Raw genomic sequence first — 109173 nt, 5'->3', positions numbered from 1 at the left:
TAATCTTTGAAAACTATTGCATCGATTGTGTAATTCGCAAAACGATTCTCATCGTTCCAAATCCCGGAATGTCGAATTACTACCGGTATGGTAGATATTTTTTTTTTTGAATTCAGTAGTGCTAATGATTATCAACAACTTCAATGTAAAATTACTCGTTGTATCATGAACATCAACTGAACTATTATTTACCTTCGAATTTCAGAAGAAGTCCAGCAATTTCTGTATAGAACAACTCTAAAAAAAACTTGTAGAAACTCATACGAACAACAGCAGATTCGGTTGCGACAATCTAAATTAAAATCGCAATTGATTTTTGAGATTGTATTCTGAACGCATTCTATATGTTTGAATTGAATTTACTGTTAGGAGGTTAAGCTCTGTTTTTTTCGTTTTTGAATATTATTTTTTGAATTTGAATTTGAGTAATTGTAATCGAAAAGAATCGTGTGATATTTTGGAAGCCAGGTTATTGAGAGTGATTCTAGGAAGATTTTTACTTAGTTTGCCTTGTTTAGGAGATTTCATCTCACGATTTTAGCAAAATTTAATGACTGTATTCATGAATACAGTGACACTTAATAACGAATACAACATGAAACAAGCGCTTAGTTTAGCTATATGTTTGCCACGAAAAGTAAATAGCTAAACTATAGCTATGCGGGAAAAAAACCCCAAATAGTAGTCATTTATGAAATTTTCCCTAACTTCTTTCCTCTGTTGTGATTATTCACTAAAGGAGGCTTTCCCTTCCTTCAAGCTCTATCTCATATGCTTTTCATTCTCATTTTCTACATCCATCATTCTTCTCCATATCTGAGAGTAGCCAGGTTTTCATATGGCTGCAACCAGATGGATTTTATTAAAATCCAACTTTCATGAACTTGTGCACTAGGCTGCCCTTTCCTACTTATTTATTTTACTTTCATGAACTCTTTCCGGAGGTAATTATTAACCAAAGTTGGTGCCCTCTTTCATTGTTACTACACATTAGTCAAAATACAAATGAAGCAATGGTTTCCCAAGCACGTAGCTAATGCCCTTTATTTCAGTACCAGGATGCAGAATGTTCACACTTTTTATTGTGGTATTTGAATTGAGGTTTGTAACTATTATGATTATGATCAATTCATCAAGACACTATTATGATAACATCTTATACTCCTATGACCCCCCCCCCCCCCCACCCCAAAAAAAAAAAAAAAAAAAGGTAAACGAAACTGAACCAACACAGACGTGTCGATTACACATTTATTGAACAGAAAAATGCAATTTGCTTCCAAATCTCTCACGTGTAGAGAGATATTTGAAGTCATTTATGTGTCCCGCAAAGAAAACAGATAAAATTCGAACCCCTTTAAAATGAACATAGTATAAACGAGAATTTTGAAACTACCTTTAATCGTTTTGACTCTAAAAATCAATAATGACGAGCTAGCGTAATCACAAATATCAAAAAGAGCTTTAAACAATTGGCATAAGAGATAAGTCCAAAACTGATTACCAGCTAAAAAAATTATAAATTCAAAGAGGGAATGAAATCAGAAAATTTTCTATTGAACAAGGATTGAGAAGTTCAAATATTCAGAACTAGAAACAAAACCATAGATATTCGATACAGAAGTAAGTCGAATTTTTGACCAAAATATTCTCCCAGTTGCAGCTTCATAGCCTCCTCCCTCTCCTACCACCCTTTCTATGAGTACTATCAGTGGGAATTCGAGTCACATCCTCTGGGATTAAAAAATTAGCAAGCTAAGAGTTACTTTCTGCTGTTATTAGGAGAAGGTAATGACCATACAATACCATAAGTTCAAAGCAAATAAAGCAGGCACTACTAGCATACATAAAACAAGCTATATCATAGATGAAATGTGAAGGAAATAAGTTAGGTCACCCGTGAGGTCAACCTTTAAACTAAAATTAAAAGGAGAAAGAAAAGATAAGACACAAATGTTAGTGATGGTCTGATAGAAGTGTCACATAAACCAGGGTTGTCTTGTTGAAATATGATTCTCTTTTTCCTCTAACCTTAAATTTTCATTTCTCAACCTACAGAATAAACATAACTCTTTCTCCTAAATACTTTTGTTAATGATTCTCGAAAAGGATGATAGCAATCCTCTACGAAACATTATGGTCATGGTTTCATAGAAAATCACTTCTCTAAAAGCATCGATCTATGTCCACTCCTATCTTTTTACTCGTAATGGTCAAGCCCCACTATTTCTCTTTCAAGTACCAATCTTCCATGAGAGTTCCAAAAAATTAGGATTTTGTAGTGACCCGATAGACAGGTTCACTCTATGGTAATAAATGCACAAGACACCATGCAGAAAACAATTCAGAGTGAAAAGAATTTACCATACTTCGGCATGCACAGAGTGAATAGCAAGTAAAAGTCACTTTCTAGATTCTAAGAGAGAATCCCATTTAAAAAGACACCTCTTGTTTTAAGTAACACACTTATTGCCAATAGTTTAGACAACGAAAATCTATTTAAACATGACACCCTTTTTTATCCCTGTAATATTATTTTATTTTATTTTCAAGGTTGATCCACACCGCTCGTGTGACCTTGATCCACAATTTATCTTCCAATAAATATATACATACATGCGTATAAGTTTGGAAAAATCGTTCTGGCCAGACAAGACGTGACCAAAATGGGGTCATTTAAGACAATGCACGTAGGTTATGGGGGTATTACGGACATTTCCTACCTTTTTTGCGTCAATTATGCCCTTCGTGAAAAAGTGAGATGCAAATTTTGAATTTCATTCTCTTTCTATCAAGTTAATGATGCTTTATGTTTCATAAGCATAAAAAAGTAAAAATATCTCTTCCTGACACACATCAATGAATGGGAGATGATGCTATATAGCCAGAATCGTGAGGACAAAAAAAGTAAAAAGTCTATATTATCCTTATTTATTTTTGGCTCCAAAAACTACTTTTATCCCTCCGAAAAAAGTAATAATTACTAGTATACATTAGCATGCTAATCTTTTATCTTCCCAATACATTGAACATTAAAGTTAAATTTATAATTACAATACCTTAATATTGAATTTAAATGAATATTAAATTTAGCTAAAAATTCTTGCTTGTAAGAGTTCCTGATGAAATGTTTAAAATTAATCTTAGTCAATTTAATTAATTACATTTCCTTAATTTACCTTACCAAAATTTTAAACACCAAACTTATTATTACATTTCCTAAATTTATCTTACCAAAATTTTGAATACCAAACTTAATTTTATGAATACCATAATTTATAAAACTAAGTTTGGTATTCAAAATTTTGGTAAGATAAATTAAAGAAATGCAATAATAAGTTTGGTAACATAAACGAATATACTAATAAACTGCCTATATCAATTAATTAGATTATTACGAAGTAGAAAAAGATAATGTCGAATAAAAAAGGGAATCAAAATCCAGCATAGATGTAATATAAGGTTAAGAATAATTTAATTTGCATATATTATTTTTTAATTAAATTAGTATTTATTAAAGTCGATTGACATAATTCTTAACATAAGTAAAGCAAAACTTCAAATATGAGATGGCTAATCATTCAGGTTTTGAATATATAAGGGTGTATATTAACAGAGTCAATTATTTACTTTTAAAGTATAGCATCATATATTCGTAATGCAAGAGAGCCAGTTCCTCAACTTTAAAATATATAGGAAAGTCAATTCATCAAAAATATATATAGGAAAGTCAATGCAATTTTTTTTTTGAGAATGATTATAATATTTTTTGTAGAATGAGGAAAGTCTATGCAAAAATGTGAGTTATAAGTTAATTGTTTATTGTTAAAATGTATAGATGATGTGCGTATACAATGCGCAGGAGTTAGTTTAAAATATATATATGATGTGTATTATATATATTTCATACTGCAATATTATCATAATTCGAATTAGTATAAAAAAAAATCAATAGTTCAATTTCAATACTTTAGTTGTTTAATTAAATTTTAAACATTTCATTAGAAACTCTTACATATAATTCGATATAATTTAAATTTAATATTCATTCAAAATTAATTCATATGATTCAATATTATGGTATTTGTGGTTATAAATTTAATATAAATATTTAATGTATTGGGAAGATAAAAAGATTAGCATGCTAACATATAATTATTACTTTTTCAAAGGGAAACTCATTGAAGGGAAAAGAGTAGTATTTGGAGCCAAAAGTAAATAAGTATAGCATAGTATAAACTTTTCACCTTTTTTGTCCACATGATTCGGGCTATTTAGCATCTCACTATAAGTTTTACTAACCTACTACATGGATGTTGGGTAAAAACTTACTCACAGGCCGCAACCGGTGTTTACATCAAGCCAATAGATGCATGACATGTATTTGTATATAGATTTTTAGCACTTAACCATGGTTAATTAACATGTATTCTCACCTCATTAATTCACTTAACTATACTTAAAAAAAATTAGATAAGTTAACTATAGTAAATTTATATGGTTTGATGTAAACATTCGGTGCCGGTAAGTAATTACTTGGTTGTTGTAGGTTAGCACTTAGCATTGTACTCATTTCTTATTTCACTTTTACCTTTTATCATATCATTTTATTACTTCAAGGTTATATTTGTATATTTATCCTAACCCATCTCCTTCTCTCTTTGTCAGTTCCTGTCTCTTTGATCTTACTATCTCAATGTATCGTGAGAACCTTTTCTGGCGAAATCATATTCTAAATAAGTCCTAAGGATAACAATCATTATCAGCATTCTTATACCACCTCCCTTAGCCCATCTCTCAAATCATAGAATCAGCACTTGGGGTGAATTTTTGGTCAAACCCACTGCAAGACACGTGTTTTCTATGTCTCTTGTAGCAGCTCATACTGCCACTAAAATATATTCTTGTAAGCTGAAATGTAAATTGGAACATGGCCAAGTGTGCTTTCATGGTTTTAGAGAGAGAAAGAAGAGGGCGGGATGGAATATGGATCCTATGGCAATTTGTGAAGGAATATTGTATTTTGGGTTCTATTATTTCATGGCAAATCGCAAACAAATACGCCTGCATTTGCACCTCTGGAAATTACATGGGCTGGGCTCATCAACAGAGAGAGGGGTGTGTGGGAAGGGGGGGGGGGGGGGGGGGGGGGTGAAAGAGAAAAGGGGATTGAGGGCAGACCATACAGTTATATAAAACTATTTGTGAAAAGACCAAAAACACTTTAATGTGTTGGCATAACAATGAGATATTAGAGGTAAAATAGAAAATAAAAATTTAGATATAGCGTTAACCTACTGCAACCATGTAGGTATAGGGTCTTGCTAACCTAATACATGGCTATAATAGGTTAGCACTATACCCGCTTTTTATTTTTCTTATATGCCCCTAACACTTTTTTTTTTTTTTTGATGATGTAAGTGTTTTATAATCACAAAGGCATCCAGGGGATGCATAGTTACAAAAGAGGAGGAAATATCAGCTCATACAAAGATAACAAAAAACCTATTGTAAGTCTAGAGAGCTGGCAAATCCAAGAATCTATCATAAGACTAAGGAGCTAATAAAATCCAAAAAAGAGTCTGGGTTGTAAGCAGGGGTAAAATTAATCCAGCTAAAAAGAGTAGTCAGGCATCTGGCCTTGAGATTTGAGCTGGCAGTTACAATACCATGAAAACATCTTTGGTTCCTTTCCAACCATAAGCACCACAAAATGCAAGCAGGGACCATAGACCAGATTCTTCTGATGACCTTCCCAACTTTCCAAGAACTCCAACAGACAAAAACTTCCCTGACAGTGTGCGGTATAACCCATTGCAAACCAAACAAAGTGAGGAACATATTCCACACATCTGTAGCAACTGGACAGTGTAAGAATAGGTGGTTAATGGTTTCAGAGGTGCAATGGCACATGTAACATCTATTAGCAAGATGAAATTTCCTTTTCATGAGGTTGTCCAGAGTTAAACAAGCCCTTTTTAGAGCGACCCAGCAGAAACAGGAGACTTTAGGCGGTAAGTTGATTTTCCAAATCAGCTTCCAAGGCCATTGATCAATCAGGTCCTTGTTGGAGGTCAGAAGCAGGTAGCCTTCTTTGACAAAATAAGAACCGTCCTTGTTACTGCCCCACTTAAGCCTGTCATTTTTCTGAGTGAGAATTGGGCTGTTCTGTAGACACCCAATCAATGCTATCATGTCCTCTATTTCCCAGTCATTTAGGTGTCTCCTTAGGTGCAAATTCCATGAGTTGTCCTCCCAGTTCTGAGCAATTGTTGAATCTGGGTTAGTTGTTATAAGGAACAGCCTGGGAAAAGCATCCTTAAGAGTAATAGAGCCAAGCCATTTGTCTTTCCAGAATAGAATATGAGCCCCATTTCCCACTTGGAAGGAAGTGTTGAGAAAGAACTCATCCCACAATCTCCTGATATCTTTCCATAAACCAGTTCCATAAGGAGTTAAGATTGGGTTGGAGCACCAATGGCTAGTGCTACCATATTTAGCTTGGATAATCTCCTTCCAAAGACCAGCATCATCTTGGTTAAACCTCCAGTGCCACTTCATTAACATACATTTGTTGTGTAATGCTAAATCCTTTATACCAAGACCACCTAGATGTTTTGGAAGAGTTACTTTGTCCCACTCGACTAGATGATACTTGTGATTTTCGCTATTACCTTCCCATAAAAAAGTCCTCCTTAGTTTGTCAAGTTGATATTGAACCTCTGATGGTATTGGGAACAGAGACATGAAGTAAGTAGGAATACTATCCAAGACACTATTGATGAGTGTTACTCTGCCGCCAAGAGAAAGGTACTGTTGTTGCCAAGAGGCCAATCTTTTCTCAAACTTTTCAATGACCACATTCCAAATCTCCATTGATCTGTGACTAGCTCCCAAGGGGAGTCCTAGATATGTGGTGGGGAAAGTGCCAATGCTACAATACATGATGCTGGCCAGAAACTCTAAATTTGGAACCATATTAACAGGGTAAATAATGCTTTTAGTCATGTTAATGTGGAGCCCTGATAAGGCTTCAAAGATCATAAGGGTGAGGTTGAGATACCTCACTTGAGACTCCTCAGCACCACAAAAAATAAGGGTGTCATCAGCAAAGAGAAGATGAGAAACAGGAACGGTAAGACCAGGTCTGTTACCCACTTCAAAACCACCAATCCACTGCAATTGCTTTGCCTTTTCCAACATGTTACTGAGACCCTCCATGGCCAAAATGAAGAGAAAGGGAGATAGGGGGTCACCTTGCCTTATCCCTCTCTTAGGGGAGAAGAACCCTACAGGACTTCTGTTGACCAAAACAGAAAATTTAACTGTAGAAAAGCTGTATTTAATCCATTTGATCCATTTCTCACCAAACCCCATTTGCCTTAGAATAGAAGTGAGATACTGCCAGTTGAGTTTGTCAAAAGCCTTCTCTATATCCAACTTGAATAAGAGACCAGGGGCATCACTTTTTTGTCTCCAATCCAAGACTTCATTTGCTATAAGAGCTGCATCAGTGATCTGTCTGCCTCTTATAAAAGCATTTTGATAACCTGAGACCAATCTCCCAATCACTTTTTTCAATCTTTCAGTCAGCACCTTTGCCACCAACTTGTAGACACTACCAATAAGACTGATAGGCCTAAAGTCTTTAATTTCTATAGCACCTTTCTTTTTAGGGATAAGGGCAATAAAAGAAGCATTGAAGGATTTTACCATGTGGCAATTGCTGTGAAAATGATGAAAAGTTCCCATAAGGTCCTGTTTAATAATGTCCCAGCAGTTCTGATAGAAGGCCATTGTGAAGCCATCTGGTCCTGGGCTCTTGTCAGGGGCACAAGAGTTTAAAGCACTCAACACTTCCTCTTCTTCAAAAGGTTGTTCAAGAGCATCCCTATCGTCACCAAGAAGAAAAATACGTTTCAAGTGAAAAATCCAAAAGGAAATTCTAGAACAGTACATAAATTTGCAACAAGCAGTTGAAGTATCATAAGAGAAGGAGATGGTACTTGTTGGTTGAACTACTCATTTATTATTCAGCAAAAATACTTAAAATGAGTTAATTGTTTTTTATTTTCATTAAATCTGGAAAAAGTTTATATTTTATCAAAAAAGACAACGGAAAAGAATATAGAAAAATAGCTTCACTTTGGGCAAATGAGCAACTTTGTATACTCGATAATCATTACTTAGCTATTTGTTGGTATACAACCATTATGAAAAGTAAAATGTCGAGAGATTATGTAGTCTTTACCAAATGCTCATGAAAGAGTCTGTTCTTCAACAAAACAAATGTGGTGGTTCTTTCTGTGGAACATAACCAACCAACCCTGTTAAACAGTAAAATTGTGTCGTGAGAAAAAAGGAGCGCCAAAAAAACTTGACAAACTTGTTATAGCATTACTCTACCAAGTCTTAATGAAAATTTACCTAAAGTGCAGCCCGTGGATTTTGACTTGATATACCACAGCAATGTTCTATCATGAAAAAGACATAAATCTCACGATTAAACCATATCTTGCAAGGAATATAGAATTTTTTTATTTGATGAAGAATTAGGAAAACAACAATTCGTTTCAAGTGGACAAGCAAAATGCTGAAAGCATAGCACAGATGCAATTAACTGATAATTTTGCATTTTCATATGTCAAAATATTTGCAAGAAAAAGGATTAAATTAATATAAAGCCTCCTTTCTGGATCTCCTAAAACTATACTCCCTCCGGTCCAAAATAATTGAGAATTTAGCCTCTAAAAATTGGTCCAAAATAATTGAGGTTTTAGTCTATCAAGAAGGTATTTTATTCTTCTTCCAAATTTACCCTTGACAAATTCTTAATTAAATGAGCAAATTCAGTGCTTGTTATATTTTCAAAGCTCCTACAATTAAATAAGGGTATTTTAGTCAATACATCTCTTACTTTTTAGGAGTAAGTGAATTACTTAATCCATGTGACCAAGTCTAAAACCTCAATTATTTTGGACCGGAGGGAGTAGTAATATGTACTTGTATGGGAAATGAAAAGTTTAGAAAACAACAAACCGGAGATGGAGAATGGAAAAGAGTAACCCGTGGAAAATAACGATTACAACATCAGACTCACAAAGTGAAAGGGAAACAGAGACTTAAGTACCTAAGTTCTGAATTCTCCTCCCACCTACTTCAATTTTTGGAATATGGGAAATGTTGGACCACTGGGAGTTTGGGCCACTCCGATTGCTGCAACTTTCTAACTCTGGGCAGCCCACAATTACCAGGCGCTTTAATTTGGTGAGGCATCGCATGGCATCACTGGATGGCTGATGCATACAAGTGTAAGAAGTTTGAAGTGGTTAAAGGTACTACCTCGTACTTTCCGGGGCATTGTCCCTAGAAGCTCCATCATTAGTGCTAAGTGATGCTGCCAACCCAAGAAAGTTTTCAGTAAGTATATGTTAATTTAAGTAGTAAACCACAATAACAATTCTTGGCAAACGACAGCAACTGAAAAGAACCATAGCGAGCTTATATCCAGGATTAAGAAACTAGAAATTCATCATAAAAAGGAAATAAGTTATGAGTTGGACCAAATAAAGATCATCTCAGCAGCTGGTCAAGTTCTTGTTCTGATCCCAAGTATTGCAATTTGAAGAAACAGTCTATTAAGAGATAACATGCTCTTTTTTTTTTTTTTTTTTTTTTTTTTTTTTTCTTTTTTTTTTTTTTTTTTTGGAGATAACATACTCTATTTATTGAGCGAGTTAAGAGATAACACGGTTACCCCTTTAAAATGATAAATTCAGGCAGCAAGTTAAGAGATAACACAGTCTATTTGTTGAACTCGTGTTTCCTCTTTGACAACTTTAAGTATTTTTTAATATCACCAATTATGAAAAACAAAACACATGCACTTAACTTCTCTCTTCTATCCCTTTTCCCATATGAGTGAAGAAGACACCTATAGCCCTCAATATATATTGAATTTTCTAAACATTGACAAAAATATGAATCCAATATTATCAAGCTTCTCTGTATTCATTTGCTACATTTCAAATAAACATCCACTTAAAGACAATGAAAGAGAGACGGAACAAAAGTGATGATTATCCACATTTTAAATAAAAATAGATAAGACAAGTCAAAAGAGAAGAGCTACTCAAAGCAGTGCAGAAAAAAGTAAAAGCAGAACTTTGACATATTGCTCATGATAGTACGTACCTTTACGTAAATGAGATATTATATGTAATCATTCAAACGAATAGCAAAGACATAATTTCTCTATATTTTGCTCTTATTTTATCAATTTGTTACCCAAAAATTGAATATCCAAAAGATTAAATTGTCTAAGTAATTTGAGCTTGATGTGGATTTGTGAAGAGAAAAAGGAACGGGTTGTTCTATATACTGAATTCCAGAAAGACGATAAGGGATGCAATAAGATCACCAGATGATCGCTAGAACTCTAGATATTTAAATCACTTTTGACAAGGCTCCAAGAAGTATTATAAAGCACAGACAAACAGAAGACTCTAAGCTAACTGTTGAACCCAACATATCTTCCCTCACCCTTACCTCCACAAATGCAGCTATCAGAACAAAGATTTATCTTGTTCCAATAATAATAGAACCACCATCAGATTTTCTTAAAGCATATTAATTTTTTCAAATCATCTTTTATTACTTGAACTGCTGAGTTGACCAGACTAGATGCATAAAAGTGATCATATGTTTGGTAATAGAAGAGCAAAAGTCAACAGGACATCACAAACATAACAAAAACTAGATGAGGCATCAAGTGCATATTAGACCACCTTGTTCATACAAATAATTACTGGCTTGTGCAAACACCTAATGCAATGTTAGTCAAATGCGTAAAGCTCAAACTGCCATAGATCATATTGAGTTATGCTGCATTTGTGAAAGAATCACGTGAAAAAATTAATATAAGTGAGAAACTCAGTAAAGCTCACAGAACTGCTATATACCTTACCCAACTCAAAAGGACACATAAAAGTGAATATGTAAGTCCATAGCAAATTATCTTCCACAAGGATTAAGCAAATCTGTATGGGCAGTGCCTGTAAGCTAAAGTAGCTGGACAGCTTTTAACCCATTTTTAGCCATAAGATAGTTAATCTGCCATATCTTTTAAAATAATCAGATGAACTACATGCAAACAAGTATCTCTAGACTAGACTGCTAGTACATCCTTCCTTATCAAAAAAATTTTTTCTCCATAAGAAACTTCAAAAAGGGTTAAACGAAATTGAGCTCCAGCCCTCCCATGCAATTTAACTCCATATCAATGTGCTTGCTGTAATTTAAACATAAAATGACCAAGTATCAGGACAATACATAGTCCTTTTGAAACATATAAACAGGCATAAAAAGGAAAAACACATAATATAACTGTGGAGGAGTTGCATTTACAATATCATACCTCATCTCTGTCAAAGTTGTCACCACTGTGAGGATCGAACAACACATCACCAGTCGCAAGCTCAAAGCAAATACAAGCAAAGGACCAAAGATCTAATGAGGTTGAATATTCAGACCCAACGATGACTTTAAGGCACCGATACTGCTTCATCTGAATATTATCCGTGAACTGTTTGTATGTCCAACATGCATTCCCAAAATCAACCAATTTGCACTTTAGGTCAACAGACTCCAACACCTTCCTCCTTCTAGAACCGCTCCCTCTCGTAGGAGCCACGTGTTCTTTCCCACTGGCTGTTGCAGTATCAGTGCTAGACAAACTATTAACATTCGCAAAAACTTGAGCTTCTTCTTTGGGATTTTTTCTGATCTTCTTCTTTTGGTTATTAGTTAAATTCCCGTAGAACTTTACACGGCTCTTCACAGTCCCGAACTCGAGTGAAGCCATGTCTGTATCACTAGGAAGAATAAGAGGTGCTCCTGATTTTCTGGGATCTTTAGACGGATCGATCGTGGAACAGAGTAGCATGTTTTCAGGTTTCACATCAGTGTATATGATGGAAAGCTGTCTATGCAAATAATTCAACAAAAAGACGAAGTCCTCCCCCTAATGTATTCTTAAGGTACTTAAGGGCGAAAAAAGTGAGAACAATGGGGTATATATATATATCATACAAATGAATAAAATAAAATAGAAAAACGAAAGGAAAGACACAACTGTTGGCAATGGATATGTCACTTAAAAGAATTCTTGTTTAAACAGGATTGTTTTTATCCTCTTAACCGTGGCTTTTCCGTCTTCTAAATAAAGAACAAAAACAATCTTCATCCTAAATTCTTTTGTGAATGATCCTTGAGAAGAACGCTAGCAGTCATCTACGAAACATTGGAACCTCTAAATTGGACGCGATTTTAGAGTGTGAATCTTTACAATGTAGTTTGTGTTTAGACATGATTACATTTTTTACTAGTGAAACAAACACTAGGAATCTTCAGAACTGTGTGCTCTTAATGTCAGGGGTTGGCCTGGTGGTAATTGGCTTGAGCCTTGGGGTTTGCTCCCTTTCAAGGTCTCAAGTTCGAAACCCACTGGGTGCAAACAATTTCTGAGGGCCATCGGACTGGGGTAAAACCCTGAATTACCCGTGGTGCACTTGCAGGAAACTCCTTGCCGAGGGCCTGTGCACCCCCGGGATTAGTCGGGGCTCAAAGAGACCCGGACACCCGGTGTTCAATCAAAAAAAATGTTTTCCTTTATTAGCATCAGAGACTGAGATTCTATTTTGTTTTCTGATCTGCAACTACGAAAAGAAAAGAAAAAATTGTGAAAAGAAATGTTTTAAGTCTGTCGTTTTGTCTCTTTTATGTTAAAACTATGAAAAGGATCTTTCAAGATGAATTATTGTTACAATCAAATTTCACAAAAATAAAGGCATGTTGTTCTCGAATAAGAAGAGTGCAATAATAAACGTAAAAAACAATTCTGTCAGAAGATGTATCGTCAGGAGAACTAAAACAGACATTGAATTGCTATTCAACTGTATATTCCCAGGGGTGGTAAAACTGCATGACATTCTGTTCCCATGTGTCAAACATTAAGAATAGATGCATTTTCACATGTTTCTATGTGTCAAAGTAATTGAATTGTGAGTCTTATTCATTTATTAATCGTAAATGTAATTATGGTGGCTATGGGGTCACCCCGAATCCTAGTTTCTTTGAAATCTCCTGGTTAAAGACTAGAACTTGAAAGAAAATTAATGGAGTTCGACCATTGAGAGTAAAAAGGTATAAGTGGATCATCAATGGATTCTTGGAGAGAAAAGAAATCCTTCGTGAAATCATGACAGCAAAACAGAAGACATGACATGCTGCAAATTGAGGATAAAAGACCACATACAATTGATAAAGTGGGAAAATCAAATGTTAAACAACTTTACGTACCTATACGTCCAATTTTCATTCCAGGTCGTGCAAGAGCTCTGAGAGCAGACTGGGCACCAGGACCAGGAGTTTTAGTCTTGTTGCCTCCAGTAGCCCGAAGCTTAATGTGAAGAGCATTAATTCTGAGTTCCTGTTGATCAATCATTGTTAATGACTATTTATAATGGTCCACAAGTAAATAACAAAATTGAAATTGCATATACTAGATGTGTTCATGGTTCGGTTTGGGTCGGTTATTGGTTAAAACCATAACCAAACCAATTTAGTCGGTTTTTAAATGTCTAAAACCATAACCAAACCAAGTAAAATAATAACCACCGGTTTGGTTATTGTCGGTTTGGTTCGGTTTGGTTCGGTTTATGACTAGCCGTGACAATTCAAATATTCTCTCTCTACATTCTTCAAATTTCTTATGAAGCTTTTTTTCCCTCATGGCCCACAAGGGTGAACTTTGCTGCATATTGAGGGAAAGACACGTTGTTGGCAAATCAGGTGGACCAAACTTGCAACGCAGTTTAGATTCAAAAGAACAAGTCAAACAGAGGTTTCAAAATACAAACAACCCTTATGCTTACGACTTATTAGAGTTGGGCTTGGATTGTTGGATATATTCTTTTAAGACATGGGCCTTAAAAATAAGTAGACCAAAATTAAATTAATAATTAAAAGGTATAAAATATCTTTAATTATTTATGAAAAGCTAATATTATACATATAAATAATTATAAATTTTATATATATAATTATCGGTTTGGTTCGGTTATTTATTCGGTTATTTTTTACCATAACCATAACCAAACCAAATATTATCGGTTTTTCAAATTTAAAACCAAACCAAACCAAACTAAACCAAATGTCGGTTATTTTATTCGGTTTGGTTAAATTTTCGGTTTGGTTTTGGTTTTAACCAAAACTGTGAACAGCCCTAATTAGAAGTATAAAAAATTGCTAGAAAGGTAAATGAAGAACTTCATAATTCAACAAATTCTGCATTCAGTCTTCATGTAACTAGAGATATGTTTAGTAAGTCTTTGAGACCTAGCTCCCCACCCACCCCTCAATCCCAAAATACAAAAGGAAGCACCTCTGGTATACATATCATCTAGTAAAATGATTACTTGATGACAAGCGAGACAAGACAATTTAACAGAAACAATAGGATCCCTGGCCAGCTGTTCTGCTTTTTGTATCTGCACCATAGCATCTTAGTACTGTGCTTCATTAATAAAATTACCTTGCTTATCAAAACAACGAGACAAGACAATAATTCAAGTTAAAGATTTAGAAATAGGAAAGCTTTCATGAGTGCGACCCATCAAATGCTCAAAACTGGTAGTATTACTTTCAGAAAAACACAAGTAGATTAATTTGGCAATTATTTTTCTGGTTAACAAGGCATTCATGGTTAATTCAGCATATTAAATCATAAGACCTGCACACCTAAGCAGTACTGCATCAAGCACAACTGATGCAACAAGTGACGGGAGTATAAGCACTCTTTTTAAATTGTAAGCTTCAGCTCAGACTCATCTCTGTATGATTACCATTTTTCGAAATAATCCTCATCCCAGGTCATGGACATATTATCTTCCGCTTGCCCAACAAACCGACCTATTAGGCAACATGAACACGGATGTTTTTTTTTTATGACATGACACTGATGGTTTCAAGTTTTCATTATGAAAAAGGAAAGAAAAGATTAACGTCAAACACGAACAATGCTGTACCTTGCATCTTTGTGACACATCTTGAGCTGCAAGCATGGCTGCATAGGGAGAAGATTCATCTGCCTGCCTTCACATTCATACCACCTACAGCCATAGACAGAAAATTAAGTTCTAAAACAAATATAATAGTCTCTGAAGAAGAAAAAAATGAGGATATGAGATATTACAGGTCAATAATAATCTAACGACCTATAACTCTATAGAGAGGGAGGAAAGAGCACGGGCATCCTTTTGCATTTCGCATCAAGTAGTAAAGGGATAATTACACTTTCAGTCCCTCAATTATTAGAAAGTTCTGATTTTGGTCCTTTAATTAGTTGGCTAAGCATATTTAACTTTCAATTAACTAAAATGGGAACTTGGGTTCCTTAATATGGGAAATATGTGATATCTAGATTATTTTTGAACTGCATTATTCTAGAATATAGAGTAGCAGTACAAATTTAACATTAACACCTCAACAATTGGATGATTTAGCACCTAAAAATTCATTAAATTTGTGGGGTTTCACAGTCAGAGGGATCAAAAGCGCAGATATCAACTAATTGAAGGGTAAATTTTTTTGATAAGGTAAGATTAAAATGAGGCTGCAGTGGTTCGAACTCGCGTCCTCTAGCTGAGCATCTAAGCGTCTGACGAGGTGAGCTGCGTAGCTCGCTATAAAGGTTAAACAACTAGACACCAATTAATTGAAGGGTAAATGTGCTTGATCAGAAATCACAAGGACGAAAATCAAAATTTTGTCAATATTTAAGGGACAAAAGTGCTAATTTCTCTAAGTTAATTAAAAAAAGATAATAGACAAAAACACACCTAAACTATAATTGTTTCGCGAGTTTCACACTATCAGTTGTTCCCTTTTCCTACCTAAACATCACCATCTATGTATCAAAAGTTAAAACAAACCTAGTTGAGTAGATGGCCATAGTTCAGGTAGGAAAAGGGAACAATGGATAGTTGGGGTATGAAACTCGCTAAAAAGCGATTGTTCATGTGTGTTTTGGACCATTAACTCTTAGTTAAATAATGAAATCAGAAATGCTACAAGACAACAAGAATATGAACCAATTAATTAAGAATTCAATAACAAAGAAATGTTACACTAGCCATACCAGTAATCCTGACCATTGTTTCTCTTATAGACAAATCAGTCACATGCTGCAATTATAACATAACAAGCTAAGCTATCATTAACAAAATACAAATTTTAACCGCAAATCACAATGAGCCAAAAAAAAAAAAAAAAACTCACAGTGAAGGTGTCATTGAATGAAGCAAAAATGTGGGCTGTTCCAAACACCAATTCACCTTCCCTTGTGGCTGGTCCAAGAGTAACTGTCTCTTGCTTGAGCTCCTTCACCTTTCTCCTACCCCACTGTTAACCAAATAAATCATCAGGTGAGCCACAAAAATTAACTTCACCAAAACTAAAAATTCAATTTGTTTGTCTTACTTTCTTTTTTAGTCTGTTTAAAAAAGAACGCCTATTTCCGTTTTGGACAACTGTATAATTTCAACTTTCCCCTGACATTATTAAGACCAATAAAATTAAAGGGCATTTTAGTACTAACGAGTATTTTTAGTTTGAGACCACACGATTTAAAAAAATTTCTTATTTTCTTAAAACTTCAGTGTGAAGTCAAAACGAGACAAATAAATTAAATCGAAGGGAGTGAACTACCATCAGGCCCATTTCTTAGAGTACCACAAATATTTTAATTTTTGCAAACAAAGGAAATTACCAGCACATTAGGAAAAAAAAATGTAATATGATGAAATTTGATGGGGAAATGAAAGGATGATGGGATTGACAGTCTACCATGGCTTTGTGCTACCTTAAGCTTCAAAACACCAATTGGTGAATTTTATTTATTTTTTGATTGATAAAAGAGCTTAAAGTATATCTGCCTGGTGTTTTATTACTACTAGGGTTTTGGGAGGAATTTGAGTGATAAGTGATTCCTCTTTTTTATTATTTTGACCGTGTAAGCTCCCCGTAGTTCGGATAAAGTGCATATAGACCCTATCATTGACTACACATTTGACCCAAAATTGCTCGTTAGACCCATATATGTTGGGGTTTCTTTGTGTTGTATGTATGTGACTATTGTAGAGGTAAATAAATATTCATCTACACATGATGTTTACCCATAATCAAACAATTTAAGTTTTAGTAGTTATTATTGTGAAAATATACATTACCAGACCATAGTTAAGCGAAATGTACAAGATATGTATCTTGCATTCATTAATTTGACGGATGCACTCCAAGCAGGTAAATTTTCACCCTTCCGGTAAACCCATTTTGTTGTCTGATTCCTTTATTATGTTCTAAACTAAGGGTTGGCAAATGGGTTAAATTTATGGTTATCTGCTGGGTTGGATACCTCATTTAAAATGAGTCTAATACGAGTCAACCTATATTGTCCACTTAAAATATGAATAACTTAATGGGTAAAATGAATAAAACCCACAATCTATAAGTGCTAAACTAGTTCCATTTATTTTTTTATTAGAGGACTTCGTAGAGGCACCAAAAGATTATACAAAACATAGCATTTGTCATCTTGTGTTTCCTGGCCAAACAGGACTCAAATTTTCAAATGAACAAAAATAATTGATCCTTTTCCTTTCTTTTTTTTCATCTTTTCCCTTTCTCTTGAGATTTGGATTCGGAGGGATGCACAACCATAACATCCTTTGGAACCAAGCAGCATGCATAAATCACCATCAACTTTTGAGGCAAGGATCAGTTCTGTTTCTCAATCAAGTAAAGCAGCAGTTGATCCAACAGATGCGATGCATATCAAATACATACATCATATCCATTTTAGACATAATTAGACATTGCAGTCCGGCATCTTTATTGACATGCAAATAAAGTTGATCAAAAAATGAAAAACACCAATTTAAGTTGTATAAGGTTCCCCCTATGTGTGACAAGTGAAAATTGTGGGATCCAAATGGTTGCCTGTGTTTGACAAGTTGAATTTGTTAACCCAAAATACTTTGGACCTACAAATACTACTTTTCAAACATAGGCAGTCTCACATAACTTTGTCAACTGTGTGAGGCATAAAGTAAAGTTTCTCGACCCGCATGTGTTTTTGAGTATCAGCATCCAACTGGATATTCCAATGTAGCCTCAGAATCCCCTTTCTATTGCAGAACATCCATTTTGCTCTCTTTTTCAGACTCCGAGGAATAATCCTCCATTTCCTTGAACATCCTTTCCCCGCAAACAAGCATATTAGACAGCATCAAAATTGTCCACGTTTGTAATCCCCTTCCCCATGTCAGATATCTGTTTCTAAATGCACTCGAGGTGAACCGAATCTGCCATACTTCCAATAATCAACAGGAACACAGCAACTGCAAAATCAGCGCCTAAAATGGAGCTTGGACAGAAATGCAGATAGGCTGAACATCTGCATTGTATCATCCAGTTGTCATGACCATTCTAGAAAATTCCTTGACCACGAGTAAATCATCCAATTCAGCGGTGCATCAACTCCTAGTTTCCTTCTGAGAAATTCAGCAGATTTAAGGAGTCACTATTTTTGCAACTGAGATGACAAATACAGTAAAAGCACTAAAATACTCACCACCAACCACCAAAAAGGAAAAGAAAGGGTGAAGAGAATGGAAAAATAAAAAGACCACCCTCATGAACCCACAACCTATCCACTACCGACCATTACATTTTCTCCAGATTACCTATATATTAGCATTAAAAAAGATATGTTGTCAGATAGTAGAGAGCAGTAAATGTCTCACCATCCCTTTTACAGGAGTTAATATTTACTTAGATTTTGTATCATCTAAAACAAAGTTGGCAATATGGAAAAGCCATTCGTATAAGATAACATCCAACCTTGCAGTCTTTCAATACAACTCAAGTAACAAACATTTGCTTTTCCTGAAAAAATAACAATTCAAATTGAGTGGAAAAAGTAGAAAGGATTAGAACTTTACCCTTGATCATGTTCTTCGATCTTTTCCTTCTCATGTCATGTTCATCAACCGGGCTGACTGTTAAGTTAAAATCCCACAAGGGGTGATATTCTACTGAAGCCAGCTTTTCCTTTGCTGTCTGCATTCTCTTTTTTTCAACTCTCTGCAATCATACAAAGGAAAGATCATAATGCAGTTCATCAATTAGATGAATGACACGTTCTAAATAAAAGAAACGTGAACTTACAAGGGCCTTGTCAAACCCTAGAATTTGCTGTTTGCAAAGCTTGAGCTCCATCTCAATGGCATGGATACGATTATCAATAGGCACATTGCATTGCTCAACCATCTGCTTCTGACTACCTCGGACAACCTCTGGCTGCCAAACATTTAGTGCAACTGAGGCTTGCCTGATGGAAGCAAATCAATTGCAAAGTCAAACATCAGCTGCGTCATTTTACATTTATCTTTGACCAACAAAGAATAAAGTAGCAGCTTCTACAAACAACCGAGCAAACAAGATTGTACTGCTCTTGTATAAAACATTGTTTTCTACACCATTTGGAATACCATAAACATGTAGTTTATCATCTCCGAATTATGTTTTGGCCTAAAACTAAAGAAACAACAACAACATACCCAGTGTAATCCCACAAGTGGGGTTTGGGGAAGTTAGAGTGTATGCAGACCTTATCTCTACCTTGGGAGGTAAAGAGGCTTTTTCTGATAGACCCTTGGCTCAGAATAAAGCAATAACAAAGCAGGTCAAATAGGAAAAAAGATCAATTACTACCACAAAATAGTATGCCAAGCGAAGAACAAGATACATTAAATAATAACAGAATCGAATGACAAGAAATTACAGGAGAAAGAATACAAGAGACAGTAAACTACTAGTAAGGAAGGATACGCGAGACAACACGCTACTACCTACTAAACTTCTACCCTAATCCACAACCTCCTATCTAAGGTCATGTCCTCCTATCTACTCATTTATCTAAAACTAAAGAAACAAAAACAATAAGTACATCATAAGAATAACCTTCTGCCCATCACTACCTGATCTTACGTAAATTTAACAACTCAGCAACAGTGTTCTTCATTTTCTCTTTCTCCTCCGCAGATCGAAGTTCCATCTCCCGAATCCTCCTAGAATGCTCGTTGATTTCGCTCTGAATTCTTAAAACAGCCCTTCTGTGGGCCAAAAGCTTCTGTTCTCGGACTTTTTCATATCTAGTTGATGTCAACAACCAATGATTACTCCCATCAAAAGATTTGGCAGAGAAGATATCATTAAAAAGAAGACAAGATACATGGCTAAAATGCCACAAAAATATAAGAACAGAAGGCATACAAGTTTGTGTCTTTATGACTTCTGGCCTCAGTATCTTAGAAATATTACACACATTATTTGCAAATAATGAGATAGTATTTGCATATGAATGTTTGTTTTACAATTTTTTTCTATTTCAAAAAATGAGATAGGCAAATACTATTAATAGCAAATTTGAAGCTAAAAACTGGTTTGATGAATATTTCAATGAAATTTAATGGCTTGCACTCACAAAATTTTAAATATTTTCCAAGTGAAATTCATTCCAAACACAAGCTAACAGAAACTCATTTTCTCACTTACAATTACTTGATTGTCAACTTCAAGAAACTACTATAGTTTTAAGTTTAGATGGATTATTAGCTGGTTCGCAAACATCCTAGTCTTTGGAAAGCTTAGTGTTTGTTCAGTTCATGTTGTATCCACCTTGGCAGATTTGACTGAATTTCAAGCCTATACTAATCAAAATGTCCTCGAAGTAACTATGATATTCAACTATTGTTTGGAACTACTAAAGACTAGTAGACTACTTCCCCTAGAAGATACCATACCCTGGTTGCTAATCCTGCAGTTGATAAACAAATTAGAATTTTCTATTTATTTATAACCGTGGTGTCCGATCCCAGCTTGCACGCAACTAAACTACTCCCTCCGTCCCAATTTATATGACAATCTTTCCTTTCCGTCTTCCCAAAAAGAGTATCTCCCTGTATATTTTGTAAGTTTTTCAATTCCAACATTCCAACATAAGACTGCAAGATTCAAAAATCTCCTTTTATTTCTTAAAACTCCGCGCCCAGTCGAACTAACACACTTAAACTGGGACAGAGGGGGTAGATTGTTTCTTCTACATAAGCTAACTGTAATAAGAATTTATAAATTTGAGTACTATGAGAATGTATAAATACCTAATTTTGTAGAGCGATTTGTTGGAAGAAGATGAGGGATGTTGGTTAATAGGATATTGGGGGAAGTCGGTGGAGAACAAAGAGGACCAGAAAGAATCATCTGAGGAGAGTTGATTGAGGCGCGTGCAAGTAATTGAGAGACAGCAAAGATCTTTGTAATTCAAGTTTGAGGATTCAATTCCGATTTCAAGAATTCGACTCCATAGCTCGTCTGGCAAAGCTGATGCCCCCGACATGTTGTTCTATTTCCTGTCTGTTGTTCGATTGGCTTTGTGTAGATTGAGATTCTAGATTAATTTAATCAAGGAAAGACAAATTATACGTCTCACACACACATAAAAAGAGAGAAAAAAACATAGAGCCCGTTTGGATTAGGTTACCTGTTTAAATAAAAATGCTTAAAAAAAATTTAGAAGCAAGAGTAATATTGAAATTAACACAAAATTTAAGAGAAAAAAAGTAAAATTATTGGTCAAATTAACATGGCTTTTAAGTCAAAAAAAAATAAGTTGGGTTAAGTAATTTCTTAATTTTGATTTATTTTAAGTACTTTTTAACTTAATTTAAGTTATTTTTTATATTTGTTAAACATTTAAATAAGTTAAAAATAGCTTATAAGCTAGTTTGACTAACTTATAAGTCAATCCAAACAGGCTCATACTCCCTCATGATGTTTTTTTTGTATTAGAAGTTGAAGACAAAATTATTATTTTTTTCATTTTTTTAAAACTGGTAAAGTTTAAAGATTTTTTTTTTTCTTTTCAGTTTACTCTTACCATTGTTTTTTAAGACCATCAACACCTTAATTATGGATATATAATACACGAATAAAATAAATATTAAATATTTGTGATTAATTATTTGGTAATTTTCTTATTTTTCGAAGATCTGGCTGATTTATGCACAATTTCTCTTGTTGAAACGAGCAGCCAAAACATCAAAACACACAATCTATATCTATATTTATACGTATCTATCTATCTACATATATTAAAAATACGAATAATTTTCACTAAATATCGAACAACGAAAATATCCTCTAAATGTTGATCGAGTTTTATGCCCTAAATTGGTTATGAAAAAATCGCAACATATTCGAAATAAAGTTACGCATTAACTAAAAAGTAACACTATTAAATCTAAACCCTAAAAAATAAAAACGTAAAGGTACTGATAACAAGTTTTCAAACAAAAACTTACTTCGAGCACTTTTCAACCACTAAAACGATGACCCAAAGTTTTGCGTATCCTTGATGTATTGAGCCTACATTATTAATCACACAAAAAAATCGGGTTTTATATAAAATATTGAAGTTCTGGAGTCTCGAAACATGATTAATCTAAGGTCAAAGTATGAAAAAAGTGTGAAAATTTAAAAGAAAGAGACTAATTAACCAAAAAAAAAAAGCAGAATAACCCAGTAATTTACTGCGTTATTGGACTTAACTGAGCCGTTACAGTTAAGTCCAATAACGCAGTAAATTACTGCAAGGGTACTTTGATATCACATTTTTTTCTTGGGGTATCTACATGACATAACTAACTACTAGTACATAATTATATTTAGTAGCTATAGTTTAGATTAATTACATCCTATAGCTAAGAGTAATATGTTAAATACAATAAATAGCTACATATATATTTAAATAAGAATACTTTATTTTTATTAATTATTAAAAATATAATCTTTGACTGTTTTACTGCTCACAGCCGCCGGAGCTCCGGCGAACCAGTTCCGGCCACCAACCAACAACAACCAGATCTCAGACACCACCAACCAAGAACCACAAGCTTCCCTCGACGTCATGGCCACCGTCGCCGCCAGATCTGGCGGATTGAAATTTTGTTCCTCCGGTGCTTTTCGTCGATGCTTTCACCGGCGGTGACGGTGACGCAGCCAATTAACAGATCTGCCACCACAAAACCTGGTAGAAAAAATCCTTCGTTCAAAAATATACCAAAACACATATCGGAAAGAACAGTGTTTCGGATTAACAGCAGATATCATTGAGACTTGAATTTCCAATATTATTGCTTGAGAAAGAACAATGTTTTGAACAAGTCTCAGTGATTTGGTGATAATAACAGAATTTGCTTGAGAAACTTAGGATAATAGGGATGAGGAAGACACTTGTTTTGTTGTTATTGTCGTTGCGAAATTTCCGGCAGATATGGCCGGAAATCGTCAGCAGATCTGGCTAGAACTAATGGTTAGTGTTGTTGCATTCACGAATATGGTGATTGTATTCACTTTTTTGACCTTTTTTTGGTCAAACTTTTAGATTGTATTCAATTTTTTATGGTGTATTTGTTAATTTTTGAAGTATCTATATTTTTATGTATTCAGTTTTACTCGTTGTATTCATGAATACAGCTAGCCCATTTATGAATACAAATAGTCATTTAATGAATACAGTAAAAAAAAATGTTGTATTCATGAATACAGCGGAAAAAAAATGTATACAGCGGAAAGAAAAAAAATGAATACAGCGAAAAAAAAGTAGTTATACCAGGTAAATACTGAAAATGTAGCTATGCCCAATTTTAAATCCCTAAATTGTAATTATTTATGTAAAATCCCCATTTTAATTCACTTACTCTTTTTTTGGGTCAATTAGGTTCCGGACTCTTAAAATATAGTAGTCATTTTCCAAAATGCTTATAGCAAACCGCAAATTTGCCAACCCACCTAGTTTTGACGACCATTAAATCATAAAAAAGCAAAGAGTGATAACAAAATAAAAACAAATGTTCCCTCTGTTTATTTTTACATGTCCATTATATTAAAAGTATATTTTCGCTTTTACTTTATTGAAAAATGAATAGAGAAAAAGATACAGAATTTGGGAAATTTTCCTTGTACACTGTTTCATTGATGATGTACCATATTTATACAAGTATTGTATGTACAGAAAAATAAGGAATCTCTTAAAACACTTGCTCTAATCTTATTGGCTAGAAAAATAACAAACTCTGTACAAAAGTATTATTTGTCATGTTGTTAATTATGGTTAGACAGCTGTGTGCTGAGTTGTATTTGTTTTTGGGCTGTGCTTGACAATTGGGCCAGTAGCAACATAATCTGTGTTTGTGGGACTTGGGCTTGAGTGATGATTTGGTCCAAGTATTTCTTCATCTGGTCCAAATATTTCCTTACATAGTCCAACATATGAATGTTTCACGGATTTAGAAAATATCGAAGTTGACCTGTCTTTTTCTTCTTCTTCACTTTGTTGATCGACATTATTGAGTTCAATAATGTCAACATACTTATCATCTTTAGTATATCAAGTGCAATTTTTTTCTTCATGTTTTAATGTTGCCATTAATAACTTATTTCCCCAAATCATATTCAAGACCTAAGACTAAATGTCTATTTATATGGATATTGTGATAAGATACTCATATCAATTGTTTTTTTTTAAAGAATGTGTAAAGTTCAAACTGAACAAATAAAAATAAACGGATAGAGTTAGGACCTGAAGTTATTAGTTGACTTTGAAAGTTATGACATGTTGAATTAGTCCAAATTGCTCCAAGGGTTGTCCTTTAATTGAATGGAGTTTATTTATTTCGAACACTTGCCCAGGTAAATTCGGCTGCCAACTTTATTCCATCTTCTGGATTGATTGGTTTAAAAGTCATGGTCAATATACTACTGCAAAATTAAATAAACAGTGTGATTTTTATTTTTTAACAGCTTGCTCTTCCTTTGGTCACATGTGACAACTCTAAATAATATTTTACTATTATTATCAATTATCATTATTACTTTGTCCTATGAACCAGAAGACCCAATCATTTGCAGAAAAACAGTACTTAGCGAATAGCTCTTGATTTTATTTCCTTAGCCAAAGAAATGGGAATTCCTTCATCTATAACTCCAATTGTCAAAAGGTGAGTGACTATTAACAACGTAAGTTATTCCTATCCCCACTTCATATTTTTCATGAACAAATATGAAAGGGAAAGCAAGGGAGTGTAGAGACGAAAAAAAAAAAACAGGGGAGAAGATGTTTAAACAGAAGGGTGTTTTGTTTTTGCTTCTTTTTTTATTTTTTGGGCAATCTTGTGTAATAGTAAAAATATAGCCATTTCATTTATTTAAGGAAGAAACATGCAAATTTGCAGGTTAGAAGGTAAGGTAGCAGTGATCACAGGTGGAGCTAGTGGAATTGGAGAGGCTGCAACACGACTTTTCACAAAACATGGGGCCAAGGTTGTGGTTGCTGATGTTCGAGATGACTTAGGTCGTGTTGAATCGTGTGACCATTTCATCTAAAAGTTTGATTGAACATATATATCATGTCTCATGATGTCCCAGTCACTTTTTAATTACTTAGGAGCCGTTTGGATATTAAAAAAATTCAGATTATTTTTTCAGAACATTATATGGTCATATATTAGATTGAGCTTTTGGTTAGTTTTTGAGGATGAGTTTTTCAAGCTTACTGGTTGAAAAATTAGTTCTGACTAGTTTTTAAAGTGAAAAATCTTTTTTCACTCACAGAATTTCAACTTTTTCTTTGAAGTGAAATGCATGTCCAAACACAGTTCAACTTTCAAATACCATTTTCCAACTTCGGCTTCAATTTTTTTTTTCCCAAGTTTCAATCAAAAGTGTGTTCAAAAGGCTACTTAATTGTATTATGTCTCAACAGGTCGGGCCCTCTGCAAAGAATTAGGCTCAAATGACACTGTTTCCTTCGCACATTGCGATGTTACGAACGAAAACGACATGCAAAACGCTGTAGACGGAGCAGTTTCGAGGTACGGAAAGCTAGACATCATGTTCAGCAACGCGGGCATAACTGGAAACATGAAGGATCCGAGTATTTTAGCCACGGACTACAACAACTTCAAGAACGTATTCGATGTCAACGTTTACGGGGCATTTTTAGGAGCCAAAATTGCAGCCAAAGCAATGATACCAACTAAAAAAGGAAGTATTTTATTCACTTCTAGTATTGCTTCTGTTATTGGTGGCATTGCTTCACCAATAACATATGCTTCATCAAAACATGCTGTGGTTGGACTAGCTAAACATTTAGCTGTGGAATTGGGACAATATGGAATAAGGGTCAATTGCATTTCTCCATATACTGTTGCAACACCACTTGTTAGGGAAATTTTGGGGAAAATGGATAAGGAAAAAGCAGAAGAAGTTATTATGGAAACTGCTAATCTTAAAGGGACAATATTGGAACCTGAAGATATTGCTGAGGCTGCTGTGTATTTGGGAAGTGATGAGTCTAAGTATGTGAGTGGTATTAATTTGGTGATTGATGGAGGATATAGTAAAACTAATCCTCTTGCCTCAATGGTCATGCAAAACTATATTTAATTTCGAGAAGAAGTTGAAGGACTACTCTTGTACTTAAGTTTCTGGTTTTTTGTTTCTTTGTTTGTTGTTTATGAGTTCAATATCATGCAAGTTTATTGGTTTTTTGTTTATGAGCTCAATATCATGTAAGTGTGTTCTTGTATACCATGTATGCTATACCAACAAAATATGCGATTGGACAATATTTAGTTGAAGTTGAAAAATAGTAATTAAAGCTGAAGGTGTAAAAGGTTATTGGAAATTAACAGTTACGTTTGAACATGAACTTCACTTAAAAAAGAAGAAGAGAAGTTTGTGAAAATTGAAGATCTGTAAGTTGACACAATTAGTTAGACAATATGTTATTTTTTACTCTCTTTCATTCATTCCCTTTCCATATTTGTGAAGACTTTAAACTACCTACATGAATTTAAAGTCATAATCAATATACTACCGCAAACTAAAATAATTACAGTAAGACTTTATTATTATATAATTACAGTAAATGAATAATTTCTATGTTTCAATTTAAATGTCTTATTTTAATTATGTATCACATTAAAGAAAATAAGGAAAAGTTTTAAATTTTAAGAAATTTACGTAATATATCAAAATATCCTTTAATCATGTAATATAAAACAAACCATGTAGAGATTACAATTTAAAAGTTATAGAATATAGAAAGAAATAGCTCTTTAACTAACTTAAAAAGAAAGTGAGACACTCAATTGAAAAGAAAAATATACTAGCAAAATATAAGTTGAAATGATCAATGGGAGAATTCATAGCCGCCATAATTACTGCAGCATTATTAGCGTATTCGGTTATACATTTGTAATTATCTTTAGCACTAGATACCTATAAATCTTATGAAAGACATTACTTAGCTAATAGCTTTTGATTTTATTTTCTTAGCCAAAGAAATGGGAATTCCTTCATCTGTAACTCCAAATGTCAAAAGGTGAGTGACTATCAACAACTCAAATTAGTCCTATCCCCAATTCCTATTTTTCATAAACAAATATGAAAAGGAAAGCAAGGGAGTGTAGAAGAAGTTTAAATAGAAGGATTTTTTTATTTGGTTGCAATTTTTTTGTACACATAATATAGCAATTTTATTTAAATTTGCAGGTTAGAAGGTAAAGTAGCAGTGATCACAGGTGGAGCTAGTGGAATTGGAGAGGCCGCAACTTGGCTTTTTGCAAAACACGGTGCCAAAGTTGTGGTCGCCGACGTTCAAGTAGTCATAATTTGATCATTTCATCTAAAAACTTTTTTTTTTTAAACAAAGATCAGACTTTTGATCTTTTATTGTTTAATCATATTACATTTCCTCATGCCCCTTCATTTATAATTTATAATTACTTAATTATATTATGTCTCATCAACAATTCAAGGCCTCTGCAAAGAATTAGGCTCAAACGACATTGTTTTCTTCGCACATTGTGATGTTACGAACGAAAACGACATGCAAAACGCGGTAGACGGAGCAGTTTCGAGGTACAGAAAGCTAGACATCATGTTGAACAACGCCGGCATAACTGGAAACATGAAGGATCCAAGTATATTAGACATAAATTACAAAAACTTCAAGAACGTGTTTGATATCAACGTTTACGGGGCATTTTTAGGAGCCAAAATTGCAGCCAAAGCTATGATACCAACTAAAAAAAGGAAGCATTTTATTCACTGCTAGTATTGCTTCTGTTATTGGTGGCACTGGTTCACCAATAACATATTCTTCATCAAAGCATGCTGTGGTTGGACTAACTAATCATTTAGCTGTTGAATTGGGACAATATGGAATAAGGGTCAATAGCATTTCTCCATATACAGTTGCTACACCACTTGTTACAGAAATTTTGGGGAAAATGGATAAGGAAAAAGCAGAGGAAATTGTTATGGAAACCGCTAATCTTAAAGGGCAAGTATTGGAACCAAGGATATTGCTGAGGCTGCCGTTTATTTAGGAAGTGATGAGTCTAAGTATGTGAGTGGTGATAATTTGGTAGTTGATGGAGAATATAGTAAAACTAATCCTCTTGCCTCAATTGTCATGCAAAACCATATTTAATTTCTTGAAGAAGTTGAAGGATTACTCTTGTACTTTAGTTTCTGGTTTTTAGTTTTGTTGTTTATGAGTTCAATATCATGTAAGTGTTTCTTGTATACCATGTATGCAGAAAATTTTATTAGTCGTTTGGCAAATGACTTTCTTTTTGTTTCGTTCGCGACTTATGGACCTTTTAGAAAATAGTCTAAAGATCCCTTTTAAACAAACTAAACATCTTATGGAAAACACCAGACCACGGTCTAAAATTTGTAAGTTATTGCAAATGTTCGGTCTAATGTTTTATCTGTAAGGTTGAGAAATATATCGAGCAAACATAGATCTGAGTCTAACATTGTCTGGAAGAGTAATTACCGAGGGCTATATTTACATAACTTTTAGAAATAGGGACACAATCTAAATGAAGGCCCGAAAAAGGACATTTGCGTAAACAGCCCCACATGTGCTATACCAACAAAATAAGTACTTGTACTTGATTCTGGTTTATTTGTTTGTTTGATTTTTATGAGTTCAATATCATGTAAGTGCGTTCTTTTATACCATGTGTGCTATACCAACAAAACAGGTGTTTGGAAATTGAATGCTGTGTTCAGACATGAACTTCACTTGGACAAAAAAAGAAGTTCGCGAAAAATGAAGATTTGCAAGTTGAAACAATTCGTTAGGGAATACTATGTTATTTTTACTCTCTTTCATTCATTCCCTTTCCATATTTGTGAAGATTTTAAACTACTTACATGAAGTCTATATGACCAGTATATATAGCAACCCAAATTGATTAGAAAATGAAATATTGACACATAAAATCATACCATGGTCATGCACATTTTACTTCTCAAAGCTAGAAATATGATCTTTTTTTCCTTTTAATTTTTTTGTATTACATTGGAGGATCAGGGAATGAGAAGGACAGTAAAAAATCAAACTCACATTTAATTTGTACAAGAGACTCTCACTGTTACTACTAGATTGTAAGCATTGGTGGTAGAAAATCTGAACTCCGATCTTGATAATATACGTGATTGTTTCACGAAAACTAGCCAATATAGGGACAATGCAACAACTAAATTCTCTTATCCCTTTCACCAATTTTCCAAAACTTTACTTTAGAGAAAAATAAATTAAAGAATGGGAGCTAGCAGAGACAAGTTCTGTTTTTGGTTGTCCCTATTTTGGTTCCACATTTGTTGGAAGAGTGTATCCACCACTGTAATCAAAAGCATGAGTATCATTCATTTCTTTTCTCTGTAGAGCATCCTTATTATAAGGATGTCTAGAAGCAGCTATTGCTGTCCCAAAATCAGTTATCGATGATGATGCAGACGTAGAATTAGTCTCCAGACCATCATTTTGAAGAACACTTTCAAGCATTTTTACCACTTCACTCATCGTTGGACGATCAGCAGCAGCCTCTTCAACACATTGCATTGCCAAATCCACAAACCTTGTAAAGCCAATTAGATTCGGCGTGCTTCTAATGACTGGATCGATCATATTGCTCAAGCCATAGTGCTCCTCCTCGTTCTTATTAATTGCTGTTCTCATCTCTCGAACAACGTATTTCCCCTTCTCTATTGGTTGTTTTGCAGTTATGAGTTCCAGCATTACAACACCAAAGCTATACACATCGCTTTTCTCAGTTAATTGTTGAGTCATGTAGTATTCAGGATCTAGATAACCCTGCAATGTTATCAGGCCTTAAATATAAAAGATAAATATACCATGTGAAACACTTCTAAGGAAACAAGCGTATCATGCTTCATGTGCCAAAAGGCCAAAAGCAACACATATGCATACAATAGAAATTTTGAGGAGCAAGAAGATTTCTGAAAAGTTTGTTGCAGAATTGTTTTGCACATGTATGAAGAGTCTGAAAGCATAAGTTGTGATGGGTGTGGTACCCAAAACCAAGTAAAATGAAAAGGAAATATTCTGAGAAAATAAAGACCTTGCTTTAGGGAATACAATCTTAGAATAGATAGTAACATTTATTGTCACTATAGTTTATATGAATTCAAACTCGCTATCTTGGTTCTGAACATAATGAATAAAGGTAAAGATGGAGCCAGTGGCGTAAGCAGAATTTTGTATAAACGGTGTCGACATTTTAAGAAGTAAACTAACAAACAAGTAATAGTAACAAAATCATCTTAATAGAACACATTATCATGGAGCTATAAGCTGCAAGGCACGTGGAGTACAATGTTTTTCAATACAGAATTAGTATTCTCTGATGGATGTGTTCCTAAAACAAGAAATCTTGTTATTTCTATCTCTCTTTCTTTTACCTATAGTAGCTTGTGAAATTACTTTTTTGGATACAGATATGCAGGATCAAGAATTAAGAAGGTTGTGGTACTGACCAATGTGCCTTTAACTTGAGTGGAAACATGACCCTTTGAGCTATCTGACACGAGTTTGGACAAGCCAAAATCCGCGACCTTTGCTGTTAAATTCTGATCCAACAAAATATTAGTCGATTTCACATCTCTGTGAATTATAGGAGGATTTGCAAGCTCATGCAGATAAGCTAATCCTCTTGCTGAACCAAGCGCAACACGGAGTCTCCTCTTCCAATCTAGATTAATGCCTGTTTTCCCTGTAGAACATCGTGGAAATTAATTTCTACAGCCAAACGGAAACGTTACAACTTTTTTTGAATTAGATTGTACTTGGAGATGGTTAATTTGAATTTCGAACTATCAATCAGAAGTAATCTTAAATGAATAGGAGATGTAACTTACCTGACAAATTCTCCCTGAGCGAACCATTTGGCATATACTCATATACCAGTACTTGTTCACCTTGCTCAAAACAGAATCCAACCAGACCAACTAGGTTTTTGTGATGAACCCTTGAAAGCAACTCAATTTCGGTCTTGAACTCTAGTCCACCTTGCATAGATCCATGTTGAGCCCTTTTGATAGCAATTAATTGCCCATTCACGAGCATTCCTCTGTAGACCTATGCAACAGAACACAAGCAAATAAGAAAAGTAGCTAAGCAAGAGTTTATCCCTTTATTTTGCATTTACATTGGATTTTGGTAGCGAACCTTCCCATAGCCACCAGAACCAATCTCATTTCTCTCTGAAAAGTTACTCGTGCATTTCTTGAGTTCGTCATAAGAAAACCATCTCGCTCCCTTCAGTTGTGGTGCACTTTCACTGTCGTTGCCACTTGGAGCCCACGATGCTGGACAGAGAAAGTCAAAGTAATCAGACCACTTAGTTCAACCCTACTTGCATTCTGGACATACAGTAAAACCTCTCTATAAAGGCATTGTTTGCTCTGATATTTTCTTTTGGCTATAGAGAACACGTAATATAACATATTATGAGAAATTAGTTCCAAAGAAAACTTGGACGTTATAGTGAAATGTTATTATAGAGGACGACCGTTATAGAGAGGTTTGAATGCATATATATATATTTATAACTCATCTTTTCTTTTTTTTTTTCGGTAGAAAATGACATTACCAAATGGTCTACTCAATCCAATAGCTCTTTCAGCAATTTTCTTTTGCTGAATAGCGTATATAGCAAGACCAAAAAGCAAGAGGACCAGGAAGGTACACCCAATAGCTATTCCAATAACTTGTCTTGAGCTAAGAGAAGCTTCTCCACGTTCGGCTAACACAGTAATAGTTTAAGTTAGTATTGGACTCGAAGTTAACAGTTGTAAAAACCTCAGTGACTATACCTTGGAAAGTGTAAGGAGATGCTATAAAATAGTAAGGTCCAAACTCAGGAGGCGGCTTATACGTTTGGTTACTCAATTTGAATCCAATCCGCTCAACCTCTGACCTATTGAAAAACTTTCCTGTTGGTGGAAATAGTTCTAACTGCACCTGAAGATAATCATCAATGTTGAAGAAGGGGTTCTGCAGAGAAACTGAACCGGGCGTGAGGTCTAATTTCACCCACAGGCTCATTTCGAGTGAATGGAAAGTATTAGCATTGGACAACTCCCTAAAAGAGGGTCCTCTAAAGTAGAACGTTCCCTCGTACGGGTAAGCACAATCACAACTTTGTGGGCTAACTTTTTGATCTGCCGGACATGATTTGCTCCCACAGTTAGCTAGGCTGGTAGAATAAGGTTTTGCAGATTGCTGCTGAAGCTGGCAGTAATTCGTGTTTCCAAGGGCCGTGTCACAGACGGGGTTTCCGATCAGTCTGCGCACAACCACAACACAATCAGGGAGAAAAAAAGAAGGAATAATCACATTTTTGGACCGCTCTAAAAAATAATAGCCCGAAAATGTATATGTTTTGTATATCAAGTATAAATATACATAAAATATACATGTAGCATATATAAACACACTTATAATATACTTATGATATACATATTATATACATAGACAATGTATAGGTTTTGTATAATTTGGCTAGCGGCCGTAATTAATTTTGGCAACGGGAGAAAAAAGAAAAAATCCCATAATCTAATAGGCAAAAAAGAGTCATGAGCTATCTCACATCAATATATTCTTGTATCCAGAGCCAAGCGTTATCGAGGAAATCTCGTTATTCTGTAAATCAACAAGTGTGAGTTGCCTGCCACTGATGCCACCCATGTTCAACGTGTCATTAAACTCGTTGTTCCTCAGCTTCCTGCATAAGTTATTAAGATCATTCCAACCTCTTAATTGCGCGTAATATACATGGAATATTCAGATAAATTCACAATACTCACACTTGTTGTAATTGAGGTAAAGCGAAAAGTTTCTGAGGCACTGATCCGTGGAGTGAGCCATACTCAATGACTCTGAGCATAATTCTTCCTACTTAGATTTGTAATATTGTTTTGGAAATTCATAAATTGCATCCATAACTGATTATTACTCACAGAGTGGTTAGAGACTGTAATGTCGAGAACCATTCTGGCGCCTCCGATCTATGGAAGGAATTATTGCTCAAGTCCCTGGAAGGAAAAATATGATATATCACTTTATCATCGAGAAACAACTTGGTAAGTTAGGATTGTGGATATTTTCCTTACAGATAGTTAAGGGAATTCATTCCACTTAAATCCGGTAGTGGGCCAGACAGTTCATTTTGAGCTAAATTCCTAAAATCAGAAATAAGAGCACAAAAGCACTACTTCAATCTACAAATTATAAATTTCAAGTAGACAATTGAATGAGCAATGATGGGGAAAAATATACTTACAACTCTACAACACTTGTGAGATTGTTAAGGTTTGATGGGACACTGCCGTTTAAGGCATTTCTATCGAGCCGACTGTATATGTGAGGTCACATGAGTACCAATTAAAGATAAAAATAGTTCTAGCATATAATCCAAAATAAAAAGGTGAAGTAATATGAAAGGTTAACTAAGATGGTCGATTCTACTCACAGAACCTCAAGTGTCTGAACATATCCTAGTGTAAACGGAATGCTCCCGATTAGTTGATTTCCATCAAACAGTCTGCCATTTCACAAGTAAAGAGTGAGAAGGAGGCCAAGAAGAATAACGTGAATCGCTCTTTAGTTTCTTGACTTACACATGTATTAGCACCATGTCACCACTAAAAAGAATGTCCGGAATAGAGCCTGAAAGTTGATTTTTATTAAAATGGCTGCGATATGACATAACATAGAAGTCAGACCTTAAGAGGTATATATCCTATCTTAAGTACAGCGTATAATTCGAATAGAAAAAAATTACTCACAAGTGTTTTGCCTTTTTCAAAAGGTCCAAACCCGGACTTGAGGAGGTTGAAACAGGAATTGGTCCTGTTAACTGGTTATCTGCTAGATCAAGCCAGTAGAGTTTTGACAGATTGCCAATAGTTGGTGGAATCTCACCGGTGAAATTATTTGAGTTAAGTGCTCTGCCAAAAAAAATGACATGGAACTAAATGAATTGATGATACACCTAAAACAATCATAAGACAATATGGCTGTGGAATTCTTACAAGAAAGATAACTCAGCAAGTTTTCCCAATTCCTTCGGTAAACTGCCACTGAAGCTACAGCCAGCAAGGATTCTGAAACGTAAATAGAGACATTTAGGTATATGTAATAAAGAGTTTCGACTATATCATGATGCAAATTACAAAGAAGACAAAAAGATCGATTCTATGACGAAAATGTAATAACTGTCAAATTTGTGTACGTAAAGGGTATACACTATTTATACAATCAAGACGATCAAATTTTGATGATCTTACAATATGTTTAGTTTCTGCAGATCTCCTATCCGCGGAGAGAGGGAACCTGTAAGTCCTCGATTGAACGACAAGTCTCTGCAATACAAGTTTAGCAATTGAAGTGAACAAATTATGGTGGCAAATACAAGCTATTGCTAATATTCAACAGAAGTTTATTGGATTTAATGATAAGTAAAAACCAACTCACAAGGAAATTAATTCAGTAAGCCCCCCAATGTCACCGCTTAATTTTCCTTTCAATCCCATTGTCGATAATCCCCTGAAAGAAACAATAAATACAGCCAATGATTAACAAGTGCTTTGCTGGTGAAACAACAATTTCGAAGACTAAGGGGTCGTTTGGGTTGAAGTGTAAACAACTTAATTTTTTTGTATAGAATTTCACGTTCCTCATACAACATTTGGTTTTGAATGTAAAATCTTGTATAACTAATATAATTTCCATATAACTAATACAATGTTTTGTTTCCGGTATTAAACTCCTGCACAAATTATGCGGAGTTTAATACTGGAAACTAAACGTTGTATAACTTATACGAGAATCTATATAATACTTTATACGAATAGTTATAGGACAAGAATACATGTACTAGCAATACGTGGATAAGAGTATCTAATACAGAAATGCCCTTAAATTAGGCAATCCTACATACTAACTCATGTACTATATTCATCGATAACAATCACAAAATTATTATTAGTCTCATAAACAATTCCTACATTATAATTCCCAGATAGCTAGAAAGTAAACGAGCATACTCACAATGCAGTTACCCTCGAGTTGTTGCAGGTCACACCTTCCCAGGATGTTCCACAAGGATCATCTGATTTCTGCCAACTAGGTGGTGTATTTTGCCACTGGTCTTTCAGTGATTGAAGTACTGTAACTGCAATGACAGTAGGGAATTTATGGTTAAAAATGGATCACGTGAATACATGATCACCCGACTAAACTCGGTATATTATGTATATAATCCTTAAAATATATCTAATATTAACTTAAGGAACACATGGTCAAGCAAGTCTCGGTGGAGCACTGGTTAAGTGCTAGGTTTAATTCCTTAAGGTTATGGGATTGAACCTAACTAAATGTACTTTTGCGTCATTTTTTATTTTTAAAATTTCTAAGCAGCCTGTAATGGTGAACCCATCTCTTAAAATCCTGAATTTGCTTCTGCTGCAATCAACCAAGTTTGATCTTGTTCATGATAGAACTATTACATCTTTATTTACAGTAGAACATGGACTACAAGAAGAAAATTTTGCAGTATTTGAAGTTGAAACGTTGTATTTGTGTCTTAACATTTATTTCACTTGAAAAAAAAGTTGAAAATTTGTGAGTGGAAAATAAAATTACTTGAAAAACTGGTCAAAATTTAACTTAAAAATTCATCGTCAGAAACTAACTAGAAAATCATTCTAATGTACACGAAACAATATTTTGAAAATATTTTTTTGAAAAAAAAAAACTCATGTCCAAACACGCTCTAAAACTTGCTTAACCAAATAAAACGCCTAGGCACATTAACCAAATCACACAGTAAATTTTGTTAATGAGAAAAAGGTTGACTTGTTACCATCTTTGGGGTCTGTGACAGAGTATGTTAAATGAATGCCAGAAGTGAGAATGAGATAGCATAGTAACAGCCGGACGGCTGACATGGTTAAAAAAATTGCTTCAGATCAAGAAATGGTAATTTTGATTTTGATACATTTGGTCACTTATAGTGGCTAAGCCTAACCAAGTATGATTGCCACACTTGAAATATATGTGAGTGGGTGGGGGAAGGCTCATTAGGACTATTTGGCTTTTTAATGATTTTAACTTATCTTAGAAGCCAATCTAACACACAGCTAACCGCACTACTACCTCCTGGAAAATCATTTTCGTCCTCATCATCATTATCATCGTTTTTGCTCTGTCATGAGACAATTAATACTGAATAATAATAATAATAATAATAATAATAATAATAATAATAATAATAATAATAATAGTAATAACGTATGAATTAAAGTGACTGTCTGCCTGGACATTTTACCATTATTATATAGGAAAAGCAGAGACACTGATTTCTTTGATTCTAAGGCAGAGTATTATGATGATGATCCAACATAGAAAGCAGAGAGACCAAACTAATGCCGTAAGCTCGTATAATTTTTTTCTTTTTTGTCTTAAGTTAATTTTTTGGATGGTCAAATTATTCAGTAAAGTAATTTTTGTATTTTTCGGTACAATAAAGTCATTCAACTGTACTCATATATCTCCTCTAAAATAAATCAAGCCGGAACTCCAATTTGTAATCATAAGACTCATATTTTTTGCTATCCAGTAGTATTGTTTTATGGTTGCAAATCAAGACAATTTAGACAAATCTAAACTAAGAATTTAGTAGAGCATAATTCAAAAGTGCATCCAACTTTGAGTCTATCATATTAAAATTAGCACTTTTTTATATTTTATCACATAAAAGTCATCCAACTTTAAAATTTATCACACAAAAGTCACTTTTCTATTTAGGTCACATAAAAGTACATACTTTACCCCAAAACTCACTTATATACACTTTTGCGTAAGTAAATTCCATATCCAAGAGATTTCTTTGTTCAGATTTAGGTGATCATAATTCAGCTGGTAGTAAGAGTTAATTGTGAGGGTAGCCGCTAGTATTCATGCACCAGACTGGAGTATCATAAGATTTATTTACCAATGGGATAGTGATTTGAAGCAATAATAATACTATACTCATGATTATAACAACAAAAAATCAGGTATATTTGGTACTCCCTTCGTCTTAATTTTGATGAGTGTGTTTGATCAAGCACGAAGATTACGAAAGAAAGAATTTTAGTGCAATTTGTGATAGAAAATAATGTATAGACATTTGTGTAATTATAATTGTTTCATTAAAGATAAAATAGAAAGTTTCAAGTTAAATAATTTGTAAATATAGAAAAGTGTCATTTTCTTAGAGAAAGAGATAACTATTTGACATATAATTCAAGCATAAATTCTAATATTTTATACTCCCTCCGAATCAAAAAAAGTGTTCACTTATCAAATTAAGAAATAAACCCTGTTTTTTCAGATTTGCCCCTATTAAGTGTTATATGATCAAATCCCATTGTCTATTTAATTAGGGATAGTTTAGTCAAATTACCTATATTTATCTAAGAGTTACTATTTTCTTAAGGAGTGTGTAAATGGCTAAGTGGACTCTTTTTAGATCCGGAGGGAGTATTATATATTTAACTAAACAACATTCAACCTTAATTTTTGAACTACTAATTCACATAATTCTAATAATTTTTAATCAATCTATCTGATATGAATTTATTTTTTTCGTATTTATACTTAAGCCAAATTTAATATACTAATGTTTATCAACTTAGCAGGAGTCCTCTTGTCTTCTTTTAATCTGATAACCCTTTTTGTATTGTGGTTTGCTTAATCACTAACGTAAGAGAATTCAAATTTAACTGTCTTCTAATTTTGTTACTCTTTACTTTGGTGCATGAATAATCGAACTTGACTCGGGCTCAACAGCCCAAACCTAACTAGCAGTATGTGCTCAATTGGATTAATAGTTGTATACAAGGTTCAATCTATTATAATGGTGAAATATGGCCAAAACAAATATTCTTACGTCTAGCAAGAAAATGGCTGCACAAGAACTGCAAAAGCCTAAAAACAAAAATAACTGTATAAGAAATACACGCAAGAACTCATATACAATTCTGCCAACGAATTACTGGCCGTGTCATTTGTTTAAAAAGATAATGAACAAGAGACAAGTATAATTGCTTGCAGCTCTGCATATGTTGATTTTAATACCTGGTTTATTTTATACATTTCTTACTGATCCCGCTCGTCGTGCAGGGAAAAAGAACTTGATTGCTACAAGCTGAAAAATTCTTCTTGCCCCTCAACAAAGTGTAGTATGATTTTCTGTTATTCTTTACCTTATCAATAAGAGCAAACTATGTATTCCTTTCTGGATCTTTTAAATACTTTGGCCATAATGCCATCCAGCAGAGAGAGCTAAAGCATAGCAGGTCATTTTTCCCTGTTAGCACCTTCTCCTTATTTTCGGCTTTGAAACCACTTCATGCATGACTCTACTGCAGCTGCTAATCAGAAAATGAAGCCATCCCAAAACGAGTATCAAGCACCAAAACATGTCGTACTTGCATCATCAAATTGTGCTCCTATTTTGAGAAGCTAAGTTTTGAGAGAACTGCAGCAGCTTGGTCACCGCCTAGAAGGAAATAAGGATGTCTAAGAGCCGCAGCAGCAGATAAACGCCCACCTCTCTCTGAAATAAGTTTCGTAGCCAAATCCCACCCTCTACCAGAGTCGAGATCAAGAATACTGAGATCAGGTCTCGTCCTAGTCCTTTCTCTCCATTTATTCAAGTCATATCCAACTGCCTTTACTTCCAAATTGAAGTTCTTTAAGCCTGCTGTAGACCTTAAGCTCGGTACTGCCATTTGCATAAGCACTATTCCAGCAGAATACGTGTCAAAGAGATCGGGACTGTTTAGCTGCAATACCAAAAGTTTTCCAGCTAGAAATATAAAACATGAATTCTGCAATACCATCATGATCAAATTTCTTTCCGAAAAACTAAATCAAGTGTCGTATACATGCTTCAGGGTGAGTTTAATATGAAGGAAAATGTTTTCCTGGAAAAACATTTCTCGGAAAATAAGTTATTTTCTTACATATTATTTGGCGTTTGGTTAGTAAGCAAAATATATTATCGCAAAAGCATTTGTGTATATAATCTAGGCAAACAAGTGGGGTGGGATGGAGGGTAGGGATGTGGGGGTGGTGTGGGGGCTAGGGGATGGGGCTTGTTGGAGGATGGGGAAGAGTGGAATATCACTTTTGAAACTTGTTTTACCTACTTCCACTAGGGAAATCATTTTCCTCATTTTAATGGAACTTGTTTTCCTATAGAAATGTCCTCCAAAATATTTGACAAGCCAAACATGGGAAAATTGAAAAACACTTTCCTTCATGACAAACACACCCTTAGTCTTTCTTTTTTCCTTTTTGGTGTCCTTAACAACGAAGAAGGGTGACAAGCAATATAAATCGATGTATTAGAAGGATACCTTCCATAAAACTGGGGAAAGAAGTGCAGCAACTGGCTCTGGTGGTGGTTTTGGAGTTTCTTCTGGCATTACATAGAGTTCGGGTGGACAATAATCAGGATCAAGTAGCCCCTTGTCAGGCACATAATTTTTTCCAATTCGAAGATCAGTTGCTGCCCCAAAATCTATCAGCTTGATTTGTCCCTTTTTCGTGACCACTAAGTTGGATGGCTTTACATCTCTATGGACTATACCTGTGTCATGGATTTTCTTAAGGGAAGTAATAATCTGACGCATGATTTGTTTGATGATTAGTGCATTCCTTTTAATTGACTCCAATCCTTCTAAGACTCGACCAAACATGACAGATTCTATGTTCAAGGGGAAGTCGCGATCCTTCATGTAATCACCTAGGTCCCGATTTCCCTGTCACATAAAGTTCCTACATTATGGATGCAGCTGCCATCTTACAAGATTTTATGCAACTTGACCAAACATAAATATGGCTAGTCATAAAATTTACTCAGAGAAAATTTCGAACAACATACTAAGGCAGTTAGTAAAATGTAGGTAGACTTTTAAGACACAAAAAGTCATGAATAGTTACAGAGAAAAGGAATTTCAGTTGAAAAGTACTTTAAATGGCATAATTACCTCAAATTTCCAGACAAGCCATTTCTCACCCTTAGTATATCGTGAGTTAGTTTTTTCAGCAACAAAGCTACCAAGAAACTCCGCACATGTCTCAGGAGCAGCTCTTGATAGCCTATAATTGAACCATTCTTCAAACTCACCACATTCCGCAGCACCTTGAACTCCAATCTTTACCTACAAATTGAGTGGAAAAAAAAAACTAACTAAATGGTAACTAGGGAAGGAAGAACACTAAGATGCGTAATAGAAAGCAAATGCAAGAGAGAAGTAGTTCAAGAATGGAATGATGAAATGGGGGTCAAACATAACTATATAGTTGAGACAAACAAAAGGACCTGAAGATGCCATACAGATTAAAAGGATATAGAAGACAGAATAATCTAATAAAGACTTATGGAAGGAAATAATCCAGATCATGGGATGTGAAAGACATAATCATAATCAAGTCTAAAACATTTATAGAAGAACTAAAAATATAATACCTTAATAAGCTTAAGGTTAGGCTACTTCCTCCTTTCCTTTTTATATGACACTTTTCTTTTTCATCCTTTCCAAAAGGATGACACATTTTTATACTTGAAAACTCTTTACTTTACTCTTCTGGTTTTACTATTAACGACATGCTCTTGTAGCTATAAAAATGCCGTAATATGTTTAAAATCACAAGTTCTAAATGTACTTTGATATGTGCTAACAAGAGTCTTTCTTTCTCAAACTTCGTGTTCAATCAAAAACCTACTATCAAATGAAACAGAGGGAATATTTAAGAAATAAATTTTGGCTGCTTCACAATTTGAGCTTAAGGATGATAATTCAAAAGCATACAAGTGATACAACATATGCAGCCAAACCAGTTACACATTGCTCATAAATGATGAACTTTTAAGGATAAATCATCCCATTACCTGTTTAAGAATGACCTTTTCCTTGAATCTTGAATCTGTAATAACTGATTTTACAGATGATCCTCTTTTCCTCACATTTTCATCCAAATTAACATTCTTAGGAACAATAACACCAGAATAAACAATCCCAAATGAACCCTCACCCAACCTATCCCCAATCAAAAAATCTTTCATTTTAAAACTCCTTTTCCCACTTAAACTATCCAACCCCACTTGTATAGGCGCCAAAATATAAGCATCAATAGCACCAACTAAAACACCAGGTCTAGCAGTCAAGTAAATCCAAGTAAGACCAGCAAAAACTAACAAGCCATATTTCTGTTCTTGAGGTAATTCTTGAAATTGAGCAACCCCAGATTGAAAAACAGGGAATTGAGACAAAGAATTGTCTAAACTAACTGAAATTTCATCAACAAAAGAACTGCAAGTAATGGTATTGTTGTGTTTTTTGGAATGGTTAGTGCAAGACCAAAAATAGTAACTTTTTGAAATAGGTCTTAGGGGTGAGAAACAAATAAGGTTAGGGTCTTGATGGAAAGTTGTAGGGGAAAATAGAGATGCCATTGATGAGCGTTTTTGCTTAAGCAAAGGTTGTTGTTTTATGGGAAGTGTGTTGTGTGTCCTTTTTCAGTGTTAGTGTGTCAGCAGAGGTAGCATTTTGTCCACGTGGTGATCGTTGGTTTATCTTTTTGGTCATGGATGTGTGGAGCATGACGAAACAACAATGCTATCTCTAGCCAAATATTTGATTTTTCTTTTTTAAGCGCCAAATGTTTTCTTGCATTATTATATATTGAGATACGGGTCAAAAACACACCATAAAGTTGAGAAAATTACTTAAACTATCACTATCTAATTTGTAAAACACATCTGAACTAAATGTGTGAACTCACTCTCCAAAAGGCAAGTGAAGCTGAAATTTTTTCAAAAATATTATCTTCATGTTATAATTAATGCTATGGTGGCACCTACATATGAAAATTAAAAAAATAATATTTTTGTATTAAAAAAACTGTAATTTTTTTTTTTTAAAACTGCATTATTTTTTTAAAAAATCAACCTTTTTTTAAAAAATATGAATAAAATAATATTTTTTGTAAAAAAAATCAAAAAATTTAGAAATAAGAAAAAAATGATTTAAAAAATGGAAAAGTTGAGTTTTTTGGGGAAAAAAAGAAGGTGAAAACTAAATAATCAGTTTTCTTATTTATTTTTTTAAAAAATAAATTTTCCACTTTTTTAAACTATTTTTTTTATTTTCTATAATTTTTGATATTTTTTTACAAAAATTATTATTTTTCAGTTTCTTTTTTAAAATAAATAGTTTTTTTTAATTTCCATGTTAGTGCCATTGTGACATTATTTATCCACGTGGACAATACTTGACAACATTTTTATATAAAATAGAGAGTGTAGATCACATGCCATTCAAGAATAATTTGAGGTGTGTTTTGCAAACTAGATAATGATAATTTAGGTAGTTTTCTCAACCTTCTGATAATTTAGGTATGAAACTCAAAAAAAAGTGATAGCTGGGTGTGTTTTTTACCCTTATCTCATTATATATTCGCTGATAGAAAAAAGAATGAATGATTTGCTAGAAAAAGCCGAATTGTTTTGTTTGTGAGTTACTAGGTTTAAACACCCAAGACTATCATTTTCCTGACTTTCATATTAAAATTGTAGGGTGTTCTCGCCAGGGGCGGATCCGCGGGTGGCGTGGCACTCCTCGATTAATAATTTTTTTAATATATTTATGTTGTAATTTTCTTAAATTAGGTTAAATATTTGATCCTGCTACCCCCAGTCGTAAATTAGACAAAGGTGCCACGGCTAGTAGACACAAGTTTGAATTTATATTGAACATTTTCCGACTCCTATTTTTCTTTGCATTTTTTACTTCCTTTGTACCAGTAATTCCCTTTTCGGCACTTCCAATTTTCTATTTATCTTTTTATTATTTATATTGTCTTTCCTATTTTCTATTATTTTATCTGTGATCTCTAGCGAGAATACACAAATAGAACTTCAAAATCCCTTAAATTAAGCATTTCTCTTAATCTCAAATCTGTGAGTATTTAAATCGAAAAACTTGGGTCTCAATGGAAATTTTGGATTGAGATCAAAATTCAATTTTTTTATATAATTTCTTTTGTTTATGACTCCCTCTGTCCATGTTTTCTTTTCTATATTTGACTTGGAACACTCTTAATAAGTAATAAATAAAATGAGAAATGAATTGAAGCACTTAATAATAAGGATAAAATAGGTATTAAATGGTAAATTATGTCTTGGTTTTTCAGACTATATAACTTACAAGTAAAAGTGGACATATATTTTTAGTATAATGGACAAATAAAAATGAACGGATGGAGTGTATTATAAAAATTTATGCAACTCTATAATTGTTAAATTCAATTTAAATCACTTTACTGCTTAAATTGTGATGAAAATTTCGTAAGCACTGCTTAGAAAAAACATGAAATTTATGGTTTATTTTCAAGAACTTGTAGTTTATCTGATTCCTTGTTTAAGATGCTAATTATGTTCGTTTCTTGATTTTTGAAATGTAATTTTCATATTTGCAAATAAAAAAAAAAGCCTATTAAGTTTAAGATACTAACTATGTTCGTTTCTTGATTTTTGAGATGTAATTTTCATATTTGTAAATTAAAAAAAACCTATTAAGTTGATCCGAATAAACTAAAAAGAGATGGACCCAGCCCAAATACACGTTCCTAACAAGATGCACATTGAAGAAAATTGTGGCACCCGCCATATTCAAATCCTAGATCCGCCGCTGGTTCTCGCTACCTCCTTAAACTATAATTTTCCATTAATTTAAAAATTCACAATTAAATATGTAGCAAAATATTTGAGATAACATACTGAGAAGCGCATGAAAAATGAAATAAAATTTTAAAATGAGTTCACCTAACACAATAAGTTCATGGTAGTTCCGGAGGGTTTTGTGACAACCAATATTTAGGTATGAAACTCGCGAAACGGTGATAGTTTAAATTTTTTTTAACCTATTCACTCCAAAAGATCCACTTGAGGTGTGATGAATATGGAGTTAACCTTTAACATTATGGTGAAGAACATGAGGAGGTTTATGGGAGTGTGAGAGTTAATCCAATTTAAGGTGAGAAGTAGTGGATGGTTAATTATACATCATGCAAAGGAGTAGTGTCAATAACTTCTCAGGAGTTATGGATATCAACGTAATATGCCAAATACCTCATAACAAAGCTATGATATTTTTATCTTTTGGACCAAAAAAGAAGAAGTTGTTTTATTTTCAATAATAATTCAGGAGTACTTTTGTTTTTTTCTTAAAGAAATACTCCTTCCGTCTCAAAAAAATAAATAAATATTTCTTTATTAATTTATCCCAAAAAATTAACATATTTTTATATTTCAAAATAATTTAATTTTATGAGAATTTTATGAGATTATTTACGACCACACAAATAGTTAAATTTGATGAATCACATATTTTAAAAGTTTTCTTATTTCTTAAATTTCGAGTAAGACAATTGTTTTTTAGATTACTATTTGTTAGAGAACACGTCAGAGACACCGGACTGCAGGGTAACGAGAATTTTCACAAGCTCACTCGAAGCTCGAGCTCACATCTACAACTCAGGGAAAAGAATAAGCATGACTGACTAGTGGATCAGATTTTAGCCTAACCTAAGACTTCCCTCTTCTAATCGCTATGTGCAATTGTTTTTCTCTTACCTTCTTTCCTCATTCTTCTACTGGCTTTTCATTTGCCTTCAAACTTACCCACAAAACACTACCAATCCATGCTATTAACAGGATACACTTTGGGAACCCGAAAAGGAACTTACCCAAGTCAAGCAGTTCAAATGGTTATAATTTTTTCGATGATCAAGAAACTGATATTCCAAGTCCCATAAAAGGAATTGATGATGATAGTGGCATTGGGTTTCTTGAATTTGATAATAAGATGGGTAAAGAATTGGAAAAGGAAATTCCTGTCATTTCACCTCCAAGAATTGAAAAACAAGAAGAAATTACAAGTGATGATAATGGGGTTGGGTTTCTTGATTTCAACAATAACAAAGGTAGAGAAGAAGAAATGCTGGAAAAGGGTATTGTAAGGAGGAAGAAGCAAATGATGAAAAGGTCTAATATGATTGCAAAGCAAGTGATCAGTATTCAATCTGCTCTCAGCTTGGGCTTTGTTTCACAGCTTTGGGTGGACATTAATTCTGTACATTTCTAAAGCCTTTTCCTGTTCTGTAATTTAAAGTTTATTGAGCAACCTAGGAAAAGTTATGCGGCTTTCGTAGCGTTATAATATAGTAGTAATAGCTAATTAATCTGTCTCTCCAGCTAAAGAAAAACATTATGGGATCGTTACTTAAATCCTGCATAAGTAATATACCATGTTTGGTAGTATTTTGTAAAATTCAACACACTTAGTACGGTGTTTGGTTTGCAAATTGAAAACCTGCATAACTATATAAGTTATGAGGAAATTTATGTATTATTTTATGGAATTACTAGTACATGAATAACTAATCCCTACATAACTCTAACCAGCAACCAGATGACCCATATGTGCATTCTGAACCTTTTTTGTTCCTTTCTGCTCAGATTTCTTAAACTGATTAGGACACTGGTAATAAACTGGCCTCTTAGTATTAAAAGTCTGTTTACTCAATTCTACTTTTTTTGCTCTTTGAGAGGCTTTGTTTTCAGTAACAAGTGCTATCTTCTGATTTATTTATTATTTTCCTTTTCCACAGTGGATTGTTTTCTTAGTTGAAGTGAGGCCAAACTTACTTTCTGGTGAAGTGGAACAGTTTATGCTGGAGAATGTTAAACAGGTAACCTCATGCACGTAAAAGTTGTAGCTTTCGAATTTCTACTTTCCTATCTCAAGGTTGTATCAAACACAGTCCTTTTAGATTGTTTCGTAAGTAACTGATACTGTACAATATAGTAGTATTAGATAATCAATCTGACATTTGTAGAGTATATCAAGGTTGGATCGCATATGGTTTACCTACTGCTAATACAATCTCATCATCGTTATTAGACTTGTTTAAAGAACGGAGTTTGCACTTCCAGGACACCACCTTTTGTAGCTGATTTTTCAAATTCGTAAGTCTTTCGGACATCCTGATTCTGCAAAATAAAGCCCAGTTCAAAAGAACAGAAAAAATGATTGAGGATTGTTCCAGAATGCTCTCTGGGACTGAGACACGGTGTGAACTACCATATGGGCAGGGGTGGGAATCTTGGACAACATGTGGAAGGCCAATCGAGCAATATCACATGTCTGAAGATAGTTTATGCTGCTTATGTTTTTTTGGATTATTACCTTTAAGAAGCTTAAGAGACTTTCCTTTTAAGACACACTCTCTCCGGTTTAAAAGGAGTGTCAACTTAGCCTTTATTGTTTGGTTCAAAAAGAGTATCCACTTACCAAATCAAGAAAGAATTAACCTTATTTTTCCAGGTTTGCCCTTATTAAGTGTTAAGTGACCAAATCACAATACCTATTTAATTAGAGGTAGTTTAGTCAAATTACCTCTTTTGCCTAGGAGTTATTATTTTCTTAAGGGGTGTGCAAATGGCTAAGTGGACACTTTTTTTGAACCGGAGGGAGTACTACTTAAAACCTAAAAGCCTCCACTTCATCAAAACTTCAGGAAATTCTTTACAAATGAGGTAAAAATCATGCACGTTAGTATATTTGGCTTAGAGGGGTAGCTTTATGGGGTTTTCAAATTTCAACCTTTTTCTGATTCCAAAATTTGTTTGTTGCGTCTATCGTGGACTGTTAGTGAACTAATCTGCCTGGTAATTGCTTTCGGATTATGATGCTATTAATTGTGTATTTTCAATGTTCATTGTAGGTAGGAGATGTTGTACTTGTTGAGGATGAGAGTGTGATGGAAAATGAATTTAAGCTTGTGGGATTGCAGACATTGGTATGCTCTCTCACTTCTTGTTGGTTCCTTTGGGGATTACTGATACCCAGAGTACCTGGGAGAGGTTTTTCCATGCTCCTGGTCAGTTAACCACTTAGAGACTGTGTCCGTGAACTAGAATTCTCTTTTCCATTGAACTTGTTTGGCATCATACAGATACTGCTAAAGTATGCAATTGGGACATCATGATGTATATTCATTGCATATTTCCATATACTGCTAAAGTATGCAATTGGGATATCATGATAATTCCATGTTACTTTTTAACTGTGGTGTCCGGGACAGCTTGCGCGCTCCTCGACTAATTTTAAGAGACCTCCCACCAGCGCAGGTACCTGGTCACTCTATCCTCCAAGGCTTGGACAGGTGGGAGGAAACCACCTAATGTTTTTTTCCCTCCGCTGGGAATTGAAGCTAACACCCCATGGTTCTGAACCCACTTCATTGACCACTAGGCCACACCCTTGGCCCTTGGGTGCCATAATTCCATGTTATGAAAACCTGAGTTCAGTAGTTATCGAACCAAAAATGATGCATATTTGGACTTTGTTAATAGCCAAGTTTACACAGCTAGAGTACTGAGTTTATTTGCCTTTGGGGCTTTTAATATTGGTTTTTACTTCTAATTGGAGTTGAGCAAAATTACCAAATTGGTCTCTATTGGTAATTACCAGCTTAATCTTTAGTATTCAATTTGCTTTATATCATATGAATAAAACAAAACAAGAAGAAACAAAAAGGTAAGAAGGCTATAATTGTAAATAACAGTATCGAATGGTTGATTTATGTTTGACATTCATTTTTTACCCCCAATCTCATCCGCGATGAAATCAGGGCAATTTCTTTACAAACGTAAATAGCACTTGGTTTATGTTTGACATTCATTGTTGTCCCCCAAACTAAATCTCAATGAGTATAGGGCAATTTCTGGATAAATGTGAACATATTTGAAACAAACAAATTAAAGTCATAACAAGAAAAAATAAATGGTTACCCGCAAGGGTGGCTCAGTTGGTTGAGCATGGAGCTTCCATAATGGAGGTCTCAGGTTCAAAACTCCCAGCCTACGATAGTCCGGGATTTGCCTTCTGGGTCGAGCTCGCTGCACGGGCCTTGCCTAGTGCGGTTTATCTCTCTTGTGTGGTTTGCGGGCTATTGCACAGGAGCGGGATCTACCCTCGCACAGGGTAGCGGCTGCGGGTTCCCTTGTCATCAAAAAAAATAAAAAATCAATGGTTAGTTTCTTTTTTAATTTTCATCAGTATTACCCTTGATTTCACTGCTGGTAGAGCTTTTACCAGCGGTACTGATTATTAAAAAAAAAAAAAAAAAGGCTTTTACTAGGGGTACTGATAGAAAAAAGCTTTTACCAGCGGTACTGATAAAAAAAAGATTTTACCAGCGATGAAATCAAGTGCATACTGATCACATTTCAGGGTGGTAAAGTGAAGGACCGTTTAAAAAGTAATTTTGAACATTGAGGACATTTTCTGAAGAAAAACAATTCTGAGAACCAAATCAGTATAGATCGTTAATGGTAGAGACCAATTTGGTTATTTACTCGTGGAATTTATCCTTTTCCAATGAAAGTTCCTAGACCTGGTCTAAGTCTGATGACTAAAATTGATCCCGGGAAGTTTAAAGATTTAGTTGAAATCTATAAATTGAGATTGAAGCACCTCACACATCCCTCTTCGGGCTAATGGCAATGGCATGAAGGATACTGCCTGACCAAGTACACTATGATATTTTCTCTGTGAATAAACTGAAAAATGGATGAGTGGCTCACATGCTGGTCGGCGATATCGATATGAGTGTCCTTAGGAGGGGGCATCAAAAAGAAAACATATAGCTTCAAAAGGGCGCTGGGCATGATATTAGGAAGAATGACATTCCAGTCTATGCAATTCTTCTTGCTCGTTCCCAATGATGAAGAATTCAACTAGGTTATTTATCTTTCCCCGGCTTTTCTGCCTCCTTAAATCTTCATGGTTTTGTGTCAATATTTGAGAGTGTGCTTTCATGCTTATGGAATAGCCACCTCTCATTGTTTTCTCTCTTCTTTTCCCTCTTTTTTCTTATTTTTTGGTGTACGGCCTTTGCTTCTTTCTTCAGCAGTTCAGCTTTATTGATATCTCTTCTACAGGTAGGGTACAACGTCGTAACATCACGTCAACGGAACATTGGGAAGGTGGTTCTCTGCTTCACTTTTCCAGTATCTGCATATACTATAAATTTGATTAGTTTACTTTATCTGAAACAAATATTCTTTTTCTGTAGATTCGTGGCTATACTTTCAATATTAACTCAGGAGCAGTAGAATCTCTTGAGCTTGATTGCTTAGGAATATCCATAATACCATCCAGTTTGGTAGGTTAATACGAATGAATTACTCCCTCTGGATCAAAAAACGTGTCCACTTAGTCTTTTTTTCTTGAGTCAAAAAAAGTGTCCACTTATCAAATCAAGAAAGAATTGATCTTGTTTTTTTTTTCCAGATTTGCCCCTATTAAGTGCTATATGATCAAATCTCAATGCCTATTTAATTAGCGGCAGTTTAGTCAAATTACTTATTTTTGTCTGAGAGTTAGTATTTTCTCTAAGTGGACTTTTGATCCGGTGGGAGTATCTTTTACTGCAGCTACTTATGGACCTCCTCTTATTTGTCATTCTAGCTAAAGTAGTGTGTTGCGTACTTGACACTTGAACTTGGTTTATATCAGGTGAGCACCTATTGTCTATTTGTTGAGGATGTGGTCGACGTTTTATCTGATACCATTGTTGTCCATGAAGCTGCAGCCTCACGCCTACAGAGACTTACAAAGGTACTTGAGAGTCTTCATGTTGCTAATCAATATTAAAGGAGTAATTATTTCCTTCCAATTCAAAAAAAAAAAAAAAAAAAAAGGAGTAATTATTTCCTTTTTGGTATATTTCTTCAAAGCTCCATTTGTGCTGGCTTATGGATGTATGCACTTTTGGTTTACCACGAGAAGTCGGATGACGAGTTCTTTACCACCCCACTCCCACCCCCCACCGCCCAAAAAAAAAAAAAAAGAGAATAAGGAGAAGAGTAACTTGTGTTATGAGTTATGACAGTGATATAACTCTAAGCATGGTTGAATGAGAAAACAGATTCATGTGGTTGAGCCACAGTTGGACTTAGTGCTGCTTGATGGCAGCAATCATTTATTATTCTAACCGTCTCGTAATGACGTTTGCCAGGGATTCTGGGATGCCCAGAAAATGGCTTACTCTGCAGATGAAACGCAAGATTACAGCAACTTAAGAAACACGCATGCTAAGCCCGCGTATGGCAGAAGTCGTAAAAAATCTTCAGCAAAAAAGTTAAGGAAGAAAATAAAAGAACTCGCTGATGATTGGGACCTCCCTATGGATTTCTTTTAATCTGCTATATTTCTTCACAATGTACATAACACAAAAGGACAATTGATTCTCTATCCTTTCTTTAAAATCATTGTTTCCACACAGTTGCTGAGTAGATATATTATTTTGAAGATTTTGTTTATCCAGCTTGTAATCTGTATAGTGTCTAACACAGTCGATGTAGATCTTTTGTATATGGAACTGGATACCTCCAAGTTTCATGTAGCTAATTGTATGACCAAAGTGACTATCTGTATTTGTTGTTTCTTCTTGAATCTCTATGACATAATGGTAGTAGCTATGGCCTATATGGGTGGCAAAATTAACCCATATGCATGTAGCCCGCTTGACTCGCTCATGTTTTATTGGGTTTTGCTAGAGTTACTTTTGATTGTGGGCTAATTTGAGTTATGCACAAGTTAACCTATCAAAAATCCGCAGGCCAAATAGATCCACCATGAAAATGCTTATTGTTTTGCTCATTTGGTCTTGATGCCTCACATATAATGCATTCAAATTACCATTTTAGTTATGTTATAAGACTTATATTAATAGAGTCGTGGAATGTAAGTTTGGAATTGTACAAAATGGGTAAAGTTGTCGGTGTTCGGGATGACCCATAGTTTAGCTGTTTCAGCCCATTCTATCTTTGCCTATATAAACTTTGGGCAGGGCTGGGTACATAGGGGAATTTAGATTTTCAAACTCTATGTGTTCAGTCTTTTAAGATTTTTGATATTTAATCTATTGTATTTTTAATATTATGGGTCCATATATTAATTTGTTGTAATTGTTACGAATTTTCACACAAATTTATGTTGCATGTCGAAATTACCGGGTTCACATGAATCCGGTGCTAGAAGGATGCATCTACCTCTAGTTGACAATAACTCATATGTTCAACCTATTTAGACTTGCTTAAGTTGCCCACTCTAGCAGTAGCTACCACTCTCCAAAATTACATTTTTTAATACTAGGGAACTGGATATCTCGGAGTACCAGAATTATACATATTACTATTACTTTACTACTGTATAGAAGCATGAGTTTGGAGGTGGTATCGTCGTACACCTCCAACTCACCTAAAAAAATAAATGTGAACCCCATATTAAAAAAAATTAAATAATATCAAAAAAAAAAAAAAAAAAAAGTGAACCCCGTATTAAAAAATAAGCAATAAAAAAAATGGACTCCATATTAAAAAAAACAAGTAATTTCCATGCAATCTCCAAAGTATCCCCATTAAGTCAATAATTGTAGATTCATTGCCACGTGTATCAAACTATTAGTGGGAGCAAACGAAATTATCGTATAGCAAAAAATATAGACCCCGTATTATTGCTTTTCTTCAAAAGGTTAAGTAGCCAAACCATACAATTTCCTTTCTTTTCTTATATTAGCCTGAATCTAGATATTTAACTGTTGTATTAGTTATTCCGCCATGTCATTTTATTTGTTATGTTTACTAAAATATTTGTATTTTAAAATAAGATAGAATTTAATTATTTTTTCATTTTTATTCTTACTCTAATAAATGTGAAAAGAGATTAATGTCGTAAAAATAAAAAATAATATTAAATGGAGATCAAATAATAAATAAGGCAAATTAGTCAAATTCTAATTCTAATTGACATTTCATTAAAAAAAAAAAAAGTGCAAAAGACAACACGACAAGTAAAATGAGCTAAACCAAGAATATTCACCAAAAATTAAAAAAATAGTAGTTCTTCGTTTAAATAGAACATCAAATTTCTACTTTGTTTCATTTTAAACATGTAAAATTAATTTAATAATTTAAACTAATGTAAATTTGATTTAATTTTAGAATTATCCAAATCAAAATTTGATAAAAAATAATAAGTATTGTTTAGGTCCAATCTACATACATTAATAATAGAATATTTTACACCTTTAAATTAATCGAATTAAAATTCAAGTTATCAACTGATGCTTAAATATAGCTACTGTTTTGTCTCAAAGAGGGGAAAATAGTTTCCTTTTGAATAAGTCTTCTCTTTTAAAAAGTATTAATAAATTTTTGCAAACTTTGTATTCATAGCAAACATTAATATAATAAAGTTTTGGGTACGGAGCACAAACTAAAATGTTATATTAATCGTGTTTTGAACATACTGATAAATAATGTAAATATGTAGTCATAGAATATTTTGTAAATCTTCTAATTTAGGTTAGTATATTTTGTATCCTAATAGGACATTGTAACTATGGTATATTTACCAATTCCATCAATGAGAATAATCACGGAATTAATCTCTTTCGTGGTATGAGATACTAGGGTTTCTTTTCCTCCTCTTCCGCTGCCCTAATTTTTTTTCGTCGTCCTCTTCCTTCTTCTTTTTCCGTCCACCTTCTTGCTTTCCATCAATGGCAGACACCAAGTTCCATCCTGCTATGGCTGTCTCCAACATCAAGAATCACATTCCTATCGTTCTTGAGATGGAAACGGATCATTATTCGGCTTGGGCCGAATTATTCAAGCTTCATGCCCGGTCTCACCGTGTCCTTTCCCACATTCTCCCGACCGGAAAGGAGAAGGCTTCTTCCACCGACGAAGAAAAGGAGTTGTGGTCCACCTTGGATGCCATGGTACTTCAATGGGTGTATGCAACCATCTCCACTGACTTATTGCATACGATCATCGAAGAAGATCTATCGGCAAAGGAGGCCTGGGATCGCCTCCATAATCTTTTTCAAGACAACAAAAACTCCCGTGCCGTTCCATTGGAACATGATTTCGCTCATGTCAAGTTGCGGGATTTTCCGAACGCGTTGTCATATTGTCGACGACTCAAGACCTTGGCCGATCAACTCAAGAGCGTGGGGGCTCCGGTGACCGACAACCGCCTCGTTCTTCAAATGGTGGCTGGCCTCACCGAGGCTGTTATATCCCGTATTTTTGAACCTCGGAGCATCTGCTGGGGTGGGGCCCACATACCGAGATTTTTTTTTGGAACATCTGAAAAGTCATATGAATCACATATGTAAAGTTAAACACAACTCATGAAGTACCTTTGGACCAAATCAAAGTGGAAACCCTCCAAACGAATATTTTTAAGAAAACGTTTTCGGGTGACCTGACTTTGGGGGGCAAAAACTGTATTGTAAGTTTGGAATTTCGAAAATACCTTGAAATAGAAGTTGTAGATAATTGAATTAGCTTTCCATCCATAGGTCGTGGGTTCCCAGGTGACGTCGGTACAAGGAGATATGAACGTTTTAAGGTCGAAAGGTCAGTGGGCTAGGCCCAACTCGGGACCAACCGAGTTGGCCCAAAAAAATGAAAAAAAAAAATTCAGGCCCAAGTGAGGAGTCATTCGGCCATGGTCCATAAAAAGGATCCAAGCCCATGGAATTAAGTCATGTGGTCAATGAATAAAAGACCACTTAATCATCCAAATTCCATAGAACTTTCAAGAGAAAGAATAGGAGGAAAAACAAGAGAAAAACAAGAACAAAAAGAGGGCATTTCGGGTTTGGCCATAGAAAAATCACCCCTCAAAATATTGCCTCTAAAATTATTTTCTTGTTGAATTCCTACTAAATTAAGTGTCCTCTACAACTTGGTGTAATTGTTTTGGAAGAAGGAGCACTTATTTCTTCAAGTTGACAACTTGTTCAAGTGAAGAAGTTTGTAGAAAAAGGTAAGAATCAATTCCTTTTTTCTTATGTTATGAAGGTTTGTTTATGTTGTGGTATGTGAAAATGAGTAGAAATTATGGAAATAAGGAAGTTTGCAAAGTGGGTATGTATATATATATGTAGCCATGGGTGTATATATGTTGTATACATATATGAGTTGAATTTTATGTTGCATTCTAGTTGTGGTTATGATGGAAATCATATTGGGAATGAAAGTTGAATGAATTTTGGTTGAAGTTGGAATGTAGATGATTATGTCACTTTAGAATAATTTTGTGATATTATGGAAATGAAGTTGTTAAGATGTGAATTATGATTATGGTTGATGAATTTGGAAGTTGGAAACTTGTTATGAAGTTGTATGCCAAAGATTTGATGTTTTGCATAAGTTATGATTTTGGCGGAAGATTGTATATCATGTATATCGAGTGTATATCTTAAGGAAAACGATATGAAATGTTTCTAGAACTATATGGTGATGATCATGATGGTTGTTGAATATGAAATTATTGATCTTAGTTGAAAGTTGGGTTGAATTGAAGATTATGTCAACTTGTGAGAAAAATGACTAGTTGAAGGATATTTGTGTTTTTAATGTTCATTGTTGATATTGTTGTTGTCGTTTGGGTTGTTGTTGATGATTTATAGCCGAGTTGAATTCTCGGGGTGTCATATGTATAGGGGAAGTGCTGCCGAAATTTCGGTAGCCAAATATGCTTAAAGTTGAAATAATGGCATTAATAATTCACAATTGGTAAACTTGACCAATTGCAGTTTTTCGACGAAACGGGAAGTGAGTTTGGAAAGGCTTAAGGAGCGCGAAAGGTATGTAAAGCAACCCCAATTCTTCCCTTGGCATGCCCCTAGTGTGTTAGGGTCGGATCCGGGCCTCGAAGGACCTCTTGGCCCTCGGAATCCGCAAGACAAAATTTCAGTTTTTCCTTCAGTAGAATTGAACCATTTTGATACGCTTTTTCTGAAATTATGCAATTTTGCTCTAAATTATTCAGAAAGTCATAGAATGTTTGTATAACCTTTTTAGGTGATACTTTATGCTTAGAGGGCACAATTTGAGCCCGCCGCCTTGTTTGTCCCAAGGCGGGCCCGCTATTTACGGTTTTGCCCCTAATGTGTTAAAGCTTCCTTTTTAAGCGATTTTTGAAAGAAATGTTTTAATTACCCTACTAATCGCTTAACGAATATTATTTTAAATATTCTGTTAAATATTATAAATTATTTTGACACTCGGAATGACTTCGGGAAAGTTATACTTCTGTAATTTATTATGATTCCGTCCGACCCCATTGGATTTGTTTGTCTTCGATACGCTTCATCGAGTCTTTGAAAACATTTATTATATTTTTAAATTGCATTAGTCTCTCACTACTCCACTCGTGGATGTCCCAATGTTTCTCACACTGAGCCCGGGCCAGGATATGTTGTCAAGCGTAATTCTCTGCATTGTTCGCCGCGTCCCGGTGTGAGGGGGCAGGTATACGCGTACATGGGTCTGTGGAGTATGATGTGCCATGTCCGCCTATTCTGATCTGATCTGTATGGCCATTTTGATATGACATTATATGATACGGGGCCACACCCCTTTTTCTGATTCCTCTGTATAGTGGCACCAGCGTCGGGAGGGTGGCCACATTCTGTCTGCCGAGTCCCGTGTCAGGGACCGGATATGATATGATATGACATATGTTTCTGTACGCATTCTGTCTGTTTTGGAAATATGCATTTGACACTCTGGATTCTGTACTCATTTTCTGTAACCATTATGATTTGACTTCTGTGATTCCGCTTTACATATTCAGTACATATTTCGTACTGACCCCCTTTCTTCGGGGGCTGCGTCTTCATGCCGCGCAGGTACTGACGACAGGTTCGCTGATCCACACGTTTAGGATCCTATTTCTGCTATTTGGGGCGCTCTCTTCTACAGAGCCCATCTTTTGGTACAGTCTGTCACTGCTATCTGGATATGTACTTTGTTCAGGGTATGACGGGGCCCTGTCCCGTCTTATGATTATGATATGTTCTGTAGAGGTCTGTGGATACATCTGTGTGGGTTCTGTACATATGTTTGGGATATTCTGTTCTGTGATGGCCTTATCGGCCTATGTGTGCCAAGTCTGCTTTTCTGCTAAGTTCTGTAGCGACCACTAATATTATTATTATATTATTATTCTGTTAATATGCTAATTTGGGGTATCGGGTACGTATAGGTGCCCAGCTCGGGCACTGGTCGCGGCCCACGGGGTTGGGTCGTGACAGAGGCGTACAAGAATGTGGGCACCTACCTCCAGCAAAGTAAGCCTCTTCCATCATTCTCCGAAGCTCGGTCAAGTCTGTGCCTTGAGGAAAAGGCGTTGGCTGAAATGCATGATGACTCGCCCACGGCTATGGTGGCTAATTCCCAACGTGAGTTTGATGACTCCACTCCTATGGAAAATTCAGGTCGTGCTCACCATCATCGGGGCAAAAATAACCACAAAAATCATGGCTCTAGCGGCGGGAAAAATAATGGCGGTGGCCGTGGTTCTAGCGGCGGCAGTGCCAACCGTCGCCATGGTGGTCGTGCCTCAGGCGACCGGCAGCAGGTCCCCATGCAGCAGCAGTGGCAGCAGTCCTCTTCACCGTGGCCATGGGGGTGGATGCCGCAATGGGCTCCCCCTTGCCCGTATCCCACCCAGCAGTGGGCTCGGCCACAGCAGCAGTGGCAGCTGCAACCACCTTTTTCTGGTGGCAGGTCGATGGCCCAACCTGGAATTTTGGGCTCGCGACCACAGCAGCAGGCGTATGCAGCAGCAGGCCCAACGACGCAGTGGACTCCGACTGATATTGAATCGGCCATGCACACGACGTTGAGCCAACCCGATCCAAATTGGTATATGGATACCGGCGCCACATCCCATATGACATCAACAAAAGGTATTCTCTCGTCTTATTTTAATTTGAGCGATCATAATACTGGCATTGTTGTTGGTGATGGTAAGTCAATTCCAATTCGAGGTTGTAGTCGTGCTAAATTGCCTCCCCCGAACCCTCCATAATTATTAAATAATGTCCTTCTTGCTCCAAAACTCATAAAGAATTTAATATCGGTTCGTAAATTTACTACTGATAACTCTGTAAGTGTTGAATTTAATCCTTATGGGTTTTCTGTGAAGGATTTCCGGACGGGGATGGCTCTCATGAGATGTAATAGTAGGGGTGCTCTTTATCCATTGTCCACCTTCAAACACCCCATCCATTCACCATCAACTTTTGCTGCCTTGTCTTCTACACGTTGGCATGATCGTTTGAGCCACCCGGGAGCTTCTATTTTGGATTTTCTTTGTTATACACCGTATTTTGTACGTTCGGATAATTCGAGATAATTGCGAGAAGTTAAGGGCAAGACCATCTTCCAAATTTTTTTTAATGTACAAGTTGTTTATGAATAGTATTTATGAACATTAATAGTATGGAATTATTGAGAAAGGCTAAGGGTAAAAAGGGAAATCCACAAGGTGGTTCATGAAAATATTGTGGAAGGCTAGGGGCAAAACGGGAATTTCGCAAAAGAAGAAAAATTTCTTGAAAGTTCATGAAGGGCCATCTTTGGCCGTGTATGTGTGTGTGTGGGTGTGTGGGTCCCACCTCCTTGTTGGACCAATTAATTCAAGCCATGGTTAGGGGCATATGTCCTCCTTTCTATGGGTTGAAGCCTTATATATATATATATATATAGGAGGTATGATGAATATTTGATCTTTTCTTTCCAAAATTCAAGAAGATTGGAGAAGAAGAAAAAGAAATAAAAAGAAGACAAGGCATTCGGCCATGGCTAGCCAAATTTGGCCCCATGGAAAACTTATCAAAAAAATATTTTCTTCTAGATTTTCTACCAATTGGAAGGTCCTCTATAACGTGGAGTGGTAGTTGGAGCAAGCAAACCATTCATTCTTGCAAGGCACAACTCTAGCCAAGTTGAAGAGCTAAGAGGAAAAGGTAAGGTTTAACTCTCTTTCATATGTTATGGATGGTCTATGCATGTTGTTGAGTGTTATAGTATGTGGAAATGGGTGAAATTCATGAAATATGCATGTGTGTGGTATGGCCGAATGGGAGTAGTGTTGTGTAGATATGATGAAATGATTTTATTTAGTAGTTTGATTGTTGTTGTTGTGAATTCCATAATAAAAATGAAAGTTTGATGGCTTGAAATGAAGTTGGAATCATTGTGGGATTGTTGAAGAAGTTAATGTGATATTAGTATAGTTCCTTATAATTACAAGAATAGAGTTGCTAATGTGTAGGTTGTAAATATAATTCATGAATTTGAAGGTGAGACATGTGGTTGAAAGATTGTAAGTTGGGTTGTTGTGTTTGAATTTGAAAGAAGGAAATGTGTTGTTATTGTTCTTATTGAATTTGGAAGGTTTCGGGTGAAGTAATATGTTGATTGGGTTGTTTGGAACATTATGTGAATTGTTTGAAGTATTCTTGAATCATGTTAGAATGATCTTGGACTAATACTTGAATATGAGATCATTGGTATTGGCTTGATTATATGTGATTGAATTGAATATAAATGAAATGTCGTTGAATTGTGTGACGAAGGTTGTTAATGTTAGAATATATTTTGAAATAATTGTCGAAGTTGGAGATGTGATTGTTGATATTGTTGTTGATAATTTGGCCGAGTTGAATTCTCAGATTGTTGTTGATAAAATTGGCCGAGTTGGAATCTCGGGGATGGTGTATTTACAGGGGAAATGCTGCCGAAATTTCGGTAGAATATAAATGAATTCATTTGAAAGACTAAGACAAGTATATGTCGATGAATCTAATGATTATGTCAATTCTCTTGAATGTAGACTAGCAAGTTTGGACGAATAAGCGTAGCTAATAGGACGTGGAGCAGGTATGTAAGGCTTACCCTTTTCTTTCTTTTGGCATGATCTTTATGAAACGAGCAAATGACGTATATGTATGGTTTCAAAGAAATTCCTATTCTTAGAGCCACTAGGATGGCTAACGTTCTTGATTCCCATAAGCTGTTTCATATGGTTTTGATACGTATCTATGATGTCCGAAGATCTATTTGATATGTTTCCGAATGGCATTCGAAAGATAATTGATATGACTAAAGTTTGATTTTTCAAATGCTAGCACGTTCGATTATTCCATTGAGCCTTTGACATATTTTGATACGTACATATGGTTCCAAAAGTTCTATTTGATTTTATCCATAACGATATCCGAAAGGTACTTGATATGATTATTGCTTTGATTGTCCAAAAATGGCTTCTGAAACGTTCGTAGAAGGTTTTGCACTTCAAACGTTCATAACTTTCTTATACTAAGTCGGATTGACCCGAAACTTATTTCTGAGCCTTCAGATGTCAGTAAGTGTACGTATCTATCGAGTCTTGATTTGTGTGCATATGGTTTCGCACTACTCTGTTCGTGCAAGTCTCAGTATGTCCTCCACTGCGTCCCGGGCCAGGTTATGTTATCGTGCACATTCCTCTGCATTGTTCACCGCGTCCCTCGTTGGAGAGCCGGGATCTGTTATATGTATGTCTGTATATGATGATATGATGGTGGCCAGGATGGCTATTCACCGCGTCTCTCCCTAGAGGGTCGGGATCTGTTATATGCATATATGATATATGATGTCGGCATATATGATGGTTCCATCCACCGCGTTCCTCACTAGAGGGCCGGGATCTGTTATGTGCATATATGATATATGATATCGGCATATATGATGACTCCATTCACCGCGTCCCTCACTAGAGAGCCGGGATCTGTTATATGTATATGTATATGATGACATATGAGGTCAACACACATGATCTGTGTTTGGAAAGTAAGTATTCTGATACTTTGGACGATTTACTCATTTTCTGTACTCCTTCTGACATATGACATCGGTATACATGATTTGCGTTCGGAAAATAAACTCCTTGGTATTCTGGATAATGTACTTACTTTTGTACAGTTGTTCCGATTGTGATTCTGTTTTCTGTACTTCATGCCTTACATACTCAGTACATATTCCGTACTGACCCCCTTTCTTCGGGGGCTGCGTTTCATGCCGCGCAGGTACACCTAGATGAGAGGAAGCCATTATAGAAGATGTTCCAGCGGCGTTGGCAAGCTCCATTTGCTCCTGGTGTGCTGCCGAGTCAGAGCATATGTGCTACGATTTCTGATTAATATTAGAGACTTTGCAGACAGAGTCGTGGGTATAGAATGTCAGTATTGTAAGCGGCCCCATCAGCCGATGTGTCATTCTGCAGTATGTGATAAATTCCATATAATTAAAGATTTTGTTTGATTTGAGAACAAAGAAAAAGAATATTTCTGAAAGCCTTACTATGTATTTCATGCCTATTTGATTTAAGGCAAAATACATCAAACCCCCCCCCCCCCCCCCCCCCGAACTATACGCGAAAAGTCGATATCACACCTAAACTATACTAACGACCTATTACACACCTTAACTTAGTAAAACTGAATTAAATTACCCCTCGACAAACTAAAACCCCCAATCAGTGAATGTCGTGGGCAACACTCGCCCCAGGATGAAGCCACGTATTAAATGAACTGATTTATTTTATAATCACGTCATAATAATATATTTAACATAATTAAGCCATTTTAATACCCAAACCCATTTTTAACCCCCCATACCCATTTTAACACCCCCAAACCCGTTTCAAAATCACCCTAACCCACCCAAACCCACACACATCAGACGCCCAAATGTAGAAAATCAAACGACAGCACAAACAACAAATCGTTCAATATTCGTCCTAAATCATATATTTTTATAGTTTACCTACTCAATATTGTCGGATTTCATACAGTTTTTTAGCTTTTCTTCATCGTAAACCTTTAATCGAAGTGTTGGTGATTGTTTGAACTTGGACGATTCCAAGTTGGGTTTTTTGTTGACGTTTGGAGGACAAAAATCGGCTGTGCTACTAAAAGGTTAGTCCATTGTCTCATTTTGTTTCTGTATTGTGCGATTAGAACTAGGTTTTTTTTTTTTTTGCGTCTTTAATTTTTCTGCAAATTTACAGTGTAAATGACTGGGTAAATGCTTGAAAATGTAAATGTCGATTTGGTTGTTGTGTATTTCATTGACTATGAAATTGAAGTATTTGTACTGTTTTCAGGTGGAAATATGTCTTATGAACTGATTACTTTGCGATTTTACCATGGTGGTAATTTAACGACTGGCAAAAAATCCTACGTTGGTGGACAAGTAACTGAATTTACACGTATGGATTTAGATAGTTTTTTTTACTTTGAATTGCTTGATTGTGTGAAAGAATTAGGGTATGACCCTGATAAATGCACCATTTATGTTAAATTTGTCGATAGTGTGGTATTGGTAGAAATCAAATGTGATAGGGATACAATCCGAGTTGCTGCATGTTTGGGGGATGGGGATATTTTGGAGGCTTTTGTGTGTCATATGGTTGAAGAGCCCCTAGTGGTCCCACCCTTATTAGAATATGTAACCCATGTGGAGGGGGAAAGTGATGTTTCTTTTGATAAAGTGACTGGTCAAGAGTTTGGGGGTAGTGGTGTTCCATCTTTTGATGCATTTGATGCTGATTTAGAGCCATTCAATGAACCTCCTTTTGAACCAACTCACAATACTACCCCTCTCCAACCTAACTCTCCAAGTTCTGTCCCTTGTACTCCTCCAACTGTTGACAATACTGAATCAAATCTTGCTTCTAATACTACTGCTGCTGCATCAAATCCTGCCCCTAATACTACTACTAAACCAAATCCTGCCCCTAATACTACTGCTGCTGCATCAAATCCTGCCCCTACTACTACTAATGAATCTATTTCTGCCCCTCATACCACTGCTGAATCTTCATAAACTAGGGCTATCCCTGATTTTTCTGAAACTGGTAGTGATTTAGATTCATACCTAGATGGATTGTTTGATGAAGGAGAAGTACATAGTGAGAGTGATGTAGATGAGGAGCTAAGGGGTTTTAAGGAGGAAAAGAGAGCTAGAAAAAGTAAAAGAAGGAAGAGGGGTGAAAGAGATCCTGTTCCTGAACATGTTAAGTTAGGTTCAGGACCAAAAGGGCCAGATGTGGGGTATGATGAATCTGAATGTGCTAATAGAGACACCATGGAAGGTAAGTTGGCTGGTGATGAGCCTTATTACCCCTCAGATGAAGCTGCCAGTTTTGAGACTGATCCAGATGACATATCTGATGATGATGAAGGAGTAGTTAAACAAAGAGTAAAAGCAAAAAGATGGAAGTTGACAAACAGAGTTGTGTTTGATAAAACCTCCAAGAAAATAGTGTGGGAAACAGGCCTCCAATTTGAAAGTGTTAATGAATTTAGAACTGCAGTTACCAAGTATGCAGTCCATGAGCATGTTGCCATTGAAAAATGTATTAATGAACCTACAAGGGTAAGGGTTAGGTGTGTAGAGGGTTGTCCTTGGCTTTTATTTGCTAGTCTTGACTCTAGGACTAACAACTTTGTGGTGAAGACCTATAATCCAATTCACATGTGTGACCCTACCAATAGGAACAAGCTTTGCAATACCAAATTCTTATCTAGTCACTATAATGAGAGAATAAAGGAACAACCAAACATTAGGATTTTTGAGTTGCAGCAGCTCATTAAGAAAGAGTTGGATCTTTATGTTGGTAAAACTGTGTGTAGAAGAGCAAGAAACAAGGTTTTAGCTGAGTTGAGGGGTGACCATGTTTTGGAGTTTGGGAGGATTTTAGATTATAGGGATGAGTTGTTAAGATCAAATCCAGGTAGTACATGTGTAGTTAGTGTCACACCCCATTTTAACCGGGATCGATTTAGGGAGTATGACGTATTGGTGATTCCTGTTTATTTTTGTTTTAAGGAGTCGCCACCTAATTAATTTAACGGTGAATTAGGACACCTAAATATTAACTAAGGGAAAGTTAAAACTAAACCTCAATTAATAGTCTGCTTAACCAGTGTGATTCTAGGTAAGGGCTCTATATTATCCTAAAGGGAAGGGGTTAGGCATCCTTTAGAATCCGTTAACTTACGGTTATCCGACCAAACTTAGGTTAATTAATTGAGAGTAAATAAAATGCTTAAAATTTAGAAAATGATTTTTTAGATATTGCTAAAGTTTTAAAAGAAAATAATGTTAGTTAAAATAAGATTTACAGAAAATATAATAATCAGAGACTTTGAATGCCATTTTAAAAAAAATACGATTTATGAATGTTGTTAAGGTTTTAGACGAAAGTATAATAGTATTGTTTAAAATAATACTCGTAGAAAAACGTAATAACGTGTGTAAAAGAAGATTCTAAAAATTTAAATGGGACTTGAAAATATTGATGAAGCCTTAAATAAAAGATAATATTTAATAAGATTTATAGGAAATGTGATAATTTGCATGAAATAAAACATAAGCATTGTTAAGAAAAAAAATGTCATTTGAAGAAGACTTATAAATGTGGCTAAACTTTAAAATAAAATGCTGTTTAATATAAGATTTGTATAAAATATGATAATTTGCCCATAAATAATAGCTTTTGAGAAAAGATTTAGTAATTTTGAACTTTGAATAAATTATATTATATGAATGTAGCAATGTAGAAAATCTAAGCTTATAAATAGGATTCAAAAGGAAGTGAATTTTCTTTCTCCCTTTTTTATTATTTATTATTAATTATGCTTAGCTAAAAATATGCATGATTGATTCAAAACTTGAAGAGTTACTTATAAAAACAATACTTGAGTTTATATTTGCATATTAATGACGTTTTGAAATGTTTAGATAATAGAAAGATAAAACACAATTCTTTTAATTCAAAATATGTAATCATGCTATTTTTTGAGAATCAATTATTCGGAAAATGAATTAGTCGTTAATTGCCTTGAATTATCTACCCATTACTAAACCCACTAATGTCTCCAAGGTTCATCTAAATTAGCAAAATAAAACATTAGACATACAAGTCAAATGTAAAAGATAAAATAGAGGAGAGAGTTAAATGGGATCAGCCCATTTTAAAAGACAACTGCAATCTGTTTGCCATTGGGCTTGGCCCAGAATTCCCTTTTTTTTTATGCTTGCGGGCCGCTGCTGCTATACACATGGGCCAAGGCCCAAATATTTGTTTTCTATTTTTTGCTGCGGACTGGCTGGACGCGGAAAAGATTTCGTTGGGCTTTTAGCCCAACACCGGATATGGAGGAAGACGAGTCACTCGGACTCGTGTGCGATGATCATGCATAAAACGAAAGGAGAAAGATTAGTATATAATCAACGGATGAGGTTAAAACATGTAAAATATAACTCAAAACAAGTCAATACATTGTATATATACTGTGTATATTTTAGTATATCTTATGTACACACAAATCAGCTGCCACACACTTGTCACATACGCCAATCATCCACCACATTTTGTTTCGACAGCAAATAGGTCATATTACTTATTTCTTAGTTTTCAGAAGTAGTTCCCGACATATTAGAGTTAAAGAAATAGAGTATGAGAAAGGGAGGTTCAGGTACAGCCATGCATTCAAGTGTACAACACAGACTCTTAATGAAGCAGTGGTTGACCTCACAGGGGCAATAATAACTTATTCAAGAAAATGCAGCAACCAAGTAACAGCAGTAATGACAGTAGGAAGGCCAAACTGCAGCAATATATATTTTTTTTGATTAGAAGTCCATAACAGCATATTCAAATGTGACTTGATGCCTTATCTTGAACTCATTATAGTCTTAACTCAGAATCCAAAATATATTTTTTCTTTCCTTTAAAATACGCCTGATTCATACGCAGCTTGAAATATAACATATTATATACCAAATCATGATACATAATTCAAAACACACTGGGAAAAGGAACCATGCCTAAAATACTCAAAGGATAAGTGCAAATAGTAGAATCTAGTACTCGACTTCTCAACTGAATTACAGGGAAATGAAAATAACACTGATTTGGCATATTTAACTCGAGTTTTAACTCATGAACACACATCAACTTAAAAGGGCAGCATCGAGCTGAAAATCAAAGACTTATGATATGGGGATTTCAAGGCTAGTACTTCAACATACAATGATTATCTACCTACTTCTCTTACAGATTCATAATCCTCTTTTTTTTTTTTTCGGACAAAGATAGTAAGACAACAACCAAATGCAAGATCTCAACACCTATGACTTGGGGGTATTACGCTTGTGATCTGAATATGGCCTGTTATTTCCTCACACTAGAAATACATAACTCTCAAAAGACTGTTTATTCCTTCTGAACTCAATAGATTTCATATAAAGTAATGCCAAAATGAAGATTTTTCACATTATCGAAGGACTTGCATACAACAAAATGACATTTGTTTCAACCCTAGGGAACTGATTCATCACACTTTATTTGACACAGTTCACATATATACATCATGTTTTCTTTTAGGTTAACAGTTTCATTTTGAACTTGAAACAGGCTCTTGATTCTGGATCTAGGCTTCAACTTGAACATTCAACAAGGAATGCTTAATAAAATATCAATCTTAGTCTTGATAAGACAGTCCTTATTTTAAGCAAATCTTTCAAATGTACTTGAGCATGTTATTACCAGTTCAAGCTTTTTACTTTCGAAACTCATCTTGAACAAACATAACAGCACATTTGTCAAAAAAGAAGAAGAAACAACCAATCTTTAAGCCAATTGAACCTTATGCTTAAACATACACTAACTCATAGATTCTTGGTAAACATCTGATATCCTTTTATGATAGTGGAAGAAACACATAAATTCTTGCTAGTGATATTAACCAGTTCATAAGTTGCATAACTTAATGACTCATACACGACTAATGATGTGGACACAATTATGCAAATTGTAAGCCTTAAAACATGCGAGATTAAGCCATTCAAGTATGCAAATATGCTCCTTGAAGCTGACATAGGCAGATAGCATATCATCCTCAGGGATTAATCTAAATTCAACTAATCACCAGAAACCAAATCTGTACGAAAATTTACCAAATAATATAAACTTAACATAGACAAATGAACAGTAGCTAGCTTGAGATGAACATGCACAATTTGCATTAGATGTGACTAAGATGAGGCATATACACAACTAAGCAATCAATAACTAGTTGAGCTTATCTAATAAATTACGAATTCAGTGCTAAAACGAACATGGTTAAATGAACTTAATCAAGTGAGATGGAGAAAAATTAATGCATACAAATGCGATTAATAGGTCATCTAATCTGAACCAACACCTGATTAGTCCAAATGACATACCCACCAACAATGTAAACTTGAAGCACCGGGTGAATCTAAACTTACCCATAAAGCTAACATACTCACAAAATTAAACTAAACAGGACTGATTATGCTTAATTCAACCAAAATAACTCCAAACGAAACTAAGATACCACTAAGCGAACAAATCAACAAAAACAGTTTAAAACATTCAAACGATTGCTAAAACAATTTAAAAGGAGGAAATTTACCTTCTTCGGGTGCAGCGAAATGGGTGCGGGTCTTCGATTCACACTCGAAACACTTCAAATTTGATGTTGCGAGACTCGGATTTACGGCAATCAACAGAATAGATAAAAATTGTTTGAGTATTTTTTGATCCGATATTCGAACTATCACAACGAACTGCGAATTTGATGTTTTTGAAAAAATAAAAAGGACTTTGGGGTGTTCAAACTTTAATTTCTAGAGGGAATTTCCTGAATCCCCCCAAAAGATCCCCTTTTCTTGACTTGGAAAACGATTATATATAGGGCGAATTTTAGGGTTTCTTGTGACGAAGAGAGAGAGAGGAGCGGGGGGAAACGGAAGAGGAGCGGGGGGAGCAGACGGCGATGGTGGGGTTGGGAGGTGATGAAAAGGAGCGGCGGTGGTGGGGGATGGAGATGATGAAGATGATGAAGATGATGAATGAGAAGAGAGAAAGAGGAAGGGAGCGGCGGAGGAAAAAAATGAGGGGAACCCTTTTTAGGTTTCCCTTATTTTGATGAAAATATATCGGACCCGGTCCATTTGTGGACCGGGTTTTAAAAGGATGGACTAGTGAATTAAAACATGTACTGGTCTAAAAATTGAGATAAAAAACATGGTCTAGTCCAAACAATATTAGGAGTTAATCGGACTTTGATTTGGGGTCCGGTAAGTCAAAAATACGGACTACGTGCACAAAAAATAGTTTGGTTTTTAAATTTAAATAAAGACCTGTTTAAATAACTTGTGTTAAAATATTGCTCAATATGAGATATGCAATCATTAATGCTCAGATATAAAAAAGATGGCGTTGTAATAACCGTGCAATAATATTTTGAAAATCCACAGTAAAATAAATACTATTATTTAATTACACAAAAAAGATAAATGCGATGCGTGTGCGTAAGCTGGTAAAAAAATACTAAAAAAAATGATAAAATTGTGAATTATAATAATAGTAATAAATAATAATAATAATAATAATAATAATAATAATAATAATAGTAACTGCAACAGAATAATAAAGTGCCGGTATTGATGAGAAGTTGATAATTTAGTAAAAAATGACTATATATATATTTTAATTTTTCTAAAAATATTAGAGGCGTAAATAGGTATTTTGGAAGAGAGGCGGGACAAAATTGGGTGTCAACAACTTGTCCCTCTTTGCCCGGTAATGATGAAAAGAGTTGTCGGGCAAAGACGTTGACTCAATAGCCTATTTTGTCCCGGCTAAAGGAAACTTGAGAAGTATATGACCGAACTCCGGTCTCTGAGTTGCCTACATATCTCGGGCTGCACGAGAATCAGGTCAAGTGTAGTTCTGGAACAATTACGACACCTGAACCCGATTAGCGCGAATCTTGCAAAATATTGTCCCAGTGCTGAATTATGATAACACTGGGTATTATGATAGAAACTTGAGAATTCTGAAAATTGAATTGTTGGAACGCAAGAGAATACTTGTAATTAGAGACGAGTGTTCGAGGTAGATCTTTGACCCGTGTCGGGAAGTCTGATTATCCTTCCCGACAACTTGCCCCAGTTCGCTGCAGAAGAAATAGTTCCACGATTTGATGTGTGATGCCAACTTCGATATTTGTTCAAAGCCACCAGCTAAAAACAATTGTTAGCAATAAAGAAATATAGGTGTAAATAAGACAGAGTTGGAGAAGTTACACTTGCAACCCCTGTTTCGAAAGTTGAGTCCACATTCGGAGGTGGGTGCCCGAATTGAAATATAAAATACCCGCATTCGGAGGTCGGTGCCTGAACTTGAATATAAAATACCCGCATTCGGAGGTGGGCGCCTGAACTGAAATATAAAATACCCGCATTCGGAGGTGGGTGCCTGAACTGAAATATAAGATACCCGCATTCGGAGGTGGGTGCCTGAACTTGAAATATAAGATACCCGCATTCGGAGGTGGGCGCCTGAACTTGAAATATAAGATACCCGCATTCGGAGGTGGGCGCCCGAACTGAAATATAAGATACCCGCATTCGGAGGTGGGTGCCTGAACTTGAAATATAAGATACCCGCATTCGGAGGTGGGTGCCTGAACTGAACATTGAAATACCCGCATTCTAAGGTGGGTGCCTAAATTGGAAATTGACATACCCGCATTCTAAGGTGGGTGCCTAATTTGAACATTGAAATACCCGCATTCTAAGGTGGGTGCCTGAATTGAACATTGAAATACTCGCATTCTAAGGTGGGTGCCTGAATTAAATTTTGAAATACCCGCATTATAAGGTGGGTGCCTAATTTGAACATTGAAATACCCGCATTCTAAGGTGGGTGCCTAATTTGAACTTTGAAATACCCGCATTTTAAGGTGGGTGCCTATATCATGTCCACTTCCCATGGTGCAAAAAATGTAAATCCACATCCACTTTCAGGGTGCAGAAAAATAAATCCAAGTTCACTTTCACAGTTCAAAATATAAATCTACGTCCGCATTTCACGGTACAAAATATAAATCCACGTCGACTTTGACGTCCGTATTATACGGTACAACAGTAAATTTACATCTACTTTCACGTCTTCATTATACGGCGCAAAAATAAATTCACTTTTACTTTCAAAAACATAAATCTGTATCCACTTTCTACAATTATATGTATATTTTTTTGTAATATAATTCTATTTCCACTTCCATGCTCGCATCCACAATGTAAATGTAAATCCACGTCCACTTTAGAAATAGTATTGTAAAAAGATATCCACATCTTAATCCATGTCCCGTTGTGACGGAAGTTAAATATATAATTAACCCCCACAATTTGATATACGATGCAATATTTCGATCTTGTTATCTTATTAACATACTTCATTCTAAAAGAATTTGATAATGATTTGAACATGTATGAAGTGATGACGAAATTGAGGAATTCTAACCAATAACAGGTGATCAAGGTCAGTGTCCATGATTATATGTATTCGATCCATCGATGAATGTCACGAGCTAAAACAATTGTTAGTGATAAGAATCAATAGCTGGGTCTAAAAGAATTATACTTACAGCCCTTGGTTGAGAAGATGAACTTGTGTCCACTGTTGCAATTGAAATTTCGTGATGAGTGGAACGACGCCCACCGTTCGGCATAAGCTACCTTTGCATCCACGCTGAAGAGTATTTGCATTTTGAAGAAAGTTAACTTTTTGATCACGCCCATAATTTAATACATGCACCGTGTTCATGTTAATTGGACCTGTCTCAACAAAGAAAAATTGTGAGTTTAAAAGAAAATTGGTTGACTTGTGCATGTCGGGGAACTTGGCCCTTGAATTGACTTTTGTCTCGGTCGCGTCCACGTTCTTCGATGTCTCACCACATATCTTGCTTCGCCGGGGAGTTTCAGTTATAAAAAAAATGTATTTTGAAAATAAAAGTAATGAGATTTAGATGACTTTGAAAGGAAATACTTAGTGGCTCTAATATGTAACATGATTAAGAAGACTCGATTTTTGAATTTACTCACATTTTTAGAAATATGAATGGACTTTTATTTAAGACCACTTTTATGCTACTTCTAAAAATTTGTCCCAGTTTCAGTCCTAGAGATGCTTGATTCTGTACAATTGAAAAGTAAAAACTTATAATGAAAGTTTTGAAAGTGATTTGACCGACTTCAAAACTTTGTCCCAGTTTCAAGATACTAAGACACATGAATTTAAATGGTGGGAAGACCAAAATCTTGTTAAAAATCCTTATGTATTTTATACGAACCAAAAATGTTTGGCCAAACCGAAGATAAAAATTTCAAAATAGAAGGGCCGAACCCGCCTCGGGTTGCCTACGTATCCCAAAGGAATCAGGCCAGACGTAGTTCGTGATGAACATAAAGATTTTTGAGTTTGTTTTGTTTTTTAATAAAGGGGCCGAACCCTATGTGGGTTGCCTACGTATCCAAAAGGAAATCAGGCCATGCGTAGTTCCACTCATAAACAAAGATACTGAAATATTTTGAAAAAGTGGCCGAACCCGATGTGGGTTGCCTACGTATCCAACAGGAAGTCAGGCCAAACGTAGTTCGTTACAAACAAATGACAAAGTCTTAAAAAAAACCGTAACAAAATTTAGAGGCAACACAACAAAAGGAACTAAATGTTCTAGTTGATGTTTCCGGCCTACTACAAAAAGGAAATTTAAACTTAAAATACTGAAACTCCCGGCGGACCGGGGCTAAGATAAAAGTCCAATTCTGCAACTCAGGTCCTGGCTCAACAGCCTATAAAGTCAATATTTCAGCAAAGTCTTTGATTATCACAGCATGATCATCTTCATCTTCCATGAACAGGTTCTTGATTCCCTCCACGATATCATCATAGGCAACCTCAATAATTAGATCTGAAGGTTTTGAGAAAGTTTGATCAATGGTAGGAATAGGTTTTGGCAATGGAACCTCTTTCTTTTTATTCTTTCGTGCTTTCTTCACTTCTTCCTCAGTTGGCTCATATCCCAAACCGAATGTAAACTGTTGCGTAGGGAGAACGACTGGCTCAACCCGCCCATTTAATGTCTTCCCTAGCCCAAATCCAGGTTGGTACCCATTTCTCAGCATTTCTTTTGCAACCATAATCGCGGCGCATGACCTTTTAAACTCTTGAGTTTGACAGACTTCACCCACTTTAGTGACATTCACAACCTCCCAAGCGTGGTAAGCTGCTCCGTCGAACCCTCCTTCTGCCTCAATGAATGGGATGGATTGCTCTCGATAGAAAGACGTATCCCCTTCTCCATGTATACATATTTGTTGCTGATCCCACTCGAATTTGACAGTTTGGTGCAAAGTAGATGGTACAGCCCCAGCCAGATGTATCCACGGTCTTCCTAACAGCATGTTGTATGTCGTGGAAATATCCAGTACTTGAAAATCCATAATGAATTCAACAGGACCAATCAACACTTTCAACTCTATTTCTCCAATAGGGCGCCTTTGAGCCCCATCAAATGCTCGAATATTCACATTACTTGTCTTGAGCTCACTAACATTATATCCGATCTTCTTCAGACTTGTTAATGGACAGATGTTAAGTCCAGAACCCCCATCAATCAACACTTTAGCCACAAACATGTTACGACACTTGACAGTTATATAGAGCGCTTTGTTATGCATGCATCCTTCTGGCGGCAGTTCTTCATTATCGAAACTGATTCGATGACTGTCAAGCACGCGCTCGATCATCCCAGCTAACGCCTCACTAGTTGTTTCACTTGGAACATATGCTTCATTCAAAATCTTCAAGAGTGCATTTCTGTGCACATCCGAACTCAAAAGCAAAGAGAGAATAGGAATTTGGGCATTGGTCTTTTTCAACTGATCCACAACTGAGTACTCACTAGCTTTAATTTTCCTCAGAAATTCTTCTGCTTCGAATTCAGTCACGACCCTTTTGGGAGGTACGTTGGTTTCCTTAAGTTGCCCCAATCTAACTAGTTCTTCTGGAGAATAGCACCTCCCAGACCTTGTCATTCCTGACGTCTTAACCTTGTCAGTGATCGTGTCCTTTCCTCGACACTCCATCACAGTTTGTTGATAATTCCATGGTACGGCTTTTGTATCGAGCACTGGCAACTGATTTGGTGCTCGAACTACTTCCACAGGTATTGATGAAGCTCCTAATATCTCGACAGGCACACAACCCCTTATCACTACAGCCGGAGAAGCAACGGCTACAAAATCATGATCCTCCACACGATCCACAGGCACTATAAATTCGGCTGGGTCGTCAACATTTTCATCTATTCCAATCATATTTATCGTGGCCCCATCATGGGTCGGGAGTGGATTGTTAACCACATTTGGTGTTGGTGGTTTGACCGTGATCTGTTTTGCTTCAATAAGATCCTCAACCTTATGCTTCAATGCGTAACAACGATCAGTGGAATGGCCTTTTACCCCCGAATGATATGCACATGTTTTAGTGGGATCAAAGCTTCTGGGTAATGGATCTGGAATTCTACCTTCCACAGGATATACTAAGCCTGAAGCTTGCAGTCTTTCAAAAACAACGCTCAGTGGCTCTCCTAATGGTGTGAAATGGCGAAACGGTTTATTTGGGCGAGGTGCGGATGCATTGTTTGGATGATGAGTTTGTGATGGTGGAGTTGGATATGTTGGTGGTCGTGGAGCTCGATATGCTGGTTGTGTGTTGTAAACAGGGTAGGATATTTGTGGTGATTGAGGTTGGTAAGATGGCAAAGCTTGGTCGTAGGGATGTGGAGAATATTGGAAATATTGTGAGTGGTGAGCGTTAGGCTAGTTGTCACACCCCATTTTAACCGGGTTAGAGCGGGGAGTATGACGTATTGGTGATTCCTGTTTATTTGTTTCAAGGAGTCGCCACCTAATTAATTTAATGGTGAATTAGGACACCTAAATATTAACTAAGGTAAAGTTAAAACTAAACCTCCGTTAATGGTCTGCTAACCAGTGTGATTCTAGGTAAGGGCTCTATATTATCCTAAAGGGAAGGTGTTAGGCATCCTTTAGAATCCGTTAACTACGGCTATCCGGCCAAATTTAGGTTAATTAATTAAATTAAATATAGTGCTTAAATTTATAAAATGGCTTAATATGGCTAAAGTTTTTAGAGGAAAATAATATTAACATAAGATTTACAGAAAACATAATAACTTGCCCAAAAGAAGACTTTAGATGCTACATAAAAAATAAGATTTATAACTATTGCTTGAGCTTTAAATGAAAGCAATAAATAATGTTATTTAAAATAATACTTGCAAAGAATATACTAGCTCGCGCAAAAAGAGGATTTTTAAATGCTATTGAAAATAAAAACTTAATCATCATTAAGACTTTATATGAAAATATAATAAATGCTATTCAAGATAAGAGTTGTATGAAATTATAATATTTTTTTGCCTAGAAATAATAGCTTTCGAGAAAAAGAATTTAACAATTTTAAACTTTGAATAAATTATGTTATATGAATATAGCAATATCAAAAGTCTAGACTTATAAATAGGATTCAAAATATATTGTATTAATTATGCTTAAAAATGTGCATGAGCGTTCAACTTGAATGAGTTTCCTATAAAATATATTTGAGTTTATACATATTGAGGGCATCTTGAAACGACAAGATATATAGTAATACTATTTTTTGCGAATTAATCATTTCGAATAAAATATAAATATTAAACGTTATAAATGGTTTTAATGTAAAACGAAGATAATAAGATTTATGAAGTTGATGGTTATTCTTCCTTAACTAACTACCCATTACTGAAAACTAATCCTACTAGTTCGTCTAAGACTTTATCTAAATTGAGAAAATAATACAAAAATAAAGAGTTAGTTGCATAACACAAATTAATATGCACAAAATAGAATAAAGGAAATAAATAATTTAAATGGGCTCAGCCCATTCCGGATCTGCTACGATCTGTTGTTGCTGTCGCTATTGAGCTTAGCCCGGAAATCCCTTTTATTATTGTTGCGGGTATAGGCTGGACACGAGAAAGATTTCGTTGGGCTTTTAGCCCAACATCGAATGCGGAAGAGAAATGAGTCCCTCGGACTCGTACGCGAGGTTCATGCAAAGAAATGAAAGAAAGAGAGATTAGTATATGATCAATAAGGTTAAGCATACAAACATATAAATTCAAAACAACTCCATTGATTATATATGTTATGTATATCCAGGAAGCATTTCACGAACACAACTTCAATATGCATTTACATACAAACTTCAAACTGAAATATACTTGCAACAAACGCACAAAATTTGAGCAAACCAAACTGAAATATAGACAAACAGGAAATGCAAAACACCACATTCAAATAAAGCTGAACAGTCAAGGGGAGGGACATGATGTTTATACGTTGTAGCTGAAAAAACAATGCAACCACATATGTTCGATCTATTCTCATTTATACCACATATGCAACCAGCCCCTCTCCTAATCAGACGACATACAACTAAAGCCTACCACGAACTTAGCACTGTGTAGAGAAAGCAATACTGACTAGGACAGAATCAAAACCCAAACGAAACACTTTACGAATCAGGCCAGTTTCTCAACATGCGAGATCTTATTTTGGACATGTTTAGGTTAACAGGTGACATCTGAGTACTTTAAAGCAACACAAAATCCATACTCAACACAGTCTATAGCAAGCAGTGGCCAAATGAAATATGGTTCCTCTAAAAGCTGCTTAGTCTTAAGGCAGTTTTGACAAAGAACAGGGATAGCAAGATCAGTTAGCCAAACAAAGCGAAGAGAGCCCCATTACAACTAAATATACTAATCCCAGCCGAACCTATATTTGGACTTAAGAAAATATTTGATAATGCTCTATCTATGATGACAAAGAATACTCAAACAACAGCAATTTTCAGCTTGTTAGCGTACTTAAGACATCATTTTGAGACACTGCAACAAGCACTCAAAAGAGATAACACACAACAGACAAAACAAACAGATTTACAGATTGGACTCACATTTAACAGGGCATGAACTAGCTATCTAGAAATAGAGGAAAATATCATAGAAGAAAGGGAAGGTATAACATGACAAGAACAAAACAGCCAGAGTCTCAAATACTAGGCAAAGGTCTTAATTAAATATACCACTAAATTGCAGGTGATTCATCATACGAATTTGGACATAAAGACCAGTTTAGAGTGACATATGCAAACTGGATTGGACTAGGCAAAATCCCCTACATTATTGAAGTTTAAACTAACCATGTTTTCACAAATATAAGTCAATAATTCAATACAGAATCCTGATTCAGTTAACAAAACCAAACAGCATCCCCAGGCGACTTCAATATCAAACAAAATCTATGGACTACACTAATAGCATGGTGATCATACTGATTTCATTTCAACAAATCATAGGTGACTGAAACTAATTAAAACTGAGCACAAACAAGTATCGATGAATCTCCGAGGATTATGCTTACCTGCCTTATTACCATGGCATTATTAAACAAATATTGAACAAAACTTATAGAGGTATTCTTCGTTAATATAATCAGAAGTAAAACAGAAATCAGCCACAGATTCGACTACTAATCATGCCTGGATCAACAACCCTTAAACGAGTTCGAATATCCTACTGACTAATCAATCAGATTTGTATAACAATACGCAATTTAAAACCAAACTAACATGATTAACCCATACTTTTGAATCAATTAAAACCCAGTTGTCGCACCTAATACATGTAATTACACAAACAGAGCCAAGCTCGATAATCAAACCATCATACCAAACCAATTAAATCCGAATTACTATCGACACGCAAACAAACTATTTGAACTGAGCCAATCAACTTTAACTAAGCAGCATATAGAATAGCAACTGAAGGATGCGAAAACAAGTAGAAAAAGGGAATTACCTTCTCCGGGTGCAGCGAAGTGGGTGCGAAGCCTTCGATACACACTCGAACACTTCAAAATTCAATTTACAGGCGTAACAGAGGTTGATAAAAATTGAAATTCTTGCTTGGGGATTTTGGCGACAAAAACGAAGGCCTTTGTTTCTATGGAACTTTTCAGGCTAAAGACTCAAATTTTCAAGGGGTTTGTGCGGCTAAGACCTTGGTTTCTTTGGGGGTTTCCTCCGATGAAAAAGTCCCTCCTTTCAATTAACAGAAAACTCCTATTTATATCCCCCAATTCTGTTTTCGTTTTGTATATAAAAATAAACAAAGAGGGGAGCGTTGGGGAAGTGGGGGTGTCAGACGCGTGAAGATCATGGTATGGTGGAGGCGGCAGAGGTGCGTGGTGCGTCAGAGAACATGGGGAACAGGGGTGTCGGAGAATGGCAGAAGCGTGGGGGGTACAGGTGCGGTGGAGATGGCAAGTGAGGGCGATGGAGGAGAGAGAACGAGTGCGGTGGCGATGGGGTGTGTCAGAGGAAGTGGAAATCACGTGGGGGGTACAGGTGCGGTGGAGATGGTGGAAGGTGGGTGGAGTTAGGGCGATGGCGATGGAGGTGGGTGATGACGAGGTGGGTGGCGACGGAGAGATAGATGGAGACGGCGGAGATGGGAGGCGGAGGGAGGTGCGATGGTGGAGATGACGATGAAAATGGGGAGGGAGACGAGGGAGTTGCGGCGGTGGTATGGAGGAAAGTGATGGGGAAACCCTAAAAGGGTTTCCTTATTCAGCTGAAAAATGAATTGGACCCGGTCCATTTGTGGACCGGGTCAAATTTTAGACTGGGTATTAAAAGAACGGACTAGTAAATTAAACATGGATTATTCTAAAAATTGAGACAAGGGATACGGACTAGTCCTAAAATTACCAAGAGTCAATCGGGCTTTAATTTGGAGTCCGGTAAGTCAAAATGCGGACCGAGTGCAAGAAATAGTTTGGCTTTAAATTTGAATAAGAGACCCATTTAATTAATGAATATAACGAGGGTGACAAAATATTACTTAATACCAAAAAATGTGTGATTATTAGACTCGGGTAATAAGATCATATGGTGTTATGATAGCCGTGTAATAATATATATTATTTTTTCTTTGAAAATCCGCACTAAATAAATACTATTATTTAATTATACAAAGATAAATGCGATGTGTGTGCGTAAGCTGGTAAAAGTACTGGAATGATAAAAATTGTGAATAATAATAATAATTATAATAGTAATAATAATAATAAAATACGGTAAATAATAATAATTGATAGAATAATACAATAGCGGTATTGATAAGAGGCTAATAATTATAGTAAACATAATATATATATTTTTTATTTTTCCCGAAAATATTAGAAGCTTAAAAATAGGTATTTTGGCAGAGAGACGGGACAAAATTGGGTGTCAACAACTTGTCCCTCTTTGCCCGGTAATGATGAAAAGAGTTGTTGGGCAAAGACGTTGACTCAGTAGCCTATTTTGTCCCGGCTAAAGGAAACTTGAGAGGATTCTGACCGAACTCCGGTCTCTGAGTTGCCTACATATCTCGGGCTATACGAGAATCAGGTCGAGTGTAGTTCTGGGACAATTACGACACTTGAACCCCAATTGGCGCGAAACTTGCAAAATATTGTCTCAGTGCTGAATTATGATAACACTGGGTATTGTGATAGAAACTTGAGAATTCTGAAAATTGAATTGTTGGAACGCAAGAGAATACTTGTAATTAGAGACGAGTGTTCGAGATAGATCTTTGACCCGTGTTGGGAAGTCTGATTATCCTTCCCGACAAATTGCCCCAGTTCGCTGCCGAAGAAATAGTTCCACGATTTGATGTGTGATGCCAACTTTGATATTGTCAAAAGCCATCAGCTAAAAACAAGTGTTAGCAATAAAGAAATATATGTAAATAAGGCAGGGTTGGAGAAGTTACACTTGCAACCCTGCTTCGAAAGTTGAATCCACATTCGGAGGTGGATGCCGGAACTGAAATATAAGATTCCCGCATTCGGAGGTGGGTGCCTGAACTTGAATATAAAATTCCCGCATTCGGAGGTGGGTGCCTGAACTTGAAATATAAGATACCCGCATTCGGAGGTGGGCGCCTGAACTGAAATATAAGATACCCGCATTCGGAGGTGGGTGCCTGAACTTGAAATATAAGATACCCGCATTCGGAGGTGGGCGCCTGAACTGAAATATAAGATACCCGCATTCGGAGGTGGGTGCCTGAACTTGAAATATAAGATACCCGCATTCGGAGGTGGGTGCCTGAACTTGAAATATAAGATACCCGCATTCGGAGGTGGGTGCCTGAACTTGAAATATAAGATACCCGCATTCGGAGGTGGGCGCCTGAACTGAAATATAAGATACCCGCATTCGGAGGTGGGTGCCTGAACTTGAAATATAAGATACCCGCATTCGGAGGTGGCGCCTGAACTGAAATATAAGATACCCGCATTCGGAGGTGGGTGCCTGAACTTGAAATATAAGATACCCGCATTCGGAGGTGGGTGCCTGAACTTGAAATATAAGATACCCGCATTCGGAGGTGGGTGCCTGAACTTGAAATATAAGATACCCGCATTCGGAGGTGGGTGCCTGAACTTGAAATATAAGATACCCGCATTCGGAGGTGGGTGCCTGAACTGAAATATAAGATACCCGCATTCTAAGGTGGGTGCCTAAATTGAAAATTGACATACCCGCATTCTAAGGTGGGCGCCTAATTTGAACATTGAAATACCCGCATTCTAAGGTGGGTGCCTGAATTGACATTGCATTCTAAGGTGGGTGCCTGGATTGAAATTGACATACCCGCATTCTAAGGTGGGTGCCTTGATTGAAATTGACATACCCGCATTCTAAGGTGGGCGCCTAGATTGAAATTGACATACCCGCATTCTAAGGTGGGCGCCTAGATTGAAATTGACATACCCGCATTCTAAGGTGGGCGCCTAGATTGAACATTGAAATACCCGCATTCTAAGGTGGGTGCCTGAATTGAACATTGAAATACCCGCATTCTAAGGTGGGTGCCTGGATTGAAATTGACATACCCGCATTCTAAGGTGGGTGCCTAAATTGAACATTGAAATACCCGCATTCTAAGGTGGGTGCCTGAATTGAACATTGAAATACCCGCATTCTAAGGTGGGTGCCTGGATTGAAATTGACATACCCGCATTCTAAGGTGGGTGCCTAAATTGAAAATTGACATACCCGCATTCTAAGGTGGGTGCCCAAATTAAATTTTGAAATACCCGCATTCTAAGGTGGGTGCCTATATCATGTCCACTTCCCATGGTGCAAAAATGTAAATCCACATCCACTTTCAGGGTGCAGAAAAATAAATCCAAGTCCACTTTCACAGTTCAAAATATAAATCTACGTCCGCATTTCACGGTACAAAATATAAATCCACGTCGACTTTGACGTCCGTATTATACGGTACAACAGTAAATTTACATCTACTTTCACGTCTGCATTATACGGCGCAAAAATAAATTCACTTTTACTTTCGAAACATAAATCTGTATCCACTTTCTACAATTATATGTATATTTTTGTAATATAATTCTACTCCCACTCCCATACTCGTATCCACAATATAAATGTAAATCCACGTCCACTTTAGAGATAATATTGTAAAAAGATATCCACATCTTACTCGATGTCCCATTGTGACGGGGGTTAAATCTATAATTAACCCCACAATTTGATATACGATGCAATATTTCGATCTTGTTATCTTATTAACATACTTCATTCTAAAAGAATTTGATAATGATTTGAACATGTATGAAGTGATGACGAAATTGAGGAATTCTAACCAATAACAGGTGATCAAGGTCAGTGTCCATGATTATATGTATTCGATCCATCGATGAATGTCACGAGCTAAAACAATTGTTAGTGATAAGAATAAATAGTTGGGTCTGAAAGAATTATACTTACAGCCCTTGGTTGAGAAGATGAACTTGTGTCCACTGTTGCAATTGAAATTTCGTGATGAGGGGAACGACGCCCACCGTTCGGCATAAGCTACCTTTGCATCCACGCTGAAGAGTATTTGCATTTTGAAGAAAGTTAACTTTTTGATCACGCCCATAATTTAATACATGCACCGTGTTCATGTTAATTGGACCTGTCTCAACAAAGAAAAATTGTGAGTTTAAAAGAAAATTGGTTGACTTGTGCATGTCGGGGAACTTGGCCCTTGAATTGACTTTTGTCTCGGTCGCGTCCACGTTCTTCGATGTCTCACCATATATCTTGCTTTGCCGGGGAGTTTCAGTTATAAAAAAAATGTATTTTGAAAATAAAAGTAATGAGATTTAGATGACTTTGAAAGGAAATACTTAGTGGCTCTGATATGTAACATGATTAAGAAGACTCGATTTTTGAATTTACTCACATTTTAGAAATATGGATGGACTTTTGTTTAAAACCACTTTTATGCTACTTCTAAAAATTTATCACAGTTTCAGTCTTAGAGATGCTTGATTCTGGACAATTGAAAAATAAGAACTTATAATGAAAGTTTTCGAAAGTGATTTGACCGACTTCGAAATTTGTCCCAGTTTCAAGTCCTGGAAACGCTTGGTTCTAAACGATCGAAAAGTGAGAAAATTGTAATGAAAATTTTGAAAGTGATTTGACCGATTTCAAAAATTTGTCCCAGTTTCAAGATACTAAGACACATGAATTTAAGCGGTGGGAAGACCAAGTCTTGTATAAAAATCCTTATGTATTTTATAGGAACCAAAATGTTTGGACAAACTGAAGATAAAAATTTTAAGATAGAAGGGCCGAACCCGCCTCGGGTTGCCTACGTATCCCAAAGGAATCAGGCCAGACGTAGTTCGTGATGAACATAAAGATTTTTGAGTTTGTTTTGTTTTTTAATAAAGGGGCCGAACCCTATGTGGGTTGCCTACGTATCCAAAAGGAAATCAGGCCATACGTAGTTCCACTCATACAACAAAAACACTGAAATATTTTGAAAAAGTGGCCGAACCCGATGTGGGTTGCCTACGTATCCAAAAGGAAATCAGGCCCTACGTAGTTCCACTCATACAACAAAAACACTGAAATATTTTGAAAAAGTGGCCGAACCCGATGTGGGCTGCCTACGTATCCAACAGGAAGTCAGGCCAAACGTAGTTCCAAATACAACAAAAACACTGAAATATTTTGAAAAAGTGGCCGAACCCGATGTGGGCTACCTACGTATCCAACAGGAAGTCAGGCCAAACGTAGTTCCAAACAAAATGACAGAATCTTAATTTAAAAAGGTCGTAACAAAACATAGAGGCAACATGACAAAAGGAACTAAATGTTCTAGTTGATGCCTCCGGCCTACTACAAAAGGAAATTTAAACTTAAAATACTGAAACTCCCGACGAACCGGGGCTAAGATAGAAGTTCAATTTTGCAACTCAGGTCCTGGCTCAGCAGCCTATAAAGTCAATATTTCAGCAAAGTCTTTGATTATCGCAGCATGATCATTTTCATCTTCCACGAACAGGTTCTTGACTCCCTCCACGATATCATCATAGGCAACTTCAACAATCAGATCTGAAGGTTTTGAGAAAGTTTGATCAATGGTAGGAATAGGTCTTGGCAATGCAATCTCCTTCCTTTTATTCTTTCGTGCTTTCTTCACTTCTTCCTCAGTTGGCTCATATCCCAAACCGAATGTAAATTGTTGCGTAGGGAGAACGACTGGCTCAACCCGCCCATTTAGTGTTTTCCCTAGCCCAAATCCAGGTTGGTACCCATTTCTCACCATTTCTTTTGCAACCATAATTGCGGCACATGATCTTTTGAACTCTTGAGCTTGACATACTTCACTCTCCTTAGTGACATTCACAACCTCCCAAGCGTGGTAAGCTGTTCCGTCGAACCCTCCTTCTGCCTCGACGAATGGGGTGGATTGCTCTAGATAGAAAGACGTGTCTCCTTCTCCGTGTATACATATTTGTTGCTGATCCCATTCGAATTTGACAGTTTGGTGTAAAGTGGATGGTACAGCCCCAGCCAGGTGGATCCACGGTCTACCTAACAGCATGTTGTATGTCGTGGAAATATCAAGTACTTGAAAATCCATAATGAATTCAACAGGGCCAATCAACACTTTCAACTCTATTTCCCCAATAGGGCGCCTTTGAGCCCCATCAAATGCTCGAATATTCATATCACTGGTCTTGAGCTCACTAACATTATATCCGATCTTCTTCAGACTTGCTAATGGACAGATGTTGAGTCCAGAACCCCCATCAATCAATACTTTAGCCACAAACATGTTACGACACTTGACAGTTATATAGAGTGCTTTGTTATGCATACATCCTTCTGGCGGCAGTTCTTCATTATCGAAGCTGATTCGATGGCTGTCAAGTACGCGCTCAATCATCCCAGCTAACGCCTCACTAGTTGTTTCGCTTGGAACATACGCTTCATTCAAGATCTTCAACAATGCATTCCTGTGCATATCTGAACTCAAAAGCAAAGAGAGAATAGGAATTTGAGCATTGGTCTTTTTCAACTGATCCACAACTGAGTACTCACTAGCCTTGATCTTCCTCAAAAATTCTTCTGCTTCGGTTTCAGTCACGACCCTTTTGGGAGGTACATTGGCTTCCTTAACTTGCCCCAATCTAACTAGCTCTTCTGGAGAATAGCATCTTCCAGACCTTGTCATTCCTGATGTCTTAACCTTGTCAGTGATCGTGTCCTTTCCTCGACATTCCATCACAGTTTGTTGATAATTCCATGGTACGGCTTTTGTATCGAGCACTGGTAACTGATTTGGTGCTTGAACTACTTCCACAGGCGTTGATGAAGCTCCTAATATCTCGACAGGCACACAACCCCTTATCACTACAGCCGGAGAAACAACGGCTACAAAATCATGATCCTCCACACGATCCACAGGCACTATAAATTCGGCTGGGTCGTCAACATTTTCATCTATTCCAATCATATTTATCGTGGCCCCATCATGGGTCGGGAGTGGATTGTTAACCACATTTGGTGTTGGTGGTTTGACCGTGATCTGTTAGAATACCACTCCAAGGCTTTTCCACTCAAACTCTGATTGAATAGTTTGACTCTTATCCCTTCATTCTTCCCCACACCAATTAACTTTTCACAATAGACCTTCAAATGGAAGAAAGGGTCCCCGACCCATCAAACTTCTCAAATTTTGGAATCTTGTAACCTGGTGGCAATTCTACCTCAGGAAATGCACATAATTCTTCATATCTTACGCTTTGGTTACTACCAAGTCCACGCAAACTTCTCATGGCATCCTCCAAACTTTTGAGCTTCCATTTATAATTTCATCATTAATTGACCGTGCCTCATTTCAACTTCGACATAATGATCAACATCTGTGCGACATTGTCCCTGGATTTGTGTCATGGGTGGAGCTGTGGTATAAGTATACACCGGCGGAACTTGATGTGTGTCATGTGCTGGCGGTATGAATTGAGCTTTTGAAAGAGTGGTTGTAAATAAAAAGGGAGCATTTTGAGTGAGGTGTTCGGAACGAACTGGTTGAGAAGTGGTGAAATAATTTGCTTGGTTAAATTCGTCCAAATTTGGGAATGGAGGTGGCACAGGCAAAGTCTGACGAACTCCTTGGGATGGAGTCATATGTGGTGGCGTTTGAGAAAATGACCGGTTATGAAGTACCATATGACTTAGTTCGGCAACTCGTCGCTCCAGACGAGCAATGGTCTCCAAATGTGTTTCTGGTTCATTAGAGGATGTGGGATCACTCGTGATTGGTAAACTAAGAGATGGCTCAGATGAAGTGGTTGCATTGATCAAACTTTGCTCCATTTTAGAACGAGTCCTTTTAGTTAACCAGGTGATTAGTGATGAGTCAGAATCTGATTTTTTGGCTTTAGACCGTGTGAAATATGGATGCTCCGCCAGTTCCCTTTTAGCACAAGTCAACCTTTTATTTTGAAAATAAATTTTAAGAAGGAAAAAGATAAAACAAGAAAAAGAAAAGAAAAAGAAAATGAGTCAGTATACGGTAAGGACATATTATTGCATATAAACACATTATTGCACATAATACATCGCGTTTTATAATGCAAGGGACCTCTTTATGCCAGAGGTAGGCCTAACGAATATTGAAGGACAATCATGTCTTTATGTATCATTCCACAACTCCTCCTAAAAGTAATTTGCAAGAATAAAAATTATTACATGCCAATAATACATCTCAAAATCAACCTAAGATATCTAATACTTCAACTTCACTAATTTCCTTCGGTTGTCTTCAACCTCCGGCATTAATTAATGCTCCACGGCAACCTGCAACAAAATGTCAGTTTCCTTGAAATATTTATCTATAGAGTATTAGGTCCACATACTCCACATATTTGTCCTTCAAATAATGCACATAGATAGTGAGTAGTGTCACTTAGAGTCATAGACTCATTTCGACATTTGGTAAGGTTGACTAATGAACTTAATACACCAAGGGTATTAAGCTTCCTAGGTTTAAAATGATGCATGTCCTTACAAGGTTTTGGTTTCGCTCTACCCTAGGTAGACTAAGAATGGTTTTCCTATGACACAAGGCTCTCCCAAGCGGACAACTTGGAAGTGGAAAGTCCGTGGCCGTCGACTGCACCGCCGATCGACTAAATCCACAAGACAAATCCAACTAAAGGGGTAATTTAGTAGTGCACGGGCGCAAACTGCGAAGCCGCTTTAAGTGTGTGAATATGTGTGAATTTCCAGGAGTGGAGGAAATATGAACGGAATGCCAATTTAAGGAAAGCAGTAATATACATATTACATAGAACAAAAAAAATGCATATAAGGAATGGAACAATAATACTTGAAATCATATAAAACTACAATACAGGCAAAATAAAATAAAACAAACAAAATATCTCACAAATTATTTATTAACCTAAGTTGTTATGGTTAGAGCCTAAAGTCCCCAGCGGAGTCGCCAAGCTGTCACACCCCATTTTAACCGGGTTAGAGCGGGGAGTATGACGTATTGGTGATTCCTGTTTATTTGTTTCAAGGAGTCGCCACCTAATTAATTTAATGGTGAATTAGGACACCTAAATATTAACTAAGGTAAAGTTAAAACTAAACCTCCGTTAATGGTCTGCTAACCAGTGTGATTCTAGGTAAGGGCTCTATATTATCCTAAAGGGAAGGTGTTAGGCATCCTTTAGAATCCGTTAACTACGGCTATCCGGCCAAATTTAGGTTAATTAATTAAATTAAATATAGTGCTTAAATTTATAAAATGGCTTAATATGGCTAAAGTTTTTAGAGGAAAATAATATTAACATAAGATTTACAGAAAACATAATAACTTGCCCAAAAGAAGACTTTAGATGCTACATAAAAAATAAGATTTATAACTATTGCTTGAGCTTTAAATGAAAGCAATAAATAATGTTATTTAAAATAATACTTGCAAAGAATATACTAGCTCGCGCAAAAAGAGGATTTTTAAATGCTATTGAAAATAAAAACTTAATCATCATTAAGACTTTATATGAAAATATAATAAATGCTATTCAAGATAAGAGTTGTATGAAATTATAATATTTTTTTGCCTAGAAATAATAGCTTTCGAGAAAAAGAATTTAACAATTTTAAACTTTGAATAAATTATGTTATATGAATATAGCAATATCAAAAGTCTAGACTTATAAATAGGATTCAAAATATATTGTATTAATTATGCTTAAAAATGTGCATGAGCGTTCAACTTGAATGAGTTTCCTATAAAATATATTTGAGTTTATACATATTGAGGGCATCTTGAAACGACAAGATATATAGTAATACTATTTTTTGCGAATTAATCATTTCGAATAAAATATAAATATTAAACGTTATAAATGGTTTTAATGTAAAACGAAGATAATAAGATTTATGAAGTTGATGGTTATTCTTCCTTAACTAACTACCCATTACTGAAAACTAATCCTACTAGTTCGTCTAAGACTTTATCTAAATTGAGAAAATAATACAAAAATAAAGAGTTAGTTGCATAACACAAATTAATATGCACAAAATAGAATAAAGGAAATAAATAATTTAAATGGGCTCAGCCCATTCCGGATCTGCTACGATCTGTTGTTGCTGTCGCTATTGAGCTTAGCCCGGAAATCCCTTTTATTATTGTTGCGGGTATAGGCTGGACACGAGAAAGATTTCGTTGGGCTTTTAGCCCAACATCGAATGCGGAAGAGAAATGAGTCCCTCGGACTCGTACGCGAGGTTCATGCAAAGAAATGAAAGAAAGAGAGATTAGTATATGATCAATAAGGTTAAGCATACAAACATATAAATTCAAAACAACTCCATTGATTATATATGTTATGTATATCCAGGAAGCATTTCACGAACACAACTTCAATATGCATTTACATACAAACTTCAAACTGAAATATACTTGCAACAAACGCACAAAATTTGAGCAAACCAAACTGAAATATAGACAAACAGGAAATGCAAAACACCACATTCAAATAAAGCTGAACAGTCAAGGGGAGGGACATGATGTTTATACGTTGTAGCTGAAAAAACAATGCAACCACATATGTTCGATCTATTCTCATTTATACCACATATGCAACCAGCCCCTCTCCTAATCAGACGACATACAACTAAAGCCTACCACGAACTTAGCACTGTGTAGAGAAAGCAATACTGACTAGGACAGAATCAAAACCCAAACGAAACACTTTACGAATCAGGCCAGTTTCTCAACATGCGAGATCTTATTTTGGACATGTTTAGGTTAACAGGTGACATCTGAGTACTTTAAAGCAACACAAAATCCATACTCAACACAGTCTATAGCAAGCAGTGGCCAAATGAAATATGGTTCCTCTAAAAGCTGCTTAGTCTTAAGGCAGTTTTGACAAAGAACAGGGATAGCAAGATCAGTTAGCCAAACAAAGCGAAGAGAGCCCCATTACAACTAAATATACTAATCCCAGCCGAACCTATATTTGGACTTAAGAAAATATTTGATAATGCTCTATCTATGATGACAAAGAATACTCAAACAACAGCAATTTTCAGCTTGTTAGCGTACTTAAGACATCATTTTGAGACACTGCAACAAGCACTCAAAAGAGATAACACACAACAGACAAAACAAACAGATTTACAGATTGGACTCACATTTAACAGGGCATGAACTAGCTATCTAGAAATAGAGGAAAATATCATAGAAGAAAGGGAAGGTATAACATGACAAGAACAAAACAGCCAGAGTCTCAAATACTAGGCAAAGGTCTTAATTAAATATACCACTAAATTGCAGGTGATTCATCATACGAATTTGGACATAAAGACCAGTTTAGAGTGACATATGCAAACTGGATTGGACTAGGCAAAATCCCCTACATTATTGAAGTTTAAACTAACCATGTTTTCACAAATATAAGTCAATAATTCAATACAGAATCCTGATTCAGTTAACAAAACCAAACAGCATCCCCAGGCGACTTCAATATCAAACAAAATCTATGGACTACACTAATAGCATGGTGATCATACTGATTTCATTTCAACAAATCATAGGTGACTGAAACTAATTAAAACTGAGCACAAACAAGTATCGATGAATCTCCGAGGATTATGCTTACCTGCCTTATTACCATGGCATTATTAAACAAATATTGAACAAAACTTATAGAGGTATTCTTCGTTAATATAATCAGAAGTAAAACAGAAATCAGCCACAGATTCGACTACTAATCATGCCTGGATCAACAACCCTTAAACGAGTTCGAATATCCTACTGACTAATCAATCAGATTTGTATAACAATACGCAATTTAAAACCAAACTAACATGATTAACCCATACTTTTGAATCAATTAAAACCCAGTTGTCGCACCTAATACATGTAATTACACAAACAGAGCCAAGCTCGATAATCAAACCATCATACCAAACCAATTAAATCCGAATTACTATCGACACGCAAACAAACTATTTGAACTGAGCCAATCAACTTTAACTAAGCAGCATATAGAATAGCAACTGAAGGATGCGAAAACAAGTAGAAAAAGGGAATTACCTTCTCCGGGTGCAGCGAAGTGGGTGCGAAGCCTTCGATACACACTCGAACACTTCAAAATTCAATTTACAGGCGTAACAGAGGTTGATAAAAATTGAAATTCTTGCTTGGGGATTTTGGCGACAAAAACGAAGGCCTTTGTTTCTATGGAACTTTTCAGGCTAAAGACTCAAATTTTCAAGGGGTTTGTGCGGCTAAGACCTTGGTTTCTTTGGGGGTTTCCTCCGATGAAAAAGTCCCTCCTTTCAATTAACAGAAAACTCCTATTTATATCCCCCAATTCTGTTTTCGTTTTGTATATAAAAATAAACAAAGAGGGGAGCGTTGGGGAAGTGGGGGTGTCAGACGCGTGAAGATCATGGTATGGTGGAGGCGGCAGAGGTGCGTGGTGCGTCAGAGAACATGGGGAACAGGGGTGTCGGAGAATGGCAGAAGCGTGGGGGGTACAGGTGCGGTGGAGATGGCAAGTGAGGGCGATGGAGGAGAGAGAACGAGTGCGGTGGCGATGGGGTGTGTCAGAGGAAGTGGAAATCACGTGGGGGGTACAGGTGCGGTGGAGATGGTGGAAGGTGGGTGGAGTTAGGGCGATGGCGATGGAGGTGGGTGATGACGAGGTGGGTGGCGACGGAGAGATAGATGGAGACGGCGGAGATGGGAGGCGGAGGGAGGTGCGATGGTGGAGATGACGATGAAAATGGGGAGGGAGACGAGGGAGTTGCGGCGGTGGTATGGAGGAAAGTGATGGGGAAACCCTAAAAGGGTTTCCTTATTCAGCTGAAAAATGAATTGGACCCGGTCCATTTGTGGACCGGGTCAAATTTTAGACTGGGTATTAAAAGAACGGACTAGTAAATTAAACATGGATTATTCTAAAAATTGAGACAAGGGATACGGACTAGTCCTAAAATTACCAAGAGTTAATCGGGCTTTAATTTGGAGTCCGGTAAGTCAAAATGCGGACCGAGTGCAAGAAATAGTTTGGCTTTAAATTTGAATAAGAGACCCATTTAATTAATGAATATAACGAGGGTGACAAAATATTACTTAATACCAAAAAATGTGTGATTATTAGACTCGGGTAATAAGATCATATGGTGTTATGATAGCCGTGTAATAATATATATTATTTTTTCTTTGAAAATCCGCACTAAATAAATACTATTATTTAATTATACAAAGATAAATGCGATGTGTGTGCGTAAGCTGGTAAAAGTACTGGAATGATAAAAATTGTGAATAATAATAATAATTATAATAGTAATAATAATAATAAAATACGGTAAATAATAATAATTGATAGAATAATACAATAGCGGTATTGATAAGAGGCTAATAATTATAGTAAACATAATATATATATTTTTTATTTTTCCCGAAAATATTAGAAGCTTAAAAATAGGTATTTTGGCAGAGAGACGGGACAAAATTGGGTGTCAACACTAGTATCGCGGGGGTTGTTGATGGTGGTATGATGTGTTTCCCAAAGCCATTACCGATGCTGCTTCTTTCTCTTTTTTCTTTCCGTTCCCGAGAGTACCTGTTTGTATGGCCCTACTAGTAGACTGTAAAGCCGCAAGACTTGTTATTCTCCCTGTCTTAATGCCATCTTCAATCATGTCCCCGGCTTTGATCACCTCTGCAAAAGTTTTTCCACCCATTGTCACCAAACGTTCATAGTATTCCGGCTCTAGCGCTTGAATGAAGAAAGTAACCATTTCTGTCTCCTCCATGGGTGGGTGTACTCTAGATGCTTCTTCCCTCCACCGTATAGCATATTCTCGAAATGATTCGGTGAACTTCTTCTTCAACTTTGTAATTGAGATTCTGTCAGGAGCGATCTCAACATGAAACTTGTAGTGATCCACAAAAGCATTTGCCAAATCATCCCAAGTACGCCATTTGGTTGTATCTTGCTTAGAATACCACTCCAAGGCTTTTCCACTCAAACTCTGATTGAATAGTTTGACTCTTATCCCTTCATTCTTCCCCACACCAATCAACTTTTCACAATAGACTTTCAAATGGAAGAAAGGGTTCCCCGACCCATCAAACTTCTCAAATTTTGGAATCTTGTAACCTGGTGGCAATTCTACCTCAGGAAATGCACATAATTCTTCATATCTCACGCTTTGGTTACTACCAAGTCCACGCAAACTTCTCATGGCATCCTCCAAACTTTTGAGCTTTCTATTTATCATTTCATCATTAATTGACCGTGCCTCATTTTCAACTTCGACATAATGATCAACATCTGTGCGACATTGTCCCTGGATTTGTGTCATGGGTGGAGCTGTGGTGTAAGTATATATGGGTGGAACTTGATGCGTATTGGTAACATCATGTGTCGGCGGTATGAACTGAGCTTTTGAAGAGGTGGCTGTAAATAAAAGGGGAGCATTTTGAGTGAGGGGTTCGGAACGAACCGGCTGGGAGGTGGTAAAATAATTTGCTTGGTTAAATTCGTCCAAATTTGGGAATGGAGGTGGCATAGGCAAAGTCTGACGAACCCCATGAGATGGAGTCATATGTGGTGGCGTTTGAGAAAATGACCGGTTGTGAAGTACCATGTGACTTAATTCAGCAACTCGTCGCTCCAAACGAGCAATGATCTCCAAATGTGTTTCTGGTTGATTAGAAGATGTGGGATCACTCGTGATCGGCAAACTAAGAGATGGCTCAGATGAAGTGGTTGCATTGATCAAACTTTGATCCATTTTAGAACGAGTCTTTTTAGTTAACCAGATGATTAGTGATGAGTCAGAGTCTGATTTCTTGGCTCTAGACCGTGTGAAATATGGATGCTCCGCCAGTTCCCCTTTAGCACAAGTCAACCTTTTATTTTGAAAAATAAATTTTAAAAAGAAAAAAGATAAAACAAGAAAAAGAAAAAAAGAAAATGAGTCAGTATACGGTAAGGACATATTATTGCATATAAACACATTATTGCACATAATACATCGCGTTCTATAATGCAAGGGACCTCTTTATGCCAGAGGTAGGCCTAACGAACATTTGAAGGACAAACATGTTTTTTGATGTGTCATTCCATAACTCTTTCTAAAACTAGTTTACAAGAGTAATAAAAATTTATTACATGCCAGTCAATAATACAATTCAAAGTTAATCTAAGATATCTAATACTTCAACTCCACTAATTTCCTTTGGCTGTCTTCAAACCTCCGGCATTAATTTTGGATGCTCCACAACAACCTGCAACAAAAGGTTAGTTTCCTTGAAATATTTATCTATAGAGTATTAGGTCCACATAATCCACATATTTGTCCTCCAAATAATGCGCATAGATAGTGAGTAGTGTCACTTAGAGTCATAGACTCATTTGGACATTTGGTAAGGTTGACTAATGGACTTAATACACCAAGGGTATTAAGCCTCCTAGGTTTAAAATGATGCATGTCCTTACAAGGTTTCGGTTTTCGCTCTACCTAGGTAGACTAAGAATGGTTTTCCTATGACACAAGGCTCCCCCAAGCGGACAACTTGGAAGTGGAAAGTCCGTGGCCGTCGACTGCACCGCCGATCGACTAAATCCACAAGACCAATCCAACTAAAAGGGGTAATTTAGTAGTGCACGGGCGCAAACTGCGAAGCCGCTTTAAGTGTGTGAATATGTGTGAGTTTTCCAGGAGTGGAAGAAATATGAGCGGAATGCCAATTTAAGGAAAGCAATAACATACATATTACATAGAAATGCATATAAAGAATAAAACAATAATAAACATTTAAAAGCATATAAAGCAAAAATACAGGAAAAATAAAGCAAAACAAACAAAACATCCAACAAATTATTTATTAACCTAAGCTGTTATGGTTAAGAACCTAAAATCCCCAGCAGAGTCGCCAAGCTGTCACACCCCATTTTAACCGGGATCGATTTAGGGAGTATGACGTATTGGTGATTCCTGTTTATTTTTGTTTTAAGGAGTCGCCACCTAATTAATTTAACGGTGAATTAGGACACCTAAATATTAACTAAGGGAAAGTTAAAACTAAACCTCAATTAATAGTCTGCTTAACCAGTGTGATTCTAGGTAAGGGCTCTATATTATCCTAAAGGGAAGGGGTTAGGCATCCTTTAGAATCCGTTAACTTACGGTTATCCGACCAAACTTAGGTTAATTAATTGAGAGTAAATAAAATGCTTAAAATTTAGAAAATGATTTTTTAGATATTGCTAAAGTTTTAAAAGAAAATAATGTTAGTTAAAATAAGATTTACAGAAAATATAATAATCAGAGACTTTGAATGCCATTTTAAAAAAAATACGATTTATGAATGTTGTTAAGGTTTTAGACGAAAGTATAATAGTATTGTTTAAAATAATACTCGTAGAAAAACGTAATAACGTGTGTAAAAGAAGATTCTAAAAATTTAAATGGGACTTGAAAATATTGATGAAGCCTTAAATAAAAGATAATATTTAATAAGATTTATAGGAAATGTGATAATTTGCATGAAATAAAACATAAGCATTGTTAAGAAAAAAATGTCATTTGAAGAAGACTTATAAATGTGGCTAAACTTTAAAATAAAATGCTGTTTAATATAAGATTTGTATAAAATATGATAATTTGCCCATAAATAATAGCTTTTGAGAAAAGATTTAGTAATTTTGAACTTTGAATAAATTATATTATATGAATGTAGCAATGTAGAAAATCTAAGCTTATAAATAGGATTCAAAAGGAAGTGAATTTTCTTTCTCCCTTTTTTATTATTTATTATTAATTATGCTTAGCTAAAAATATGCATGATTGATTCAAAACTTGAAGAGTTACTTATAAAAACAATACTTGAGTTTATATTTGCATATTAATGACGTTTTGAAATGTTTAGATAATAGAAAGATAAAACACAATTCTTTTAATTCAAAATATGTAATCATGCTATTTTTTGAGAATCAATTATTCGGAAAATGAATTAGTCGTTAATTGCCTTGAATTATCTACCCATTACTAAACCCACTAATGTCTCCAAGGTTCATCTAAATTAGCAAAATAAAACATTAGACATACAAGTCAAATGTAAAAGATAAAATAGAGGAGAGAGTTAAATGGGATCAGCCCATTTTAAAAGACAACTGCAATCTGTTTGCCATTGGGCTTGGCCCAGAATTCCCTTTTTTTTTTATGCTTGCGGGCCGCTGATGCTATACACATGGGCCAAGGCCCAAATATTTGTTTTCTATTTTTTGCTGCGGACTGGCTGGACGCGGAAAAGATTTCGTTGGGCTTTTAGCCCAACACCGGATATGGAGGAAGACGAGTCACTCGGACTCGTGTGCGATGATCATGCATAAAACGAAAGGAGAAAGATTAGTATATAATCAACGGATGAGGTTAAAACATGTAAAATATAACTCAAAACAAGTCAATACATTGTATATATACTGTGTATATTTTAGTATATCTTATGTACACACAAATCAGCTGCCACACACTTGTCACATACGCCAATCATCCACCACATTTTGTTTCGACAGCAAATAGGTCATATTACTTATTTCTTAGTTTTCAGAAGTAGTTCCCGACATATTAGAGTTAAAGAAATAGAGTATGAGAAAGGGAGGTTCAGGTACAGCCATGCATTCAAGTGTACAACACAGACTCTTAATGAAGCAGTGGTTGACCTCACAGGGGCAATAATAACTTATTCAAGAAAATGCAGCAACCAAGTAACAGCAGTAATGACAGTAGGAAGGCCAAACTGCAGCAATATATATTTTTTTTGATTAGAAGTCCATAACGGCATATTCAAATGTGACTTGATGCCTTATCTTGAACTCATTATAGTCTTAACTCAGAATCCAAAATATATTTTTTCTTTCCTTTAAAATACGCCTGATTCATACGCAGCTTGAAATATAACATATTATATACCAAATCATGATACATAATTCAAAACACACTGGGAAAAGGAACCATGCCTAAAATACTCAAAGGATAAGTGCAAATAGTAGAATCTAGTACTCGACTTCTCAACTGAATTACAGGGAAATGAAAATAACACTGATTTGGCATATTTAACTCGAGTTTTAACTCATGAACACACATCAACTTAAAAGGGCAGCATCGAGCTGAAAATCAAAGACTTATGATATGGGGATTTCAAGGCTAGTACTTCAACATACAATGATTATCTACCTACTTCTCTTACAGATTCATAATCCTCTTTTTTTTTTTTTCGGACAAAGATAGTAAGACAACAACCAAATGCAAGATCTCAACACCTATGACTTGGGGGTATTACGCTTGTGATCTGAATATGGCCTGTTATTTCCTCACACTAGAAATACATAACTCTCAAAAGACTGTTTATTCCTTCTGAACTCAATAGATTTCATATAAAGTAATGCCAAAATGAAGATTTTTCACATTATCGAAGGACTTGCATACAACAAAATGACATTTGTTTCAACCCTAGGGAACTGATTCATCACACTTTATTTGACACAGTTCACATATATACATCATGTTTTCTTTTAGGTTAACAGTTTCATTTTGAACTTGAAACAGGCTCTTGATTCTGGATCTAGGCTTCAACTTGAACATTCAACAAGGAATGCTTAATAAAATATCAATCTTAGTCTTGATAAGACAGTCCTTATTTTAAGCAAATCTTTCAAATGTACTTGAGCATGTTATTACCAGTTCAAGCTTTTTACTTTCGAAACTCATCTTGAACAAACATAACAGCACATTTGTCAAAAAAGAAGAAGAAACAACCAATCTTTAAGCCAATTGAACCTTATGCTTAAACATACACTAACTCATAGATTCTTGGTAAACATCTGATATCCTTTTATGATAGTGGAAGAAACACATAAATTCTTGCTAGTGATATTAACCAGTTCATAAGTTGCATAACTTAATGACTCATACACGACTAATGATGTGGACACAATTATGCAAATTGTAAGCCTTAAAACATGCGAGATTAAGCCATTCAAGTATGCAAATATGCTCCTTGAAGCTGACATAGGCAGATAGCATATCATCCTCAGGGATTAATCTAAATTCAACTAATCACCAGAAACCAAATCTGTACGAAAATTTACCAAATAATATAAACTTAACATAGACAAATGAACAGTAGCTAGCTTGAGATGAACATGCACAATTTGCATTAGATGTGACTAAGATGAGGCATATACACAACTAAGCAATCAATAACTAGTTGAGCTTATCTAATAAATTACGAATTCAGTGCTAAAACGAACATGGTTAAATGAACTTAATCAAGTGAGATGGAGAAAAATTAATGCATACAAATGCGATTAATAGGTCATCTAATCTGAACCAACACCTGATTAGTCCAAATGACATACCCACCAACAATGTAAACTTGAAGCACCGGGTGAATCTAAACTTACCCATAAAGCTAACATACTCACAAAATTAAACTAAACAGGACTGATTATGCTTAATTCAACCAAAATAACTCCAAACGAAACTAAGATACCACTAAGCGAACAAATCAACAAAAACAGTTTAAAACATTCAAACGATTGCTAAAACAATTTAAAAGGAGGAAATTTACCTTCTTCGGGTGCAGCGAAATGGGTGCGGGTCTTCGATTCACACTCGAAACACTTCAAATTTGATGTTGCGAGACTCGGATTTACGGCAATCAACAGAATAGATAAAAATTGTTTGAGTATTTTTTGATCCGATATTCGAACTATCACAACGAACTGCGAATTTGATGTTTTTGAAAAAATAAAAAGGACTTTGGGGTGTTCAAACTTTAATTTCTAGAGGGAATTTCCTGAATCCCCCCAAAAGATCCCCTTTTCTTGACTTGGAAAACGATTATATATAGGGCGAATTTTAGGGTTTCTTGTGACGAAGAGAGAGAGAGGAGCGGGGGGAAACGGAAGAGGAGCGGGGGGAGCAGACGGCGATGGTGGGGTTGGGAGGTGATGAAAAGGAGCGGCGGTGGTGGGGGATGGAGATGATGAAGATGATGAAGATGATGAATGAGAAGAGAGAAAGAGGAAGGGAGCGGCGGAGGAAAAAAATGAGGGGAACCCTTTTTAGGTTTCCCTTATTTTGATGAAAATATATCGGACCCGGTCCATTTGTGGACCGGGTTTTAAAAGGATGGACTAGTGAATTAAAACATGTACTGGTCTAAAAATTGAGATAAAAAACATGGTCTAGTCCAAACAATATTAGGAGTTAATCGGACTTTGATTTGGGGTCCGGTAAGTCAAAAATACGGACTACGTGCACAAAAAATAGTTTGGTTTTTAAATTTAAATAAAGACCTGTTTAAATAACTTGTGTTAAAATATTGCTCAATATGAGATATGCAATCATTAATGCTCAGATATAAAAAAGATGGCGTTGTAATAGCCGTGCAATAATATTTTGAAAATCCACAGTAAAATAAATACTATTATTTAATTACACAAAAAAGATAAATGCGATGCGTGTGCGTAAGCTGGTAAAAAAATACTAAAAAAAATGATAAAATTGTGAATTATAATAATAGTAATAAATAATAATAATAATAATAATAATAATAATAATAATAATAATAATAATAATAATAATAATAATAATAATAATAGTAACTGCAACAGAATAATAAAGTGCCGGTATTGATGAGAAGTTGATAATTTAGTAAAAAATGACTATATATATATATTTTAATTTTTCTAAAAATATTAGAGGCGTAAATAGGTATTTTGGAAGAGAGGCGGGACAAAATTGGGTGTCAACAGTTAGGCTTAGTGATGAGACATTTGAAGGTGGAAAAAAAATGTTTAGAGGATTCTACATATGTTTTGATGCAATGAAGAAGTCATACTTAGCTGGTTGTAGGAAGTGCATTGGTTTGGATGGTTGCTTTTTAAAGGGAATCTCAAAAGGTCAATTACTTGTTGCTGTTTGTAAAGATGGAAACAATCAGATGATGCCACTGGCCTGGGCAGTAGTTGAGGTTGAGAAAAAGCACAATTGGACTGGTTTATCAGAATTTTAAAGGAAAATCTTCAGCTGGGAGATGGGACAGACATGGCTGTTACAACAGATATGCAGAAGGTAAGATTTAAGTGTTGAATTCACTCCATTTCATAACTCTATACCCTAATGTTCTTTTACTTTACTAACTGCCTATTTTTTATTCCTCACAGGGTCTTGAAAGTGTCATAACAGAGCAGCTGCCCAATGTTGAACATAGAATGTGTGCTAGGCATGTTTTAGCCAATTGGTCCCAAAAATACAGAGGCCTTGAGAGGAAGAATTGCTTCTAGAGGTGTGCAAAGTCAACTTTTAAGTCTCAGCTGAATGAGAACTTAGACTCCATGAAACTGTTGGGAGAAGAATGCCTTGATAAGTTGATATACTACAACCCTAAAAGGTGGAGCAAGGTTTACATGAAATATACCACAAAGTGTGACATTATAGACAACAGCATGGCTGAATGTTTCAACTCTTGGATACTGGCTGCAAGGCACAAGACTGTAATAACTATGCTTGAAGAAATAAGAGTCAAAATGATGAAGAGAGTAGGACAGATAAGGGAGTTTTGTGACAGTTGGATTCATGACTTTTCTCTAATGGCATTGAAAGTTCTGACAGAGCATACTGCAAGGTATATGAAATGCAGTATTGAATGGAATTCTGATACAGGATATGAGGTTGTTGAAGGTCATTTTAGACATGTTGTGGATCTGCCTAGACAAACTTGTTCTTGTAGAGCATGGATATTGAAAGGCATCCCATGTCCTCATGCAATTGCTGCTCTTCACCACAAGAGGTTGAACCCAATGGATTACATTTCTCAGTGGTATTCTAGAGATACCTATATGAAGACATATAGCTAATTTATTCAACCAGTTCTGAACTTGAAGATGTGGCCACCATCCACAAATCCTACTGTTATACCACCTGAAGTGAGGAAGATGCCAGGCAGGCCTAAGACTGTTAGGAGGAAAGAGGCAAGTGAATCCAAAAAAACAGGAAAACTGTCCAAAAGGGGGGTTGAAATGACATGCAGTAAGTGTCATACCCCAGGTCATAATAAAAGGAAATGTCTTAGAGATCCTACAACTGCTGGCCCAAGTGCAACTACAAGTGCTGGCCCAAGTTCAGTTGCAAGTGCTGGCCCAAGTGCAACTGCAAGTGCTGGCCCAAGTTCAGTTGCAAGTGCTGGCCCAAGTGCAACTGCAAGTGCTTCTGCTGGCCCAAGTTCAAGTTCTGGCCCAAGAAAGGCACCAGCTCCAACTAGTAGAGGAAGGGGTAGGCCAAAGGGATCAACTGAAAAGGTAAATAATTTCACATTCTTCATGTACAGTTCAGTGCTGAACTAGTTGCTAATATTTTGGTATAATTTGTAGAGTGTTGCTACTAAAAGGCCAGAGATGATTGGAATGAGAGTGTTTCACACACAAAGTGGAGCAACTGTCATCAATGTAAGACTGTTCTATGTTTAACAATTAAATAATATTTTCTGAAATTAAGTACTACTAACAAGTAGTTCTATTCATTTGAGCAGCTTGGATTGCCTAGTGAAAGGGTTCGAAGCATCAAATCTAGTGCAGTTGTCACTGGTAAACTGCAGCACAAAGCAAGTGGTGGTGTGAAATGGCAAGAAAGACAAGATATGACCTCCAGGCAGCTTCAACAAGGAAGGAACAAAAAGCAGAGTCAAACTAGGACTAAAGCTGTACAAATGAGCCAAGGCAGCACCACTGCCTTGTGAATTTGACCATTCTATCTCTACTGACTGTTTTTGGCAGCTGTGACTGCTTTGTGAATTTGTTTATGTAGTTTTTTAAATACTTTGTTTAGGCAGCTGTGACTGCATTTGGTTGGGGTTAACTACAGGCAAAATACAGCAAATCTATATTTTGGGTACAGTTTAAGTTGTGATTTGATGTATTTTGCCTTAACTATATGTAGTGTTTTGGTAGATATGACTGCATTTAAGTTTGTTTTGGGCAGCTGTGACTGCACTTGAATTGGCAGCTGTGACTGCACTTTAATTGGCAGCTGTGACTGCACTTGAATTGGCAGCTGTGACTGCACTTTAACGTTAGTTCTTGTCTATGTAAAGTCACTCTCTTTTGATCAATGGGTATGCAGCTGTGACTGCATTTAACGTTAGTTATTTAGCCTTAATTGTTGGTAATTTTGTTAGCCTTAATTGTTGGCAGTTTTATTAGCCTTAATTGTTGGGTTGAATGGCACTGATTTTGTTCAGTTTTGGTCAAGTCTTGGTACACTTTTTGAAGTCATTGTACTCTGTTATCAGAATTCAAGATTTTGACCATTTCCTTTGGCTTCTTTAAGTGAGGTGGTTGGTGGTTAATGCTTCACCCAAATCTACCTTCTTATTAAATCATACTTCTTCAACTAATTCTCATTGCAACCCCTCAAATAAAAAATGAACACCATCCTAACAACATTTGAGAAGAAGTTAACAAAATCATACGTTGACAAGGATGACTTCATATTTCCTTCCCATACTTTCTAATTCCTTCCAAACCATGACCGTGAAGCGGTTGTTCTTCACAATGCTCACGCCTACTATATGCAATATAAAGTGGGTGCATACAAGCGTCTTTGCCAAGGATGGAAGGCGTTTGTTGATGAAAACGGACTGCAAAGAGGAAATGTTTTGGAATTTCAAGCTTGCGAGGTCAGCGGGCGCATATGCTTCTTCGTTAATAAGAAGGCACCGGAGATCGTAATCATAGAATAGGTCTCTTTATTTCTTTTCATGTTTTATGCCTTCGATTAATGAAAGTTCTTTCAATGTTAAATGAAATGTCGTCACTGTTTTATGCCTTATACTTACTAATTTTGAGAAGCAATTGCACAAGACTAAAAATTGCACAACAACAACATTACAGCCAACATTGCCATTTCATTTCACAAAATGCCAACACTAACAAGTTGTTTACAACACTAACAAGTGCAATGCCGCTAACGACATGCCAAACTACAACAAGAGCTTAGGGCAACTTCATTGAAACACCTCTAAAAAAAAAGTTTTGAAATACAAAACTTACTACTACAATACAAATACACAATAACGAAATCAAAAGAACTTTCTCCCTTTTCTTGGACTTAGCCAACTTACTCTTCCACTTCTTCTCTTTTTCCTTCATCTTCTTAATGTCTTCTCCAAAATTTTCTAGTTGAATTTCTATGTTGTTCATATCAATTTTGCTTTCCACGGAGTTTGTTGACAGAGAAGGCTTGTAATCATCTTTTCCAAAAGACTCCAATGATGCTTCAAGTTCACCAATTCTTCACACCAATTTAGGAATAACAAATTTGGATCTTGGATCAATGTCAGCATCCTTCCAAAGATAAAAATCACATGATCTAGCACCCTAAAATGTAATAAAATGAATTAAAAACAATCAGTCTTTCAACTTTTCAAAGTTCAATATTTCAAAGGCAAATTCACTTCTTCAAAGTTCAATTTTTGAAATAAAATTCACTTACACCATAATATGGACAACTCCAATATCTTCTACCAGGGTTCCTTGGGGTCTAAGAAGTCAACAATGGCAAAAGAAATCCATGTTTGCATCGCACATCCTTCAACTCATGATCATCCTCTTGCTTACAAAACTTACTTAAGCCAATTTTGGCCATTGTATAACAATCTTTAACAGAAAAGAGAACAAAAAAAAATCAACTTAACAAGTGCTCCATACGAAATTAAAGAGTACAGACAAATGCAACCAAAAAAAAAAAAAAAAGAGAAAACGGGCAAAATACAGTAGAACAAGCTAAATAAAGTTGAACTTAGTTACCTTTGATTCAAAAACAACTGGTCTTTTGCTCAAATTTGGGCGTGTTCTTCACCAAATTTAGGAGAGTTGCTGGCCTAGGGTTCTAAACGGGTATGGTAAATGTGGGTGGGTGAAGTAAATGTAGGGTGGGTGAAAATGATTTGAACGGTAATATTAATTAGGTTTTAGCAAGTTATTTTCCATTTTTTAAAAATTATACTGGCCCTTTTTACAGCTCCAACGCGCTAAAAAATGTGGACAATAACGCGCCTGAGTTTTGGTCTGTCGAGGGGTAATTTAATTCAGTTTTACTAAGTTAAGGTGTGCAATAGGTCGTTAGTATAGTTTAGGTGTGATATCGACTTTTCGCGTATAGTTCGCGGGGGGGGGGGGGGGGGGGGGGTTTGATGTAATAAACCTTGATTTAAAGGTCCAATGAGGTTATGTGTGTAATAAGAGTCAGAGGGTTCGCTCGGCTCTAGGTAAGGGTCAGGTGCCCATCACACCCTAGCGAGATTAGGGTGTAACAAAGTGGTACCAGAGCAGGTTGTCCTAGGGGTTGTCTGCAAAGTCGTGTCCAGTAGAGTCTTGTTTATGGTGTGAAGCCGGCCACATTTATAAACAGGAGGCTACAGGGCATCTAGGGATTGTTGACCTTCTTTCTGTCATAGATCGTGCGATAGAGCCAAGTCATATGAAAATAAAATTCCTTATATAAGCCTTACATACGACGGAAGGAGGTAAGTGATGATATGGGAAGTTATAAAAGCGAGTCTTGATATACTTGTTCTGTTATCTGAAATTGGAAGCTCTAGATGGCTGGAATGTGTCATATAGCCGTATGTTCTGCAAGTTATTGTCGATGTTTGCTGCGTGCAGATTTTGAATAGTAAGGATTGCAAAGGAGATTCTGCTAGAATTATTCAAAAAAAATCAGGTCGTTTAGTTAAGTACGCCTAACAGGAAGAAGCGTGGAAAGGAAATATCGGAAATAGACAATAAGTGGGATGTGATATTTTAAAGGAGCTACGGATTTGGGTATGGCGTGAAAAATGATTGTGAGAAATATGATCAGCAGTTCAGAGGATTAAAATGGATAACATCCGAGGTTTAGTAAGAGTAAGGTCTGTTGGAAGATTCAGAAAGCCGACAATCGGTTTTGTTGTAGATTATTATGTAAGGATGGTGAGTGGAAGTCCGAACTGGCTAATAATCGAGTATGCATAAGTAACGGCGACGAAGGTATGTTGGCCACCATCGGGAATCTAGAAGTCCAGGACAGGAAGTAGTCATACACACAGAAGTGAAAAGTGAATATTGGGGATTGAAAAGGGTAAATAGTAATTGTAAAGGGGAGGATGTGTTATGAAAATGTCTCGGAATCTGTAAGACTTTGACTTGCTCCAGATCATGTAATAAAGATCATGCGAGGAAGTGGACGCGATTATATCAGCGTTAATGCACTGAATTTCATCGAAGTTTCGAGGTTAAGCGTGCTAAGGTGGGAGAAATCTTAGGATGGGTGACCCCCTGGGAAGTATGCAAGAAATCCTAAGGATTTAGACACAAGAGTCAAATGAGAAGTTTGAGTAGCCTAAGAGAAACTAGAGTATACGGGATGGTTGGAGACCATAAGAGGCCACATAGGGCGAGACAGGCTAAACTGGAGAAGAGACAAAAAGTGTGTCACAGCTCTGGAATTTGGATAGGCTTGAATAGCGTTTGGAAGTATTTTGTGGGCTAGTTGATAGTAATTATATATATATGAATGCGTATGATATCTCATATGTGATTGTATCGGTGGACATGTGAGTCCCAGCAACCGGCGCTACGATAAAGAAGGCATTAATCAAGTAAGGGTACCGAAGCTCAAGTGACAACAAAAATAAATGGTGCAAGTGTTACAAGGTAAGTTGCTATTATTTTCACTACAGGTTAAGACTGGAAAGGTTATAATACAATAATATTTGAAAAAGAAAGAGAGTGAGTAAATGGAAGACAAAGAGATTAAAATGTCGGAAAAAGGTGAAAGGTAAGAAACCTTAGTGAGTGAAACCCCCGAGAGAAATTACCGGCAAAGTACGAGACTATTTGGATAAAAATTCAAAGGTAGACACGCGAAAAGGATAAAGTATAGTAATATGGTACACAAGAGGAGAGCATTTAGGCGTAGGGCAATTGAAAGTCTCTAACCATAGGAGTAAGGAGGATACCTTAACGAGTTAACGATAGGAACCCGATTACGCACCAAGGAAAAAATAAGGATAATGGGTCGACACGGTCGATTGGGAAATAAATAGTATGGAATAAGAATTCGTGTGAGGTCTGAGAGATTTGATCTTAGAGGAAGTGGAATGAAATGCAAGGAACGTACATAGAAGACCGCTCGGTCATAACATCATAAATATGGTAAAGGTTCGATGAGCGAGGATAAGGAGAGCGTAAGCGGTAAGAATTCTATGCTAAGAGCAGAAGTAATTGGACGCTCGAAAAACGTGGATGCGCAGCTGCGATACGAGCGCATAGTTAAGAAGACTTACGAGTAAGTGAGCTAAATGTGCGAAAGGATTAATATGGATAGAAAGATATGGGAATATTGACAAGAACGATGATATAGGCGCAAGACGAAAGCAAAAAAAAAAAAATATGGTAAGAAGTTTCGATATGTTGTGCATAGAGTTGGAAAGAAAAATGAGGAGTAAAGTATAAACGAGGACTTCACAAAAGGACTGTTGGCATATAAGGAGCCGCTTAAAGGGGGGAGACCATATTATATTAGGATTAAAAGGAATCACAACAATTTCAAGCGCCAGAAAAGGAAATATATTAGCTCGGGGTCAGAGTTCAAAACATATCGGCATATCAAGAGAATACATGAAAGAAGTAGAAACGAATTGATGATAAGTGTACCTTGAGGCCGACATGAAGGGAAAGGATGAAAGATACCTTAAGAGAATGCTTCTTATCAACATGAATTATGATATGTTTATGCCATGATTTGAATTCCTCACATCGGGCAAACTGGCGTCGTACCTAAGTACGCAGCGACGGGTTGTAAAGAGTAATAGAAAGAGCAAGAAAATGGCTACAAGCTAAACAAAGGATGATGGAGGAAATGATAAGATTCAAAGGATATTTCGGACAACAACGACTATGGTAATAAAAGTATTAACAATTGGTAGTCTGGGAATTTTGAAAGAAAGAAAGAACGCGGCGCTTGTGAAGGAAATAAAAGGGTTCATCGGATACTAGAAAACAGTTCATGGACGAAACGAGTGCCAATACAAAAAATCAAAGATAAGTACACTTGTGTCGAGAAATGCAAGGGAAGGAAGTAAAGGGAAAGTTGTAGTAAGAACTCAAACATATTGCGAACCAAGAAGTTAGGTGAACTCGGATCATAAGTCACCATAAGCGCAACTGGACTGCAAAGGATAATGAATGGCAAAGAAACATTACGTACACATGTTTTTGGATAAACATTTAGAATGAAAGATTAAAAGGGATAGTGACAAAAACATAAAGAACGAGGAGTTCGATCATAAAGAAAATAGGGTGAAAGATAAGGAATGAGCTTGAAAAAAAGAATAACTATGAGAGGGACCCTCCCGAAGTATTATGACACCCCATGAGGTCAGTTGAACATTCGAGGACGAATGTTCTAAAGGGGGAGAGGATGTTATAGCCCGTATTTTGTACGTTCGGATAATTCGAGATAGTTGCGAGAAGTTAAGGGCAAGACCATCTTCCAAAAAAATTTTTAATGTACAAGTTGTTTATGAATAGTATTTATAAACATTATTAGTATGTAATTATTAAGAAAGGCTAAGGGTAAAAATGGAAATTCACAAGGTGGTTCATGGAAATATTGTGGAAGGCTAGGGGCAAAACAGGAATTTCGCAAAAGAAGAAAAATTTATTGGAAGTTCATGAAAGGCCATCTTTGGCCGTGTATGTGTGTGTGTGGGTGTGTGGGTCCCACCTCCTTGTTGGACCAATTAATTCAAGCCATGGTTAGAGGCATATGTCCTCATTTCTATGGGTTGAAGCCTTATATATATATATATATATATATATATATATATATATATATATATATATATATATATATATATATATATATATATATATGTTGACACCTAATTTTGTCCCTCCTTATTTAATTTTATTTACTCGGGCTTCTAAATTCATTGATAAGCCAAACACTTTATTTTTACTATAATTAATATCAGTACTTTCATTTTCATTACTTTACTATCAATATTACTAGTATTACTTTATCACAAATTTTAAATGTTCGTCATCGTTTCATTTTCGGGTTTGGAATCGTTAAATTAATTACAAGACGACACTTTGTAAAATCCTTATCTTCTACAAATTAATTATTAATTGTCTTTATATAGCATGTACTGTACTAGCTATTAAATTAGAAGCCTAAAAATAACTAAATAGAGGAGGAAGGATCAAGAATTTTGAGCCAAATTAATGGCCCAAAATACAAATACAATATTATTTCCCTATCAAAATAAACAACCCACATTTTAATATCCAACCCACATTATATCAGCCCACGTTTAAATTAATCAACCAGCCCAAATAATTCCCTACCCGGTCCAATAAATTCACCCGACCCGGCCCATTTACCTTATTCTTCTAAACCTAACCCTAACCCCTTTCCCTCTCTCTTCTTCATTCCCTTCTCCCTCCTCTTATCTCCTCACCGCCGCACCCCTACCCTCTTCTCCCTCCTTCATCTCTCTTTCATCGTCATCTCCACGCCTCACGTTCCCCCCACTTCGTTCTGCCATTTCCACTCTCTATCCCACTCGCTCCCCGCTCCTCACGTTCTCCTGTCCCCCCACGCTTCATCCCTACCACCTCCACTCACTGTTGTTCCCCACTTTCTCTGTCGCCTCCACACTCACCTGTCCCCCACGCCTCTGTCCCCATTCCCAACATCTCTCTCATACGCTCCTCTCTCCTCACTCTATAAAGGGAGAAGGAGATCGAACAGATCGGAAAAAAAAAAAAGAACCCAAGGATCGGGAACCACGAAAATCCCCTACAAAACACAAGTTTTAATCAACAAAAAAATAGCCAACATATTACTCTACTTTCATTTTTTAGTCTGAGACTTTGGTTACTTTGATCGGGTTCGAGTTTTGTCGAGTTCGGGCATAGATTCGACGACTTCGACACCCCAGTTCATTGCACACAAAAAAGGTAAACCCTGATACATTTATTGCTTTTAATCTTTAGTTTCCGCTTTAGTTAGAATTCTGGCTCATTTCTGTTTTCGTTGTAGTAGCTAGGTAGTTTCTTGGTTTTCCTATTATTTCTTTGATGTTTGGGAGCTGCTAGGATAGAATATTAATCGCTGAAATGAATTTGAAAGACGTATACTGTGGTTTGGATGTTTAGACTGAATTTCCAGAATTTAAAACCCATTTAGAGCCGAATATATACATATGGTATACAGTAAGCTGTCAAGGTAAGACGAAGGTATACATTCGATATACATCTGATATACACACCATGGTGTGTATATCTTAGGTATATTATGTATATGATTAAAACAGGCCAGCACTGTCTCTCTTTTATTCAGTTTGTTTAAGTAATATATCCCTGTCATGAATGAAATCTACTTGGGTTAGATACGATAAAATGGTCATATGACATGGCAAGGTTGTTTACTGATTTGATTTGGTCTCCAGTTTACATTCTATGCTCAGTTCTATTAGCACCCTTTTGGCTCATAAACACATAAAGTTCTATGTTAGTCATTTGCTGATAGTTGGTGAATTTAAATTCTGCTCAGTAAGTGTATTGTTAAAATCTGTTGGCATACCTCGTTTACAGAAATTTATTTTCTTAAATAACTCTGTCGTATCTGCTTAATTGAGGCAGTTTGTGCTATATATAGTGGAACTTGTTTGATTAGGGGTGCACAACCCCGAGCCTGTTCAGTTCTCATCATGCTTTAGTATATGTTCGATTAAGCCGGTTCAGTCCTTTCCATTTCTTTTCGGTTCGTTCTCTACCATTATGCCCTACCTATTTTGAAGCCAATAAATGAAAACATGTTATTGCTGTTTTTTTTTCTCTGAGAATCTGCTGATGTTTCCTTTTCTTTAAAGACATATTTTGTTGCTTTCTTGGTTTGTGGTTAGCATTATGAGAGGTCATTGCTGCCTTGCTTAGGACAGGCAGATGCTTTACTCTTGAGTTAAAATGTTGCTGTATGTTTCGATATCACTACTATCATATGGGACTGGCCCTTTACTAATATAATCAGTAACCTAAAAACAATCTTTATCTTGGGGTTTGTATGCCATTGTTGTTAAACCTTGATATTAACCTGCATTTATATTTGCAAGCTCATCCGAACCTAAACTGTGCTTATTGAACTAAATTGTATTTAGCTTGATTTAGCAAATTGAAAAGACCATTTGCTCGTTTCTTCTAATATTCCTGCCCAGTCACAGTTATGCAATAGTGTGTCAAACAGGTTCTGTCCAGTTTGAGTGTGAGTATGCCTTCTAAAACGAGTAGTCTATATAGTTATGTTAAATAATGTTGTTACTTTAATTTATTGCGCTGTTTTGTTTCCTTTATTCTCTATGTTGTTTGGCATGGCTGTTAACATACTCTAGTTTTGTACATTTTATTTCAAGAACTTGATTTGGAACTTTAAGGACTGTTTTCCGTATGATATAGCCAGTCCGACAGTTTCCATGTGTGTTTAAACATTAGTTTAAATAAGTCTCTGTTCAACCTAGTTTATTCTCGATTAAATATTCAGTTTCCTCATCATAGTATTGTTTTCGTTCAATTCTATTTGTTTTTCAAATTCCTGTAGCTCAGTTATGTTTTAATTTTAATTCTGCTTTATCGTATAATCCTCAATCCTCTCCCTTTCATTTTCGTGTTCTGTTTTCATTTTGGGATGTTGTTAAAATCTCCACATCTGTTTTGCTTGCTTGCAGTCGATTATTAATCTATCGGGATGTCTTTTAATGATTAGCCTTCACTTAGTTAAGTTTTAATGAATTGTCATTTGATCAGTCTTAGAGGATATGAGTCATTAGTTTGGTAATTCTCCTTTTATTGCTAGTGCTTTTCATTTTCTAGTTCTGTCCATTTATGCTTACTTAGTTTATTTTAGTATTAGCTTTTCCTTTTTGTGTGTGAGACCTGAACCAATATTAATTGTTAGTTCGGTTCATGCTTTGCTTGATTTAATTGGGTGAGATGTTTATTTTCCGTTTGCGGAGCATGATCGAGTATTCATTTCTAGTTCGTCATAAAAGCATAGAGTTTTAGTTCATGTTTAGAACTTGTTGTCGTAGCTAAATAAACAAGGACTGTTTAGAACTTCTTATGTGAAGGCTTAGTAATATTTTCTGATTTAATCGGATAAAATGATTTACCAAAGGATGATAACAGGTCAAGACTTTGTTTACTCATTGCTCTAGTAATACACATGGGTTGAATACTTTCCTTTTCGAGTTCAACTGGCCAGACTTCGATTTAGTTTTGTTAGAAGAAGTGTCATTCTCATATCAAAGCTATTTATTTCTTTCTATTATAATTCCAAAATTACACATGTTCTCTTGATAAATATATGCCTAGCATCTTGCTTTGAAAGTGTCTATATATATATAGATATATCCTTAAGATTAATTTCCTTCATTCGGGTTGGGCTGTGTGGTTGATTAAAGCATCTCAAGTAAAACAGCACGCAAGTTTTATTTAGTTAGTGTAATCAGTAGTGTGTGTTGAAGCTCTAACAAAGAGGATTTAAACAATTTTGACCCATGTGTATGTTGTCTGAAATGAATAATGG

At 35.9% G+C, this 109173-nt stretch overlaps 7 protein-coding genes and 2 pseudogenes across 8 annotated transcripts; 5 read left to right on the top strand and 4 right to left on the bottom strand.

Moving 5' to 3' along the window:
* Positions 1-1471: 1471 nt before the first annotated feature.
* Positions 1472-17051, bottom strand: LOC132606956 (small ribosomal subunit protein uS11y-like; annotated as a pseudogene).
* Positions 17052-17889: 838 nt separating this feature from the next.
* Positions 17890-21622, bottom strand: LOC132606955 (F-box protein SKIP24-like). Its single transcript, XM_060320679.1, has 5 exons — positions 21282-21622; positions 20100-20273; positions 19288-19450; positions 19062-19203; positions 17890-18611 (listed from the first exon to the last, which is right to left on the bottom strand). Exons 1-5 carry the CDS (start codon positions 21515-21517, stop codon positions 18601-18603), a joined length of 726 nt encoding a protein of 241 aa, XP_060176662.1. The 5' UTR covers positions 21518-21622; the 3' UTR covers positions 17890-18600.
* Positions 21623-24909: 3287 nt separating this feature from the next.
* LOC132605361 (short chain aldehyde dehydrogenase 1-like) lies at positions 24910-26833 on the top strand. The gene is made up of 3 exons (XM_060318532.1): positions 24910-25178; positions 25413-25531; positions 25943-26833. Exons 1-3 carry the CDS (start codon positions 25141-25143, stop codon positions 26623-26625), a joined length of 840 nt encoding a protein of 279 aa, XP_060174515.1. The 5' UTR covers positions 24910-25140; the 3' UTR covers positions 26626-26833.
* A 694-nt stretch (positions 26834-27527) lies between these two features.
* LOC132608234 (secoisolariciresinol dehydrogenase-like) lies at positions 27528-28804 on the top strand (annotated as a pseudogene).
* A 697-nt stretch (positions 28805-29501) lies between these two features.
* Positions 29502-36592, bottom strand: LOC132606953 (leucine-rich repeat receptor protein kinase HPCA1). Its single transcript, XM_060320677.1, has 19 exons — positions 36429-36592; positions 35615-35738; positions 35039-35110; positions 34852-34926; positions 34597-34668; positions 34351-34512; positions 34183-34257; positions 34035-34106; positions 33846-33917; positions 33676-33744; positions 33523-33597; positions 33370-33441; positions 33153-33287; positions 32377-32849; positions 32154-32306; positions 31730-31869; positions 31420-31639; positions 31039-31274; positions 29502-30355 (listed from the first exon to the last, which is right to left on the bottom strand). The coding sequence occupies exons 1-19, from the start codon at positions 36511-36513 to the stop codon at positions 29843-29845; spliced, it is 2895 nt and encodes a 964-aa protein (XP_060176660.1). The 5' UTR covers positions 36514-36592; the 3' UTR covers positions 29502-29842.
* Positions 36593-38516: 1924 nt separating this feature from the next.
* On the bottom strand, positions 38517-42135 carry LOC132606954 (serine/threonine-protein kinase STN8, chloroplastic). Its single transcript, XM_060320678.1, has 4 exons — positions 41511-42135; positions 40606-40779; positions 39973-40377; positions 38517-39396 (listed from the first exon to the last, which is right to left on the bottom strand). Exons 1-4 carry the CDS (start codon positions 42072-42074, stop codon positions 39061-39063), a joined length of 1479 nt encoding a protein of 492 aa, XP_060176661.1. The 5' UTR covers positions 42075-42135; the 3' UTR covers positions 38517-39060.
* A 2919-nt stretch (positions 42136-45054) lies between these two features.
* On the top strand, positions 45055-51138 carry LOC132606952 (uncharacterized). Of its 2 annotated transcripts, XM_060320674.1 has the most exons (7): positions 45057-45753; positions 46292-46372; positions 47408-47482; positions 49629-49673; positions 49763-49852; positions 50206-50307; positions 50708-51138. In XM_060320674.1, exons 1-7 carry the CDS (start codon positions 45232-45234, stop codon positions 50888-50890), a joined length of 1098 nt encoding a protein of 365 aa, XP_060176657.1. In that variant the 5' UTR covers positions 45057-45231; the 3' UTR covers positions 50891-51138. The 2 variants fall into 2 exon arrangements, with proteins under 2 accessions (XP_060176659.1, XP_060176657.1); XM_060320676.1 differs by lacking the exon at positions 49763-49852 and having other exon boundaries at positions 45055-45753.
* Positions 51139-62690: 11552 nt separating this feature from the next.
* On the top strand, positions 62691-97558 carry LOC132608233 (uncharacterized). The gene is made up of 2 exons (XM_060322292.1): positions 62691-63339; positions 97326-97558. The coding sequence occupies exons 1-2, from the start codon at positions 62691-62693 to the stop codon at positions 97556-97558; spliced, it is 882 nt and encodes a 293-aa protein (XP_060178275.1).
* A 322-nt stretch (positions 97559-97880) lies between these two features.
* LOC132608232 (uncharacterized) lies at positions 97881-98402 on the top strand. The gene has a single exon (XM_060322291.1). The coding sequence runs from the start codon at positions 97881-97883 to the stop codon at positions 98400-98402; it is 522 nt and encodes a 173-aa protein (XP_060178274.1).
* The last annotated feature ends 10771 nt before the right edge of the window (positions 98403-109173 follow it).

The sequence above is a fragment of the Lycium barbarum genome, chromosome 8 (genome assembly GCF_019175385.1).
Source record: "Lycium barbarum isolate Lr01 chromosome 8, ASM1917538v2, whole genome shotgun sequence".
Taxonomy (NCBI): domain Eukaryota; kingdom Viridiplantae; phylum Streptophyta; class Magnoliopsida; order Solanales; family Solanaceae; genus Lycium; species Lycium barbarum.
The sequence above is the reverse complement of the archived record's forward strand: the minus strand, read 5'-3'. Positions and strand labels throughout refer to the sequence as shown.

Bases quoted from the DNA above. Each gene is read 5' to 3' on its own strand.
- LOC132606955 (XM_060320679.1), bottom strand. From the start codon at position 21,517: ATGTCGGGGGCATCAGCTTTGCCAGACGAGCTATGGAGTCGAATTCTT. The intron at 20,274-21,281 runs GTATTTATACAT...GACATCAACTAG, and splicing joins AAATCGCTCTACAAAATTAG to ATATGAAAAAGTCCGAGAAC. The intron at 19,204-19,287 runs GTAAGTTCACGT...GTATGATTGCAG, and splicing joins TAGGGTTTGACAAGGCCCTT to AGAGTTGAAAAAAAGAGAAT.
- LOC132605361 (XM_060318532.1), top strand. From the start codon at position 25,141: ATGGGAATTCCTTCATCTATAACTCCAATTGTCAAAAG. The intron at 25,179-25,412 runs GTGAGTGACTAT...GCAAATTTGCAG, and splicing joins ATAACTCCAATTGTCAAAAG to GTTAGAAGGTAAGGTAGCAG. The intron at 25,532-25,942 runs GTCGTGTTGAAT...ATGTCTCAACAG, and splicing joins TGATGTTCGAGATGACTTAG to GTCGGGCCCTCTGCAAAGAA.
- LOC132606953 (XM_060320677.1), bottom strand. From the start codon at position 36,513: ATGTCAGCCGTCCGGCTGTTACTATGCTATCTCATTCTCACTTCTGGC. The intron at 33,745-33,845 runs GTAAGTATATTT...TTCTGATTTTAG, and splicing joins CTCACAAGTGTTGTAGAGTT to GAATTTAGCTCAAAATGAAC. The intron at 31,870-32,153 runs GTAATGTCATTT...TTCTCTGTCCAG, and splicing joins TGGATTGAGTAGACCATTTG to CATCGTGGGCTCCAAGTGGC.
- LOC132606954 (XM_060320678.1), bottom strand. From the start codon at position 42,074: ATGGCATCTCTATTTTCCCCTACAACTTTCCATCAAGACCCTAACCTT. The intron at 40,780-41,510 runs GTAATGGGATGA...CTCAATTTGTAG, and splicing joins AAAAGGTCATTCTTAAACAG to GTAAAGATTGGAGTTCAAGG. The intron at 40,378-40,605 runs GTAATTATGCCA...TTTATGTGACAG, and splicing joins GGCTTGTCTGGAAATTTGAG to GGAAATCGGGACCTAGGTGA.
- LOC132606952 (XM_060320674.1), top strand. From the start codon at position 45,232: ATGTGCAATTGTTTTTCTCTTACCTTCTTTCCTCATTCTTCTACTGGC. The intron at 46,373-47,407 runs GTAACCTCATGC...TGTTCATTGTAG, and splicing joins TGCTGGAGAATGTTAAACAG to GTAGGAGATGTTGTACTTGT. The intron at 50,308-50,707 runs GTACTTGAGAGT...GACGTTTGCCAG, and splicing joins GCCTACAGAGACTTACAAAG to GGATTCTGGGATGCCCAGAA.
- LOC132608233 (XM_060322292.1), top strand. From the start codon at position 62,691: ATGGAAGGTAAGTTGGCTGGTGATGAGCCTTATTACCCCTCAGATGAA. The intron at 63,340-97,325 runs GTAGTACATGTG...AGACATTTGAAG, and splicing joins GTTGTTAAGATCAAATCCAG to GTGGAAAAAAAATGTTTAGA.
- LOC132608232 (XM_060322291.1), top strand. From the start codon at position 97,881: ATGAAACTGTTGGGAGAAGAATGCCTTGATAAGTTGATATACTACAAC.